The 133,995-nt window shown below is 45.7% G+C and overlaps 2 protein-coding genes across 6 annotated transcripts; one reads left to right on the top strand and one right to left on the bottom strand.

Moving 5' to 3' along the window:
* Positions 1 to 50,976: 50,976 nt before the first annotated feature.
* On the bottom strand, positions 50,977 to 133,441 carry DYNC2I1 (dynein 2 intermediate chain 1). 5 transcript variants are annotated; one of them, XM_053553617.1, is made up of 26 exons: positions 133,250 to 133,441; positions 122,233 to 122,286; positions 120,540 to 120,966; positions 110,360 to 110,451; positions 106,800 to 107,105; positions 101,930 to 101,985; positions 99,898 to 99,952; positions 98,330 to 98,374; positions 96,944 to 97,009; positions 90,715 to 90,792; positions 89,031 to 89,247; positions 85,057 to 85,159; positions 81,052 to 81,181; positions 76,589 to 76,700; positions 75,793 to 75,881; positions 73,655 to 73,784; positions 70,755 to 70,957; positions 69,762 to 69,924; positions 62,763 to 62,876; positions 62,602 to 62,663; positions 62,135 to 62,186; positions 59,214 to 59,274; positions 59,009 to 59,108; positions 58,693 to 58,824; positions 54,881 to 55,104; positions 50,979 to 51,626 (listed from the first exon to the last, which is right to left on the bottom strand). In XM_053553617.1, exons 1-26 carry the CDS (start codon positions 133,262 to 133,264, stop codon positions 51,428 to 51,430), a joined length of 3,285 nt encoding a protein of 1,094 aa, XP_053409592.1. In that variant the 5' UTR covers positions 133,265 to 133,441; the 3' UTR covers positions 50,979 to 51,427. The 5 variants fall into 5 exon arrangements, with proteins under 5 accessions (XP_053409596.1, XP_053409592.1, XP_053409593.1 ...); XM_053553618.1 differs by having other exon boundaries at positions 50,980 to 51,626; positions 70,785 to 70,957; XM_053553621.1 differs by lacking the exon at positions 58,693 to 58,824 and having other exon boundaries at positions 50,977 to 51,626.
* Positions 64,497 to 64,706, top strand: LOC128560115 (uncharacterized protein C16orf74-like). The gene has a single exon (XM_053553622.1). It carries the CDS (start codon positions 64,512 to 64,514, stop codon positions 64,704 to 64,706), a length of 195 nt encoding a protein of 64 aa, XP_053409597.1. The 5' UTR covers positions 64,497 to 64,511.
* Positions 133,442 to 133,995: the final 554 nt, after the last annotated feature.

Here is a 133,995-nt window from a genome sequence, read left to right as displayed (position 1 = left end):
AGGGTTAGGGACATGAGCATGTATTCATAATGAGACCCAGGAGGGATAGGACTGTGTGCACATTCCCATAATGAGACCCGGTAGGGTTAGGTTCTTGGGTTAGGGTTAGGGTCTTGTGGACGTATCTATAAGGAAACCCAGTAGGGTTAGGGTCATGTGCATGTCCCCATAATGAGACCCAGTAGGGTTAGGGTCGTGTGCACGTATCGAATGAGACCCAGGAGGGTTAGGGCTGTGTGCAAATATCCATAATGAGACCCAGGAGGGTTAGGTTCTTGTTCATGTATCCATAATGAGACTCAATAAGGTTAGGGTCATGTGACTGCATCCATGAGACCCAGTAGGGTTTTTGTCCTGTGCATGTATCCATAATGAGACCCAGTAAGGTTAGGGTCATTTGCTCGTATCCATAATGAGAACCTCTAGGGTTAGGGTTGTGTGGACGTATCTATAATGAGACCCAGTAGGCTTAGGGCTATGTGCATATATGCTTGTCTGTGAAATTTGTGCATGTTACAGTCTAAAAATGTTGTTCATCAATTCAAGTTTTGCTATGCTAAAAGTACCGTCCAGGTCCTCCCTCATTTTCTGTTTCACCATCTGGGTATCATTTCAGCCTGTCCCCATGCACACAAGGGATCTGCCAGCTAGAAGGCAAGTCTGTGAGCCTGGTCAGATGGATTTGCGAACACTTTTTTCCACTTACCTATGAAACCAAAGTCAGAAGGAGAGAGAGAAAAAAAAGGGGTGAGGAAGCTATACATAAAATCTATTCAACTATATCCAGGCCAGAATTCCAACGAGTGTCCAGAATGAGTCAGAGCCAATGCTGTGGCTCAGCCTCATCCCTCTGAGGCAGCAACATGCCATCCCCACATGCCCCATGCTGCACCACACACCAGAGGACACCCAGCTTGGGGTGGGGACCACCGATGACTGATTTCAGCCTAAATGGTCGCTGTCAGTTAAACAGCATGCCACCATGAGCAATGTCGAAAGTGAACTTTCTGTGAGTCAAACCACACATCTCCAGAGTTCCATCTGGGGTCTTAGAAGGGCATGCAGGGCTGGGGGTCTGTCGGAAAGAGAGTCCGTCCATGAGAACCACCCTAAAGGTGATAGGCTGAGTCCCACAGCCAGACAAGACCAGGAAGAGCAGAGTCTAGGGAAGAGGCAGGCGGGGCATGGGGTCAATAGGGAGAAGAGGCAGGGCAGGGCTCCGTGACCCAAGCAGCACAGCAAGGTCACCTTGGGGCCCCCACAGAGCAGGGCCAAGGGAGCTGGTGGGTCCACAGTTTGGTCCCGTAAACCAAACCTTTGTGTGGCTGTGGCTTCCTGGAGCTCTGTGTTGAGGGCACCTAAGAGGCCCATCCACCCAGCACAAGAGAAACTTGTGGTGGGCAAGGCCCCTGGAATGGGTTGGGGTAGCTGGAGACAGATGCCAAGCGGTGTCTCCAGGGGCCACGTCCACACAGGCATGTCCCACAGGCACATCCCCACTGTGTCATCATAGGCACATCTCACCAGCATGTCCTGACCATATTCCACAGGTACCACCCAGCTGCCTCTGTCTCTGGTGCTAACTCCAGCTATTGGAGCAGCAACAAATCCAGCTCCCTGGGACCGCAGGGGCCACCACTGGGACCCTGCACCACCCTTGATAAAATCTTATGGGGCTGCTGTCCAGCTAGTCACTGACCACTTGTGGACACCATGGGCATCTGTTGCCAGACCCAGGAGTCCATCCCACCTGTCATCCAAGCCAATCAATGGAGAAATGGATGAGACATCAACAGTTTCACTTTTATTTACAGAAAAGCCAGCAATTCCAGAGAGCAGGGCGATATCCCAAAAAACCTGCTTTGCCCCCTTCTTCACTTTGTTACTTTTTATCATCACAGTAAAAGTCACATCAGCAATGTTACTACTCATAGTACAAGCTAAACAGACTCCCCCTCATAAGTTACAAGTTACACAATATTTTCCCACTTAAAGTAGTTGTTTGTCCAAAGCATTTTCATTCTAGACTAAATCCAGTTAGTCAACACCTCACTGGGTGCACAGAGTGCCCTGGTCCTTAACCAGTACTATGGGGTCCAGTCCCCCAACTTCTCTATGACAGCAACCTTGGAAGTGAATAAACAACCTTTAGATGTCAGCACATGGGCTCGTCTGGCCTTGTTAGGGCCTGACCAGCAGTGCCCTGGAGGAGATAGATGGCCATTCAGGTGAACAGTGGCTGGTAATACTTTGACCATTAATCCATCGAAACAAAGTTATCCGTGAGCCAAAATTTCACCGATGCTTCCCCACCTTAACTTTCCATGGGACAAGGGTGCAGCCATGGTGGGGCCCTGGCAACACCATCTCCCCCAGCTTCCATCTGGGCTGTGGCCTCAGCTAGAACAGTTGACAGTGAACTGTGATCTCCGAGCAGCGTCCTTCAGAGGCCTGGCCAAACTGCCCCTCAAGAGCCCCTCCTGCAGCCCCTGGACCCGCCCAAGCCCCCTCAGCTGCTGTTGGCTGAGTCTGTTTCTACCATCCCACCCCGACGGTACAGACTTGGGCAGTGGCCATTCCTCATTCTCTAGAAAAACCTAGCTTTATTTGCTTGAATGTTCTTTAAAAAATGATTCAACAGGCGGCGCCTGTGGCCCATATACGGAGGGTGGCGGGTTCAAACACAGACCCGGCCAAACTGCAACAACAACAACAACAAAAATAAAAATAAATAGCCGGGTGTTGTGGCGGGCGCCTGTAGTCCCAGCTACTTGGGAGGCTGAGGTAGGAGAATCGCCTAAACCCAGGAGTTGGAGGTTGCTGTGAGCTGTGTGATGCCATAGCACTCTACCAAGGGCGATAAGGTGAGACTCTTTGTCTACCAAAAAAAAAAAAAAATGATTCAACAAAATGGGAGAAAAGAGTTTAAGGCTCTAACTTAGTAAAAGAATCACTAAAAATGCATTTTTTGGTCAAAGTTTCTAAGAACATGAGCATTTCCAAGAACACGGTGCTACTCTTGTTCCCCCCCCCCCCGACCCTGTTGACTCGGGAGCACTCAGCAGGTGCAGCTGTCCCTGATTTCCTCTTAGGGGAGACACTCTGATCCCCCATGGGTGCTTATAGGTCAATAAGAAAGAGATGAAGACCTGCAAATGCATATGAATGGATAACCAGGGAGCACTGCGCAGGGCAGAGAGTGAGGAACAGATTGCTCCCCTCCAACTAGTAAAAGAGAATTGGAACTGGACACTGCAGTGCTGGGGAAGACGCCACACACTCCGTGGTTCAAGTTGGAGCATATGTGCACGCTATGCCCTGGGGCAGTTGGCGGTGTCACCTCACCACCACACAGTGTGCCATTTACTTACCACGAAGCTTGTTATTATTCTACACTTATTTATTGCACAAACTTTAAACATATCACAAACTTTAAAATGTTTATTCCATTTAAGTCAATAATTCCATTTCTAGGGATTTTCCCTAATTAAACATTCAGAGTTACACACAATGATTTGTATGTAAGAACAGTCATGTGATGTTATTTGTAACACCACACACCACCATTGAAGAATTGAAAGTCAAAATGACCAGTCACTAAATGATTAAATGATTAAATAAAACAAGTAGAATGAGGCCTGATATTCAGGGGACACGTCCAGGAGTGTGCATCCCAGGGCCATCTGCTGTTCAGAGTCAGCCAAGTGGGTGCCTGAGTGTTGCTGAGTGAAGCCAGAACCATGGGAAAGCAGTGGCCACACGCAGAGGAAACAGTTAACTGCCCTGTGCCCTGAGAGGGGTCACCAGCCTCAAAACAGCTCTGCTGGTGTCGTCCACAACCTGCATTTCCCCTACTGTGCATTCCTGGTTGTGATTAACTCTGCCAAGCAAACCATTAATAATGCAGAACAAATTATGTGATCCAATTACTCCCTAGCAGGGATATTAAGGGATAAAATTTAGAACAGCCACTTTTTGAACAAATAAACCGAGAAAGGGAAAAGCCCCACTCATCTGACACATGTGGTCCGAATTACAGGGCTCATGGCTGGGGCTTCTGCACATCTCCTGCGCTGAAGATGCCTTCCCCTGGCTGCCCATCTCACATTCAACATCTTCTTCCATCTTACAGTGATGAAGTTCAGTTCAACCAGAAAACAGAACTCTAAATGTGCACATGCCTAATAACTGAGCTTCAAGGTACTTGAAGCAGAATCACCAGAACTGAAATAGACAAACCCACATAGCTGGAGATTTTAACACACTTCTCTCTGTGCACTTGACAGACCAGGGTGAACAAAAATGCCAGTAAGGACATAGAATACTTGAGCAATATTAACCAACTTGCCCCAATCAGCATACATACAACACTTCTTGGAACAAATGAAAAATGTATTTTTTTTTTCAAGTAACACATGCAATATTCAACAAGGAGGGTCACATGCTGGATCATAGAACAAGTCCTGATAAATTTCAAAGAAAGTAAACCATACAGTGGTGATTCTATGACCATAACGGAATTGAACTAGGAATTAATAACAAAAACATAGCCAGAGGGCAGCACCTGTGGCTCAAAGGAGTAGGCACTGGCCCCATATACCAGAGGTGGTGGGTTCAAACCCGGCCCGGGCCCAAAACTGCAATAAGTAAGTAAATAAATAAATAAATAAATATTAAAAAAAAAAACATAGCCAGAAAATACCAAACATTTGAAAATTAAGCAACACATGCCTAAATAGATTGAAGGAGAAATCACAAGACAAATTTCAAAATGCTCTGAACTGAATGAGAAAAACACAACGTGTCAAAATGTGTAGGACGCAGCTAAAGCAACTCTTGGAGGGATATCCGTAGCTTAAAATACAGATATTAGAACAGATTTTTAAAACAAAATCAGTGATGTCAGTTTGACATCATAAAAGGAACAAATTGCATCTTCCCCAACCTGTTTTCCTCTCCTTTTTCCAAACCAGAAGCCTTAGACTTTGTTCTCCTGACTTGTTCTCCTCCCATCCCTGGGGCTGGTTGTCATGTCTTGTCACTTCTGCCTACCAGGCCAATAGCTTCCTAGGGTTAGAGTTGAGGTAGGGTCAGGGTTAGGGTTAAGCTGAGCTGGTCCTGCTCCCTTTTAATTCTTCCCCAAACCAGTTCTGAGAGGGGCCTGCCCAAGCACAGCTCAATTGTGCCATAGCTCTGCCTGGGACAGCTAGGCCTTCCTCACAGGGCTGTGTGACCTCTGAACGGGCTCCTTGGGCTCCCACCTGCTCTGCTGAGCTTCTCTTGCTCACTCTGTGCTCCAAACCAACCAACACACCACATTTCTTCCCAGCTGGTCCTGCCCTGCTCGGCCAAATGTCCTGCTGGCCTCATCCACATGGACAGCTCACTGCAGGCACCTTCCAGACTAAAGGGGGAGTGAGGGTCCCCACTCCAGGCCTACCCACCTGATAATGACTTGGCACTCTTCCCACATGTGAGAATAGCTTGAATCATGGACAAGATTTTCTACCAGACAAGAATGGTGTCCTGGTCACCACTGTGTCCTCAGCATAAGCAGCGTCACCTGCAGATGGCCCATGCACAGTGCCCTGCTGCATGTTAACTGCTGGTGGCACTTGAGCGTGAGCCACATAGAGAAATATGTGGGAATCTGGCCCAGGATACAAGGTGCCCTCTCTCCAACACCTCTCCAACAGAGTCACAATGTGGGTATTTCAGGATACAAAGATACAAACTGGATAAAGGGTCACAAGCCCCTTTTACTGTCAGGAAAGTGCAGGGACCACAGGTGACACAGACACTGGCTTCATTGCTTTATCCCTGCTCAGAGGGAGAAAACAGTAAGTTAGGGTGGCCTTCCCGCAAGCTCATCCCCGGGAATAGGGACCCACCTGACCTCACACTGGCTCATTAAGGATGTTCAGAGCAAGTGGGATTCCAATGAGTCTAGGTGATTGCAGCCCTACACCGGACCGGCTCCTCACAGGAGGACATGGGAAAAGATCAGAGAGAGACGTCCCCTCACACCTCAGAATGCAAACTTTATCCTCAGCCTGGCCCCATGGGAGCTCCATTAGCCCTGAGCTGCCCCACATCCTCTGAGTCCCCGATCCCGTGGCAGGGCCCATAGGGGGGATTTGTCCACCATGGGGCGGGGGGTGGGTGGGGATCTGTGTTCCAGGAGCACCATGATTGAGGTTTCAGTCTAGAAACTATTGACCGTACAGTCCCCTGCCTGAGTCCCCCACTCTGACATCCTCTGACTATGGAGTTTCTCCCTGAGTCCCTGAACTCTGACCTTGGGTCTCTCCCTGAGCCCCCAACTCTGATATCCCCTGACCTCGGGTCTCTCCCTGAGCCTCCCAGCTCTGGTCTCCTCCCTCTAGCTGACTTGAGGCTCGTCCTTCGCAGTTCTCTCCTCCCTCACCTTTGGCCACCCCCAGCCACGCACACAGAAGCTCAAGTTTAGACTCTGCAGAGCTGCATTCAGGTCCCTCCTGTGTTGTGTTGCACCGAAAGGGCTCCTGAGGATTTGGAGCAGTAGTTCTCAACCTTCCTAATGCCACAACCCTTTAATACAGTTCCTCATGTTGTGGTGACCCCCAACCATAAAATTGTTTTCGTTGCTACTTCATAACTGTAATTTTGCTACTGTTATGAATCGTAATGTAAATATCTGATATGCAGGATGTGTGTAGGCGACCCCTGTGAAAGGGTCGTTCGACCCCCAAGGGGGTCGTGACCCACATGTTGAGAACAGCTGATTTGGAGAATTGTACAAGCATCAGGGGAGCATTGCCCAACTGCTACTCCAAAGGCAACTGGGTAAATATATAATAAGATCAACTTCTTGTGTCTATGAGAAGCTTAAATACAGGCTTGCTGTTGAAACAATGAATGTCCCTTCTGGTCGAGCTCAGAATATTATAGCAGCCCCAGCCCCACATGTCTCCCACCAGGGTTCACCTGTTGGACATATGAATCTCTGGGAAGGTCATGTCCTGTGTGTGTGGACGTGCCTGAGACTGAGGGGACTGCAGCAAATGTTTTCTTTTCACAGGATTTGTGCTTTCAGAGGGAGCCTACTGGCTCCTGAGGCAGTGGTGAGGCTTCACTCCGAATGGATGGGCTTCCCAGACCCTGTCTGGCCCTCCTGTCAGCAGCCCCCAGCCTCTGAAGCTGAGTCTGCACTATCTGCCTGGCTCCAGTGTCACCCCCCCAGCAGGAGCAGAGTTGGCTTCTCAACAGCTCCTGCAGGGCAGGCCACAAGATGAATGTCCCCTTAATTTTCAAAGATGGGAGCCATCTGCAATTAAAGCAGAAAGGCAATCTTCATTCAGCGGAAGCAAGTTTCAGAAATTCTGGAACAGCAATTTACAATTACAAAATCAATTCAAATAAGACCAGGAAACCCTCCCCAAGATAGTTCAGATGCAGCCAGAGGCTAATGGAAGGAGATGGAAGACTCTGGAAGGACGATCAGCTCTGCGCAGACAGCTTTGCAAACTTGCTGTCATGACTAATTTTTTTGTGAGTCTCACAGGACGTGTGGCATTTTCAATGTGGAAAGCAGCCCCTCCACCATGCAGGAAGCTCAATTAAAATGGATGACACGCCCCCCACCCCAGGATCCAAAGGGCAGTCAGCTTGACTCACCTTCTGGATAAAACTTCCAGCCCAAGCAGAGACACCTGTGTTTACAAAAGGATGGAGATGTGTTTACAAAAGGATGGCCCAGGAAGGAGGGTGAGCCTGGCACATCTCAGAGGACTCAGCAGAAACACCCAGAACCAAGTGCAGAAGGGAAGGAGAACAGCTCTGCTCAGGAGGCAAGGTAACTAGCCTCCCACACTTGGCAGAGCAGCTGGTAGCGGGGCTGCAGAGAGAGACTACTGCTGAGAGTGGCTCTTGACGGAGAGTGGCTCTGCGCAGCCCTGCAGCTGCCTTTCTCAGAAGGAAAGACCTGCTAATACCCCTGAGGCCTGGGACCCCCTGGACCCCCAGCCCTCCCTGCTCCCCTCTGGACCCCTGACCCCTCTTGACCCCTCCCAACCCCTCAATCCCCATTGCCCTGTGCACAGGATGGCCCAGTGGAGAACAACTGATAACATCTTTCACATTTTGCAAATTCCTAAGTGGGACACACTGTAGGTTTAACAGAAGAAATATTGGACTAAAAGGCAGAAGGATTGAATGGCAGATCTATTTTTAGATCTCTGAGTGTTCTCCATATATCTTTCCAAAAGGAATGTATTAATTTGCATTCCTACCAGCAGTGCAGAAGTGTTCCCTTTTCTCCACATCCACGCCAACATCTCTGGTCTTGAGATTTTGTGATATAGGCTAGTCTCAGTGGACTATCTATCTATCTCAAAGTAGTTTTGATTTGCATTTCTCTGATGATTAAAGATGATGAGCCTTAAAGAAAGATGGAGACTTTACCTCTTTCATGTTTACATGGATGGAGCTGGAACATATTCTTCTTAGTAAAGTATCTCAAGAATGGAAGAAAAAGTACCCAATGTACTCAGCCCTACTATGAAACTAATTTGGGGCTCTTACATGAAAGCTATAACCCAGTTACAACCTAACAATAGGGAGAAGTGGGAAGGGGGGGGTGGGTAGAGGGAGGGGAATCGGTGGGATCACACCTGTGGTGCATCTTACAGGGGTATTTGCGAAACTTGGTAAATGTAGAATGTAAATGTTTTGGCACAGTAACTGAGATAACGCCGGAAAGGCTATGTTAACCATTGTGATAAAAATGTGTCAAATGGTCTTGAAGCGAGTGTATGATGCCCCATGATCATATCAATGTATACAGTTATGATTTAATAAAAAAATAAAAAAAATGCTACAAAAAAAAAATAAAAGGCAGAAGGCTGAGATTCTGTTACCACTGCCATTCCTTTTCTTAAAGTAGTTTATAAAATACATATCCCAATGAGATGAATTAATAATTTGTAAACCCAGTAAGCTTTTCATTAAGTAAAAAAGGATTCTTTTTTTTTTTTTGAGACAGAGTCTCATTTTGTCGCCCTCAGTAGAGTGCTGTGATGTCACAGCTCACAGCAACCTCCAGCTCTTGGGCTTAGGCAATTCTCTTGCCTCAGCCTCCCAAGTAGCTGAGACTACAGGTGTCTGCCACAACACCCACCTATTTTTTTTGTTGTTGTTGCAGTTTGGCCCGGGCCGGGTTTGAACCTGCCACCCTCAGTATATGGGACTGGCACCCTACCCAACTGAGCCACAGGTGACTCTCAGAAGTTGGGATTCTTTAGGGCCATGGTTTGTTTGGCTTGGGAGGAGTGTGCAAGGTGAGGCAGCAGGTGCTGATGGAGAAGCTGCAGTGACTGATCAGAAGGTCTGGCTGAGATCTCCAACGGAGGCAGCTGTACTGGACAGCAGGTTTTCCTTGTAGACACAACAGCCTTCTCTCAGAAGAAAATGCCATGTAGGACTTTCATAGAGAGAAGTCAGTGCAGGCTGACTGTTGTGGGTGGCTAATGCACCTGGTGACTGTAAGTGGAAGCCAGTGCTCATTTACCATCCCCCAAATCCTAGAGCCCTTTCAGAATTATGCTATTCCTGTTATTGTAAGCTTATTGTTGAGACCTACTGCTCAGACCAAAAAAAAAAAAAAATGCCTTTTGAAAATATTCCTGCTCCTTAACAATGCACCTGGTCACCTGAGAACTCTGATGGAGACTGTTGTTTTCATGTCTGCAAACACAGTATTCCTTCTGCAGCCCATGACTCAAGGAGTGATTTTGACCTTCAATCTTATTATTTAAGAAATAAATTTCATAAGGCTACAGCTGCCACAGATAGTGATTCCTCTAATGGATCTGGGCAAAGTAAATTGGAAACCTGGAAAAGATTCACTATTCTAGATGCCATTAAGAACATTTATAATTCATGGGAAGAGGTCCAAATCTCAGTGTTAACGGGTTTGGAAAAAGTGGATTCCAACCCTCATGGCTGACTGTGAGGAGCTCCAGGCCTCAGTGGACGGAGGAACTGCAGATGTGGTGGAAACTGCAGGAGAACCAGGAACAGAAGTGGGGTCTGAAGATGGGCAGAACTGCTGCCGTCTCGTCATCAAACTTGAAAGGATGAGGACTTGCTTGTTACAGATGAGCAAAGAAAGTGGTTTCTTGAGATGGGAACTACTCCTGGGGAGGTGCTGTGAACATTGGAAATGACAGTGAAGGATTCAGAATGTTCCATAAACTCAGTTGATAAAGCAGCAGTGGGGCTGGAGAGGGCTGACTCCAATTTTGAAAGAAATTTCATGTGGGTAAAATGCCCTCAAACAGCATCACTCGCTACAGAGAAAGCTCCATGAAAGGACGAGCCAGCCCATGCAGCAGACTTCACTGCTGGCTTATGTGGACGTCGCCACAGCCTCCCAGCCTCCAGTGCCCACCACCTGCTCAGTCACCAGCTGCAGCATCGAGGGCGGACACTCCACCAGCAAGGAGGTTCCGACTCACTTAACACTCAAATGGTCATTAGCATTTTTAGCAATCGAGTATTTTCAATAAAGGGACATACATTGCTCTCCCAGACATGTTTGCACATTTAGCAGACAATGGCACAGTGCACCCATGACCTCTACACACACTGGGAAGCCCAACTCTGAGCCAAGAATGATGTTGTATTTGTGAGTGGCTGAAGTCCACTCGGGTGCAGAGCAGATGCTCTGTTGTTTACTCTCAGAACAGAGCATGTGTGAATAACCTGCTCCAGAGACAGGAAACAACCCAGAGATGCCAAAACAGCACTTTGCTGGCCCTCTTGAGGGTCTGAATTGTGGGACGAAGGATGTAGGGTACCCTGAGAGCTTTATATGAAAAAACTTTGAGGCCTTTTTAGACTCTTGTAGGTTTTAGAAAGGCAACTATAAAGAAGGAATATTACTGTTTTTCCTCCTCCTCTACCCCCAGACAACCAGAGAAAAGGCACAGCCTCAGCTGCCATCGTCCTCCACTTTTGTGCCAACATGCCTGATCACATCTCCAGGGACAAGGACACAGAGCAGCGCCATGTCTCTCCATCCCAGGTCTGGTCCCAGTGAGATACCAGCACAGAAGGGGCCACAGACGCCTAGTCCCATGTGACGTCACCTCTCCTACACTGACGAGCAGGTGACATCATGAGGGGGACAGGACAGAGAAAGCGGCACCTCTAGCCACCACCCCACTCTGTGTGCTGGGCTTGGACTCCTGGCATTTTGCTTGCACTGGGGTTCTTCAGAGCTTGGACAGCAGTTCTTCAAGCTGCTCTGGGCCCACCACGGGTAGCCCCAGCCCAGCTGGCACTCTGCTCATCTAGCTGTGAAGCTCTAGGATCCATCCTGCTTCCTGGAGCAGTGTCTGTCCACTGCGTTGGCCACATCATAAGTACTCAGCGAACATTATGAAGGAATTTGCTGTATGAAGGAAATATCAGAACATGCCACCTTTGAAAATCAGAACTAATGAGAATCCAAGTGAGACATTTGAGCTCAGCAAGACATTTTCCCAGGAGTTACTTGAAAACATGACTCTTGATACTGATGGGCAGGGGAAAGAGTGCCTCTTAAATATCTTCCAAAAACATGAAATAACTGGCAAGTTCACATGAACAGGATCAGAACAACAAAAGGTTCTGGTGGCTGGTAATGAACAGGGACAGGGAGAGCCAGGTAAAAAAGAACTTACCAGTCACTGGTTTCCTGGCACCGGAGACACTTCAGGGGCCTGGAAGGGGCCAGACCCTGGTGCTCTGAGGAGGGGATCAGACGTGGCCCCGGAACATGGTGGCAGCAAGTTCAGGTCGTGTGCATGCACAGCCTGCACCCATAACTCTGTGTCCACTGCACCTGCTTTGTCCAGCTGAGTGAAGAAGGTTGCAAATTCCATGCAGGCCGACACCAGGCCTCTGTGCCCCAGACTGTCATAGCACACGCTGCCATGGAGGACACAGCCATGAACCACCAATACTCCAAATAAAGGAAACAGCAGGAGCCGCTATCCAGCACAGAAGACAGCTCTGCACACTTGATGGTGAACCAGAATGTCAGCCAACTACATCCTTCTGAGATTCTAATACATTTTGAAAGAATTTCAGACTCAAGCAAGCAAGCAATTTTGACTGTGTCTTAAAATAGCTATGGAATTTGCTCTTTCTGTTATTAGCAGAAAGCCAAGTTTTAAGGCTTAAATCTTTCATAGGAACTTAAGAAAAATGTAGGGAAACAAATACCTTCTGTTGTTGGCCAGGGTAATGCTGGATGCTCATTGGCACAGAGAGGGCCACACCAGTGACTTGGGATGGGCCACGAGCGGGTGTTTGAGGAGATGAGGGCTTTGCACCTGTCGCAGATGACCTGGAAGTTGTTGGGAACCATAAGTAAGAGTGAAGGAAAAAGCATTAAGCCCTAGGGTGAGTCTGAGGAGCACCTGGAGCATGAGTGAAAGACACATAAAGCCTAAGAAGAACCAGGGCAGGTGTGCAGAGGGAGGTGGGTGGGCAGCTGCCAAGCCAGAGATTTCCATCTGGGAGCTCCACCTCTCCTCCTGGCTTTTGTTGTCATGACGCCAACCCGGGTGGGGATGAGAGGCTGATATTGGGAACCAGCCTGCTGCACACATCCAAGGCTTGGGAGCAGGTTGGAGCTGTGCTGCAGGGCGGCCTCTCCTGCCGACTGACCTGCCAGGTCCCAGCACCCCACGGGCAGCTGGCACTGCACTTGCCTCCATCCCATCCCCATGACTGCTCGGGCACCTGTCCCCAACCCCACCACTGCACCCCTGCAGAGGCACGTGCTCTGGTCACACATCCACCTTCAGTGTGTGGTCCCCTGGCATCTCCACTCTGACCAGCACAAAGACAGGTTTCCAGCCACATTTCAGGGCCGGCGCGTGCCCTCTCAGGGAGGCTCTGTCTGGGTGTGATCAAGCAGACCAAGCTCAGAAAGGCCGCGGGAACCACAAGAATTGTGGATCACAGTTTAGAGGGCAGAACACAATACTGCATGGTGACAGCTGCAGGGCCATGGTGGTGGGGGTGTCTCGGGAGGGCCCAGCTGGTTACCGAGCAGAGACATGCAGGACGTTCGGGCGGGATCATCTTGGTCACTGGTGTGGACCTGCTCATTAACAGGCTCTAGAAACATCTTCTGGGAGCTGGGCAAAGGACCACAGGATGCAGGTGGCAGGCGTTGGGGAGCAGAGCTACGAAGGCACATGGATCAGTCCTCTAAGCATCTTGTTTTGTAGCCCAGGAGTCTGGATTTTGCTCTGAGAAGGAGAGTAACAAGATCGGGGCTGGCTCTGCAGGCAGGACAATGAGGTGGCCCCAGCTCAGGCAGCACAGAGGGAGCAGGCGCAGCGGGGAGCCAGGTGGCCCTCCCTTTTGGATTTGGACAGGTGGGTGGCGAGGGACACCAGTCATCACACTAGGAATCTTGGAGGGAGAGGATCCACACCAGAGAAGGCAAAGGGCTGGTGGGCATGCGTGTTTGTAAAGACTCCCAGGACGCTCTGTGGGAAAGTGCACAGAAATGGGCATGTGGGTTTGGAGCCTGGGGTGGGCGAGAGGAGGAAGAGACCCCCAAAGGCTGTGTGGTGAAACCTTTAATCTGTGACCTGATAAGTAAAGTGATGGCTGAAAATGTGGCTGCCGTTCTTACCCTCCCAGGGGCCTGGTGATCTTGTAGGGCAACAGCTGCCCATCTTTCCTAGACACAAAGGAGCCAGGAGGTCCCAGCACCACACCTCATGCCCAGTCCCTCTGAGACAGGGTCTCATGGACCTCGACCCACTAGGAGATTCATGGAACCACTGCCCCAGTCCTGGGTGTTTGGGCCGCCCCAGAGCCCAGTCCACAACTGCTTAGGTGAACAATACCCAGACATGAAAGCAAAAGACAGGTATGAGTCACCCAGCTGAACACCCTGACAGGGCTAGAGGCCACAAGAAGCCCCCTGACCCCGGTTAGAAACTGGCAGCTGTCTCCCAAGCACCTCGTCTGAGTGCTGAGAAGTCCCCGTCCCAATTAGTTACTGCTGTGAGAGTGAACTTCCGCTACTGGGAATGTATGTTGTGAGGTGAGCACCCTTTAAAATGTAAGTGTTCTTGGTATGTGCAGCAAATTAAATTGTATTACATTTCAATGTCTTTGCCTAAAAATATTTTTCGCACATTTTGCAAACAAGCAGCAGGATAGGAGGTGGATCCTTCTAGAAGCTGAGGCAGCGGCTGCCGCACCAAGAGCAGATGTGGAAGGACAGAGACGCTCAAGATCTGAGGGGTAGCTGGAGGGACGTCCAGGAGCAGAACACAACGGGGGGGGGGGCAAGAGTCACCCCCGCCCCAGTACAGGACACAGGATCAGGGCAGCACACGTGCCTTCTGTGGCTGAGCCGGTCCTGTCCACAGAGGGGCCAGCTGGGCTGCGGCCTCTCCTGGGGGCTCGAGTCGGGGGACTAGCGCCCAAGCCCCTCAGTGGCTGGCGGGTTCCTCTCCTGCTGGCTGGCTGCTGCCCCAGCCACTCTGCTCTGCTGGCTGAAAGCCAAGTCATAGGTCCCAGCCCACTGCAGACCACTGGAGGGAGGCCTTACGCACCAGGTGTGTCCTCTGGCTTTGATTTATTCTTACCAACTTGGCCAGGATGCAGTAGACGTGTCTCTGCAGCTGGGCTGTGTGGGCTGCTCCTCACATCACCCTTAATGATAAGGAGGGATGGCTGGGGCAGCTCCCAACCCACATCTTTGTGGACCTGCTCAGTGAAGTCACATGGGAAACTCCCGCATCCCTCTGGGTCACCCTGTGCTGGGCGAGGGGAGGCCTGAAAAGGACTCATGGTGCTCAGTGGGAATTGAGGAGTCTGTGCAGGTGACAGCCGGTGTGATGCATAATGTGACTTGTGAGCAATGAGCTCTGAGAATCTAAATAAAATTACCTAATCCTAGAGCCAGAGACACCCCCAATATACACACACATAATTGTATATAAATCATATTATGTTATGCATACTGGGTTTTTTAAATAACCTCTATTTTTAGAGCAGTTTTAAGTTCCTAGCAAAATTGAGAAGAAGGTGCTGAGATTTCCCATCTGCTCCTGCCCTGCTTGCATATCCCATCACCAGTGTCCCTAGGAGGGTACGTTTGCCATGGTGACAGACCTGCACAATGAGCCCGCTGTTATCACCCCACTCCCGCTGCATGCTCCAAGGTTTTGGATGAACATGCAATGGCCCAAACCCACCACTGCAGGGTCAGGCAGAACAGTGCCCTGCCCTGAGCAGCCCCCCTGCCCTCCTCCCTCCTGGCCTGGCATCCGGGACATGGTACTATCCCCACAGCTCAGCCCTTCCCCGAATGGAACATGGTTGGAGCTGCCCAGTAAGTGGCTTTTTCAGACCAGCTTCCTCTGCTGACCACATGCAGTTAAATCTCCTCACAGCCTCCTCTGGCTCCACCAGCAGCTTCTCCTCAGCACTGAGTGACACCCATCAGTCTGCTCCACTGTCGGTGATGAACTGAACTGTAGTAAAAGCCCAACCACAGGTCACATGGGGTGTGAGCTTCCTCTCACAGCAGCTGTACCACATTCCCTCCCCGAAGGAAGGCAAGTGCCCACCCAGGCTGATCCTGCAATGGGCTTGGGCTGCCGTGACCTGTGTGCTGTGGTGTCTGCCTGACCTGTGCCGTGGGGAAGACCTTGAGCTGCCGTGACATGTGTGCTATGGTGTCTCCCTGACCTGTGCCGTGGGGAAGACCCTGGGCTGTCATGACCTGTGTGCTGTGGTGTCTCCCTGACCTGTGCCGTGGGGAAGACTTGGGCTGCCGTGACCTGTGTGCTGTGGTGTCTGCCTGACCTGTGCCGTGGGGAAGACTTGGGCTGCCTGACCTGTGCTGTGGAGAAGACCTTGAGCTGTCATGACCTATGTGCTGTGGTGTCTCCCTGACATGTGCTGTAGGAAAGACCTTGGGCTGTCGTAACCTGTGTGCTGTGGTGTCTCCCTGACATATGCTGCAGGGAAGACCCTGGGCTGTCGTGACCTGTGTGCTGTGGTGTCTGCCTGACCTGTGCCATGGGGAAGACTTGGGCTGCCGTGACCTGTGTGCTGTAGTGTCTGCCTGACGTGTGCCGTGGGGAAGACCTTGGGCTGCAGTGACCTGTGTGCTGTGGTGTGTGCCTGCCGCGTGCCGTGGGTAAGACCTTGGGATGCCGTGACCTGTGTGCTGTGGTGTCTGCCTGATATGTGCCATGGGGAAGACCATCTCATGCCTGTTTGCCACCTGCACCCCTTCTGTGGTGAGGCCTCGATCTAGGATTAGGTAATTTAATTAGGTAATCCTAGGCCTCTGGCTCTGGGATTAGGTAATTTCAGATTCTCAGAACTCATTGCTCAGATCTGTAGCCTGTTTTAATTGGGTTTTTCATTTCCTGATTGCTGGGTTTTACGAGTTTCTCATGTGTTTGGGAATAGCCTTTATCAGATGTGCATCCTCTGGGTCTTCCCCTTGGTTCTCTGCATGGATTCTGGGCTTTGGCAGGGGAACCTTTGTTTCTGCTTTCACCCCTGCCCACTCTCCTCAGCCCCCTCCTGCCCGTGGCACACTCACGACTGATCACCACATCTCCTCCCATACTACACCCATAAACACCAGGAGCAGACACACATAAAATTAAATGTGCGCTTATGAGGGTGTCTGCTCACTTTTTGCTTTATAAAAACAGGATCACATTTTAATGCTTCCTTGCACCTTATTTTTCTTTGACAACACCTTGGGGAAATCCCTGCAAATTAGCTGATACAGTTCTGATTCATTTTTCTAACGACTGCTTAAAACCCAACAGTGTGAATGGGGGACCGTTCACCCCAGCACTCCTCCACCATAAGACCTTCAGGGTGTTTTCCCCAAATCTGTAAGAAGCACCCTGACCTGTCCCTGCTGGGCCTGCTCCCAGGGCTGGGGCTGCCGGAGGAAGACATGTGTGCTTCACCTTGTAGACGTAGCCACAGCCATGTGACTTCAAAGGAGACTTTGGAGTCATGTGGCTGTGTGAGACCATGTGACTATGTGAGGCTTTCACCCTTAGGGAGAAGGGCACCCAATGCCATCCTGGGGGGAAGGGACAGCACACCTATTGGGGACAGCTGTGCAGTGTGGCCAGAGCCTCCTCCCCAGCTTCTCCAACAACCCTGCTCCTCTGTCTCTGAGCCCTCATGGCTGGTGGATGTGTCCATCTCATGAGCTCCTGATGCCCATCCTAAGGCCTCATCACTGGCACCAACCCTGACTGAGATGGGGACACATGCTCTGCTCCATGGAGCCCACACTCTGCCCATCTGAAGGGCAGGAGGCACCACACAGTGCAGAGATGGGATGCAAAGTAGCCTCCTGGCTGTCCAAGGCCCACAGCTTGGGCTGCCCAACACCAAATCCTGAGGAGGGCTTTTTCTCACGTGCCAGCCCCTGACAGCCCTCTGTGGGTGCAACTCGCTGCTCCAGGGAGGTGGCCTCTGAGAAGCCTCTGCTGCCCATGGGCTCTCAGGTGTCTTTGCTGGTGGGTTTCTCTGCCCCCAGCCACCCTGTTGAAGTTGCCTGAGGTTGCCCAGTTGGCCAGTGGACAATGGGACGTATCTCATGTCCTCGCTGCCTGCTTGCTCACTGCACCTGCTGGAGGTTCCCCACAGCAGATTCCGCCACCTTCAGCTTCTGTAAACAGGGACGGCAGGTACCTGGAATAAACCTCTTCTCCTCCCTCTGAGCAAGTGAGCCATGTATACCTGTGAGCTGCCCTTTACACCAAACTCTCTCCCCACCCAACCCCGTGATCACTCGCAATGTTACTGGCAATTGGACTGACTTAGCCTGAGCCCAGGCAAACCACTAACAGAAGAATGATCACCCAGACTTATTTACATTTTCTGCCTGTGAAGAAGCCACAAACACAAATATTTGTTAAATAAATAGCAATATACCATTTCCAAAGCCACTGGCACAGTTGGTCAGCAAACAGAAGAGGTCTCAGCCATCCGTCCAGAAGCCTGGACTGCAGCTTCGCATCCTTCAGGGAAAATGTGGCAGCGGGCGCCACTCCCAACCTGAGCAGAGGCACCGAGCACCCAGGGCCCTTTGCACATGTGGAGCACACTGGAATTTTGTCACATGGGCATTCACATGGATAAAGGTCCCTGAGTAACTAAAATCTGCCTTCATCTTGGAGAACACAGCGCAGTCTGGGACCTGTCCTGATGAGTGGACAGGACAGTCCTGAGAGTGGCAGATGAACTCTGGCTTTAGACCCTAGGGTGACCCCAGGGCCAGGATAGTGTGCCCTGGCTGCCTGCTCATCCTCTCGGCCACACCAGGTTAGAACTACCATTAAGAGTGGCCTCACAGAGAAAAATATGTCACAAGACCCATGACAGGTGTGGAAGGGGTGGATGACTAGCAAACCCCAGGCCCGCCCCATGGGAAGAACAGAGAGGATGTCGGTGTCTCTGCCTCCCTGGGAAAGGCAGCCAGAGCCCTGCAGCTGGGCCGAGGGCACCAGCCTGCCCTGAAGAGCTCAGAGCTCAGGATGAGCCCAGGCAGTGCCCAGCTTTCCCCCTGGAGTCACCCATGTCCCTCCTGTGCCTCTACATCCTACTCTAGCTGTGGAGGGTGGTGGGCAGTGGGGGAGGTGCGCGAGGGGGAGGGGAGCAGGGGCCAACACCACATCCTGTCCTTTTATTTTTTATTTCAGAATATTACAGGGGTACACACATCTTGGTTATGCACTTTGCCTTTATACTTTATAAGTCATAAGTGTGCCGTTTGCCCAAGTATGTATTGGGCCCACCCCCTCCCCCATGACCTACTTGTTTTCTGTTGAGTTTTGCTTCCAGATGTGCATGTAAATGTGATCAACTAGTTCCAATTTGATATTAAACGCAGATGGTGTTTGTTTTTCCATTCTAGTGATACTTCACTTAGAAGAACGGTCTCCAGGTCTATCCATGTTGTTACAAAAGATACTAACTCACCATTTTTTATGACTGAGTAGTACTCCATGGTGTATATATACCATGATTAATCCACTCATGTATTTAAGGGCACTTGGATTGTTTGCAATTGTGAATTGTGCTGCTATAAACATTCCAGTGCAAGTGTCTTTATAATAAAACGTCTTTTTCCTTTTGGTATATACCCAGCAGTAGGACCGCAAGATCAAATCTCTGAGATGTCTGCCTACAACTTTCCATAGAGGGTGAACTGGTGTGCAGCCTCACCCACAGCATGCGAGTGCTCCCTTCTTTCTGTGCTTTGGATGACCAGGTCAGGACTCGGTGTCTGTAAGGAGGTCCACACCAGCAGCTCCAAGCAAGTGACCTTCCCTGGGTGGGCCTGGGGGTAACTGCTGCTGGGCATTTTGTATGGGAGCTACCCCACAAGAGGCATTTTTTCTTAGGACTGGGAGGAGGATTCAGAAGAAAGGACTCAGCAAAGTTCTAGCTTATGATTTTTATTTTAATTCATCAGCCTACCTGGTGTCATCCCAGGGTGATTTTCAAATGACACTGTAGATCATTGGACTTACTATAAATGTTCTATTGTTTGGCATCTGAAGCGCTCTTTAGAAAAATCATGCAAGTTTTGGTCTAAGGGACCGTGAAGTTTATAACGGCCACAAGGTGGGTGAGATGCTATCTTGAGTCATCATCTCAGATCAGGAAGAGCCTCGGAGTCTTGGAGAGGCTGACACAGCACAGTTGAGGACATGGGTACTGGCTTCAGCTCCATCCCCCTGGAGACAGAACCCCAAATCGTCTGTCACAGGATCACAGGACCCTCCAATTCACAGATGATCCTTTGAAAGCCTTCGGACTCCAGCTGAAGCCAAGGTGATTCTGTACCACCATCCCAAGCCTTTCTCTGAAGCCCACCCTGGGAGGCAGCTTTAATAAGCTGTAGAGGTACCAGAAGTTAGGAAGGCATTTAAAAATAAGAATCAAACTGCATGATTCACCCTGAGTGTGCACCCAGAGGAAGGAAAGGAGGGAGGGAGGGAGGCCGGAAACACTGGGGGAGGGGCCTCAGTGAGTATAGGGACAGGGCTCTGGGCTGACCCATGGGGGCTTTCTTGGGAGGGGCATTGTCCACAACCACTGGGTCACAGCAGGAGGGACGGTCTGTCCTGCATGTGCTCACCCAGCCGGGGATGTGCGTCCTTCACATGCTCTTGTTCCTGAGAACACGCAAACCCCACGTGTGGAGCTCAGACCCTCCGTGTCTCAGACTTGAGCTCCCTTCAGATGTGAAGGCAGCCGGCACAGCTTCCACCTGCCCCCTGACTCTCGAGAGCAAGTCCCAGTGTCGGTCGATCCCCTTGCCAACATGACTAACTCCTGAGTAAACAGCTGCCACTTTGATGAATGTCATTTGTCCTTATTGCTGTGGGTTTTTTCCTGGCTTTCAGCAAATATTTACTTGATTTATCAGCTGTGCGGTACAATGCTGTCTCCCATGACACTACTATTCTGTCTTTGAAAGGTGACCCGTGTGTGCCAGGATTTCTCACTGAGCTTTCAATTTGTTCCCTAGCCCTGGAAACACGAAGCCAGAGACCTGACTGAAGTTTTTCTAACCTCCTGTTTTAAAAAGCAAAATAAATCTTTTGTCATTTTGAAAGATGAACTTAGGTTAATGGACCTGAGTGTTGGTCTAGCTGCCGAGGGGAGGTGCACTTCACTTCACCACGATCGGGGCCATAAATAGTCATGACATCTGGAAGGGTGGCTCCGGCGCTGTGAAGAATCATGGCGGCTGTCAGGAACTGCCAACAGTGTGCAGAGAACTCCCACCACTCAACAAAACAGACAGCTGATTCAAACATGGGCAAAGAACTTCAATAAACACATGAAAAGATGCTCCACACCACAACTCTTTGGGGAAACGCAAGCAGAACCACAAAAGCGAGAGCGTCAGACTCTGGGAGGTAGCGAGAAACAGGGGCCTCAGGAGCTGCCGGAGGGAGCACTGACTGACGCAGCCACTCCCCAGACCTTCAATGCAGGGTCTCCGTGTGGCCTGGCAGATCTGCTTATGGGTATTCGCCAGAAAGAACCCACAGGATCTTCTGCAGGCTTCGCACACCCACATTCATCACAGCCTGTGCACATCAGCCAACACCACAGCAATCAGGAGGCAGTTAACAGGCAGGTATGTCTAGCTAGACAATAAATATTCAGGCTTTATAAAGGAATAAAGTTCTGCCACAGGATACAATGTGGACTAAGCTCAGTGACATTATACTGAGTGAAATGAGCCACCCACAAAAGGACAGCGTGACTCCACGCTGACCTGCAGTGGTCAGATCACAGACAGAATGGCTGCCATGGCTGGGGAGGGTGGGAACTCTTATTTCCTTTGGACAGAGTTTCATTTGAGGTGGAACTCTAGAGGTGGATGGTGATAATGGTGCTCATCATAGTCAATGTATTAAATGCCTCGGAACTGTGCACTTAAAATGGTTAAAATGATAAACTTCATGATGTGGGCATTATACCACAATTTTTAAAGAAGAGACTTTGGTGTTGGTCTCAGGAAGAATGGGCATCACTGAGTGGGAGGCATGGCTCCCTGAGAAGCAGAGTCAGCCCTAGGGACCCTGAAGACAGCCACTGAGTGTTGCCTCCGGAAAACGCAACAAGGACAGGGCTCTTCCTTCCCCAAACCTCACCTCTCCTCCAGGCTCCACTGCCACCCTCTGTGTCTCCAACTGGAAGTCCTGGAGGGGTGTGAAGGAGCCCTGAGGACCAGCCCTGAGAGGCACGTGTGACCTGCCTGTCTTCTCTTTCTTATCTTCTTTTTCCTTTTAAAGATTTTGTTTTTAGAGCAGTTCGAAGTTCACAGCAAAATCACCAGGAAGGCACAGAGAACCCCCATGTACCCTGTCCTACATGGGAACAGGCTCCCCATCCCCCACATGCCCCACAGAGGGCACATTTGCCACAATCAGGGACCCTGCATGACACGCTGCTCACCCAGGGCCACCGTTTATATCAGGACATCTTCTGCAGCTGGCCACTCTCTGGGTTTGGACCGATATGTATGGCACAGACCTGCCACTGTGGTGTCACACAGTGTTCTTGCTGCCCTAAAACCCCTGCGCTTCTCCTGCTCGGCCCTTCCACCACCACCCCGGGCACTGAGGTCTTTTTATTGCCTCCTTCTTTCCCAGAAGGTCACACAGCTGGAATTACACGGTGCAGCCTTTGCAGACAGGTCTCTTCCACTCAGTAACACCCACTTACGGCTGCTCTCTTTTTGTTTCTTTCCTTTTTCCTAACTGTAGTAGACTTAGGGGTACAAATTGAATCCCATTACATGTACATACTGTATCACGTGTGGCCAGGCTCTTAGTGCACCTGTCACTTGGGCAGTGTACACTGTGTACATCAACTTCTCATCCCTCCCCCCCCAGTCGCTAACGTCCCTCAGGCCACTCTGCGTGACCATCTGTGTGGCTGTGCGCACCCTTTGTTCAGCTCCGATTTATAAGTGAGAACACCCAGCATTCATTTTTCTCTTTCCAAGTAACTTCACTTAGGATAATGGCCTCCAGTTCTAACCTAGTTGTTGCAAAAAATGTTATTCTTTCTTATTGCTGAGTAAGTGCCTGTAGGGTGTGTGTGTAATCACATTTCTTTACCCATTCATTAGTTGTTGGACATTGAGCATGATTCTGTATCTTTACATCTGTGAATTGTGCTGCAATGAACACACAAGTTTGGGTGTCTTTGTGATGGAATGTCGCACAGAGGTGGGACTGCAGTTATTTGAGGAGTCTGCACACTGACCTCCATAGAGGCTACATAAATTCACGTTCCCACCTACAGTGAGTAAGTGTTCCCTATCCTAACACTTGCTCATTGCTGTTGCAGGCATCTAGGCCTGGTGGAGAGAAAGTGGAGAGAGTCACCCAAACATCAGAAGAGGAAGGGGTTTGATTTCAGCCAGCAGAGCTGCCGCAGACTGGAATCCAAAATGGCTGAGATCCCCACCATTGGATTCGAAGTTTTATAAATTTTTTTTTTTTTTTTTATTGTTGGGGATTCATTGAGGGGACAATAAGCCAGGTTACACTGATTGCATTTGTTAAGTCCCTCTTGCAATCATGTCTTGCCCCCAGAAGGTGTGACACACACGAAGGCCCCACGCCTCTCCCCCCTTCCCTCTCTCTGCTTTTCCTCCCCCACCCATGAACTTAATTGTCATTAATTGTCTTCATATCAAAATTGAGTAAATAGAATTCATGCTTCTCCATTCTTGTGATGCTTTACTAAGAATAAGTTCTTCCACTTCCATCCAGGTTAATACAAAGGATGTAAAGTCTCCATTTTTTTTAATGGCTGAATAGTATTCCATGGTATACATATACCACAGCTTGTTAATCCATTCCTGGGTTGGTGGGCATTTAGGCTGTTTCCACATTTTGGCGATTGTAAATTGAGCTGCAATAAATAGTCTAGTACAAGTGTCCTTATGATAAAAGGATTTTTTTCTTTCTGGGTAGATGCCCAGTCATGGGATTGCAGGATCAAATGGGAGGTCTAGCTTGAGTGCTTTGAGGTTTCTCCATACTTCCTTCCAGAAAGGTTGTACTAGTTTGCAGTCCCACCAGCAGTGTAAAAGTGTTCCCTTCTCTCCACATCCACGCCAGCATCTGCAGTTTTGAGATTTTGTGATGTGGGCCATTCTCACTGGGGTTAGATGGTATCTCAGGGTTGTTTTGATTTGCATTTCTCTAATAGATAGGGATGATGAACATTTTTTCATATGTTTGTTAGCCATTGGTCTGTCTTCTTTAGAGAAGGTTCTATTCATGTCTCTTGCCCATTGATATATGGGATTGTTGGCTTTTTTCATGTGGATTAATCTGAGTTCTCTATAGATCCTAGTTATCAAGCTTTTGTATGATTCAAAATATGCAAATATCGTTTCCCATTGGGTAGGTTGTCTGTTTGCTTTGGCTGTTGTCTCCTTGGCTGTACAGAAGCTTTTCAGTTTAATGAAGTCCCATTTGTTTATTTTTGTTGTTCTTGCAATTGCCATGGCAGTCTTCTTCATGAAGTCTTTCCCCAGGCCAATATCTTCCAGTGTTTTTCCTATGCTTTCTTTGAGGATTTTTATTGTTTCATGCCTTAAATTTAAGTCCTTTATCCATCTTGAATCAATTTTTGTGAGTGGGAAAAGGTGTGGGTCCAGTTTCAGTCTTTTACATGTGGATATCCAGTTCTCCCAACACCATTTACTGGATAGGGAGTCTTTCCCCCAAGGTATGTTTTTTGTTTGGTTTATTGAAGATTAGGTGGTTGTAAGATGTTAGTTTCATTTCTTGGTTTTCTATTCGATTCTCAGTGTCTATGTTTCTATTTTTGTGCCAGTACCATGCTATCTTGACCATTATGGCTTTGTAGTACAGACTAAAATCTGGTGTGCTGATGCCCCCAGCTTTATTTTTATTACTACGAACTGCCTTAGCTATACAGGGTTTTTTCTGGTTCCATACAAAACGCTGAATCATTTTTTCCAAATCTTGAAAGTACGATGTTGGTATTTTGATAGGAATGGCATTGAATAGGTAGATTGCTTTGGAAGTATAGACATTTTAACAATGTTGATTCTGCCCATCCATGAGCATGGTGTGTTCTTCCATTTGTTAAAATCCTCTGCTATTTCCTTTCTGAGGATTTCATAATTTTCTTTATAGAGGTCCTTCACCTCCTTCGTTAGGTACATTTCTAGGTATTTCATTTTCTTTGAAACTATGGTGAAGGGAGTTGTGTCCTTAATTAGCTTCTCATCTTCACTGTTATTGGCTACTGTATACAATATACAGTATACAAAGGCTACTGACTTGTGGACATTGATTTTATATCCTGAAACATTACTGTATTTTTTGATGACTTCTGGGAGTCTTGTGGTTGAGTTTTTGGGATTCTCTAAGTATAGGATGATGTCGTCAGCAAAGAGGGAGAGTTTGACCTCCTCTGCTCCCATTTGGATTCCCTTTATTTCCTTGTCTTGCCTAATTGTATTGGCTAGAACTTCCAGCACTATGTTGAATAGTAAAGGTGACAGAGGACAACCTTGTCTCATTCCAGTTCTAAGAGGAAAAGCTTTCAGTTTTACTCCATTCAGTAAAATATTAGCTATGGGTTTGTCATAGATAGCTTCAATCAATTTTAGAAATGTGCCACCTATATCTATACTCTTCAGTGTTCTAATTAGAAAAGGATGCTGGATTTTATCAAATGCTTTTTCTGCATCTATTGAGAGGATCATATGATCTTTATTTTTGCCTCTGTTAATATGGTGGATAACATTTATGGGCTTGCTTATGTTAAACCAGCCTTGCATCCCTGGGATGAAACCTACTTGATCATGATGTATGACTTTTTTGATGATAAGCTGTAATCTATTGGCTAGGATTTTGTTGAGAATTTTTGCATCTATATTCATGAGTGAGATTGGTCTGAAATTCTCCTTTTTGGTTGGGTCTTTTCCTGGTTTTGGTATCAGGGTGATGTTTGCTTCATAAAATGTGTTGGGGAAGATTCCTTGTTCCTCAATTTTTTGGAATAATTTCTGCAGTACAGGAATAAGCTCTTCCTTGAAGGTTTGATAGAATTCTGGTGTGAAGCCATCTGGACCAAGGCATTTTTTGGTTGGAAGATTTTTTATTGTTTTTTTTTTTAATCTCAGTGCTTGCAATTGGTCTGTTCAGGAGCTCTATTTCTTCCTGGCTAAGTCTAGGGACAGGGTGTGATTCCAAATATTGATCCATTTCCTTCACATTGTCAAATTTCTGGGCTTTCTGAGGATTTCATAATTTTCTTTATAGAGTTTCTGGTTGTCTTCAGAGATGATCTCTTGTATCTCTGTGGGATCAGTTGTTATTTCCCCTTTATCATTTCTGATTGAGGTTACTAGAGATTTTACTTTTCTACTTCTCGTTAGTCTGGCCAATGGTTTATCTATTTTATTATTTTTTTCAAAAAACCAACTCCTTATTTCATTAATTTTCTGAATTCTTTTGTTTTCAATTTCATTGATCTCTGATTTGATTTCAGAGATTTCTTTTCTTCTACTGAGTTTAGGCTTAGATTCTTCTTCTTTTTCCAAGTCCATAAGATGGCTTGTGAGTTTGCTGATGCACTCTCTGTTTTTCGAATGTAGGCATCTAAAGCGATGAATTTTCCTCTCAAAACTGCTTTTGCAGTATCCCACAGGTTTTGGTAGCTTGCGTCTTCATTGTTGTTATGCTCAAGGAAGTTAATGATTTCCTGTTTTATTTCTTCCTGCACCCATCTGTTATTCAACAGAAGATTGTTTAATTTACATGCCTTTGGGTGGGGTCGAACATTTTTGTTAGAGTTGAGTTTCACCCTTAGTGCCTTATGGTCTGAGAAGATACAAGGTAAAATTTCAATTCTTTTGATTCTGTTGATATTTGTTTTGTGTCCCAGGATATCAATTTTGGAGAATGTTCCATGGGTGATGAGAAGAATGTGTATTCTTTATCTTTGGGATGGAGTGTTCTATATGCGTCTATCAAGCACAGTTGTTCTAGGGTCTCATTTAAATCTCTTATATCTTTGTTTCATTTCTGTTTAGAGGATATGTCCAGCTCTGTAAGAGGAGCATTAAAGTCCCCTGTTATTATGGTATTATCAGATATCATATTGCTAAGACTGAGTAAAGTCTGTTTCAAGAATCTGGGAGCATTTAAATTGGGTGCATAAATATTTAGAATTGAAACGTCTTCTTGTTGTATTTTTCCCTTGACCAATATAAAGTGACCATCTTTGTCTTTTTTGACTTTAGTTGCTTTAAATCCACATATATCTGAAAATAAGATCACAACTCCTCTTTTCTTCTGAATTCCATTTGCCTGAAAAATTGTCTTCCAACCCTTGACTTGGAGCTTTAATTTGTCTTTTGAAGCCAGGTGTGTTTCTTGCAGACAGCAAATGGATGGCTTGTATTTTTTAATCCAGTCAGCCAATCTATGTCTCTTCAGTGGGGAATTCAAGCCATTAACATTTATTGAGATAATTGATAAGTGTGGTAGTATTCTATTCATGTTATTTTGTGAGAGTCTATTGCTTAGTTTTATCTTTGGCATCAGTGTGGAGGTTAGGTTCTGTCCTTTAATTTCTGAGTTCTTACTTTGCTGCTGATCCATTGTGATGGTCAGTGTGTAGAACAGGTTGAAGTATTTCCTGTAGAGCTGGTCTTGTTATGGCAAATTTCCTCAATGTTTGTATATCCGTAAATGATTTGATTTCTCCGTCAATTTTAAAGCTTAGCACGGTACAAAATTCGGGCTGGAAATTGTTCTGTTTAAGGAGATTAAAGGTAGATGACCATTGTCTTCTTGCTTGGAAAGTTTCATTAGAGAAGTCTGCGGTCACTCTGATGGATTTGACCTTGTAGGTCAACTGGTGCTTACTTCTGGCAGCTTGTAGAATCTTTTCTTTTGTCTTGACTTTGGACAGGTTCATCACAATGTGTCTTGGAGAAGCTCAGTTAGAGTTTAGGCAACCTGGGGTCTGATATCCCTCTGAAAGCAGTGTGTCAGAATATTTGGTGATATTTGGGAAATTTTCTTTTATAATATTCTCTAGTATGGCTTCCATTCCTCTGGGGCATTCTTTTTCCCCTTCTGGGATTCCTATAAATCGTATGTTGGAACGCTTCATAAAGTCCCATAGTTCTGACAGTGAACGTTCTGCTTTCTCTCTCCTTTTCTGCCTCTTTTACTGTCTGAGTTATCTCAAGAACTTTGTCTTCTACCTCTGAAATTCTTTCTTCTGCATGGTCTGACCTGTTGCTGATACTTTCCATTGCATCTTTAAGTTCCCTAATTGACTGCTTCAGTTCCTTCAGCTTTGCTATATCCTTTCTATATTCTTCATATCATTCATCTCTTATTTGATTGTGTTTTTGGATTTCCTTTTGGTTATTTTCCACTTTATTAGCAGTTTCCTTCATTGTTTCCATCATTTCCTTCATTGTTTTCATCATGTGTATTCTAAATTCCCTTTCTGTCATTCCTAACATTTCTTTATTGGTGGAATCCTCTGCAGTACCTACCTCATGGTCCCTTGGAGGGGTTATTCTGGACTGGTTCCTCATGTTGTCTGGAGTTTTCTGCTGATTCTTCCTCATGAGTGATTTCTTTTATCTGTTTCCTTGCCCTAATTTTCCTTTCACTTCCTCTTGCTCTTTAAGTTCCCGTGCCTGTGGACTAAGGTTTCAATGAGTCCTTTTGGAATAGGACCAGAAGGATGAGAAGGTTGAAAAGCAAGAAGGGATGAAAGAAAGAAGGAAAGAATGAAAAGAAAATAGAGAAAGGAGAGGGGGTGGGTAAAATGAATATTGACAAAAAAGAAGAGAGGCACAGAAACAGGGAGACAGAGCAATAAGGTGTACAGTAGGGTACTTTGGCACAATCTTAAAAAACCCCAACCTCTGGGGGTGCCTGGTTGGGTGGTTCCCTTGAGGTCAGCAACTCTTTGCTAACCTGATCAGACACAGTACTCACCTCCACCAAGTTGACAGGAAAGACCAAAATGCTATAAATCAAACCAAAACAAGCAAACAGAAAACTTTACGGGATAAAGTTGGGTGAAAAACCAAATAATAGGGGTAGAAACACTAGCAAAAATGAAGTTCTAGTTATTGAAAAAGGCAGCAATGGGAAATTGTATTTATACTAGAAAACTGGAGAAAGAAAAAGAGAAAATCTGTATGGAAAAGGTTGAAATTAAAAAACAAAACAACATCATCAAAATAAACAAAAAAACAGGGAGGCGCCTGTGGCACAGTGAGTAGGGCGCCGGCCCCATATGCTGAGGGTGGTGGGTTCGGACCCAGCCCCGGCCAAACTGCAACAAAAAAATAGCCGGGCGTTGTGGCAGGCGCCTGTAGTCCCAGCTGCTGGGGAGGCTGAGGCAAGAGAATCGCGTAAGCCGAGAGCTGGAGGTTGCTGTGAGCCGTGTGACGCCATGGCACTCTACCGAGGGCGGTACAGTGAGACTCTGTCTCTACAAAAAAAAAAAAAAAAAAAAAAAAAAAACAACCAAAAACAAAGCAGCATATATATCTTGTTGAATATTATCTGGGCAACAGGTGGTCTTCTGGGGTATGAGATGTTAATTACAATGCTGATATGACTGGAGGCCTCTGCTGATTTCTCAAACCCCACAGGGTAGACACCCTAAGTCTCTCTTTAGTCCTCTTAAAAGGCACTTTAAGCTTCTAAACTTGCTAAGCAGAAGCTTTCCCATGAAAGTGCTTGTTGCTGGAATCACTGGTGATGTGGCTATCCACTTACCCAGTGTGTCAAAACTGGTCTCACTCTGCGCCTGAGGGTTAGGGCTGTAAGGCAGCTCAGAACCTGCCTTTAAGCTGCTCAGTCACTAGGTTACTAGGTCCCGCCCGATCCTTGCTCTGCAACTTCTAGGGCGGACCTTGTTGGGGCAGTTCTCTCACAATGGCTCCCTGTGGCCCACAGCCAAACACTATTAGCTCTGCCTGTCCGGCTCAGCAGCTCAGTGTGACAACGCCCAAAGTTCTCCGCACTCCCACCCAAAGTTCTCTGCACTCCCGCTCAAGCTCTCCCCAAGGCAGTTCAACTGAGTGCCAAGTCCAAAAACACCAAAGCAGTTCACGGGTAAGGCCTTTCCGGTTGGCAGTCTCGCTGCTACTGTACTTACAGCTGTCGGCGGGTTTAGACCGATAGAACACACGCGATTACTTGCCAGTTTTCCACTGTTTTTGTCCTCCTCTTGGGGTCCAGAAGTCTCTCGTTGACTCCCTGTATCCTCAAAGGGATGATTATAGGCAGATCCCACCAGCAAGAGATGCCTGGAGTCTTATCTCCCCAGACTCACGGTGCCCAGACGCAAGGAAGCTGTTACTCAGCCGCCATCTTGCTCTCCCCCCACCCCATTTTACAAATTCCTAAGGGCTGAGTTGCCATGGGGAGGACCTTGTAGAAGTGTCCTTGGGCTTCTGTGAGAGGCCTTTTTTTTTTCTTTAAAGTCAGAAAATATTTTCCCCAGATATCCTCTCTCACTGCTAGTGTATAGGGAGGCGGCTGGCTGTGCCCACCCTGCATCCTGTGACCTTGTGTGACCCTGCCTCTCTGCTGCAGCTGATGTCCCTCAGGGCTCTGGAGGAAGTTCCAGCTGAGCCTTAACACCCTCCAAACAACTTCTGTTTCTGCCTTGGTTCTGACCAGAGAGAAGGAGGTAAAAGATGATACAACTTAATGGATCTTACACAAAATTAAACATTTATAGCTAGGCAGCGCTTGTATTTCAAAGATGTCCAACAGAACCTAAGGAGTCTACCAACTTGGCATGATTCCAAACAAAACACCAAAGAGTTCCCACTCTCAGCCCCTGGGAAACTTGACCAGATGCAGTCAAAGTTTTCAGAAAAATTAAATACATGAAAGACTAGGAAAATGCTCTAGATAGAAAGAGGCAAAAGAGAAAACAGGCTAAATGCAACACATGCAGATTAAACATTAAATAACAAAGCTGAATCAATGAAAATGTCTAAACTTCACCAACTGAAAGTCAGTTGTACACATCTTTAGTGGGGGTGCTGGAGGGGGACATTTACACCACCAAAATGAGCAAATTCGGGCAGCATCCACCCACCTTGAGTGGTGGCATCACGCTAATGGTTTCTCAGCATCCCTCAAGGGCTTTTCTGCCTCTCCCGGGTCAGACAATGGACATGGCAATGGGCTTCCTGCTACCCATGTGCTCGACTGGCCTGGTCCCTCCCACTGAGGCCAGGTCCCCACCTCCACCTTCAAGTCCACTCCCTCCTTAGTCCTTAAATCCCATCCACAGACCTTGTCTAGTGGCAGCTCCAGGCCTGTCTGGGGACAGACACAGAGCCTTCCCTCTAGGCTTTACTCTTAACTGCGGAGCAAAGATGGAAGTTGCCAGAGTTACTCCCAGGAGACTGAGTCTGCCAACAAGAGAAGAGCTACTGGGGCCCAGTGGCCTACTATGGAGGGGGCTAGACCAGGTCACCCTGCTCTGGGGCACAGGCTGTGGTGGGCAGTGAGCTCTTACACCTGGGCGGGTGATCCTGGAGCCGGGAGGACCACAGCCCAAAGAGGGAGGGAGGGAATGGGGTGACAGGCACAACAGGTGGAAGATGCATAGCCTTGCTTCACACCCTACTCCAGTGGCCTGGGGCGTCTGAGTCAGAGCGTCCAGAAGCCAGGAAAAAATACATTTTATCCCCAGATAAACTCCTTTGTTTCCCCTCAGGAATAAAACATGTGAGGGCCTCCTAAGAACCACAGTGAGCACCAACGGGCTATGTGTCTTTAGGTCTCACAGTCACTCCTGACTGACCTATCGAAGAGCCTGGATGCAAAGTCACAGAAGTCTTTAAAACTGTGGTCTCATAGAACCCACACTTGCATGCTGTCATTTTCCAGGGTCCCAGACCTGCATGCAGCCAAGATTTGCATTTACAAGTAAACTTTAAAGGACACAGACACAAAGAGACATTCATGATAAGATCAGATGCTTTTGAAAAGGGTACAGCTAGGGTGGCGCCTGTGGCTCAGTGAGTAGGGCACCGGCCCCATATGCCAAGGGTGGCGGGTTCAAACCCAGCCCCGGCCAAACTTCAACAAAAAAGTAGCCAGATGTTGTGGCGGGCGCCTGTAGTCCCAGCTGCTCAGGAGGCTGAGGCAAGAGAATCACATAAGCCCAAGAGTTAAGAGGTTGCTGTGAGCCGTGTGACGCCACGGCACTCTACCCGAGGGCGGTACAGTGAGACTCTGTCTCTACCAAAAAAAAAAAAAAAAAAAAGAAAAGGGTACAGCTGTCCCCAAACCTCTGTGAAGAGTCAGTAATAAGAGCCCTAAATTGACAAGGGCTTTCCACCCCTCCTAGCCACTGCCCCCAGGTTACAGCCTTACTCTGTACACACCTGTCCCTGCATTGTAGCTGTTTCTAGGACCCATTGTTTATGAGAACAGGGTCACTGCCTGCGTGGTACGTGGTTCGTAATGCTGTCGGTTCTGCTGTTTGTCTGCTGTGTACCCAGCATCTGCCCAATAAACACCTGCTGAGAATCTCCATGTGCCACAACCCTCCAGGTGCTGGGCCGGCAGCTGCAGGGGCCCAGACTCTCCCCAGCCTCTAAGCTTACTGCCCATGAGTGAAAAACAGCAAGATGCTGAATAGCAAACCAAATACAGAATTGCAATTGTGGTAAGAACCATGAAGTAACAAAGTATAGGAGAGAGACAAACCAGATAGGGCTACAAGAGAAGCACACCCACACACACTGGCACACAGGCATGCATAGACGCAGACAGACGTGTGCAGACGCGCACCCACATGCACACTTGCAGACAGGCACGCACACGTGCACTGACACACGCACATGCAGACATGTGTGCACATGTGCATAGACACATGCAGACATGCACACACACACATACGGTATAAGCACTGTTTGAGTCATGCCACCTGAGTAACGTGCAGTCACCCTTAGACTTGAATCAGAGTCTACAGGGTAAACCACAGAGTTCTTGGTCTGGCCACAGAGTTTTCATCTAGCCAACCTGCCTCCGAGTGAAATACAAATACTGAAAGTCTCTGTGGTGTCCAGATGCAGGAAGGCCGTACAGATCTGGCCTCTGTGGGAGCAGCTACAGGAGGCAGCGTGCCTTTTGCACAGCTTCTCCCCGGGAGACGCAGAATGAAAGCAGTCGTCTTTATGAGGGTTTCCCGGGCAGCCAGTAACTGGGGAGGGAAAATTCTGGAAAGCACGGAATTGTGTGAAGCCCCCAAATCCAACCCAAGTTTGAAATTCCCAGACTGCACATGCCTCAGTCACAGAGCGGAACTCAGGCAGCCGGAACCCAGTGAGCCACACAGAGACGAATCTGCCATCCAGGGACGAGCCTGGAGTTCAGATCTCACCAAGTCTGTGGGACTGGATAAGCCCTGTCCACTAGAACCTTGGGGAACCCTCCTGTGCCCCGGCCACACAGGACTTCACAGCTCTGTGCAGATGTGCCAGAGGTGGCCCGTGCAAGAAGGATGCTCAGAACACAGGGCTGTGGGTCCATTCGGACATAGCCGCTCCCGACATGAGGAGGCACCATGGCAGGAGCTGACACCACAAAGTTGCCCCAGCTGACTCACTCAGCCCAAGCCCAGCCTGGTGGACTGCGGTCAGCCCAGGCCCACTGGCTGCGTCTCTGCCAAGACCCTGCTCCGGTTCTCCCGGGCTGCATGCCCTATGGCTGTCTGCACAGCTTTGGGCAAGTCGCCCAGGTTTGAGGAGCCTGATTTCTGAGCACACAAAATAGTTAATGAGACAACCTCAAAACTACAGGACACCAGAGGCAGAAACACCTGGGACATGGTTGTGCGTGGCTGCTGGCACCATCCTGCCATCAGTACAACACAGAAACCAGGAACTATTCAAATGTACCGAAAAACAAGTGGCAAATCTCAATTTTTATGAAGTAATTCTTTAGAACTCTTACATAGATGCCATCTAGAAATTTAACCTTTCCTCTGAGGAAAAGTAGCTATTTTTAAATACAAAATCAGTATATTTTATGTTTTTACTTTAAAGGATACTCTGTATTCCTTACAAACTGTGAGCCTTCACACTAAATAACTAAGATGTTTCCACAGGGCCAAGAGCAATGTGGTGACCGGCCTTCCCACAAGGTGTCATGTTGGAAACGGTCATTTCTCAGCTCTCTCTGGCAGGCCACATCCCATCTGCTGACCGAGGGCCTGAGCATGTTGGCAGGGTCTAAAGGACCCACAGCCCAGCTGGCAACCAGACCTGCTGAACTCTGCTCACTGGTTTCTTCACTAACTATGAAGGGAGCCAGAAAATAAACCGGGAAAAAACCAAATCAAGCAAGAGAGACAATTCCACGTATATGGAAGGTGGCAGCACCTGGAAGCGCAGAGCCTGCAGGGTGGGACAGATGGGCTGGTTGCATCTCCCAGGCCGGCATCCACAGGAGCAGGCAGGTGGACGTGCCAGAGAAGGGAAATTTTATTTTAGGTTTTCCCCCTATTTCTGGGTTACTGTTTGTTGTTCTGTTGCTGTGGAAACACCAAAACCCAGGATTCCTTTTCCCTAATAAGTAGATTTATTATGCATGACCATGAGCAAACATGCTAATGGATGCAGTCTCTTGTCTTTTCCAAGTTAACTGTAGTTAGCCGCAATTTAACCACATTAGCCATTCTTCAGAATCAGTGCAGATTAAGGCTCACATTTATTCATTCGTACCGTACACCAAGAACAGCGCTAAACATTTAACCCACATGATGGCTCTGTGAGGCAGGTGCATCACCCCAGGTCCCCTGTGCCAGGCAGGCTGGAGAAGTCAGGCACCTTGCCCAGTGTCCCAGGGCTAGACCAGGGCAGCGCCGGCCCTGTGTGTTCAGCCACTGCTTCACCAAAATGCCCTGGAAGTCCCACATTTTCACAACAATGGAGTTGGAGCAAGATGGTGTTTTAAGAAATGATTCAGGGCTCGGCACCCGTAGCTTAGTGGTTAGGGTGCTGGCCACATACACAGGGACTGGTGGGTTTGAACCTGGCCCAGGCCTGCTAAACAACAGTGACAACTACAACCAAAAAATAACTGGGCATTGTGTCGGATGCCTGTAGTCCCACCTACTTGGGAGGTTGAGGCAAGAGAATCGCTTAAGCCCAAGAGTTTGAGGTTGCTGTGAGTTGTGATGTCACACCACTCTACCCAGGGCAACATAGTGAGACTCTGTTTCAAAAAAAGAAAGAAAAAAATTATTCAAGTGACATTTTCCAGAGCAGGAGGGGCAGGGACCTGCCTGCTGACGTCAGAAAGGAAGAGAGTGAGCAGGTGGGCGGGCTGTGCACCACCAGGAGGAGGAGGACTAGTCCGGTGCTCCCCAACAAAACCAAAATGCTGGGCCTTTCTCAACAGCCAATCTTGAATATGATACACACCACACAAGTGCACATTTGTACACATACCGCACGTCACACGTGCATCCACCACACAGCGCACACACATATGTACGTATGTACAGACATCTTAGCACGTACACGTACATACGGACATCCTAGCACACACAACACACGTGCACACAGACATTACAGCACACACACTTATAGCACACCACATACATGTTTATGTGTATATCACAGCAAACACACAGCACACACACAGACATCACACCACACACACTGCAAAAGCATAATCACGCTAAATCATAAGGAGAAGGGCAGATCCACCCAGAGGCCGTCCCCATCCAGGGGCCATGGGCCTGGTGAGGACTGCAGTCTGCAGTCTCTGGGGGCTGGGTGGCTTCCCTGGAAGCTCCTCCAAAGAGTAGTCTCTTTAAAGTGTCCCTGAGGGTTCTGAGGCTCTGAAGGGCTGTGCCGTCCCTGAGGAGGGGAAGGAGGGAGTAGAAGGGAGGGTGAGGAGAAGGGAAAGAATGAGGAAGAGGAGGAAGTGGAACGGGAAGGGGAAGGGGAAGATGAGGCGTCGGAAGGAGGAGGGAAGAAGAGAGAAGGGAAGGGGAGAAGAGGGGCGGGGCCCAGGGGCTCTGGAGCACTGGCCCACAGGGCACACAGGAGACAGGGGTCAGGCCTGCCAGCCAGGCTGGGCCCTAAATGCTCCAAAGCATCGTCAGAATCACTAAAGACCTGACAGTGTGGAGTTGGTGTGAGCAGTGAGGGCTGAGCACGGAGCCTGTGACACTGAGTGACCTTCAGAACACACAGGAGCAACGGATGCAGCTCTCAGGTGCACAGATGACACTGGTCTGCAGGAAGCCTGGATCTGAGTGTGTGCCATGTGTCCCACACAAGACCCAGACAGGGAGGGTTACAACACATGGATAAGCCAATGGTATCAGACAAAAAAGTGGCTTACCCTCGAGTGTGTAGAGCTGTAATGAAGCTGGTGCTGCATCCCAGTCTGCAGACCAGGAACATGGCATTTGTCCCCAGGAACGTGTGGTGCTGAGCGGCTGCAGGGAACTCTGACTGCTCTGGGTGGTTCAAACCCAGCAGGGATTACTGAGGTTAAGGAGCCCCCGTCTGTTGTCTCCTGAGTTAGTTGGTCATGGTGTACTCACTGCCTGTGGGCCCTTGGTGGGCCAACTCCACCAAGGAAGTGGCCCAGACAGGCAGATGGCAGCAGGAGATGGCTGTGGCTATCATGTGTGTTCGTGTTCTGTTCAGGAGTTACTAGTTGATGTTTCTGTTTACTTTCAGTGAATGAAAGTTCTATACTCCTAACATATGAGAACAAAACAAATCATAAAAATAAAGTTGCTTATCTACAGTAGTTATCCCAGGATCTAGGAAACATTTAACAGAGTCCCTTAGGAGTTGGGACAGGGGTCAGAACTCCAATAGCCAAGGCTCAAGCCAAGACAGCCCTGCCAGGAAAGCACCATATCTTCCCTCCTCCCCAGTGGCTGAGCTGGTCAGGTGACGAGCTGGTCCTGCAGGGACAGCAGCTTCCAGACCAGGCAGGACCTGACCCCCAACACCAGCCAGGCCCAAGCCCGATCTGAAATTGTCCTGGCCCCTGCGCAGTGCCAGGGGACAGTTATCAAAGCCTCGTGGCTTGGCCAGCTGCAGCCAGGATGAGGCATACAAAGCAAGGTGCATGTCCTGGTGGAGCTGCACTCACGAAAGCAGGCTGGCCCTGCCAGCCCTTGCTCATGACTGTCATGAGAGGGAGATGAACCTCCACATCTAAGCTCCTGACTCCAGACCATCTCACAGTGCCACAAAAAGGCCACACCAACATGTCCGAGGATGAGTGTGGTCTACTCCAATGTGGAAATTCTCTGCCGTACCTGCCAAGCATCCCAAAGTCCCACGAGGACTCCAGGGTTAAGACTGCAGTGTTTGGGGCTGGGCATGGTGGCTCATGTCTATAATCCTAGCACTCTGGGAGGCTCAAGTGGATAGGTTGAGCTCATGAGTTCGAGACCCTGTCTCAACTAAAAATAGAAAAACTGAGGCAAGAGAATTTGAGCCCAAGAGTTTGAGGTTGCTGTGAGCTATGACACCATGGCTAGGTGACAGCATTAGACTCTGTTTCAAAAAAGAAAAAAGAAAATGAAAAAGAAACAGAAGACTGCATGCAGTGTTTTGTTCTATCCTGGTGCCTCCAGGCCTTCCTGCTCCCTGGCCCACTTCTCCAACAGTCACCTCTCTCGGACCGTGTCTATGCTGCTGTCACAGCTCAGCTTGGAAGTGATGAGCCCCAGAGACTACTACTGCACAGGGCAGGACATAACACAACAGGTGGGGAGGTTGGTGGGGGAGCTCAAGGGCCCATCTCATGGAAAATATTCAAATTCAGACATTTATAGAAATGTGTTGAACAGAATACTGCTGTGGGTAGGACCCGATTTCTGTAGAGTTTGCCCACCCACCGTGAGCCATAGCCATTTCTCACCGCCTTTGGTTTCTTGCTCACAAACGGATGCTTAGGAAGGGTGTGCTGGACTGTAAAGAAGTGAGTTATGCCACATTACTCTAAACTGCAAAGCAGCACACACAATTCCTGCGAGAACTGAGTGAACATTTTTCTGTGCCTGCCTAGGAACTGATCAGGCCAGTTCCTAGACGCACTGGCCCTAACATGGCCTGGCTGGACTATAGGTGTACAGCCAGGGTGGGGCAGCCCCATCCATACAAATCCACTGGTATTGTGGAAAAGCAGCCCAAGGGTCAGGAGCTGCAGAGAACAGGCGTCAGCTCTCCTTCTGAAGAGTGGGTTCAGTACGTGCAAACACGCCATGCAGTCACGTATGTCCAAGACTTTACAGAAAAATGCATCACTGACCTAAGTAATGTTGCCCCAACACTGTTGGCCTCCTTCTTAAGAAAATAAAAGCAGCAGCATTGAACATGCCTCCTCCACGTGTCCTGACACCAGCTCCTCCGGAAACCTCTTCAGATCTTACACTTACCCAGATCTACAAGCACCCAAAATATCTGCCAGTCCAGAAGAACTTAACACCACACAAGGACACAGATGGGCATTAAGTGTACTTTCTCTTGAGGGAAGAGAAGATTGTCCAGAGGTGTCATAAGCAGGTGCACTGGGGAGGGCCCACCTGCCAACAGGTGGACCAACCGCACCTCTAACACAAAAGGTTAAGAGGCATAGGCACTGAATCTGCTGTCATGACAGATTTTATATGTCCAGGTCCAGGTTTTATATGTACACATACACACATGCAGAAGCATATGCACACACATGCACATGCACCTTTGAAAAGACACTAGAAATGCAAAAATATTAATGGTATTTTCTCCAGGTGGTAGGCCTACAAATATTTTTACTCATATTTTTAATAATATAGTAGAACCTCTGTAGTGTTTAGTGACCACCCAAGGCACTGCACCAAACTGCTCCATGCATGGAGGTGGTCAGCACAGGAACCAGGCCTGCTGTACTGATAGGTACATGTGGTACATGTCCGGTCTGTGACAATCAGGTCAACTTAAAGAGGTTGTCAGTGTAGGGAGGGGGTCAGCTATGGAGTTTCCACTATAATTTGCAGATATTGTTAGGTCTAGGCTAAAGTAGAAAAATACCAGTTAACTCCTGGCAAATTCCTGGGCTGCAAGTAAGTAAGTCTGGTTCACTCCCAAGATAGATGGGAAAGTACTAACTCCTTGCTTGACTAACTCCTGGGCCTGGGAAACCAAGTGACTATCCCCAGACTGACCTTTAAACAATGCCAGGCAGACAGAATACTGAGACAAAGATGTATAGAAAAAAGTACTGGAACTAAGATGTATGGAAAAATAGTAAAACAAAGATATATGACACATAGCTAATTAACCACAAAATTCTGCTTCTGTACAATGCTTGCTTGCTACCCCACCCAAATGCACCTGGACAGTCTGTGTGCCAACCAGGATGCAGACCAAGCCTAAAAAACCTGACTCCTTAAGCACTCGGGGCTGCTCTCAGAAACCCCATGTTGGAACACTGAGGCAGTCGCCAGCCAGCCCTTCAATAAGAGGACTCTGCGGGGAGGCGGAGCAAGATGGCGGCTGAGTAACAGCTTCCTTGCATCTGGGCACCGTGAGTCTGGGAAGATAGGACTCCAGGCATCTCTGGCTTGTGGGAACTGCCTATCATCACTCCTATGAGGATACAGGGAGTCAGCGAGAGACTTCTGGACCCCAAGAGGAGGACTAAAACAGTGGAAAACCGTCAAGTGGTCGCGTGTGTTCAATCCGTCTAAACCCGCCCACAACTGTAAGTTCAGTAGCAGGGAGACTGCAAACCAGAAAGGCCTTACCTGTGAACTGTTTTGGTGTCTTTGGACTTGGCACTCAGCTGAACTGCCTTGGGGAGAGCCTGAGCGGGAGTGCGGAGAACTTTGGCCGTTGTCTAGGGCCCCAGTCTGAGCTGCTGAGCCAGACGGAGCTAATAGTGTTTGGCGGTGGGTCACATGGAACCATTGTCAGTGATCTGCCCCGGCAAGCTCCGCCCTCAGGGTCGCAGAGCTAGAAACAGGTGGGAGCTGGTAACCCAGCAACCAAGTAGCCTAAGGGTGGGGTCTGAGCCGCCTTGCAGCCCTAACCTTCAGGGGCAGAGTGAGACCAGTTTGGGCACACTGGGTAGGTGGATAGCCACTTCAGCAGTGATTCCAGCAACAAGTACTTCCCTGGGAAAGCTTCTGCTCAGCAAGTTTACAAGTTCAAAGTGCCTTTTAAATGGGCTGAAGAGAGATTTAGGGTGTCTACCTGCTGGGGTTTGAGAAATCAGCAGCCTCCAGTCGTATCAGAACTGTGATTAACCCAGAAGACCACGTGTTGCCCAGACAATACTCAATAACATATACAAACTGCTTTGTTTTTGGTTGTGTATTTTTTTCTTTTTTTTTGTTTGGTTGTTTTTTTTTGTTTATTTTGACGTTGTTGATGTTCTTTTGTTTTTTAATTTCAATCTTTTCCATACAGATCCCTTTTTCTTTCTCAATTTTTCTAGTTTAATTATAATTTCCCATTGCTGCCTTTTTTAATAACTAGAACTTCATTTTTGCTACTGTTTCTACCGCTATCATTTGGTTTTTCACCCAATTTTATCCTCGTAAAGTTTTCTGTTTGCTTGTTTTGGTTTGATTTATAGCATTTTTGTCTTTCCTCTCTACTTGGTGGAGGTGGGGTACTGTGTCTGATCAGGTTAGCAAAGAGCCGCTGACCTCAAGGGAACCACCCAACTGGGCACCCCCAGAAGGTGGGGTTTTTTAAGGTTGTGTCAAAGTACCCTACTGTACACCTATATTGCCCTGTCTCCCTCTTTCTGTGCCTCTCTTCTTTTTGTCAATATTCCTTATACCCACCCCCTCTCCTTTTTCTATCTTTCTTTTTTTTCTTATCACTCGGTCCTCCTTTCTTTCATCCCTTTTTTGCTCTTCAACCTTCTCATCCTTCTGGTCCTGTAACCCTTAGTCCACAGGCACAAGAACTTAAAGAGCAACAGGAAGTGAAAAGAAAATTAGGCCAAGGAAACAGATAAAAGAAATCACTCATGAGGAAGAATCAGCAGAAAACTCCAGGCAACATGAAGAACCAGTCTAGAACAACCCCACCAAGGGACCATGAGGTAGCTAATGCAGATGATTCCACCTGTAAAGAAATGTTGGGAATGACAGAAAGGGAATTTAGAATACACATGTTGAAAACAATGAAAGAAATGATGGAAACAATGAAGGAAATTGCTAATAAAGTGGAAAATAACCAAAAGGAAATCCAAAAACAGAATCAAATAAGAGATGAACGATATGAAGAATATAAAAAGGAGATAGCAGACCTGAAGGAACTGAAACAGTCAATTAGGGAACTTAAAGATGCAATGGAAAGTATCAGCAACAGGTCAGACCATGCAGAAGAAAGAATTTCAGAGGTAGAAGACAAAGTTCTTGAGATAACTCAGACAGTAAAAGAGGCAGAAAAGAAGAGAGAGAAAGCAGAACGTTCACTGTCAGAATTATGGGACTTTATGAAGCATTCCAACATACGAGTTATAGGAATTCCAGAAGGGGAAGAAGAATGCCCCAGAGGAATGGAAGCCATACTAGAGAATATTATAAAAGAAAATTTCCCACACATCACCAAAGATTCTGACACACTGCTTTCAGAGGGATATCAGACCCCAGGTCGCCTCAACTCTAACCGAGCTTCTCCAAGACACATTGTGATGAACCTGTCCAAAGTCAAGACAAAAGAAAAGATTCTGCAAGCTGCCAGGAGTAAGCACCAGTTGACCTACAGGGGCAAATCCATCAGAGTGACCACAGACTTCTCTAATGAAACTTTCCAAGCAAGAAGACAATGGTCATCTACCTTTAATCTACTTAAACAGAACAATTTCCAGCCCAGAATTCTGTACCCTGCTAAGCTAAGCTTCAAAATTGACGGAGAAATCAAATCATTTACGGATATACAAACATTGAGGAAATTCGCCACAACAAGACCAGCTCTACAGGAAATACTTCAACCTGTTCTGCACACTGATCACCACAATGGATCAGCAGCAAAGTAAGAACTCAGAAATTAAAGGACAGAACCTAACCTCCACACTGATGCAAAAGATAAAACTAAGCAATGGACTCTCACAAAATAAGATGAATGGAATACTACCACACTTATCAATTATCTCAATAAATGTTAATGGCTTGAATTCCCCACTGAAGAGACATAGATTGGCTGACTGGATTAAAAAACACAAGCCATCCATTTGCTGTCTGCAAGAAACACACCTGGCTTCAAAAGACAAATTAAAGCTCCGAGTCAAGGGTTGGAAGACAATTTTTCAGGCAAATGGAATTCAGAAGAAAAGAGGAGTTGCAATCTTATTTTCAGATACATGTGGATTTAAAGCAACTAAAGTCAAAAAAGACAAAGATGGTCACTTTATATTGGTCAAGGGAAAACTACAACAAGGAGACATTTCAATTCTAAATATTTATGCACCCAATTTAAATGCTCCCAGATTCTTGAAGCAGACCTTACTCAGTCTGAGCAATATGATATCTGATAATACCATCATAACAGGGGACTTTAACACACCTCTTACAGAGCTGGACAGATCCTCTAAACAGAAATTAAACAAAGATATAAGAGATTTAAATGAGACCCTAGAACAACTATGCTTGATAGACGCATATAGAACACTCCACCCCAAACATAAAGAATATACATTCTTCTCATCACCCCATGGAACATTCTCCAAAATTGATCATATCCTGGGACACAAAACAAATATCAACAGAATCAAAAGAATTGAAATTTTACCTTGTATCTTCTCAGACCATAAGGCACTAAAGGTGGAACTCAACTCTAACAAAAATGCTCAACCCCACCCAAAGGCATGGAAATTAAACAATCTTCTGTTGAATAACAGATGGGTGCAGGAAGAAATAAAACAGGAAATCATTAACTTCCTTGAGCATAACAACAATGAAGACACAAGCTACCAAAACCTGTGGGATAATGCAAAAGCAGTTTTGAGAGGAAAATTCATCGCTTTAGATGCCTACATTCGAAAAACAGAAAGAGAGCACGTCAACAATCTCACAAGAGATCTTATGGAATTGGAAAAAGAAGAACAATCTAAGCCTAAACTCAGTAGAAGAAAAGAAATATCCAAAATCAAATCAGAGATCAATGAAATTGAAAACAAAAGAATCATTCAGAAAATTAATGAAACAAGGAGTTGGTTTTTTGAAAAAATAAATAAAATAGATAAACCATTGGCCAGACTAAGTAGAAATAGAAAAGTAAAATCTCTAGTAACCTCAATCAGAAACGATAAAGGGGAAATAACAACTGATCCCACAGAGATACAAGAGATCATCTCTGAATACTACCAGAAACTCTATGCCCAGAAATTTGACAATGTAAAGAAAATGGATCAATATTTGGAATCACACCCTCTCCCTAGACTTAGCCAGGAAGAAATAGACCTCCTGAACAGACCAATTTCAAGCACTGAGATCAAAGAAACAATAAAAAAGCTTCCAACTAAAAAATGCCCTGGTCCAGATGGCTTCACTCCAGAATTCTATCAAACCTTCAAGGAAGAGCTTATTCCTGTACTGCAGAAATTATTCCAAAAAACTGAGGAAGAAGGAATCTTCCCCAACACATTCTATGAAGCAAACATCACCCTGATACCAAAACCAGGAAAAGACCCAACCAAAAAGGAGAATTTCAGACCAATCTCACTCATGAATATAGATGCAAAAATTCTCAACAAAATCCTAGCCAATAGATTACAGCTTATCATCAAAAAAGTCATTCATCATGATCAAGTAGTCTTCATCCCAGGGATGCAAGGCTGGTTTAACATATGCAAGTCCATAAATGTTATCCACCATATTAACAGAGGCAAAAATAAAGATCACATGATCCTCTCAATAGATGCAGAAAAAGCATTTGATAAAATCCAGCATCCTTTTCTAATTAGAACACTGAAGAGTATAGGCATAGGTGGCACATTTCTAAAACTGATTGAAGCTATCTATGACAAACCCACAGCCAATATTTTACTGAATGGAGTAAAACTGAAAGCTTTTCCTCTTAGAACTGGAATGAGACAAGGTTGTCCTCTGTCACCTTTACTATTCAACATAGTGCTGGAAGTTCTAGCCAATACAATTAGGCAAGACAAGGAAATAAAGGGAATCCAAATGGGAGCAGAGGAGGTCAAACTCTCCCTCTTTGCTGATGACATGATCTTATACTTAGAGAACCCCAAAGACTCAACCACAAGACTCCTAGAAGTCATCAAAAAATACAGTAATGTTTCAGGATATAAAATCAATGTCCACAAGTCAGTAGCCTTTGTATACACCAATAACAGTCAAGATGAAAAGCTAATTAAGGACACAACTCCCTTCACCATAGTTTCAAAGAAAATGAAATACCTAGGAATATACCTAACGAAGGAGGTGAAGGACCTCTATAAAGAAAACTATGAAATCCTCAGAAAGGAAATAGCAGAGGATATTAACAAATGAAAGAACATACCATGCTCATGGATGGGAAGAATCAACATTGTTAAAATGTCTACACTTCCCAAAGCAATCTACCTATTCAATGCCATTCCTATCAAAGTACCTACATCATACTTTCAAGATTTGGAAAAAATGATTCTGCGTTTTGTATGGAACCGGAAAAAACCCAGTATAGCTCAGGCAGTTCTTAGTAACAAAAATAAAGCTAGGGGCATCAGCATACCACTATGGCTCTGTACTACAAAGCCATAGTGGTCAAGGCAGCATGGTACTGGCACAAAAACAGAGACATAGACACTTGGAATCGAATTGAACACCAAGAAATGAAACTAACATCTTACAACCACCTAATCTTCGATAAACCAAACAAGAACTTACCTTGGGGGAAAGACTCCCTATTCAATAAATGGTGTTGGGAGAACTGGATGTCTACATGTAAAAGACTGAAACTGGACCCACACCTTTCCCCACTCACAAAAATTGATTCAAGATGGATAAAGGACTTAAATTTAAGGCATGAAACAATAAAAATCCTCAAAGAAAACATAGGAAAAACGCTGGAAGATATTGGCCTAGGGGAAGACTTCATGAAGAAGACTGCCATGGCAATTGCAACAACAACAAAAATAAACAAATGGGACTTCATTAAACTGAAAAGCTTCTGTACAGCTAAGGAGACAATAACCAAAGCAAAGAGACAACCTACACAATGGGAAACGATATTTGCATATTTTCAATCAGACAAAAGCTTGATAACTAGGATCTATAGAGAACTCAAATTAATCCACATGAAAAAAGCTAACAATCCCATATATCAATGGGCAAGAGACATGAATAGAACTTTCTCCAAAGATGACGGACGAATGGCTAACAAACACATGAAAAAATGTTCATCATCTCTATATATTAGAGAAATGCAAATCAAAACAACCCTGAGATATCATCTAACCCCAGTGAGAATGGCCCACATCACAAAATCTCAAAACTGCGGATGCTGGCGTGGATGTGGAGAGAAGGGAACACTTTTACACTGCTGGTGGGACTGCAAACTAGTACAACCTTTTTGGAAGGAAGTATGGAGAAACCTCAAAGCACTCAACCTAGACCTCCCATTTGATCCTGCAATCCCATTACTGGGCATCTACCCAGAAGGAAAAAAATCCTTTTATCATAAGGACACTTGTACTAGACTGTTTATTGCAGCTCAATTTACAATCGCCAAAATGTGGAAATAGCCTAAATGCCCACCAACCCAGGAATGGATTAACAAGCTGTGGTATATGTATACCATGGAATACTATTCAGCCATTAAAAAAAATGGAGACTTTACATCCTTCGTATTAACCTGGATGGAAGTGGAAGACATTATTCTTAGTAAAGCATCACAAGAATGGAGAAGCATGAATCCTATGTACTCAATCTTGATATGAGGACAATTAATGACAATTAAGGTTATAGGGGGGGAGCAGAAAGAGGGATGGAGGAAGGGGGGTGGGGCCTTAGTGTGTGTCACACTTTATGGAGGCAAGACATGATTGCAAGAGGGACTTTACCTAACAATTGCAATCAGTGTAACTGGCTTATTGTACCCTCAATGAATCCCCAATAAATAAAAAAAAAAAAAGAGGACTCTGCTGTGAATTTGACTTGCTTGGCAGTGTGGTCTTTGTGGAATTCCTGGGCACAACAATATGTTTTATGTAGAAATATTACTTTTATATTTTAAGAAATAAACATAATTTGTAAAAGAATTACATATAAAATACCCTGCCCTCAAAGCTCCTTGATGCCAGGAAGGTTCTACTTTTATCTAAGTAAAAATGTGAGCAAGAACCTTGTGATATTATCTATTTTATAGTTTCAAGTAATACTATCACATTTAAGAGACCAACCAGCAAAAGTAAAATAACTCAGATGGATTTAGATATTTTGGTCAGCTACAGAGAGCCTTCAGTGTGCAGGACGATGAAGAGACTTACAGAGGTGACCACAGATGTCAGAAATTCCCACAAGCTTGCCCAGGAGCTGAGGACACACCTGTCCTGCCGGGTGCATGGAGGTATGTGAGCTGGACTCTGACAGGTGGGGGAAGTGCCGTGGGTCTGGTCAGTTGGAAAGTAAGGCCCCAGGGGTCTGTACAACCCTCTGGGGCGAACTGACACTGCATCATAAAGGAGCAAATTTTGTGTTTTAAAATACAGCCACTGGTTTACACTGTTGCCTTTTCTCTCTTTTAAAAGTTTAGACCTTTTTAAAATTTCCTTTGGCATTTATTTTCTAGATACATAGCTTATTGTTTTCAGAGCTGAAGGAGTAAAGGCAGAGAAGACAGAGCCCACCCTCTGCAGAGCTCCCTTAGTCCTGGAGAAAAGAACTAGATAAAAATACTGACTTAGACAGCTGGGGTGGTTCATTTTTCCCCGTAATTCATGTTCCCATTGAGAAGAGAACTCACTGCTGAGTGGGGCTTCTCCTAGTTCCTGGTGGACTCTCCTGTGTCACAGGGTTGCTCTCAGAAACCACATGCTAGGCTTGGCGCCTATAGCACAGTGGTTATGGCGCCAGCCACATGCACCGAGGCTGGCAGGTTCAAACCTGGCCCAGGCGAGCTAAACAACAATAACAACTGCAACAAAAAATAGCCGGGCATTGTGATGGGTGCCTGTAGTCCTTGGTAGGCTGAGGCAAGAAAATCGCTTAAGCTCAAGAGTTTGAGGTTGCTGTGAGCTGTGACACCACAGCACTCCACCAAGGGCAACATAGTGAGACTCTGTCTTAAAAAAAAAAAAAAAGAAAAAGAAAAAGAAAAAGAAAAGAAACCACACACTGGGCAGAGTGCAGGAGAGGAAAGGCCAAGGATCCACCCCAAACCACCAATGCCCTGCAGGTGCTGCCCTGCCCCATCCTGCTCCAGAGCCCCCCAGAGGTGCTGCTGGGTGCCTTCACACCCTGTACCCGCTGTCAGCACCTACACAGCTTAAGTCTTCAGCCAGACAGAGCCACCTGCTTACCCTAACCCCTCAGGAGGCCACAGCTCGCTCGGGCCTGTCCTCAGAGCTAGGTGCTGCCTGCTCCCTGCAGGTGTGACCCAGGGCCCTATGCTGGTCAGGGTGAGAACAGCATAGACCTCAGATGAAGCCAAGCAAAGTAGGCGCCACCCTGGTTACAATTTGCCAAGCAGCAAAACAGAGCTTTGGGGAAGGAAGATGCTCAGAGAATCAAATATTCTGCCAAATTTCCTAGATGGCACAGAATTAAATGGAAACCTTTAACAATAAAAATGCAGTGTGAGTCTAGTAAGTGCAAAGAGCAGGTGGGTCCCTGTGGGGACAATGCAAAACTATGACCTCCACCCACAGGGGCTCTGCAGACCTAATGGGGGAGGCTGTCAGGTGCTGCTGAGGCTTAGAGAATTCAGCTTGGGTTCCTCCGGGTGGGATGGATCCTGAGGGCAGGGACATAATTGTCACCAAGAGCATTTCATCTGCAGGCAAAGCAAAAATAGCAATGTATTGAGTATGTATAGCATATACTGTATAAATATAAAATAACTGGCAAAAGCACACAGGCTGGAACACACAGAGTAGTGTATTATTAAAGATAAACTCTAGTTAAATAAAGATGGTATTGAACTCACTAAGGCAGCCAATAAAAACATTTTAAAAGAGGTATAAGTGATAAGTCAACAGAGACATAAAATAGAATCATAAAAGATGCTTAAGTTATTCAAGAGAAGGTAAAAAAAGAAAATACGTTTCTTTGACTCTGAAAAGTCTGTTTTTCTTATTTTGCCCATTTCTCCCTCACGCTGACCCTGCTTTTCCCTGTGGCTTTCTCCCCCGGTCCACACGTTGTCTTCCCTGCCCGCCTCTGGTTCACTGTTTCCAGAGGTCCCTCCACGCACTGTGACCGCTCCAGGGCACTCTCTGTGGCTGCTGGCTCACTCCCCAGGGTAGGTCGTGGCTGCCAACATGAGAGTCGAGTGGACCTTCCTCTCTAGACAGCACAGTGAAGGCCGTGCACACTTCAGCCCCTGAGGTGTTTCTCTAGTACAGATCAGCTCGGCTACCCCTGACTGCCTCTCAGAAACACTAAGTAAACTCAAGAGGAAGCAAGCTTGCCATCCAGGACTCTTCGAATCTCCAAGTAACTTCAAAGATTATTTCTGGCAAAAGTACAAGCTGGCATTCTATCTCCTGCTGGGCGTTTCCTGGTGTTGGGGTCTTCAGGTGGATGTCATGGTACAGGGTGGGACCCTCCACTCAACACACGGAGCCACCTGTTCAGAAGCCTCCTGGAGGTCCCAGTGCAACAGGATGGCGCAATCCCAGGTGTCCCAGTGCTTTTCAATCCAGGTCAACATCTGTTAACTAGAAGTTACTTCTGGACTAGTGGAAATGCCCTTGGTAGGTAGGTTTTATCCTTTTTGTTCTTCCTGAGCATTTTAATGGGAATTTGAAAGTACTGACAAAACCATTAACCCTCTGCCATTTTATTCTGAAGGTCTAAGAGCTAAATTTTCAAGTTGTACTTCCAATATATTTGGGCCAGTGAACAGTATTTACACGACTAGGGAGCTGCGATTAGAATCCCCTCTAGACCCAGTCCAGGTCAAGGGGATTTTTACAGGAAATGACACGGAGGGGGAGGGGTGTGGAGCAGACAGGGGTCTGCTTTCCAGAACTGAACACCTCCGTATCCAGCTGTATTGGTATACCTCAGTATACCAGCTGTATTGGTATACCTCTGTCCTGTATCAGCAAGAGCTGCACGCCCACCCCCTGCACCACTGCACATACCACACAGGACACAGCCCTGGGAACACCCAGGTGAGGAAAAGCATCACCCCATCCTCAAGGCTCTCAGTCGGCTGAGCAAAGTGGCTCACACCTGTGGCCTAGCCCTTTGGGAGACTGAGGCAGGAGGATCACTTAGCTCAGAAGTTGGAGGCTACAGCAGGAGGATCATTTAGATCAGGAGTTGGAGGCTACAGCAGGAGGATCACTTAGCTCAGGAGTTGGAGGCTGCAGCAGAAGGATCACTTAGAAGTGAGTGTGTAGTATATAGTGAGCTGTGATCACTTTGCTGTACTCCAGCCTGGATGACAGAGAGAGACCCTGTCTCAAAAAAGGGAGGGGCTTCCAGCCCACGAATCAGATAGGGCATAGTAATTATATCATCAACCCACTTATACTCAAATGACAAATGAAAGAAAAGTCATTTCTGGGGTGGTGCCTGTGGCTCAGTGGGTGGGGTGCCAGCCCCATAAGCCGAGGGTGGTAGGTTCAAACCCAGCCCCGGCCAAACTGCAACAATAAAAAATAGCTGGGCGTTGTGGTGGGTGCCTATAGTCCCAGCTACTTGGGAGGCTGAGGAAAAGAATCGCCTAAGCCTAAGGAGTTGGAGTTTGCTGTGAGCTGTGATGCCATGGCACTCTACCGAGGATTAGCAAGTGAGACTTTGTCTCAAAAAAAAAAAAATCAAAAGAAAAGTGAGTTCCGAATAACAACATGACAAAAAAAGGGAAAATTAAATCCCCATCATCCGCCCTTGGAAGAAAAGGCTGTCTCATGAGCATTCACAGATGGTGTTTTCTGAGCATAGTGACCCATCCTCGGAGACCCCTGTGTGGGGTCACTCTGCAGAGCGGCTGACGTGGTCAACACACGCCTCCCCCTTGGACAGGACGTAGGGAAGCCAGAAGGTGGACACAGATTTGCCTCTTAGGCTATTTGCTCTCTTCTTTCTGTGTCTGTTTCCTAATCTGCTATGAAATGTTGCATTTTTTCTTAACTAGAGGCTGTAATTAGTCTTGTTGCCTGCCTTGTTTTCCTTCTGAAGACAGTCCAGAGTCTCACAACCTCTCAGGCTATCAGGAGAGGAAGGTCCCACATAAAGCAGGCTGAGTCTTCCCTGGAGATCAGCCTGAGGCAGAGGACTTGACCTTTTTGAATCTTCCTTTCTTGACCTTTACATTTCTATATGGCTCACAGAATATCCGAGGAGTAGGGTGGGAAGAAGGAAGAAACACCTGACAGCCCTGCAGAACAGAGGCCACACAGGCCAGTGCCCGGCTGTGAAGAGTCACCGTCTGTGTTGCTCTGTCTCAACTGTTTTCCTAATAGGGATGGGGGAGGGCAGTGGTCAGTTTTAAATCACCTTAATGAAAAAGGCAACAAAGGCTGAGGGTTTGCTCTGGTGGCGTGGCAGGGGCCCCTTGGGGAAGGCCCACTGCAGCCTTGGCAGCCCCGGGAGTCTCAGAGCTGGCTGTGCCCCTGGCACTGGGGAGCCTCCGGTGGGTCTCCCAGGTCTGATGCTGCAGCTCCGGCCACCTAGGTGGAAGCTGTTTTGTGACTCCATGAGATTTAAACATGCAGGTCCTGTGGTGTTCCTCACATTGCAGTGACAGCAGATGAGGTGGAAGCCACTTCCAGGGAGGCGCAGAGGGCGGAGGCACAGGAATGGTGTCTGTCTCACCCTGTCCTGAGTTCTCCTGTCCTTCTGTATGGTCTGAATGTGTGTCCCCCCCAAATTCACTGGAACTTAAACTCCAAGGTGATGGTACTAGGAGGTGGGGCCTTTAGAGAATGGATCGTGCTGATGCCCGCAAGCTTGTGTGTGAGGACACAGCCACCAGGCGCCATGTCGGCTGAACTTGGGATTTCCCATCTGTTCTTTACAAGCACCTATCAGGGCACTTTGCTATAGCAGCACAGATGGATCGCAAATATCAAGAATTTATTTACTTGTGTTATTTCTGTACAAATACAATTTTTATGCCAAAGTATAATGCAAATGTATCTGACTTGAGTCTATAAAAGACATTCAAATAATCCAAAAAAAGGATGCCCAAGGAAAGTTTTAAGAAAACCACTGTTGGCAGGGGTCATTTCAATGAAATAATTCCTTTTAATTTAGACGTGTGTATACATAGCACTTTATGTATAACTAAAAAAATAGTTCATTAATATACACTTTCATGGTGACTAAGAATCTAGTAATAAATGTGGCAATATACCAAAGCTGTTCTAAAAATAACTAGTAATACTCTCTAAGAGCATTCTGGACAAGACTTTCCTTTGATGTGTAGTATCCACTAAAATGTTCATTTGTTTCTGTTCAAAAATAGCAATTTATTTACTTGGAATTCCAAAGTAAAATTCTTATAAAATAAATTATGTACAGACTATACATATTCTATATGCACAAATGCACATGCACACAGATGCACAATTATCTGCCTGTAATTATGTCTTTACACCTGGGCAGTTTCACTAGCAGCAGCCTGTCACGTGCACGGTGTCCCTTCTTTCCACAGGGCTTCCTGCAGAAGCAGACGCAGCCTGCCACACTCGTCTGCCTCCGGGGCTGCCCACTGCCTCCTCAGGAGCTGGACATCAATGGCACCAGAGGCCCGGGCTAGCACCAGGGCCAGCACACTGCCACTGGCCTTGTCCGCCTCTCCCCCGACAGCCATGGCCACCAGCCTGCGGGGACAGGTGCATAAGAGAGTCAGTGCATATGTGGGAAACGTGCAGCTATTTCTGAATCTCTAAAATCTCTCTTCCCAGGGAGGAATGAAATGGAAGAAAGATTCTAAAAATGTAAATAGGCAAAATGAAATGTTAGACTAGAAATAATTGTATAAAAATCAATAGGAAACATTTCAAAAACATGTTTCTGCATCTCAGAGTCTGAAGCTGACGAGATGCATTGCCCTAAGGCAGGCATAGGACAAGGCTCTCAACCTTGCTCCTGCTGCAGGCACCAGGCTGGTTTCTGGAGAACGCAGGGCAGCCAACGGTCCAGGCAGCCCCACCCCCAGAGACCCAGAGCCCGGCCTTGGGGTCCCCAGCATGGGGAATCCCCTGTATGAGGGCCCCAGTTTGTATTCCTGGTGGTTTCCCCACTGCTCCCCGGGTCTCATCTGCATCTAGCTCCAAGTCTGCATCTCCAATCTCCATGAGGACACAACTTCACCAGCTGCCAAGGCCAGGTAGGAGGGCAGCCGTCTGACACCCCCAACCCACTCCCAAGTGTCCTGTGATCACCACTGTCCCCTTAGGAAGATCATCCTAAACTTCCCAAACTTCCTCTGATGACCACAGTCTCCTGACCAGGCTGTCTCGAGCTCCCTCTCCATGAGGGGCAGACTCAGAAGCCGCCTCTGACATCAGCCTGCCCCACTCAAAAGCCACCAGAAGAATGTGGCCTGGGCCCCTGCTCTCTCCTGTGGCCCTGGGCACCCCACACCCTCCTGTGCTCCCCCCTCCCCCAACTCTCCTCTGGCCCTGGGCCTCCCACTCACCTTATTGAGCCCACTCCTACTGATACTGAGACTCAGCTGTGGCTATCGACCCAGAGAACCCCCAGCACCTGCTGACAGGACCCTGTTAGGCCTAATCATCAAGTGGGCAGGACACGGTTGACTCAACGCCTACCTCAGTACAGCCCTTCCTGTCCTGACAGCAACAGGGCAGCTAGTGCCAGGCCTCTCCAAAAGCACAGGCAATTCCTCAGTGGAGCCCTACAAAGGTCTGACACCTTATGATATCCCACGGACTTGGTCCCAATGGCCCAAATACCCGAGACTCCCAGGCTCCCATGATATGGGCCACACCCTATGATGTGGCCGCCATGGCCACTGTGCATGCCATGTGTACACTGGCTGCAGCTAGGCCAGCACAGCCTTGGGGCCTGCCTGAGTGCATGCAGTGAGAGAGGGCTGCGATGTCCCAAGAGTCTCTTACTCAGCCCGCCGAGTCTTGCTCAGGAGAACCCTCAGTGTGACTTGGGGCAAGGAAGAATGAGGCCCCCAGAAGCAGACCAGGGGAAAAAAACCTCAAAATCCACTGCAATTTTCACCAACTGTCAACACTTCAGTCTTGCTGCCCAGGTACTCATGTGGGGAATGCAGGCTACCCGGCTGCAGGGCTGCAAAACTGAGCACAAGATAGTTCACTGACAGTGTTTTAAAAACAACCAAAATGGATGTACAAACACCAGTTAGTACCATTGCCAATTTTTAAAAATATCATTCAGATTTGTGAGTTGAACAGAATCCGAGCAAAGAGGGTAAAGACAGACGCTAGAGTCAGCCTCCACCCTGCCTCCCAAGCCCGGGGTCTTGACTGTGAGCCTCCTGCCAGGGGCTTCTCCACCAGGTGGAGCAGGTCAGCCAGCAAGAACTGTAACTTCACTCTGAAAGCCTTAGGCCCCAGTGTCTGATCCCAAGGCCCTCCTTGTAAAAACCACTGGTTTCTTGTTCTGTTCCTCCTCGTGCACCTGCTGTGCATCGCTGCTGTGAGAGGGTGTGCAGGGAGAGCTCTGCGTCAGTCCAGGTACCTCCCTCTGTGCCCCCTAGGCGGACTGTTGACCATCTGTCCCAGGCAGCAGCCCCAAGGGGAGGCGTAAGAGGTCTCCCAGAGACAGAGCAGGGTCCTGGACAGGGGATGAGGACAAACATCTGGAGCCACATTTGGACCCCAACAGACTTGGGTTGGTCATTTCTCTGCTCAGCAACACGTAAGGCAGCCCTCACACTCCCTACCTGAGGCCCCAACTCCTGGGCCTGTGCCCAAACACCCCTCACTGGCCAGCCCTCCTGTCCACACTGTCCTGTCCTGCATCCCCACAGCACAGCCCAGACACTTGAGGCCCTCCTCGCTGATGCTGTCATCTGTCCCACCAGCCAGAAAAGCGGAAGCCCCAAGCTCACTGGGCTGCTGCCGGCATACAGCTGGCACTCAATTAATAGGCTTTCACTCAGGAGGGCACTGTACATTTTCTGGAATAATAAACTTCACAGCATTATCTGTGCACATGTAAACCACAGTCTTGATTTCCTGTGTATTTTTTAGTAATGAGAGTAACATAAGAATGCCCAGGACTCACACTAGACAAGCACAACATCCCTGACACTATTAGCCCAGCCGCTGGTCTGACCATCTCTGTCCTCCTCGTTCCTCTGTGGAAGGAGCAGCAGCTACATTTCTGCCCCTTCTCTAGATCACCACAAACCTGCAGTCAGAGAATGTGCTGACAGGAAATGTAAAATCTCGAGAAAAACAGGTGAAGAGAGACATGGGTGGAGAAGAGGCCTCATGACTACACATGGGTCCAGCACATGTGAGTGGGTCCACGGGCACCCAGGTCACACCATGGCAGGGGCTGGACGTGGTCAGAGAAGGCACTGGGATTGGAGCACAGGACACATGTTATGTGGGAATGGCATGAACCATCAGCTCCTCGTCAGACTAGAGCAGAAACTGAGTGTAGGGACGGCCAACAGATGTGACTAAGATGCCCTCACAGAGCTATCCTGTCTCTGCAGAATGTGATGATGGGACATATTCTCAACGAACCCTTCAATCCAACACACTCCTTGGGGCTAAATGTACAAACACCAAGAGTGGCCCCTGACATAAACCATGGGCTCTGGGTGGCGATGACTAGCTGTGACAAACACGCCCTCTAGAGCAGGTGTTCATAACTGGGGAACATGAAAACTCTTTGTACCATCCACTCAATTTTGCTTTGAACCTAAAACTGCTCTAAAAAAATATTTTGTAATACTGTTTAATATATATAAACAAATTTATCATTTAAATACAAATATAAAAAGCCACATCTTAAAGTCTTAAAGTGTAGCAACCTTATGCATAAATTAAATGAGAAAGAAGACTGTCCATGATGCCTCTGCCAAAGTCTTAGCAGCACCTGCCCACGTCTTACCACGCACCTGTCTGGGGAGATGGGCTGTATGGCCACAGGGCCCAGGTCACTGGCGAGGAGGTCCCAGACATAGATGTTGGACATGTCATCCTGAACCAGGAACACGGCAGGCCTCGTCGGGGACCACTGCAGGCTGGTGACCGCATGGCCATTGGTACTGCTGTCCCACTGCAGGAGGGGGCGCTCAGAGCTCAGCCCATGCAGCCGCACACTCCCATCTGAGCAACCAGCCTGCAGGAAGGGATGGAAACTATGGCTCATTTCTTTTTTCTTTTTTTAACTCCATGTATATACCCTGGGAAATTTTTCAGTACATTAGCTTTCATTAATTTGGACAGCAAAAACTTTTTCTTTCTAAACATAAAGTTACACCATTAAATCTGACCTCACAAGTTACAAAGATGAACACTCATTGTGGAGACTCTGACCACTCTGCACTACTGCCCCTCCCCAAATGACCAATAACCAGTGAATTCAGGGATCATACAAACAGGTATTTATTTTTAACAAAGTTGAACATCACTGATTTTAGCACAGGCCATTAGGACTGATTGGATCCATGAAGTAAGTCATTTTTAAAAAAACAATTATATATATCTGCTTTAATAATATAGTTACATGTTTACCTTGGATTGAAATTTCCACAAAACCAAACTTATCTGGTTTGGTAAAAAAACAAATTTTTAGCTTATGAAGAGAAGGTTAATTCCCTTTTACTCAATATATTTAATCTTTCACATAAAAACAGAAAAAGAAAAATAAAACCAATTGAGAATGGGAATAAAATCCTAAAATGAAATACAAACAGAAACAAATTTTAAAATCTGCATCCCAAGTGAAGAACATGACCTCATAGGAATGGGGACATGGCATGTGGAGTGCACCTGTCACGCAGCTGAGCTGAGCACTGGCTCTGCCCTGGGCTCTGAACAGCTGGGTGTCCTCAGGTCCAGCCATTCAGAAGGTGCGTGTGAGATAACACACAGTGCACAGCCAGGCCTCCTATGGTCCCAGAAGGGAGGCACAAACGTGGAGGAGAAAGGGAGCCCCTTTGCCAGCCTGCAATTAGTGACGTGGGTGTAAGCACAGTCTGTTCACAAGGGTGGCCATCATGTCTGCCTGAGAGGACCTCCACGGGACAACCCCAGCACGCACAGCATCTCATGCCAGATCTTGATTCTAGAGACTTCTCTCCACTCACAAGAGCCAAAACTCCTGAAGACACAGGAGCCAGCCGAGGCATGTCCATCGGCCTACCGAGTACACCTTCAGTAGCAAGATAGACACTGTGACAAATGTTTATGACCACAGAGTCAGGTAATAAGCTGTGTGTCCAAGTTATGTGACACATACACACATGCACATGCACAGGAGAAAGTGGCAACTTTTTCCTTACGGCAGAAAGCCAACTAGTAAGTGTGGAATTGACCTAACAATGGCTTTGGCCAAGAACCGCCAACAGGTGTGAACTGGCAGGTGAGAAACTGAGAATTGGGACATTTACAAAGTGCTGCTTCACTCCCCAGACACCCACTCATTAAGGGAGGGACGGTGGACGCACCACACAGAGTGGGTGCTGCCTCCCAAGCTGTCCCAGCCAAGCAGGCAAAACTTGCATCTCATCTCAAGGAGACAGCAGACAAGCTTGGCCTGAGGAAGACCCCAAATAACTAGCCTTGGCCTTGAAAAGCGTCATGGTCATGAAAGACTGAAGAAATTCTCCAGATGAAAGGAGTCACCAGAACTGAGAGAGTCATGACTTGGGAGATTATTCTGCTTAAAAGACATTATTGGGGGTGGTGCCTGTGGCTCAGTTGGTAGGGCGCTGGCCCCATATACCGAGGGTGGCAGGTTCAAACCCGGCCCCAGCCAAACTGCAACAAAAAAATAGCTGGGCGTTGTGGCAGGCGCCTGTAGTCCCAGCTACTCGGGGCTGAGGCAAGAGAATCGCCTAAGCCCAGGAGTTGGAGGTTGCTGTGAGCAACATGACGCCATGGCACTCTACCGAGGATGATAAAGTGAGACCCTGTCTCTACAAAAAAAAAAAAAAAAAAAGACATTATTGGGATAATCTGTGAAATCTCATTGAGATCTGCAGATGGACAACAGGTGTATACCAGCATCAACTTCCAGATCACCATTTCTAAGGTGGCTACTTGAGATGCTCTTGCTTTTAGAAAATGCACACCAAACTGCTTGGGGTAGAGGCTGGGTACACCAATTCCTTTTAGAGTGGGGACACACGGTAAGGATGAAGCTGCAGAGAAGGCTAGGAACCATCTGAAGTGTTCTTTTAACTTTCCTATAATCCTGACAAGTGTTTTGGAAAGGGCCCATGTGATCACCAGGTGGAATGGTTTCCAGCTGCACAGACAAGGCTCTCAGAAAATCAAGGACTGAGCTGCTCCTGGTGACCCCTTCCTGGGGGGGCTCCATGTGGAGGACATCGACAGAGTGGGAACCTTCCAGAGTCCTACCCCACCTGTCCAGGGCCTTCTGCAACATCCTGTACCACAAGACTCTGAGGACCAGCTCTAGGCCTGAGGCAGGAGGGTCTTTGGGGATACCCCTGTTCTTTCACATACTGTCACAAAATACAGACTTATACTGCTGCTGGGACTACACACAGGCATTGCCATGCCTAGCTGCTTTACATTCTTTTACTCATACTAATTCTTCAAAATTCAGCATGTGTTTCACGCCTACGGGACATCTCAATGCTGGCCATGTTTCAAGGGCCCTTGGCCACAAACGGCTGCTGCACTTTACAGCTCAACTGTAGTCTTAGGGAAAAATAAAGATGCACAAAATACCACTTCTGCCCTCAACAATCCTATAGATGGTAGGTAATTCATAAACATGAACTATAGTGTATTTTAAGTTCTATAAGAGTAGTATAAATAATCTTTCCCTTCAATCTCAAGTACAGGGAAATATGTAGCAATGAGAGAGAGAAGGACACACCTGAGTCACGTCTAATTTGTTTTTTTTTCTATAGACAAAATCTTATTATATACTGAAAACATACTAAACCTAAAAAGTTGAACTTTATAAATTTATATAAATTTCAGTAACATTTGAACATTGATTCCAAACCTAATTACCTACAACTTCTATACATTTTTACCTATGTCTTCTTACAGTCACATCTAATTCTATACTCTGATCCTGGTATAACTTTCAGCAGTTAACTATCAGATTTAATCATGTATAACCTTTAAACATACTTTGCCTTCTCTCTGGTCTTACTGCCACCCAACCCACAAACTGACCTAGGAGTCCACTGGCTGAAAAAATGCAACACTGGGATTAGGGTGAGCTGTGCCGGCAGCAGGCCTGGAATGGGAAAGGGGACCCCATGGCCAAGAGGGAGCTGCGGACAGGCTGGGTGGCCAGCCCTGGACTTACTCTGGTTTCTCAAGTTAGACTCTACACATTCATGTATGTTATGTCTTGTTAAATAATAAAAACACAAGGTAAAATTTCTTACACCAATAATTTTTTATATCTATGGCTATATCATGGGTTTTGATATTTGATATTCTCCTGTTAAATTCTAAACAGTTTAAATTAAACAAAGTATTACTTAATAGAGTTTCATTTCTAAGTGGGTTTTATTTTTTAAGTGTTATCAATGTTTCTTTTTTATTAATATTTCTCCTTTTTAGACCACTGAGGCCTAATAAATGATCAATTTGAGGCCTAGTAAATAATTAACTTTTAAAATTTTCCAGTGGATCACTACAAGTGTTATAGTGCCCAAACAGGCATTTTATGCCATTACAAAGAATTGGGGCTTTGAAAAACGGACTGTCTTACCAAAAATATTGGCTCTCCAAATGGTGAGAAGTCCATTGCATTGACCGTGACTGGTCTCGCTCCGCACTGCTGAGGCCTGAAGGCCCTGGGGGCCGCCCTCACGCCCTGCCTCGTGCCGTGGCCGATCAGACCCTGGGAACCAGAAGGCCAAGGGTAATGGGAGAGGCAGGGGCCGGGCAGAGCTCTGCTTTTGACACACTTGAACAACATCATAGCAATAAAAGCAAAGTGTAAGTTAAATTTAAATAAAGATATTTATCAGATAACTCTAAGGAAGAAGAATGAGGAGAAGAATGAAATTTGAAGTCTTACTCACCGTGTCTGTGCCAACAATAAAGTGATTAGGGTCTGAAGGCAGAAATTTAACACTCATTGTTTGTGTGGTCCCCCAAAATTCATTCTCTTTATGGGAAAAACTGAAAAGAATGAAACAGCAAAGATGAATAGACGAGTTGTTCTGAAACATTAAGAATAAAGATGACACTTCACATGGGCCCTGGAAAGGGTCCACTCTGTCTCACCTGCCCCCGAGTGGGATCACAGCACTGTGCACCAACTTGACCCTGCCTCCAGGTAGCAGTCCTAAAAACAGAAACAGAGGTCAATGTACCTTCCCCACAAGTTAAATCAAAATCTTATTACGATGCCTGAAAGTATTTTCATTGCTTAAATATCTGTGTTAGAAAATCATGTCAAGGCCAGTGCCAGTGCCAGTGGCTCAGTCGGTAGGGCACTGGACCCATGTACCAAGGGTGGCGGGTTGAAATCCGGCTCTGGCCAAACTGCAACAAAAAAATAGCCAGAGGTTGTGGCGGGTGCCAGTAGTCCCAGCTATTCGGGAGCCTGAGGCAAGAGAATCGCCTAAGCCCAGGAGTTAAAGGTTGCTGTGAGCAGTGTGATGCCACAGTACTCTACCAAGGGCAATAAAGTGAGATTCTGTCTCTAAAAAAAAAAGAAAAAAAGAAAATCATGTCAAAATATAGACTGATAACCAGTGCTCCTTCCCTAATACTGGGTGAGGCTCACATACGTTGCCTTGTAAGATCAGGAGTTTTCAGTTCAGAGCCTTACAGAAAAATAATTATGGAATCAAGATCCAGAAGCCGTCACATCTTCAGACTTGACACAATAAAAGCAGCAAGTGATCAGACAGGTATGCAAACACACACCTGACACACCACACGCACACTGTGTGTGTCCACGAGGCACGTTCAGGACCCCACAATTTGAGCACGTGTGCACTGTGCACGTCCATGAGGCACGTTCAGGACCCCACAATCCCCGAGCACATAAGCACTGTGCACGTCCACGAGGCACATTCAGGCTCCACAATCCCTGAACACATGCACACTGTGCCTGTTCACGAGGCAGGCACAATGCCCGAACACACGGCAAGCTGCCAGCTCTGTAGCAGAACGCACATCACCCCTCCCTCAGGGTGACATCCTCTCACAGGACATGGAGTAAGGCTTCTGAGACCTGACTTTCCTTTCCTTCCCTCGCTCTCCTAAAGTGCTCTGGCCACAGCCCTGACTGCCTTGGCCACTTACCAGGCCAGCCTTCCCTGTCTATTCTCAGCTCAGTGCCCCTGCTTTTTAATTATGTGAAGGGAGGAACTAGAACTTTATATACATTAAAACCCAAATTCTGCACAAGGCACAGCCTAGAACTTTGGCAGATGAATTACAAGTAGTACCTGAATGCTCAGCATTGCTGTTCACAAACATGAAACTGCCCCCTTCCCCAGCAACTGCCCACCTGTCACCACCTCCCATGGGGGTCTCTGACCGGGGCCACTACTGGGCCACTGCCCCTGCAATAATGTAACGAACACATCTCCCCAGCCACTATCTTTGGCTCTTATTTCCTGGGTCCTAGGACTAGACTCAGCTTATTCAGAGAACAGTTCATAAACGAATAAAAGAAAACTGGTGCCAGCCTGCCAACGGCCACTCATCGAATGCCACATACAGAGACCAGAGCCACCCTGAGCTGCCTGCTGGTCAGAATGTTGTCCCCTTTCTTCCTAAGGGCAACACGAGAACATGGTTGAAATTTCGGTAGGTGGCTCAATGGATAAAGGGTTTTTTTATATAGCAACATTTAAAAATGAAACACATACCACCCTATAATACTACTTTTCTAACTATCTCATATATACTATTCATATAAAACATTTTTATGCAAACACATTTTATACAAAATAATTTGTCTCCATACCCAGATCACCCCACCGTGCACAGAAAATCTTTAACTCCTTAGTATCATCCATTAATTTCCTAAAAAATGCCTAGTCACATAACAAGGTAACAGCGCAGCCAGACTCCAGGTAGGCGGTCAGGGCATAATCAGGTAGAAAGGTGTCAGTCCTAGCACCAACGGGGCGAGTCTGGCCTGTCACTAACCCTCAGCAGCTTGTGAGCTTCTGAGATTCTGTCTGTGCACAACCTGAAAGTCTGGAACACAAAAGGGCCAAGGAAAGGCAGAGTGGTTTCCTGATAGGCAGAGGATACTCTATGAAGAAACACTGAGAAAAATGGTTACTCCACCCCAAGAACACCTACCAGTGAAACCAATGAAACCATCAGTCTCACTCCCATTGGTGTCTATAGTGCTCTTCTAAATGAATTCAGTGGTATTCTGATATGAAGTATGCAGTTACTTGCTCCACAGATAAAAAGTGCTCATCTTCCCTAATTTCACGAAATTGGGAACAAAGTCAGTATCACACCCACCACATTTTCTGTCATAACTACCCAGAGTCATACCCTGACACCAGGTGAACAAGGTGAACTGGACTCCTCATTAGATGCTGTAGCTATAGACCACGAGGTAAGCAGAGAGTTACATCCGGAGCATGGGATAAGCCCTGCCACGGTATATAACAGGACTGAATCACTCCATGTTAGAAGTAAAAACCACACTACACGGCATCAAAACCACCAAACTGTGGAAGATGAGGTTATTTTTGTCCCACTATCTTCTGCTCCCCGCAGATGTGAGGCCTTTACTCCCCGCAGATGTGAGGCCTTTACCCCCCTCCTCGCAGATGTGAGGCCTCCCCGCAGATGTGAGGCCTTTACCCATGGCTCTCAGCAGCCCCAACGTGCCCTGTGTTGGTGAATTCAACAGCAAGGAAGAAGCCTGCATGGGGGCACTCAGGATGCAGAGGACGCTGTCCTCGACTCACGTGCAGAATGGAACAACATTCAGCCTCAGCTACCATAGGAACTCGCTACCCTCACTAAAGTGAGTTCCCTCCAAATGTTATTTGATCATTCTCACCGAGAAGCCTGTTCATTGTCAATGATGTTATATGATACACAACTTTAAAATTGATTTTCAGACAGTTAATTACATATTTTTCAAAGCAGTCATTGGTATCTTTAGTCTTTACTCATTTTAGGAAACAATAACCAGAACTGATTTATTCAATAGTTACCTAAATCGCTTACTGAACCTGCGATGTCTGCTTTTGGCAATTCAACAACCACCTAAAAACAGAACATTGAAAATGAATATTGATACAGAAAAGAAGACTGATTACTCAATTGGGAACAATATTGTGGTGTTGCCTCCTCTCTCTCATCTCTCTCTTCGCTCCACTCACCTTGGGGATACTGCCCCAATTCTCCTTACTCTTCCCCAAGGCCTATGAGATCCCTATTTAGCTGTCACAGAAGATCCCCAAAGCAGCAGACGGTAAAGCTCCATCTCCCTCCTCACAGAGCGGTGAGCCTGGCCTCCTCTGTCCCCTGTGCCCAACCCTCAACTGCTCCAAACCCCCACCCTTCCCCCCCATTCCCTACTCAGGCGCTTTCCCCACCCCAACAGGCTCACTCCATTCAGGACCTGGTGCGTGGGCACACGTGTGCATTGTGGCACACACAGCCTGGGCCACCTACTCACCCACATGTTGAGAACCCCACTCTCGTCCAAAGATGCGATGTGGAATGATAGACCTGTCGTTTCTATTGAAAACAGAAACAAAAGGAAGAAATGGCTTTACACAGAAAACCACACCTCGTGACATTGATTTAAGCATTTTAGATAAGTGAAAGGTTGTATACCTTCCTGAGTAGAAAAAGGTGAAAGCACAAAGCTCTGTTTTCTGCAGACAGACACTGAGACAGGTTCTACTGCTTGAAGAGGACTCTGGTGGTTCACTGATGTGAGGATTCCATCTAGAGTTCAAAAACACATAGTACCCATGTATGTCAGTCCCGGAAATACAGTTACCGTCACACACAACAAACACGGAGGTGCTTCTGGGTCTGAAAGATGCGCATCTCTCCATACAACCTCCGCAAAAGCCACAAGGCCAGCATGGACAGTGTGTGACCCTGACCACCTGTGGCAGCACCACGGTCCCATAGGAAGAGACAGCACATCCTGGCCCTGCTAGTCTGCAAGTCTGAAGGGTAGAGAGAGGCTGAGACACCCTGGAGAAGAGAGAGTGGCCCAACCAGAAACTCAAGACAGGAAAGCCCACCAGCTGGTGGGGAGTACCCCACCAAGAGAACACCAAGTCCATTAAGGAGACATCTCACAAACCCAGGCAGCAAAGCTCTTTTGACCTAAAAGATCTACCTACAGATGTGAACTAAAATAAAACCCTAAGCCCCCCAGCTAGCTAAATGGATCTTCTCTTGGCTAAGGGGACCCCAGAAATGCCCTAAGGCAGAGCTGCCCGCCATGAGGAGAAGGGAGGCTGAGTCCGGCTTATGCACCTCCCTTCAGTTGTCCTGCATAACAAGAAGATGCTGAGTCATTAACAGGCCTAAGTCCATGCCAGACACAAGGTCAGCTGGTTCCTGAAGGTCATCAGCTCACTAAACAGGCCAGTGGAGTCTGGTGGCTCGTCTCTGATCAATAGACTTCCTTACCATAACTGAAAACATTCTAAGCCTTTGGACAAAGCTTCATTTCTTTAACCAGTTGCAAATCAAAGAATATTTAACCTATCGGTAACCTCGAAGCCCCCTCCCTGCCCCATGTCTTGCATTTTCAGAACAAACCAATGCATGCCTTCCATGTATGGACTTAGGGTCTTATGTGTAATTTCTGCCTCCGTACAAGTATAAAACCAAACTGTGACCCAGTTACCAAAGGCACTTTTGCTCAGGACCGCTTGAAAACATGCACTGTAGGCTATTGGTGACACACACTCAGAATAAACTTCTTTAAAATTATTTTACAGGCTGGGCACCTGTAGCTCAAGTGGCTAAGGTGCCAGCCACATACACCAGAGCTGGCGGGTTCAAATCCAGCCTGGGCCTGCCAAACAACAATGACAACTACAACCAAAAAATAGGCAACCAAAAAATAGGCAGGCGTTGTGGTGGGTGCCTGTAGTCCCAGCTACTTGGGAGGCTGAGGCAAGAGAATCACTTAAGCCCAGGATTGGAGGTTGCTGTGAGCTGTAATGCCACAGCACTCTACCCAGGACAACAGCTTGAGGCTCCGGCTCAAAAAATAAAATAAAATAGTTTTACAGAGTTTGGATTTCTTTCCATTAACAAGAAGAGGAAAAAAATTAGACAAACTTCATACCAGCTACCGTAAGAAGAAAACAGAAAACATAAATCGGAGCTGGGCGGTAGCCGTGAGAGGTGGCAGCAGCTAGAATGCTGGCCAGACCATGACCCCTGATAGTCTTTCTTGCAGACTCTTCACTGCAGCCCCCAATCCTGGACGCTGCCACCATCAGTGCCCAGGCAGGCCCTGCACGCTGAGGCACAGCTCGGCAGTGAGCCCACCAGCATGTGGCCTGCAGAGGCTTAAGCTATCTTGCTTGATCTTGCTTGAAAGTCTTTAAAATGTGTGTCATCAGCAGCAGTGGCAGCCACAATGAGGCTCCCATTCTCAGCGACAGGCACCTGGATGTGCCTGACATCATCATCACCCCTCCGATCCCCACAGGCATGATGCTGCCAAGAGACTCCAGGAGGACGGTCTGGCTGCACAAGACCAGGTCATGCCTGGATGATATAGAAATAGATCCTGAAGCCTGAGAGGAATCCCAGGGTGGGGATCTGTAGGCAGCTATGCCCAGCATCCCTTGCCCAGGTATTCCAGGAATGTGGCTTCCTGGGACAGGGGTCCCGAGTCCCCTGGATGGGAAACTCGGTAAATCCACCCTATACCAGGACCAGCAAGGAATCTAGCCTGCCCACTCCCGGGACCATGTTCCCCAGTCCCTGTTGAACAGACCAGACCTCTGACATCTCCATATTCTCATTGACCCTGATGTGTCAAAAGGTGATGCTTGGTGACTGCTGGCAGGGTCCCAGGACCAGGCTCTCTTCCAGACAAATGCCCTCCCAGCATCCTGAGCCGTGTGAACATGTGTCCCAAGGTCAACACAAACAAGAGCTTCTTGCAAGATAAGCAGCTCCATTTTTTTTTACAAGTTATTTTACAGATACTAAAGCAGTTTAAGAAATGATTTATAATTTATTTTTTAATTATAAAGATCCTCTGTAATGAAAAAAAAAAGAAAAGATACAAATCAAAGCATTTCAGCTGATATAAATTCTCCCCCTCTAAAAACAAGCATAAAATAGAAGACAACCAAACTCAACCTTCCAAAGTGAACCAAATGTCTCCGAAAAGCATTTGGAAATCTGTTTAAAAGAAAAAAAAAAAAAAATCTGGAATCAGAAATCAAGAACAAAATTAGACCAAAATAAAAAAAAAAAAGTGAGAAATAGAATGAGAATTAGGATTGAACTCTGGAAAAAAAAAACTGAAGAAAATCACAAAACCATCTTAGAAATGAAGAATAAATTACAGGTTCCCAAGGGAGAACAGATTCAAGTGAAATACTGAGGGAGGGGTTCATCTCCTAAACGTAGAATCTGATTCCTCTGACTTGCAGGCTTGTCTCAAAACTCCCACAACAGGTGGGCACCTGTAGTCCCAGCTACTTCGGGAGGCTGAGGCAAGAGAACTGCTTAAGCCCAAGAGTTTGAGGTTGCTGTGAGCTGTGACCCTACAGCACTCTACAGAGGGCAACATAATAAGACTCTGTCTCAAAAAAAAAAAAAACTCCCACAGCAAGTCTGTGCACAAATGGCACTCTTTAAAGCTTTGTAGGCTTTACTGATAATATTTAGATGGCAAAGACAATAAAGGAAGCCTTTTAATGGAGTAAGTTATTAGCACATATATTTTAGAGATTTAGTATTCTGAAAATGGTGCCAGATTCGGAACTTTATTAGTTAACATCAGCAGCAGGTAGGATGCTTAAAATAGACTCAACCCATAAGGAACCTATAAATTCAGACATTCTCAAAAGTACCAATATCACCCCAAAAGAGAAAAAAATAGCTGCTGGGGGATTAAAGAAAAGCCTGATCTCTTAGGATGCACAGACTCGCAGACACATGCAGATAGGCAGTATGTGGAATTAAACACGTGAAATTAAAGCTGCCTGGCAGGTGATCGGGAAGAGAACAAGCTAAAGGCTACTTGGTTAAGAGATTAAGTCTAAGCCACATGCTGGGAGGATATATTGCAGAACACACATCTGATAAAGGATTGTTATCAAAAATACACAAAATACTCGTAAAACTCAACAATAAGAAAACAAACCACCGAAATAAAAAATGGGCCGAAGACCTTGACACTTGGTGGTGTACAAAGGACAGACGAGCACACAAAAAGTTGCTCAGCAGCTGTGTCACCAGAGAAAAGCAAACCACATCAACCAGATCCCACCACGCCCCCACCAGAGTAGCCAGAACCCAGAGCACTGACAACACTATGCTGGTGGGGACGGGGAGTCCGGGCCTCTGCTTGTCCTGGGGTGCCAATTGTGCAGCCCCTGGCAAGGACAGTTTGGTACATTCTCACAAAATCAAACATACTCTGACCATATAATTCAACAAGTAGGTACACTGGTATTTATTTACCCAGAAGAGTTGAAAACATTCCACATGAAAGTCTGTGTACACATGGCACGGTCTGGCCAATTATTCACAATTAATTGTAACTGCCAAACTCAGGGGCAAAGCAGTAGTTCTCCAACAGATTAGTGAATAAACCAGGCACATCCACAGTGCACTAATAAAAGATTTCTAAAGAACATAAAATAATTTTTTTAAATGAGCTATCAAACACACAGTACTGAGTTAAAGAAGCCAGTCTGACAGGCCCACGCTGTGCGATTCCAACTCCATGATACTTTTCCTAAGGCCAGACTGTCGGATGAATGACACATACTCAGGATATATATGCCAATTTAAAGAATGGGTATATTTTCTCCCATTCTGTAGGTTGTCTGTTTACTCTGTTGTTAATTTCCTTTGCTGTTTTTGTTGTTGCTATATTTGCTTTTGGAGTCTTACTCATAAATTCTTTGCTTAGACCAATATCTAAAAGAGTTTTTCTATATTGTCTTCCATAATTTTTATCGTTTCAGGTTACATTTAAACCTATAATCCATCTTGAGTTCCTGTGGTGAGAGATAAGGGTCCAGTTTCATTGTTCTGCATGTGAGTACCCAGTTTCCCCAGCATCCCTTCCCCAGTGTATGATTTTGTCTGCTTTATCAAAAATCAGCTAGTCGTAGCTTATTGTTTTATTTCTAGGTTTTCTATTCTGTTCCTTTGGTCTATGTGTCTCCCTTCATACCAGCAACCCACTGTTCTGGTTACTACATGTTTGTAGTGTAACCTGAAGCCAGGTAATATGATGCCTCTAGATTTGTTCTTTTTGCTTAGGATTACTTTTTCTACTTGGGATGTTTTTTGGTTCCATATGAAGTTTAGGATTACTGATAAAGGGCTAATATCCAGAATCCACAAAGAACTCAAAAGAAAATTAAAAAGTAATAAATATCCCCATCAAAAAGTAGACAAAGACACAAACAGACTTTTCTCAAAAGAGGTAGATGGCCAACAAACATAAAAAAACGTTCAACATGACTAATCACCAGAGAAGTGCAAATTAAAACCACAACTGGATGACATGTTATCCCTGTCAGAACTGCCATTATTAAAAAGTTAAAAAACAATAAATGCTGGTGCAATTGCAGTAAAAAGGCAACACTTATGTGCTGTTAGTGAGAATGTAAACCAGTACAAGCTCTGTGGCCAACAGCATAGCGACTCCTCAAAGAACTAAAAGCAGACCTGCCATTAACCCACAGTCCTTCTGCGGGAGCTGCCCAAAGGAAAAGAAGCCATTTTATTAAAAATGTCGCCTGCACCCAAATGCTTATTTTAGCATAATTCACAACTGCAGAGATATGGGATCAACCCAAGTGTCCATGAATTTATGAAAGAATAAAGAAAATGCGGTGTATATATCGGGCATGCCAAAAAATTGTATAATTGTTAGAAGATCTTGTTGGAATAAAATTGATCATTCCTCTAAAGGGTATGAATTGCAGGTAAAATGGACGTGCGTGGCATGTCCAGGTATAATTGGTAACAGTGCCTTCAATTCAACCTCAAAAGTACTACATAGATAATATCATCTAAAATGTGCACACATTATTTGGCACCTCTGTATACACGGCATGAAGTGCTACTCAGCCATATAAAGTAGTGAAATTATCTTTTGTTAGCAACTTGGATGGAACAGGAAAGCATTATCCATTATCCTGAGGGAAGCATCTCAGGAATGGAAAACAAACCCCACATGCTCTGACTTACACTTTGGAGCTAAATGAGACATATATATGGTCATAAAGTGGAATGACGGACTTTGAAAACTAAGGGGTGGGGAGAGGAAGTGAAGGATAAAAAACTACCCACTGGGTACAACATACACTATTTTGGTGACAGGTACACTGAAAGCCCTGACTTCAGCATGACACAATCCATCCATGGAGCAAACACTTGTATTCTGTAAATTTTCTGAAATTAAAAAAAAAATGGGCAAAAGATTTAAATAGACACCACCAGTGAAGACACATGGATGCCAAATAAACTCATGAAAATCTGCTCAGCATCAGTAGCCTATAGGGAACAAAAGCTAAAACCACAATGACATATATTACTACACGCCTATTAGAATGGACAGATTTTTCTTCCAGTCCTCAGTCACTGGTAAGGGTACAGTGACTGAAATTCAAGACTTTGCTGGGAGTGTGAGTGGTGCAGTTCCTGCATACAGGTGCATTCACTCATAATCAAGTGCATGTCCAGCAACTGGTAAGCAGGTAAGTATGAATTTGGCATCTGCACAATGCCAGCTAACCAGCACAGAAGAATGAGCTCGGGCACTGAGTGGCCAAAGGAAGAGTCTCAAATGCATTGTGACTAGAAGAAGCAAACAGAGTCAGAAAACAGATCAGTAGAAAAAGAGAGGAAAAGACCAAGTGTTGGTGGGTGTCCCTCCATCAGAACAGAGGAGACACTGATCAGGGAGGGAGCCTGACTGAGCCTGTGGGACTCCAGCCTCTACAGCAGGGTGGTCCACTAAGGGCACAGAATCCAGGCTGGGCACTGGGCCTTAGGGCAGGCCCCATTCAGGTAGTCCGCAAGAGTGCAGGCAGGTTCATCATCCTGAACTGCCAGGATACAGGGCTGTCAGGAGCATTAAATTAGATGGTGCCAACTAAGTACTTAGAAAAGTTCCAGAACACTGGGAATACTAAGGACATGTGGCAGCAGCTGAGGTCTGGCATGGCACCAGCTGTCCACCTGAATCAAAGTAAAAACCCGGGGGCAGGGGGGTTCAGTTCTGGTTCCTTTCATCCCCCAAGAAGCAACAATTTTTACTCACTGGTTCAAACTTCGTCAACTCTATACAGGGGCACACACATCCCAAAATGGCTAAAGCGAATTTAAAACTACAAGTTATTTCACTGGGGATTTTTGAGAATCCACAAATTTAACAAGAAAAAAAATTCTAATCCTTTTTGACCAAAAATTCTAAGCATGACTTGACCATTCAAGTAATGTTTTTTTTCTATTTGTTACATGCCTCTTTTGCTCATGGGAGGGATGGCAACCCGGGATAATCTGGATAAATAAGCACAAATGAATGTAAAACTTTATTCCTCAAATGTATCCTGGCTTCTCTAGAAGACACATTAGGCAGACAGAGACACTGACCAGTGGAGAAGGTTGGTGTCCGGAACGTCCAGGTGCAGTCGCTCAGCCTCACATAACGGTGCACCCTGGAGTCTTCTCTTAAATCCCACACGACGACTGAGCCGTGCACTGTTCCAGCAAACAGTAAAAATGCTTTAAAAGGGCTAAAGCAGCAACACGTGACCTAAAAACACACATACAGAAAGCTAATGACAGGCGAATGTGATAACAGTGTTCACAGAAGCCACGTCTACTACTGTGGTGTGTGACCCTTCCACAGTGTGTGGTTGTGCTGCATGGACTTTTGCACATAAGTAAAATCTAACTAGTCTGGGTTTTGGTTTCCTCAAATGGAAAGGAGGGGTGACAGCCACCCAGAGGACTGTCAGGACCACACACAGTGCCTGACACACGTCAGGTGCGCATGTTCATTGGCTGGACCTCAAAATGGCAATTCCCTCTTGTGTCATTTATTTACATCTTATAATTGCAAAAAGTTATTATTTCCAAAGCCCCAAACTGGCACCTGTAACAGTCGCTTTTCTCTATGGCTGTGTGGAATCACTGGTTCTGAGATCAAGGAACATACCCTGAGGATAACACAGACAGGCATCTCCCCCATCAGAGAGGAAGCACACGTAACAGGCACTATGCTGCGCAGTGTCTGGGGCCCAGGGAATGTCATGAGGTCTCTAAAATATCCAGGACTCAAACAATATAAGCCATAAAGCAGATGTCCAGGATGCCAGAGCTACACCTGGGCTGGCCAAGCAAGGCTTTCACCAGGCCTCTAACAGTACAAGGTACCTCACTGTCTGTGATAATCCTGGGTTTTTCCTTTAACTCCTGAGGTGACCCCATGAACTGCCACTCCCTAGAGTACAATGAGCATAGCCACATCCCTGTGGACACATAGCAGAGCTGAGGGGAGCAGGTGCCGTCCTCACCCACTGCTGGGGCCTGCACCCTCTCTACTCAGCACCTTTCTAGACCATCCACCACCCATCATCTCACCATACGAGCGACTCTGCTCCTGAGCTGTACCTTGGACTCACAGATCAGAACCTTCTGGGGCCCTGAAGGCTGCCAAATGTCCCACACACAGAGGATGCATCTGCGATCCAGCTGGGAAGAAAATGCCTTCTCAGGTAAACCATGAGCAGAGACCACTGTCTGCCTCTGAACTCGAGAGACGTGCAAACAGGATACTTCTCGATCTAGGGATAAGAAAAATATTTTTGCATTTTAGTGATGTGCCAGAATACAGCTTAAAACTTGTCAGAATACTCAGATAAATTTCAGTCTAATGAACAAACACGATCCTTTCCAAATAGTACATATATGAAATGTGAGTTTTGATAAATGTCCAGAGCCTATATCTGAATACCCTGTCCTGTAGTGTGGATGACAAGAAACCCTTCAAGTGTGACGTGATGTGGCCCAGGGTCACAGGCTGTCGCTCTCCTTACTAGTTCTTCCCACAAAACCAAGCTGCAAGATGTGCACAGCTGTGTGCGTGTGGCCCCTTCTGTTAGCTACTGCTCTCTGCAGCCTACGTTCTGTTTTTCACTTACAGTTAGGATTTCTCTATCAGAAATCAACTTTATACTCCTCCTTAGAACTTACCCTTATCTTTTTTTTTTTTTTTTTGTAGAGACAGAGTCTCTGTACCGTCCTCAGGTAGAGTGCCATAACTTCAGACGGCTCACAGCAACCTCTAACTCTTGGGCTTACGCAATTCTCTTGCCTCAGCCTCCCACGCAGCTGGGACTACAGGCACCTGCCACAACACCCGGCTATTTTTTTGTTGCAGTTTGGCCGGGGCTGGGTTTGAACCCGCCACCCTCAACATATGGGGCCGGCATCCTACTCACTGAGCCACAGGCAGTGTCCCGAACTTACTCTTTTGTAATACACTGTGTATTTTACTTTTTAGCCAGTTCACAGTCAATTTGACCACCAAGATATAAGTTCCAGGAGGGAGGGCTTTTGTCTGTTGCATCTGTAGCTGTTGCTATGGAATTCCAGCTGCCATGACACTGCGCAGTATGCTGCTGGCACCCACCGAATGCTTGGTGAATACGTGAGTGAGTGCGTGAGCAGCTGCGGCCGACCACGTCACTCTGCTGCACATGCTCTAACATGAGGATGGCCTCCAGCAGGTGCTGGGAAAGCTGAAACAGCACATCTGACCAGAATGGGTCTACTGTGAGCCAAACCGTAAGTTCACAGAGGTGAGACGATCTACTCCCTAGCCAGACACACTCCCCTTCCCCAATCTCATGTTCCTCATTTCACTAAAACACAGAAAGAGGCAAACAAGAAAAATCTCCACAAGTAGGAAATCCCTTAAGAACATGCGTAGTGTTTTCAAGAAGGGTCCACATGTGCATGGCCTGCAGTCACTCTGGTTCGTTTCAGCTCCCTCAGCACTGAGCACCTTGAATTCTCTTTTCCCTGGGGGGTGGGATGTAGAAGTGTGGATGCCAATATTGTCAATGTTACAGGTATAAGAATTTTCTCTATTGTAACAGGATAATCCTTTTTTTTAAGATAAATAAAATAGCCTCAAAGAATTGAAGATTTGTTAAAATAGCAATGCCATTTGTGACAATGTTAAAAGACAGAGAAATGTACACAAATTGGAATTTCTAAAAAGCAGGCAGGACAGAAGAAATGCCTAGAACAAGCCACGCTGGCTGCTCTGCTCCATCAGGGCCCAGGAGCCGTGTACAGGGCAGCAGAGAAGCCAACCTTGCGTCATCTGCTCCTGTCACCTCTTCATGCAAACCAGGACCCCAACCACTAACAGTTACACCTTCATAATCACTTTTTAAAGACAAAGAGGTTATTAGTTTAAGAAATTAAAATTTTATCTTACAAATGAAGCTTTTTAAAAATAATTTAAATAATTACAGGCAATTACACGTTACGTTTGATATGTGCTTCTTTTGTTTGGCATTTTAGATTCTATAACTGTAAATCAACACACAATCTCAGTATATCCACACTGCTCTAAACTAACTTCCATGTTGTTCCAATTATTTCCTCTACTCCAAGAAATCAAAAGAAATTGAATTTAAAAAAAAAATAGGATTTCAAAGAAACATAGGAACTCTCAGTTTCCACTCATTTAAATAATCTCACTCATTTAAATTACTGTATATCCTTTATTGTTTTTTTATTGTTTTTTTTTTTTTGAGACAGTCTCAAGCTGTTGCCCTGGGTAGAGTGCTATTGCATCACAGCTCACAGAAACCTTGACTCTCGAGCTTAAGTGATTCTCTTGCCTCAGCCTCCCAAGTAGCTGGGACTAGAGGCGCCCGCCTTGGTTGTAGTTGTCATTGTTCTTTGGCGGGCCTGGGCTGGATTCAAACCTGACAGCTCCGGGGTATATGGCTGGCGCCTTAGCCACTTGAGCTATAGGCGCTAAGCCTGTATATCCTCTTTTAATCATCTTATAAAAGTAGTTAATCTCAAATTTAATACATAAACTTAAAGGAAACTAACCAAATACTGAGTCATTCTCTTTTATATACAATAAACCCCATGACATTAAAATAAAATGTAATTTTTTTTTTTTTGTAGAGACAGAGTCTCACTTTACTGCCTTCGGTAGAGTGCCACGATGTCACAGGACTCACAGCAACCTCTAGCTCTTGGGCTTCTGCGATTCTCCTGCCTCAGCCTCCCGAGCAGCTAGGACTACAGGCGCCCGCCACAACGCCCGGCTATTTTTTGGTTGCAGTTCAGCAGGGGCTGGGTTTGAACCCGCCACCCTTGGTATATGGGATGGGCGCCTTACTCACTGAGCCACAGGCGCCACCCAAATAAAATGTAATATTAAAGACTATTAATTCAATATCAATGTTTAAAGGTAATATTTAAAAACACATTCAAAAATGTCCTCTTACTTTGAAGGAACGGCAGGCTGGTGTTCAATTGAGACGAGCTATCGCTGATAAGAAAGGTGTTGTCTTGAGCCCTGACATTCCAGTTAGGTTCAGCTGCCAAACGATCCTCTTCAATCAAAACAGCAACCACCTTCAAATGCAAGTAAACAGGCTTCAATAAACATGTCACGCTACATTATCGTGTCCAAATGCATTTCATCTGATCCATTCCTGCAAGTAACTGCTCAGCTCCACCATGGCCTAATGATGAATAATAATATGCACAATACGGGAAATAATAAATATATATAAAATTATGATAAACTCTGTCAGAGGGATTAATCTTACATGTTGTTTTTTATGCCAGATACACTGCTAAAACTCACCGGGGGGTAGGGGGAAGGCAGGGCAGGGAAGGTTGTATAGCAAAGACCAAAATTGAATAAAGTAGAGGAAACCATCATGCAAACTCCCTTTCCTTCTCATTGGGTTCTGGTTAAAATCAAGACTGAGCAGTAAATGCTATAATTGTTCCAACAGGGTCATCCATAGGATTTCACAAGGAAAAGGAAAAATATTGGTAGAACTGACAGGATTGGTGTGGAAAAAATAGGAACACTGACTATGAATGGACAGGATGGTGTAAGGAAAATGAGTTATGTTCAGTGAGAACTCACAGGATGGGAGTGAGGAAATGAAGAATGTTAGTGAGCTGGTAAGAAGGTGAGGAACATTTAGACAGAACTAACAGAACTAACAGAACATGGCTGGCAGACAGCATGTTCAGCAAGAGCTGACAGGATCAGGACTGGCAAGGGCAGGAACATTTGCTGAGGTCTGACAAGACCGTGTCTGAGGCAGATAGCACTGTAGGAGGGAAAGGAGAGCCGTGGGGTCGGGCTTGGGTGCCCTCTTCACCCACAGTCACACATTCATCCCATCTTCCCTCTTCATCTCATGCTGCACACAAATACCCTCTCTTCTCACTTCCTAAGAATTTACACTACGATAAATTCTAATAATAATAATACATTATGTGGAAGCACAACCATACTTCATTAACCACAGATCCCTATGTGACCATGTCAGGGAGACTCATGGCCATGTGTGCACAGCAGACCTGCAGTACATGCTTAATTCATATCATCAGGTCAAAGACCACAACACTGTGCTCTTCATTGTTGCTCTACACTTCAACTCTGAGCTTATGTAAAAAAAATTTATGAAACAACTGTGGAAATTTGAACACTGACTTCACATTGATCATACATCAAGTTATTCTTTTAGACATCCCTTTCTTTCAGAGAGTCATACTGAAATATTTATGGGGGAAAAGTTATGATTACTGGGATTTGTTTCAAAATAACTGATGGAGTGGGTGGTGGGGTCAGTAGGGAGTCAGATAAGAAAAACTGGCCATGAGGTGATAAGTACTAAGGGTCATGGCATCTCATAGCACTGGTTCTTTTCTCTTCATATGTAGTTTGAAAAATCTGTATAATCAGTTTAAAAATTCATGAGTTAATTATTTTAAAATACCCTAGATTTATGCTTTCCTTGCCATTTTTTTAGTCAAAAGTTATTTTTAAATGTAACAAATTAATATTAAAATATAGAGTGTGGTATCTCATGCGGAGAATCCCAGCACAATGGGAGTCTGAGGTGGGAATATCAGTTGAGGACAGGAGTTCCAGATCAGCCTGGGCAACATAGTGAGACCTGACCCAATCTCTCCAAAAGATACAAAAATTATCTAGGCATGATAGCATGTGCCTATAGTCCCAGCTACTCGAGAGACTGAGGCAGGAGGATTGCTTGAGCCCAGGAGTTTGAGACTGTAGTAAGCTGTAATCAAGTCACTGCTCTCCATTCCAAGCAGCAGAGAGAGAGCCTGTCTCTAAAACAATAAATAAACAAACAAAATAAAATAAAATATAGAGTAACTTCTAATAATATACATCTACTCAGTGTCATTTTGTACACAAGGGCTTAATGAATGTACCACTGATAAGTTTTTAAGAAAATAATATCTGAAAATAATTAATTATTCTGTTTTATCTTGGTGATAGAGGGTTTAAGATCTCAGTAGCTCCTGTTTCTAAGTATGATCAAACTTGAAGCACTGACTAATAGAACAGAACACGTAATGTGGGGAGTACCTGACAAGCTGCCCGGAGAAAGCTTGATAACCTCGGGGTGTCAATCTTTGGTATAACTGCAGCATCAAAGATATCTCTTTTTTCACTACCTAAAAAAATAGGTTACATAAAATCAACAAAGTTGACTCCAAAAAGTCATGTATTACACATCTTCGAATTCAAAAAGATGTTACATATGAGCACTAAGAGTCCTAGAAGGAAAAGTCAGAAAATTTTAAATTATATTCCCTAGATTTACTCGTCACTTTGCTCCAGAAAACAATTATTATTGTTTTATAGAATGTCTGGATACTTAATCTTATTTAAATGTATTAAGAAAAACAGTTAAGAAAAACTGTCAACCAGAAAAGTATTTAACACATAAATAGCTCCAGAGTCACTGGCAGAAACCATGTATTATAGGAACCTTCAATCTACATAGATGGAATATATTTGCAAACTGCACTTAAAATGTAAAAATTATGTATTTTTGAAACTGACAATTCCCAAGTGAAGAGCAGAGTGTGTTCTGAAAAGTCCCATTGTACAGTGGTTGTTTGGAATGTGGACTGTTTCCCTCTATCTGGCAATAAAACGTCTTAAATGCTGATAATGGCCCAGATTGGGCCTCAGGAGCAGCTCTGATGCTAGCAGCTGGTATTCCATTCAAAGAATGCTGGACATCCCCACAATAATTTGTGAACACCCTCACCCACAAGAAAGACATAAAGAGAATGAGCAAGAAAGGTAATAAGTAAAAACAAAAGAAAAAATAAAAATAGTCGACATTCAACACTCAAGAACAAAAAGAAGTCACCTCCAGAGACAACACTGCTCTCTCCTGGATGCTGGGTCCACACTTCCCTAGTCTCTATTTCTTCAGTTTGAATGTCTCTTTCAACATTATCTTCATTATACTGAACATATGCCTTAAAAACAAAAAGGCATATGCTGGAATTAATATTTGATCTCAATTTGAGAGCCATTTTTCATTACTAAAAATAAAAACAAAATTTTTAAAAAGTTAATAATGACAATCTTCTTTTGTCAAAAATAACCATGACATAAATGACATTCATGCACAGACTCCTATGTCTTAAATATTTGAGATATATATGCATATATAAGTGTAATTTTCAAAAGCATTTTCAAAAAACCGTATCATTTTCCCTTCAGTTTGAAAATACTACCACCTAGCCTACCCACACTGAGCCCTGATTATGAAAAGCTCAGAAAATTTCATGTAGTTAAACTTACCTGGAACCCAGAACCAAACCCAAACTGCACTGTCTGACGTTAAATATAACTTGTGCATTACGTAAAGCTGAACACAAAGGCTGGGAACATAGCCTTGCACTATTGACCTTAAATGTGGAATACCCTTAGACTTTGCATTTGCCCTAATCTCCCTGGGTCAAAAAGGACCATGTGATCACGGATACTATTTCTCCTCAACCCCATGACCCTCACACACTGGTCCCCACCACCCCCTCACACACACCTTCCCCACAACCCCCTCACACACACCCTCCCCACAACCTCACACACACACCCTCCCCAAAACTCCCTCACAGACACCCTCTCCACAACCCCCTCACACACTCGCCCTCCCCATAACCCTCTCACACACACCCTCCCACAACCCCCTCACCCTCCCCACCACCCCCTCACACACACCTTCCCCACAACCCCCTCACATACACCTTTCCCACAACCCCCTCACAAACACCTTCCCCACAACCTCACACACACACCCTCCCCACAACCTCACACACACACCCTCCCCACAACTCCCTCACACACACCTTCCCCACAACCCCCTCACACACACCTTCCTCCCCACAACCCCCTCACAAACACCTTCCCCACAACCTCACACACACACCCTCCCCACCACCCCCTCACACACACCTTCCCCACCACCCCCTCACACACACCTTCCCCACACCCCCCTCACACACACCTTCCCCACAACCCCCTCACACACACCTTCCCCACAACCCCCTCACAAACACCTTCCCCACAACCTCACACACACACCCTCCCCACCACCCCCTCACACACACCTTCCCCACCACCCCCTCACACACACCTTCCCCACACCCCCCTCACACACACCTTCCCCACAACCCCCTCACACACACCCTCCCCACAACCTCACACACACACCCTCCCCACAACCCCCTCACACACTCACCCTTCCCACAACCCCCTCACACACACCCTCCCCACAACCTCACACACACACCCTCCCCACAACTCCCTCACACACACCTTCCCCACAACCCCCTCACACACACCGTCCCCACAACCTCACACACACACCCTCCCCACAACCCCCTCACACACTTGCCCTCCCCACAATCCCCTCACACACACCCTCTCCACCACCCCCTCACACACACCTTCCCCACAACCTCACACACACACCCTCCCCAAAACCCCCTCACACACTCGCCCTCCCCACAACCCCCTCACACACCTGCCCTCCCCACAACCCCCTCACACACACCCTCCCCACCACCCACTCACACACACCTTCCCCACAACCCCCTCACACACACCCTTCCCACAACCTCACACACACACCCTCCCCACAACTCCCTCACACACACCCTCCCCACAACCCCCTCACACACTCGCCCTTCCCACAACCCTCTCACACACACCTTCCCACAACCCTCTCACACACACCTTCCCCACAACCCCCTCACACACACCCTCCCCACAACCTCACACACACATCCTCCCCTCAACCCCCTCACACACTCGCCCTCCCCACAACCCCCTCACACACACCCTCCCCACCACCCACTCACACACACCTTCCACAACCCCCTCACACACACACCCTCCCCACAATTCCCTCACACACACCTTCCCCACAATCCCCTCACACACACCGTCCCCACAACCTCACACACACACCCTCCCCACAACTCCCTCACACACACCTTCCCCACAACCCCCTCACACACACCCTCCCCACAACTCCCTCACACACACCTTCCCCACAACCCCCTCACACACACCCTCCCCACAACTCCCTCACACACACCTTCCCCACAATCCCCTCACACACACCTTCCCCACAATCCCCTCACACACACCGTCCCCACAACCTCACACACACATCCTCCCCACAACCCCCTCACACACACCCTCCCCACAACTCCCTCACACACACCTTCCCCACAATCCCCTCACACACACCTTCCCCACAATCCCCTCACACACACCGTCCCCACAACCTCACACACACACCCTCCCCACAACTCCCTCACACACACCTTCCCCACAACCCCCTCACACACACCATCCCCACAACACCCTCACACACACCCTCCCCACAACCTCACACACACCCTCCCCACAACTCCCTCACACACACCTTCCCCACAATCCCCTCACACACACCTTCCCCACAATCCCCTCACACACACCGTCCCCACAACCTCACACACACATCCTCCCCACAACCCCCTCACAACTCACCCTACCCACAACCCCCTCACACACTTGCCCTCCCCACAACCCCCTCACACACACCCTCCCCACCATCCCCTCACACACACCCATTATTATATGCAGAATATATAAATGCATATAAATATACACAAATATAGATACATACACATATGTGTGTGTATATATATATTTTTTCCTCCACTTACATGATTCCAGAGATTCTTCATCTTAATATCTCCCAAACTACCTAGCATATCCTTGTAAATAATATGCCTAAGTAGCATATATGTATATGTTTCTGTATGTGTCTATTTTGGGGGGTCATCAATGCATATTGAATGGATAATATTCAGATCATGAAGACCAAATCCCCGCTGTTAGATGGCACATAGAAAAGGTCCTCATATAGTACCCAGAAGCTATGATCTTCCTCAATCAGAGGAAGATCACAACCCCCTCACACACACCCTCCCCACAACCTCACACACACCCTCCCCACAACCCCCTCACACACACCCTCCCCACAAACCCCTCACACACACCCTCCCCACAATCCTCTTACACACACCCTCCCCACAACTCCCTCACACACACCTTCCCCACAATCCCCTCACACACACTGTCCCCACAACCTCACACACACATCCTCCCCACAACCCCCTCACAACTCACCCTACCCACAACCCCCTCACACACTTGCCCTCCCCACAACCCCCTCACACATACCCTCCCCACCACCCCCTCACACACACCTTCCCCATAACCCCCTCACACACACCCTCCCCACAACTCCCTCACACACACCCTCCCCACAACCCCCTTACACACTCGCCCTTCCCACAACCCCCTCACAAACACCCTCCCCGCAACCTCACACACACACCCTCCACACTTCCTCACACCTCCCCACAACCCCCTCACACCCTCCCCACAATCCCCTCACAAACACCCTCCCCACAACCCCCTCACACACACCTTCCCCACACCCCCCACACACACCCTCCCCACAAGCCCCTCACACACTTGCCCTCCCCACAACCCTCTCACACACACCCTCCCCAACTCCCACATACCTTCCCCACAACCTCACATACACAGCCTCCCCACAACTCCCTCACACTCACCCTCCCCAGAACCCCCTCACGCACTCGCCCTCCCCACAACCCTCTCACACACACCCTTCCCAACTCCCACACACCCTCCCCACAATCCCCTCACACACACTCTCCCCACAACCCCCCTCACACACTCGCCCTCCCCACAACTCCTCTCACACACACCCTCCCCAACTCCCACACACTCTCCCCACAACCCCCTCACACACATCCTCCCCATGCCTCGCATACACTTGCCCTCCCCACACCACTCACACACACACACACACCAATGCCCAATCACTCAAGTTTCCTACTCTTTTTGTTTTTGTTTGAGACGGAGTCTCACTTTGTTACACCCTATAGAGTTCTGTGCTGTGGCATCACAGCTCACAGCATCCTCAAACTCTTGGACTCAGAACGATTCTCTTGCCTCAGTCTCCCCAGTAGGCACCAACCACAATGCCTGGCTATTTTTAGAGACAGTGTCTCACTCTAACTTAGACTGGTCTCGAACTTGTGAGCTCAGGTGATCCACCCGCCCCGGCCTCCCAGAGTGTTGGGATTACAGGCGTGAGCCACCACGCCCGGCCTGAGCTTCCTAGTCTCTTCACACAGTGTTCCCAAGTTCTCATATTCTGGAACAAGATATAGGAAGGCATGGATTTAAGTTACTCAACTTGTATTTTATCACTTTGATAATATATCTGGTACTAACCTGTTTGGTGTTTTTTTTCCCGAAGTTTCTGATGTACATGTCATATTCATTTACTGGTGGTAGATCCAAGAGAGAGAAAGTGAACGAAAAATCTAAGTCAATAAGCCGAAGCAGTTTTGTACTTCGTGTCCTTTAAAATAAGTTGAGATGAGACAAGAGTTAAATTGAACAATACGAGTAGGGATGTGGAGAAGGAATGGAAAGAACCTTATAGTTAAATGCACATTATTGTCAAGCACCTAACTTTTGTTCGGATATGTGTCTGAGGTACTTAACAGTTATTAAAAATAACTGAGTAAAAGATGGTCACACATGTATCATAAACCAAACATGTGACTATTCCAATGCAGTGCACCTAAGTTTAACACAAAATAAAGTTGTGACATATGCATGAGCAGCAATTCACTCTACTCTTGGAATACACATGCCTTGACTGGAGGGTCACATCTCTGTCTCACCACCTGAGCTGCGGTCAAACCACAGCCAGCTGGGCTTTCAGGCCTCTCTCATCTCCCGGTTATGGCTTCCTCCAGGACTGGACCCACAGGCAGCATCCACCATGGCTAATTACTCTCCACCCAGAGCTTCCAAAAAACCACACCACCTTGTCTCCTCTGGCCTCATAGACTATTTCTTTTCAGCCACCTGTGCCAGTTCCTCCTTTCCTTCTGGACACCCTAACATGCCTGGGGTTCAATCCTTATATCTGCCATCTGTCACCCCCCACTCGAATATGAGCTCTATTTATTCATATTCCACACAGCTGGTGCTCAATAAATACAGGGTGAATGAGAGAGGGTGGGTGGGGTCCTGCCAACACCCACACGCCTCATAACTTGATCTGATATGTGGTGCTCCTGGAACATGTGCCTCTGGAGGCCTCCAATAAAGCCCAGGGATTCATCACAGATTCTCCCACTTGAAAGTCCTAACTCCAGTTGTCTCCTTGCCCTGTGGATGTCACAAGTTCCAGGCCATCGCTTTCTGCTTGACTCTACTGGCTTGAGAAACACAGACACAAATTCCTGGCATGAAAATGATGGTGTTAAATGGAAGGGTCACCCTGATGCATCCCTGTTCTCCAGGATCTTGGTTGGCTCTTCTGGCCCCAGCTATCTTAGTTGCTTGTAGTATATTCAGCTGTTTGTTTTTTACATCCAGCTTTTCTGCCTGAGTATAGCTACAGGGTTTCTCTGATACAAACTGTCCCATCACAGAAGGCAGTAGAAGCCCCTTACATTTTATTCTATAACAAACTCAATTCACATCACTGGAACATTTCCACATCACTGGAACATTTTTCATATCCTGTAATAGTATCCATCACTCTGATACATTTGATATTAAACCTCCTACACAAAAAGTACACCAATTTGTTACAAGCAAACTTTTTCTCTATATTCTCATTTATACTTCAGTATTATTATTTTTTAAACACCTTGCCTATTCCACAAAGGAAAAATTCACCTTGATGCTTCAACATGCATGTCTCTGACAGGATATACTTGTACTTTGATCTATTTACTGACAGCTGAAATTTTCTCTAATGTGAATTATTTCTGTGTTCTTTACCATCCTCGGCCCATCTTGTGGGAGACTAGGGGAAGGAGATAAGAGAAAATAAAACCATTGTTTTTCTTCCGACTCCTCTGCCTGGAGTGGCTGTCACATTTCTCTGTGGCTCTGGCCTCGGTCAGGAGGGCCTGGCCTGCCCTGGTCAGCTCTTGGACCTATAAGTGCAGTGCTGCTGTTAATCTACAGGCTGCCACGGTCCCCACTTAACAATTTAGCTTTTGCAACATTAACTATAATTAATTTTGTAATTAATTACAAAAGACTTAAGACCTCAAAACTTAAGATTTATGCTCATTTTTGATGAGGGATAGTAAAGTTGCTTATTAAATTATAAATCATCTTGGGTACCAGCCATATACACCAAGGCCAGCGGGTTTGAACCCAGCCGGGGCCAGCTAAAACAACAATGACAAGTGCAACGAAAATAGCCAGGCACTGTAGCAGGCACCTGTAGTCACAGCTACTGGGAGGCTGAGGCAAGAGAATTGCTTGAGCCGAAGAGTTTGAGTTTGAGGTTGCTGTGAGCTTCTACCCAGGGCAACATCATGAGACTCTGTCTCAAAAAAAAGAAAAAAATTATAAAGCATCTTATGCATTAGAGATAGTAAACATCTGTCATATATTTTCCCAATTGGTCAATTACCTTTAAATTCTGTTGAATTCATAGACTATTTTGCCTTATAGAAATTTCATTTTTTGAGATGTAATCCAATAATTTTTAAAGTTTTTGTTTTTAATTCTTAGAAAGTCCTTTCCTATCATTGAAATAACTACTTATATTACCTATGCTCTTTTTTTTTTTTGGCCAGGGCTCAGTTTGAACCTGCCACCTCCGGCATATGGGGCCGGTGCCCTACTCCTTTGAGCCACAGGTACCACCTACCTATGCTCTTTTTTACATTTATCTTTTTAATCCAGTTGGAATTTATCTTGGATGTACTGTGAAGCAGGTATCTAAGCAGGTGTCTACTTCTCCCCAAATTTCTAATTAATTTACTCAATTTATATCTAGTAAGATAAATGCCTCTATAGTTTTTACCTTCTCTGTAACTGTATTTCTTCACAACACACAAACACACAAATGCCAGAACTCTTCCACATTCCTCTAAAGGAACCCTACATTTTTCTCAAAAACAGTTTTTATTTATCATCAATCCATTTATGTCTCAGCCTTTGACTATTTAAATTTTCCTTTTAACATCTGTAATGTAATCTCTGAACCAAAATAATCCACATGATACACCTGTATGTTATACATTCTAACATAATTATCATCCTAGGACCAACTTAGCCCAGAGCTAAGGAAGTGCCAACAACCTGCCCGTGTGGGGTTTCTCCATGCACATCCCTGGGTCCCCAATACCCACTATAAACACTATAATGAATTTTGTAGTTGTCATTTTCTTGCATTTTAAAATACGTTATTGCATATTTATATGTGCCTACACAACATAATGTATAGCTTTGACCATTTCTGAGTTTGCAAAAATATGCAGTTTCCTGAGACCTTGAATTAGGTGAAAAAAAAAAAAATCTAGCCATAGGGCCAAGAAACTTCTGTTTTACAACCTCAACAGAAGAATCAAAATATAAGGGAAACAAAAATGGGTTGTTTTTGTTCTTAATGATTTATTTGTTCATTTAGCAAATATTTACCAAGTACTTACTAAGGCCACGTACTAAAGTAAGTGATATGGATTTTAAACCTACTTTAAAAAAAAAAATCCTCTATTTTTTCATGTATTCCTCAATCATATTTCGATTTAACACAATAGACCCTAGACTTGAAAATATTATCTTTTATAAATTTCTAAACTTTATGAATTTCTAAGTTCACAGAAATCAGAAGTGTGGCATCTGGCAGCCTTTGGCTCAATGTCCAGCTTGACTCTGCCCCAGTAGCTGGTGCTGAGTGCTCCCTGCATCTGTGAGGTGGGGTTGTAGGATGGAGAGACACAGGCCACCACACAACACAAGAGAACGGTGGGCAGGCCCATCCATCAGGCAGTGTAGAGCTGCACTCTCACTCGCTCCCTTACCTAAAAAGAGGCACAGTGACACTCTGCTTGGGCTCTCACCGGACACCTCCTGCACCTGCAGTAAGGGCAGCACTGTGCCCAGATGCAGTGCACCCAGGGCCAGGCCCACCCCACACTCTCTGAGTTCTGCTCAGATCCTGCCTCAGCCCCGTGTCCCTTGGCACAGACCCCAGGGCAAGTCCAGACAGGTGCACTCAAGGTTTGTCCCCCGCAGCACACATGCATACCATTATCACAGTATCTGAATGCAGAGAAATGGAGTACAAATTAAATAACACACCTAAACAGTCAGTAGTGAAAACAAAATGAAAAGCTCTATTTTTAAAAAGTATGTTGAAGAAAGTATATTAAATCCCCATAGTTCCTTTGGCAAATCTCCCAGTACACCTACTTTTGCTTAAGGGCCTGAGTCCGACTCTTTTGACGGTGTGAGGCTGTTGCAAAATCCACAAAAATTCCACAAACAGAGGCTTTTGATGGGGATTTATTTGCATCTGTATAATGAGGAAAAAAGTATTTTTGTAACATTAAAATATGTCTTCCAAGTCAAAAACAAAAAAAGTAAAACAATTAGAAGCATATATAATAATTATATTCAATAAGCTCTTTACTTGAAATTAATAACAATAAACATCTTTCACAAGTATTTAAGAGGTCTACTCCCACTTATTTCATCTAAAGCTCTCAAGTAAAAAAGTAAAATTTTACTGACCATTTATATATGTGTCAATCACACTTTAAGAGTTTCAGAAACATTTAAGAATGCATAAAAGATGTAGCCCACCCCCAAAAATAAAGATTATATTCTAGTAAGAGAGTTAGGATATGAAAACCCAAGATAGCTAAAAAAACAGAAGCAAGTACAAATAAATACTGGGTCAATGACTCACTCACTATTTCAAAGAGCACAAACCTAAGGGGCATGCAGGTAGGAGCCTCGTCATGAGACTTCCTGACACTTCCAAAGATGTGATGAGATTTTCCATCAGGCTGATAGAAAAGGCTCACGCTTCTGTGAACAAACCTGTCTACTACCCTTCCTAGCAGACACAAATCTCTCCTCAATTCACCTCTTTTCCGCTGAGGATTTATGTGGTTTCCTATATGTATTTACCCACACACTGTATTTGTTCATTTATTTATTCTAGTTGTATTGTAATCTGTCTTCTCATCCCTTTGGATGTGTGTTTGGACTTAACCCAACCACCGTACACATTTATAAAACTCACACCCTTTCCCACACATGTCTCTGGACCCTCACAGCAAAGCAGCAGCCAGAGGGTCTGCTCAGGACACCAGTTGCACCTCAGCACCGCCCATCACTGCCACCATGACAATGCAAGTTATTTCATCTCTGCACCTCAGTTCCCTTGTAGTCAGAACATTGACGTCTACTACTAAGATAAGAACTAAAGCAAGCTGTGTTTGGCTGGGCGCCTGTGGCTCAAGCAGCTAAGGTGCCAGCCACATACACCCTGAGCTGGCGGGTTCGAATCCAGCCCAGGCCTGCCAAACAACAATGACGGCTACAACCAAAAAATAGCCAGGCATTGTGGCGGGTGCCTGTAGGAGGCAGGAGAATCGCTTGAGCCCAGGAGTTGGAGGTTGCTGTGAGCCTGCTGCACTCTACCCAGGGTGACAGCTTGAGGCTCTGTCTCAAAAAAAAAAAGCAAGCTGTGTTTATAAATAGCACTGGGCCAAATGCCATGTGCCACACAGACATGAAGAGATAATACTGTTCCACTTTTAGAAATAAGGACACTGGTATATGTGTTTAAAGTCACAGAATGAAGAATCCAACAAAAACATCCGTGGAACACAGCCACCCCCATACCAGCCATCAGCACTCAGCAAACACTTATACACTGACCAAGCAGACAACTGGCCTTGGGAGCGGTGAGCTCCTTCAGACATGGTAACTGCAGTCCCCTGGAAAGAGTTAGGTATCAAATGGTTTCCTATTGCCCTGAGAAAAGATAAGGTGTGCAGTTTATGCCCAAATAAATCAATCACTGCAGGGTGTGGGCATTTCACACAAAATAACACCAAGACAGCTGGGGGTGGCCAAGTAGGACACAGGGAGAAATACTCTTCATTACTTACAGACGGTAGTCATGAGACAGTGAGGACACCTAACATGCTTGGGTGACCTGACACTTGTTTAAGGCACTGTATGTATACTGTATGTTAATTTATTTAATTAATCCTCATAACCCTGAAGAAAGCCTTACCCTTATTTTACAGGTAAGGAAACTAACACACAGGTTAGGCAGCTGCCCGAGATCATGCAGCAAGTCAGTGGCAGATTCAGGTCTGAGACTCCAGAGCCAATGCTCACACACATGCTGTTCCCACTCCTAACCCACAGCTGCCCACTGAGCAACCTTCACTCCGCCTGCACCTGTGCTAGCTTCCTATGGACTACAGCCACAACAGAAGCTACAACTCCAGCTGGGTAGTAAGGATTCCTTCAAATAACATAATCTCTTAGCTTGGCACCTGTAGCACAGTGGTTGCAGCACCAGCCACATACACGGAGGCTGGCAGGTTCGAACCCAGCCCAGGCCAGCTAAACAACAATGACGAAAAAAAATAACCGGGCGCTGTGGCAGGCGCCTGTAGTCCCAGCTACATGGGAGTCTGAGGCAATAGAATTGCTTAAGCCCAAAGAGCTTGAGGTTGCTGTGAGCTGTGATGTCACTCACTCTATGGAGTCTGACATAGTGAGACTCCTGTCTCAAAAAAAAAAAAAAAAAAAACTTTCATGTTTGGGGTTAACAAATTCTAATCTTATAAATCGGGTTAATGAGAATAGATTACTAAGCATGAACTTAGGAAATGAAAAGCAAAAGGTTACAAAGATCTGCTAACAAAAGGAGGAACTCTTAAGAATAAAATCTTGTTTACCTCTCGGCAAGCCCAGAGCAGGTGAGTTCTGAATGCCACCAAAAAGCTCTACCTGCCCCTGGTACCAGACCCTCCTGTGTACTACGGACAGTGAAGGAATGGAATAAGCCCCTGAGCCTCAGCCAGTGGACAGGGCCAAAATGAGGATGGGCCCTTAACTTTGCCAGGGCAGGCACCCTGGCTTCAAAGAAATGTTTCCAGCTGTGAGCACTGCCCAACTGAGCAGATACAAAATATGAGAGCAATAATCATTTTGAAAAACTTTTCATTTGCATTATTCTATTGTATTAATTATTCATTATTTTACTGGGTAAATTAAAGTAGTGCATCAACCAATAATATTTTTAACACTGTCCCATTTTACCTATAGTGCTAATGTTTTATTAGAAAATCACAGTTTTCAAAAACAAGAAAGAAAATCACAATTTTCTCTTAAAGTAATTTTACTTTTATATTTATCTATTTTTTGTTGTTTTTTCTTTAAAAGATGGGGCCTCACTCTGTCAACAAGGGTGGAGTGCAATGGTGTGATAAGAGCTCACTGCAGCCTCAATCCCTGGGCTCAAGTGATCCTCCTGCCTCAGCCTCCCAAGTAGCTGTGATTACAGACGTTTACTATGACACCTGGATAATTTTTCTATTTTTTATAGAGACATGGTCTTGCTGTGTTGCTCAGGCTGGTCTCCAACTCCTGAGCTCAAGCAATCCTCTACCTTCAGAAGGCACCTGTCTCCTTTAAGTGATTTTAAAACACTGACTCCTACAAGTATCTTAACATGTCTGGATGCCAAAAGTTCCAGGAAAATGACCTTTTTAATTTCATTTAAACAAATTCTTAGGGGAAAAGGCTGAGTCCAGAGTGTGAGTCATGACAGGCTCTGCTGGGCTATAATCCCAGGCCTTCACTACCCTGTCACCCCTCGGTCCTCTGCCTGCCTCCCTAGGTCATCATCTGCTGACAGCCATGAGCACTCCCTTGTGGAAACTCCAGGAAGCATTATAAGGAAGAGCAAGCCATGTGCTAATAGACTGAGCCAGAGGTTGGCCACATAGGAAAACAGGTGCTGTTGTGACTGAGGAGGGCCACAGCACACATAGCACCCTTGGCCTGGGCCTCTCATACATCTTCTATATGTCTTTCAGGGGCCACCATGACACTGAGATGCCTGCCTGCCCGTTAGAACAACACTGCCTAGTTCCAGCTACTTCGGAGGCTGAAGCAAGAGGATTGCTTGAGCCCAACAGGTTGAGGTTGCTGTGAGCTATGATGCCACAGCACTCTACTGAGGGCAATGAAGTGAGACTCTGTCTCAAAAAAATAAAAAATAAAAAAAAAACAACACTGCCCCTGACAGTCTCAAAAAAAAAAAAAACAACACTGCCCCTGACCGTCATTGCTGACACTCAGTCCCCAGCATCCTGAGGGCACAGACACCACTCACTGACCCACACACGTACCTTTCCTGGATTCCCTCTCACATTCTGTTCCACCTTGTTTCTGAAACAGTTTTGAAGATAACTCGCCAATCCTTTCATTTTCTGCACTAATGGCTTTTTGAATTTCTTCTATCTCCCTTTTTTGGGCTGGAAGAAGTTCATCCAGTTTCCCTCCTAGCTCCGGCTCTGGACTGCTGTCCTCATCACCGTCACAAACCTCAAAGTCATCCTCATAGTCCTACAAACAACAACAGTGCTTTTGGAAACTTTAAGACAAAGCAACTTTAATTAACCCTTATGATGAATAAAACATTACCATTTATCATTTAAAATATACAAAGTTTTTGCAATGGCATAGAGAGATTTTCATAGTTCACTGACTTTAATTGACTTTAATGTCATGACACTGCAAACTTGTCAGACTGCTGCACTTGTTTCCACGCAGTATAAAGACCAGAGCTGTAAGCAGAAGTACCGTGCACACATCTGTGCTGAGAAGTGTGTGTGCACCGTGGACACAGAGCACAGGTAGACAGTTGACACAGCACGAGGGTGGACCGTGGACACAAAGTGTGTGTGCACCATGGACACAGTGCACAGGTGGACCATGGATGCAGCACGTCTGCACCGTGGAAGCGATGCATGGGTGGACTGTGGAAGCAGCACGTGGGTGGACTATAGATGCAGCGCATGTGCACCATGGAAGCAGTGTGTGGGTGGACTGTGGATGCAGCGTGTTGCACTGTGGAAGCAATGCGCGGTTGGACCGTGGCTGCAGCGCGTGTGCACCGTGGAAGCAATGCGCGGTTGGTCTGTGGATGCAGCGTGTTGCACCGTGGAAGCAATGCGCGGTTGGACCGTGGCTGCAGCGCGTGTGCACCGTGGAAGCAATGCGCGGTTGGACCGTGGCTGCAGCGCGTGTGCACCGTGGAAGCAATGCGCGGTTGGTCTGTGGATGCAGCGTGTTGCAGCATGGAAGCAATGCATGGTTGGACTGTGGATGCAGCTCATGTACCAATGGGTGTACCATGGAAACAGCTCACGGGTAGACCGTGAAAGCAGCGTGCCGATGGGACCATGGATGCAGTGTGTGTGCACCGTGGAAGCAATGGGCAGCTGGATTGTGGATGCAGCATGTGTGTACCATGGAAGCAATGCGCAGGTGGACAGGAGATGCAGTGCACAGGTGGACCGTGGATGCAGCGCAAGTGCACACAGGTCAGATTGGAAGCTTACTTAGGGACATGACACTGGAAGTCTGGCAGAAGCACAGCAAGCTCTTTACAGAGAATACCTAGACCTAACCCAAACTTAATCAGACATGGGGTATTCAGCAATAGAAAGAGAGAAAACGGCTATTAAATTATTATATATAAGCCAATTTTTAAGAATACATTATTTTTTTTTTTTTTGTAGAGACAGAGTCTCACTTTATGGCCCTTGGTAGAGTGCCGTGGCCTCACACAGCTCACAGCAACCTCCAACTGCTGGGCTTAAGTGATTCTCTTGCCTCAGCCTCCCGAGCAGCTGGGATTACAGGTGCCCGCCACAACGCCCAGCTATTTTTTGGTTGCAGTTTGGCCGGGGCTGGGTTTGAACCCGCCACCCTCAGTATATGGGGCCAGCGCCCTACCGACTGAGCCACAGGCGCCGCCCAAGAATACATTATTTTTAAACTGAGAAAAAGTTTGACTCTTACACATACTTCAAAATCATCTTCATAACTGGCTGTATATTCATTAGCTCCAGCATTTTCTAGATCAATGTCTTCCTTTTCAATTTCCTAGAGGTTAAAAATCAAACATAAAACAAAAAAAAATTCAATCATAAATGTAAATATTGCAAATAGATTGGAAAAATACATGTTTCTGAGATTCACTTATTATTACTAATTTGTAAGTATTTATAAAACTAACATAACCTAAGTTCAAATTCTTACACAAAATATCCTTGCTAATGTATGTGGCCAAAAAGAAAATAATTAATAAACACATTCTTTTTGGGAAATGTTATAATCCTAGTGGCTAAAAATAATTATTAAAAAGCACCACATAAATGAATTCCAAGGGTCAGTGATCCTTTTGGCACTGTTAGGGACAGACAGAACAGGGTGTGCAAGTGCAGAGGCAGCACGGCCTCCTCCTCCCACGGAGAGGACAGGCCACTACCAGCCTGCCTGGGACCTGGCATCAGAGGACACTGGGCTCACAACTCCCTCCAGGGACTAGACAGGGATCATGAGGTCCCATGGTGGGAAGCATATACCAGGCTTAGGAGACCTGGCAGGCCCACGGAGCACCTGGTCACCTTGGTCTGGAAAGGAAAGTAGAAACACACCTAAGCTTCTGGGCTCAGAGGGCAACAGAAAGGTGACATATATTTAGAAGATTCGTATTTTCCCCCCAACAAATGTTCCTCCTCTTAACTAAAACTGCTCTTGGACACACTGCTTGATGGCAACACGGCATTCCAGACACATCACTGGCCCTCTCTGGGGCCCCGCAGGCTCCTGCCTAGACCTGCCCCACCACTCCGACTCTGGGTTCCCTCTGGGTCCACACAGAATACGCAGTACCCTTTGGGACAGAATCCTGACTCCTGAGCACACCACACAGCCATCATGGGAGCCTACAAGAGGGGTCACTCTGGTACAGCAGCCCAGTCCCGGGTCCCAGGGAGGCAAGGCCCACAGCCACCAAGAGGGCTCAGGAAATTGGTGCTGGTACAGACCAGGCTGGGGGGATGTGACTCCTGATGTCTTCAGATATAAAAGCAGGGAGGTCTCAGTGTCACCAACCAGGACCTGACACATGAGGGACAGCACATTAGGGGAGGGCGGGCAAGGTGAGCCTTCCAGGGGACCCCAGGAAGGCCAGGGCAGAGCTGAAGCTGGGAAGGAGGCCACAGCAGGTCACAGCTATGCTGTCAGCCAACTGGAGAGTGAAGCTCAACCTTCCACCTGGGAGCATAGGGAAATGTGGGACCAAGGCACACGTTCATGCTGCCATTAAGATACGGGCAGGTCTCCACACCTGGATGCTCAGAGCTGCCTTTCCAGATGCACGTGTCCCAGAGACTGGGGGCAGGGGAGGCAATATGAATAAACACTTCATAGGAAAAACTGTCCCATTCCCAGATCCTTCTGGGTACTTCCAGCCCAAGAGCAGGGTAAAGACTCAATATAGTGAAATGCCAATAGTCCTTCCCAAACCTGCCAGAGGGGAGGCCACAGGCAAACCCTGGGCTAGCACGGAGCAGATTCCTCAGGGGAAACCACCACAGGGCCAGGCTAACACACAGAAACCGAACTATAGCTGAGAGAACGCGGCTGGGAGCAGATAGCCTGAACAGTAACAACTCCAGGGCGCAGAATCACTAGCCCACACGTCTGAGGGCAGCTCTACCTGGTGCTCACATTAACTATTGGGGGGAATCTCGCAGCTTGGGCTACAGGAGAAAGAAGGAACCTCACTGAAACCACCTGTTTCTGCATGGTCCCCTGAGTGGGGCTGCTGTCCAAAGCCCAACTAGTGGTCAGAACCCTGTGACTCAGCAGAAGAGGACACCAACACAGCCCCTCTGGGTGGTGGCTCAGGCCAGAGAAGCAGGAGTGACACCCACAGCCAGGGTACAGGCTCGAGAAGACAGAGACCTGCTCCTTGGTGCAGGACGTCCCCCAGCTTCCCCGACACCACTGAAGGCCCCTCGGCCCCTCTGCCCCAGTGCCTCTTACCCAGACACCATGCCCAGCTTCACCTGAAGGTGAAGATGACAGGTCCAGCACGTGGCTCATGCCTATAAGCCCAGCACTTTGGGAGGTCCAGGCGGGAGAATCACTGGAGCCTAGGAGTTCAAGACCAGCCCGGGCAACACAGCAAGACCCCATCTCTACAAGAAAGAGAAAACTGGCAGCGTCCATAGCTCAGTGGGTAGAGTGCTGGCCACATACACCCAGGCTGGTGGATTCAAACCCAGCCTGGGCCAGCTAAAGAACAATGACAACTGCAACAACAACAACAACAAAAAATAGCCGGGCATTGTGGCAGGCGCCTGTAGTTCCAGCTACTTGGAAGGCTGAGGCAAGAAAATCACTTGAGCCTAAGAGTTTGAGGTTTCTGTGAGCTGTGATATCATAGCACTCTAACCAAGGGCAATATAATGAGACTCCCCTACACTGTACCCAGTAGGTGGGAACCCACTGAGCCTCCCCTCCTTCTTGAATTAATTGTGTTTTTCTCTCATGTGGGCCTGTAGTTATTGATCTACTAGTTTCAGATTAGTACTGAGTACATGGGATGCTTGCTTTTCCATTCTTGAGACACTGTACTTAGGAGAATGTTCTCAGAATCCATCCAGGTAAATACAAAAGATGCAAAGTCCCCATCTTTTTCTATGGCTGAGTCGTATTCCATGGTGTACATATACCACAGTTTATGAAGCCTTTCACAGGTTGGTGGGCACTCGGGTTATTTCCACATCTTTGCAATTGTGAACCAAGCTGCTATAAACATTTGAGTATAAATGCTATAAGTATCCTTATGGTAAAACAATTTTTTCTTCTTCTAGGTAGATACCTAGTTAAGGGGATTGTGGGATCAAATGGAAAGTTTACCTTTAGTTCTTTGAGGACTCCCCATACTTCTTTCCATAGAGTCTGTACTAGTTTGCAGTCCCACAACAGTGTAAAAGTGTTCCCGTCTCCCCACATCTGCAGCTTTGGGACTTTGTAATGTGGGTTAGTTTCATTGGGGTAGGTGATATCTCAGGGTGGTTTGAGATATCCATGTGTTTCTTGGCCATTCAACAAAATATTGCAAAAGCAGTATTATCAAGCAAAAAACAAATGGGGCTGAAATAACTGGACATCTACATGTAATAACAAATGAACCTAGACACAGACCTTACATCTTCCACAAGTATCAACTCAAAATGGATCATACACCTAAAAGTAAAACAACAAACTATAAGACTCTAGAAGACAACAAGGAGAAACCCTACATGACTTTTTAGACACCACACCAAGGCTGATCCATGAAACAAAAAGCTGATAAACTGGACATCATTAAAACTAAAAACTTTCACTCTACAAAGACAATGTCAAGAGACAGGGAAGATGAGCCACGGAGCAGGAACAGCATTCATAAATGATATAACTGTTAAGGACTGTTGTCCAAAGTATGCAAAGAATTAAAAAAAAAAAATCAGCCAAATACCTCAATAGACACCACCTCAAAGAAGTTAAACAGATAGCAAGTAAGCACATGAAAAGGTGTCCATGTCACTTGTTAATAGGGAAATGCAAACTGAGACACCAAGAGACCGCCAGGCACCCATGCAGTGTTAGATGGCCAATGTCCAGAACACTGACAAGGCCACATGCTGGTGGGATGTGGAGTGTACATTCATTGCTGGAAGAAATGCAAAATGGTGCAGCCTCTTTAGAGGACAGTTTGAAAACTGAATATACTGTTACCATATAATCCAACAATCATACTCCTTGCTATATACATTCAAAAGAGTTGGAAACTTATGTCCTCACAAAAACCTGCACTCAGATGTTTACAGCAGCTGTGTTCATCATTGTCAAGCCTTGGAGGCGACCTAGATGTCCTTCAGTGGTGAATGGATAAACTTGGTGCAGTCATACAGTGGAATATTAATTCATCACTAAAATGAACAGCCATACCTTGAGAAGTCATGGAGGAACTACAATGCATATTTCTAAGTGAAAGAATCCAGTCTGAAAAGGCTACAGTGTAAGTCCAACCACAGACAATCTGACTTGTGATAGTTTGACTTAGGATGGTGTGAAATCAGTGAGTGTTGTTTAGTAGAAAGTGCACTTCAAATTTTGAATTTTGATTTTTTCCTGGGGTACAGTCACACATTGTGATACCCTCTCACCCAGGGGGGTTGGGGGGTCGGCAGGTGCGGTTAGCTGCAGCTCCCAGGTAGCCAGAGAACAGCAGGGTAAATAACCACACTGTGCTCTGCAGCATGGCAGTCAATAAATTATATGGGAGAGCACAAACTTTACTATAACATAGGCTTTCTGGGCTGGGTGTGGTGGTTCACACTTGTAATCCCATCACTCTGGGAGGCTGAGGCAGGAGGATCCCTTGAGCTCGGGAGTTCTGGCCCAGCCTGAGCAAAGCAAGACCCTATTTCTACCAAAAAGGGAAACATTAGTCGGTGTTAGAGTGCACACCTGTAGTCCCAACTACTCAGGAGGCTGAATCAGGAGGGTCACTGGAGCCCAGCAGTTAGAAGCCATTGAGAGCTATGACGCCACAACTGCACTGTTTCAACAAAAGAAAAGTAGGCTCTCTGTTATGCAATTTTTCCATCTGTAGGCTAACAGAAGTGTTCTGAGCACATTTAAAGCAGGCTCAGCTAAGCTACGAGCTCTGTGTGTCAGGTGTATTCAGCACAGTTTTGACTTAGGATATTTTCAGCTAATGGCAGGTTTATCAGGACGTGGCCCCATCATAAGTACAGCAGTATCTATATGTGACACTCTGAAAAAGGCAAAGCAGACACTAAAGTGATCAGTTGTGTTACCGAAATAAGGGGCCGGAGGGGATGCACAGAGGGTTTTGAGGGCGGTAAATCTGCTGCATGTGATACTATTGGTGAATATGTGGCACGTGCAAGGCCAAGTGTGAACCAAGATGTAAACAATGGCACTGGGTGATGACAGTGTGTCCATGTAGGTTCACTGATTGTGACAAATGTATCACTCTGGTGAGGGATGTTTGTAACAGGGCAAGCTGTGTGTCTGTGTGGGTCGGGGAACATGGGAAATCCCAGCACTTTCGATTTTGCTGTGATCCTAAAATTGCTCTAAAAAACAAAATGTTATTTTTAAATAAAGCAAGGCCCTCCTAGCACATTGTCATGTAAAGTCATTACACATAATACTGACTGACACTTGCTGATTGATAAGAAAAAGCAATGCTGCCCAGGAAGTCAACTGATAGCACCACATGCCCCTCCGGCTGGGCTCAGGATGGCCCAGGGGCTCTTCATCATCCCTAGTCCAGTCTGATTTTAAACTGTAATTCACATACTCAACATTCACTCACACCCAGAGTGTTTCTAAAGCCTAGCTAGCCAGCGGGACAAAGAGGTGCCATCAACACCCTCACTTCCTGACAGAGGGACAACCACACTGGGGACAAACCAGTAGGATGGGGACAAGATGTGCCTCGGCTGGGAGCCTGCCTGCCCCCAGGGCTGAGAAGGCTCCTGCTAGGGCCACAGTTCAGAGAGACCTGCAGGGGTCACCCCAGTCATTCTCTCACACCTGAGGAACATGATCACTCTGGTTTCACGTCCACATCTGAAAATTATTTGTTGCCTTGCACATTTCTCAAAAACTGCTGGAAGAAATGCAAAATGGTACAGCACTCTGGAGGACAGATGTTTGGTGATTTTAAACTATAATTCACATACTCAACACTCACTCACACCAGCAGGATGGGGACAAGATGGAGCCTCACTGGGAGCCTGCCTGTCCCTGGATGCTGAGAAAGATGTTTGGTGATTTCTGTAGCTTCTTTGATCTAAAAGCAGAGCAAAGATGAGAGGCTGGCTCTTCACTCAACCTAAACCTCTTCTCTACAAAGGTCTTTGCAAACCTTTCCCCTGCCTTCCACCAACAACTAGTCTATGGTATCTGACGGCATGCACACAGTCCTGGTGCCTTCCTCTATTCCCACAACCAAGACTGCCTTCAACGAGACCAAGGACTTTCAAGGAAGTGCAAATATAAACTGCGTATTAAAATCTCATCAATCCCTTCTTAGTAACGTTCCGTTGTCTCAAAAGAACAATAAAAATCCTACTAGTGGAGTGGTGGTAGGAAAGTGAGAAAATGTGAGGGCAGGCACGTGTTTGGACAGAACTGAAGATGTAAGGTGTGCTCTCCTTACCATGGTCTCCTCATCTCCTTGCCTCTGAGCCAACTTCCACACGGACAAGCCTTCCTCACGGCTGTGCTATGAAGAGAGGACAGCCACAATTAGCAAGAGACAGCCCAGAGTCCAGGGCAATGGCAGAGGCTGTCCGGTTCCCCTGTGGTGCTTCTCTGCAGTAGTCTGGTGCACAGGCCATTATGAGCACTTTCTCTGGAATTTGGGTCTCAGCTTTGTGGCTCATCAACCGTGTGGCTCGGGGCAAGTGACTTCGCCTCTCTGTGCCTCAGTCATCGTCTCTGAAAACTGAAAATTGCTCTACCTACATCCTAGGCCTAGTGAGAGGACTAGATGAGATGCTGCACCCCCAGAACTGACCTGCGTCTGACACAGGAAAGGCTTCAAGACTGTCACCTACTATCGCCATGACACTAGTAAGGGCTGACATCTCACAGTACATTCCACGCTAGTGGCATTGGAATGTACCACTTTTAAAGAAAACAGAAATAATTTTCATCATGCCCAGAAAATTATTCTGGCATACAGAAGGCTCTCTGCAAATGAAGACTCAGACCAAGATAAACTCAGTGCTGAGGCTGTGAACACAGGACCCAACCCTAAGTCAAGACTCAGACCAAGATAAACTCAGTGCTGATAACATGAACACAGGACCTGACCCTAAGTCAACACTCAGAACAAGATTAACTCAGTGATGATGCAGTAAACACAGGACCCAACCCTAAGTAAAATGGGCTGTCAGGTTTGTTTGGAATTGCTCCAGGAAAAACACATCATATATTTTATTTCTCTAAAAAAAAGTAATGTAAAATATCTCATTCTTAATTTTTATATTGATTATAGGTTGAAAGAATACTAGTTTAGATTTTATGGATTATATAAGGTATTATTAAAATTTCATGTTTCTTTTTTACATTTTTAATGTGACTATAAGAAAATTTAAAATTACAAATTTGGCTCACATTATAATTCTAGTGAACAAAGAAAAAAACGATATATTTCATCCAACTACCCCACAATTACTCTTCAAAAAATTTATTCACAAAAGAATGAGGTAGTTCTTTATCATTCAAACCGGAGGGATTTCTTCAATGAAACCAAGAAAAACAGCAAAATACATAGTGTAAGACAAACCAAAAAAAGACATTCAAATTTCCCCAAATACGTATTGATATATGATTATAAATATTCTATGAAAAGAAATATTTGTAAAGCTTTTCCTATGGTGAGGGGTGTCGCCATAGCTAGATAGTAAGTCAATCGACCACCACCCCAAAACTGAATGAGTAAAACACATTCACATCAAAATAACAGGTGGTGTATGACCTAATTCATATAAAATTGCATGTGTTTGTACATGCATGTAAAATAAAGAGATTATCTTACCAAATTGTTAAATATGATTATCTCAAGGTCTTGGGATTCAGATAACTATCAAATAAAGAAAAAATTATTCTTCAGAAATCATTCCATAGAAGAATGTGCTGCTACATTATCTATAACAGAAAATAGATGATAGTCCTAACACCACAATATAACCTTTTATAATTATTAAATAGTTATGAAGACTGTTCTTATGGTAATTATGAGAATGGTATAAAAAGTGAAGACAGGCTGGGCACAGTGGCTCAAGCCTATAATCCCAGCACTCTGGGAGGCTGAGGTGGGTGGATCGCCTGAGCTTAGGAGTTTGAGACCAGTTTGAACAAGAGCAAGACCTGTCTCTATTAAAAATAGAAAAACTAGCCAGGCATTGTAGCAGGTGTCTGTAGACTCAGCTACTTGGGAGGCTGAGCCAAGAGGATCGCCTTGAGCCCAGGAGTCTGAAGTTGCTGTGAGCTGTGACACCACAGCACTGTACCTAGGGGCACAAAGTGAAAATCCATCTCAAAAAAAAAAAAAAAGAAAGAAACAATGAAAGTGAAGACAGGAGAAATGCTATCTAAGGATAATACTAAGGAGAAAAACACAGTACATGTTACGATTCATAGTACTCACAAACACACACACACAGTAACTTAAAACATGAAAACAAGAGGCATCATGCATGCATGTTAGTACTACTAACAAGTATTTAATAGAATTTGCCAGAGAAACCATCTGAGCCTGACCCTGGGCTTCCTTGTGGTATGAGAGACAACAGTCTTACTTTTTCGTCCTCAGCAGAGTGCCATGGCGTCACAGCTCACAGCAACCTCAGACTCTTGGGCTAAAGTGATGCTCTTGCCTCAGTTTTTTATTTTTAGTAGAGACTAGAGACAAGGTCTTGCTCTTGCTCAGGCTGGTCTCAAACTCCTGAGCTCAAGGGATCCACCTTCCTTGGCCTCCCAGAGTGCTAGATTACAGGCGTGAGCCACTGTGCCCAGCCAGTGGTATGATTCTTAATTCTAATGCAATTTCTTTGTCATAGGTCTATTCAGGCTATTTCTTCTTAAAGCAGTTTTGATAATTTACATCTCTAAGACTTTGTCCCTTTCATCTAAATCGTCTAATTTGTTAGCACAAAATGTACAATCCATTATTGAAAGTAGGATGCTAGAGTCTCTGCTATTGTGAATTGTCTATTTCTCCCTTCAATTCTGACATTTTGTTTCTTATATTTTGGGGCTCCGTTGGTAGGCCTATATTCCTTCATAATTGTTAAACCTTCTGCTACACTGATCGTTTGGTCATTATGAAAGGTCTGTCTCAAAGCTTGTTTTGTCTGGTCCCCAACTCTCTCACAGCTGCTGCTGGACGGCTTATGTATGCCCACCGCTTTACTCTCCATCTCTTTGAGTCTTCTAATCTAAAATAAAGTGAGTCCCTCATAGTGCATTCTGGGATAATCATTCAAATAAACCACCTGCAAACAAGTCCTGCCTCAGGTTCTGCTCCCAAGGTAAGACCCAAACTAAGCTCATAGTTCTTAATGTATAAGGAGATCAATGTATCCTCAGTGCAGACTACCTTACCTTCCTTCTTGAATCTTTATCCTTTCCATCATTCTTTACTAAATTCTCTGCATGCCTGGAAAGCAAACATAATCAAAATCAAAATTTATTTTTAAATCAAGACTTTTAAAAAATAAAACATTCTCCCTATCAGTGAAAGTTCTTATCAGTATTTTTGATTAAGAAATGCTGCAGGTTGACAAAACATGTTTTATCAGCACTATAAATGCTAAAGTCTTCTTAACATTTTTATTATTTCAGCAATAACTCAAGATAGAAAATATCTTCTATAGGAGAAGAAACTATGTGTTTTAATAAACACTATGCATGTGCAAATCTGCATCTTTAAGAGTTCTACAAATTTTTTGTAATTTTATTAGTCAATCCCCAAAACTATTTCATGTTTAACATAATTTTGTATCTCCCAAAGAAAAATTTACCTTGAAATATTGTCTATTTTTTTTTTTTTTTAGAGACAAGAGTTTCACTCTGTTGCCCTCACCAGAGTGCTGTCGCATCACAGCTCACAGCAACCTCCAGCTCTTGGGCTTAGGCAATTCTCTTGCCTCTGCCTCCTGAGTAGCTGGGACTACAGGCGCTTGCTATGTCTGGCTATTTTTTTGTTGCAGTTTGGCCAGGGCCAGTTTCAAACCCGCCACCCTTGTTATATGGGGCCAGCACCCTACTCACTGAGCCACAGGGGCCCCTCAAAATAGGCTCTATTTTTAATCATATTTTATGTTAGGAGGGATCTAAAATACTTTGAAAATTTCAAATTGATTCTCAATTTTTATAATTTACATTCATACCAATTTACTATAACATGATTTAAAAGATGTATAGAATTGAGCAAAAAAACTTTCTTGTTCATTCTAGCATTTTTTTTTAGGATATAAAAGCATAGGTTCATTTTATCTTAGAGAGGGAGTGAGAGAGGGAAAGAAAGTAGGGAAAGAGAGAGAAAAAAGACCATTCTAGCACATTTTCAATATAAAATCTAGGAATTTGATCTCCCAGATTTAAGTGTTAGCTTTGTAAAAATTTGGGTAAGACATTTAGCCTGAGTTTTCCTAATCTATGAAAAAAAATTACGATATGGTTATCATAGATAAGAAATTAAAATCAGGGCTTCTATACAAAATGGGAGTTTATAGAAAAATACAAATGAACAGTTCATGCACAAGCACTAAATTAGTCTGTAATCTTCACAAAACCCACGCAAAATCAGTATCATTATCACAGTATTACTGAGAGGCTACCCAGCATCACCATTAAGAGGGAGACACAGGCTTGGCACCCATAGCTCAGTGGTTACAGCGCTAGCCATATACACTGGGGCTGGTGGGTTTGAGTCTGGCCCAGCCCTCTTAAACAACAATGACAACTGCAACAAAAAAAAAGAAAAAAAAACATAGCTGGGCGTTGTGGTGGGCACCTATAGTCCCAGCTACTCAGGAGGCTAAGGCAAGAGAATCACCTAAGCCCAAGAGCTGGAGGTTGCTGTGAGCTGTGACACCACTGCACTCTACCACAGGTGACAAAGTGAGACTCTGTCTCTAAAAAAAAAATATTCCAGCGTAGGACAGTGCAGGCCCTTGGACTCACTGTACTCATGTATGTTGGGCAGTGGGAGAATCTACGGGCACACACCCTGTTTTTAGAGGGAGTGAACCAGAGTGAGTCTGTTCACACCCATAAAAGGGGCTGAACTGTCCACCGACAGACATTTTAGCTTCAGGCCTAGAGAAGGAACTGAAGAGACTTCAAAATGAATTCTTCCCAAAGCAAGTGCTGATATTCTAATTTAAACATATTATATTCTAATATAAAACAAACAAAAAATAAGCTAATAATTTATAACAAGTTTCCAAGGTCCTCTAGTATACCTAAAACATACTGGCCCATTGGAGGGGAGTTAGACCCAGAATGAAGCGCATCTATAACCTGTTCTCATTTACTGGCTATAATTAGGCCCAATAGGAAAAACTCATCAGTAAAGCATTCCCTGAGAACCGCATCACCATGAGGTCAACCAAAGGCGTGTGCTCCTTACTGGCTGCTGGTTCCATCTCTCCTTGAACTTGTCCCACGACTCCTGTGTTCACCATTCTACCGAACAGAAATTCCAGCCACTAATTAGTATGTCCCAACTGGCGAAGCAGTCACAAGTATCACAACACAAGCACAGATCAAAAATTTAACACCAGCAACTACACTGCAACCATACTTTAAAATAACCATTTTTAGGTGCTATTTTAGTAAATTAGATAATTAATGTCAGCCAAATAAATAAAAGTATATTTAAAAGCATCATTATATGATACCTCAGCAAGTAAAAGAATCACAGTCATCATTTCACACGAGCAACACATCATTTACAGATAAACCTATTTCCTTAAATGGCTTAAAATTATGAACTTTAAACATATAGAATGTAGGCTCAGCGGCCGTAGTACAGTGGTTCGGCGTACACGGAGGCTGGCGGGTTCAAACCTCAACAACTGCAACAACAACAAAAAATAGCTGGGTGCTGTGGTGGGCGCCTGTAGTCCCAGCTATTGGGAGGCTGAGGCAAGAGAATCGCTTAAGCCCAGGAGTTTGAGGTTGCTATGAGCTATGATGCCAAGGTACTATATTGAGGGCAACATAGTGAGACTGTCTCAAAAAACAAAAACAAAAACATATAGAATGTAACAATTTTATAGATCTGTGTACCTATAAAGAAAAAAAATTTAAACAATCTTCTCATGAACTATTCCCATTTTTAAAAATAATATTAATACTAAGAGATTATAATCCACTACATGCAGGTAGACTATCTGAAGAGAGACTGAGTAGGGGGTGCAGGGGGGAATGTGGCAGCCCCCAGGTGATGATGCTAGGGCAGCTGCTAGCCTCACGGGAAGACCACAAAGCTGGACATGGGCACCAAGCAGTGCAGAGCAGAAACAGCAGGTCAGGGCACAACTAACAAAGGTCAGTCTACGGCAGGGATTTTCCACTGGCGTGTTGCAGCCCAATGGGTGCCCTGAGAGGATCTTAGGTGTGCCCAGGAAAATTGTAAAAATCATTAATTAAATTATTTTAGAAAGAAGTTCAAAACATAGGAAGTATACATTCTTTTTTTTTTTTACTCTCTCTTTTTTTTTTTGATCAACATAATTTAAGTGTGCTGCGGAAGTTTCACTATAGGTTCAAGTGTGCCATGAGATTTTAAAAAAACATTGAAAAACACTGCTCCAGAGGGCCTGACACAACACTCATCAACCGCCTTAGAAAGAGTTAAAAATATCTAAACAGCTTGACTTGTAAATTTTACATCTAAGAAATTAACCATAGAGAATAATCAAAGGCAATTATTAAGATTTTCAACCTGCTTATCATAGAATCATTTACAATTTCAAAAAAGTTAACAACCTGAATGTTCAATATTAGAAAACTTGCAAAAGAAATGCAGTTATGAACACATGACAGAATACCAGATGGCTATTAAATATTAAAAAGAACCTCCTGGAATAAAGAGAAAAGAGTAATAGTTCCAATTCTGCTTTTGTACAAAGTTCATTTATGCACAGGATAAAGGAGGCAAGGACATGCACATGTATTACAGGACAGATGATCCCAGGGGCTAGGCTCTTGAGTAACTGATATTTTTTATACTTCCCTATAATAAACAGGTTTTCCAAAATTAGTATTTTTAAGTGTAACTACATGTTTAACAGGAGAAAAGTAATCAAGTTAATTATAAGAATTAAACCTGAGTGGTAGAGCACTGAGTGGCCATGGCTCCTTGACACGGGCCGGGCAGGCTGCATATAGGCTGGTGGTGTGTCCAGGGACACCAGTAACTGCACTGGGCCTGCACCTCTGCTCTTGAGACTCAGGCAGCACTCAGGGAGTCAGAAGCCTGCTGGCCCAGCGATACGTGCAGAGCTGGGGCCTGAGGCCACCACTTGTCATTGAACCCCTATGGCCTTGGCAAAACCACATCTCAGAACCAACACTCTGCTTAGGAGAGAGTCCTAGGGCAGAATCTGGTATCTATGAGAGATGTTTGAGGTCACTACTTCCAGGAGCAGAAAGCAGCATAACCCAATCTTCAAAAGAATCACAGTGTGGCCAATAGCACAAGAGAAAAATGAGGTCACTAGTCAGGAACCTCAGAAGAACACTTCGTATACCTGTGATATTTAATCACACCCTTGCTATCTCTAATGGATAACTAGAGGGGCTGTTACAGTAAAAGACACAAAACTAATTAAAATAATGGGTCAAAAACTACCTAGATTTATTAAAGATCAGGTAGCTGTAAAACACTGTCTTCATCTCTTGGTTTTCTTTATGGTTCCAGGTGCCTATGTCTCTATTTTGTACCCTGCTGTTTGGATCACTGTGGCCTTGTAGTATAGCATTCAGTCTGGTAGAGGGATACCTCTGGCTTTGTTTTTATTATAAGAATGGCCTTAGCTATACAAGGTTTCTTCTGGTTCCAGACAAAAGAAAGAACTATTTTTTCCAGTTCTTCGAAGTATGATATTGGTATTTTAATGGGGATTGCACTGAATCTGTAGATTGCTTTGGGAAGTACAGACATTTTAACATTTAATGCTGATTCTTCCCAGCCAAGAGCACAGTATGTTCTTCCATTTGTTAATGTCTTCTGCTATTTCTTTTCTTAGGATAAAGCATACACTAGGGAAAAGAATCCCTATTCAACAAATGGTGCTAGGAGAACTGGATAACCACATGTAAAAGACTAAATTGGACGTGTGCCTTTTACCACTTATAAAAATTGATTCAAGATGGATAAAGATTTGAGTCTAGGCAGCACCTGTGACTCAGTGAGTAGGGCACCGACCCCATATACCGAGGGTGGCAGGTTCCAACCCGGCCCTGGCCAAACTGCAACAAAAAATAGCTGGGCATTGTGGCGGGCACCTGTAGTCCCAGCTACTCGGGAAGCTGAGGCAAGAGAATCACTTAAGCCCAAGAGCTGGAGGTTGCTGTGAGCTGTGACACCACAGCACTCTACCAAGGGTGACAAAGTGAGACTCTGTCTCCAAAGAAAAAAAAAGATTTAAGTCTAAGGAGTGAAACAATAAAAATCCTAGAAGAAAATATAGGAAAAACTCTTGAAGATGTCAGCTTGGGGAAAGATTTTATGACGACTTCCCTGGCAATCGCAACAACAGCAAAAATAAACAAATGGTACTTAATTAAACTGAAAAGCTTCTGCACAGCTAAGAACACAACAACCAAATCAAATAGAAAACCTTCAGAATGGGAAAAGACACTTGTATATTATGAATCTGACAAAAGCTTGATAACTAGGATCTACTGAGAACTCAAATTAATCAACAAAAAAGAGCTAACAATCCCATTTAACAATGGGCAAGAGACATGAACAGAACCTTCTGTGAGGAAGACAGATGAATATCAAAAAATGTTCATCATCCCTAATCATCAGAGAAATGCAAATCAAAACCACCTTGAGATATCACTTAACCCCAGTGAGAATGACTCACAACACAAAATCTCAAGGCTGCAGATGCTGACACGGAAGAGGGGAATAATTTTACACTGTTGGTGGGACTGCAAACTAATACAGCCTCTTTGGAAAGAAGTATGGAGAATCCTCAAAGAACTCAAATTAGATCTCCCGTTTGACCCCACAATCCCACAATTAGGCATCTATCCAGAAGAAAAATATCATTCTATCATAAGGACATCTATTGTGTATTGCAGCTTAATTTACAACTGCCAAGATGTGGAAATAACCTAAATGTCCATAAACCCATTAGTGGATTAACATTGTAGTATATGTATACCATGGAATACTATTTAGCCATTAAAAAGATGACTTTTCATCTTTTGTATCAACCTGGATGGAGCTGAAACACATTCTTCTTACTAAAGTATCACAAGAATGGAAAAGCAATTATACAATGTACTCAATTCTAATATGAAGCCAGTAGATGATGTAATTTATGCCCACAAAGGAGAAAAACTTATTTCAAGCTGGGGGGAGGGATAAAAAGGAAGGAGGAGAAGAGAGGGGGGGTTGGGGTGTTCCCACTGAATGGGCACAATGTAAGGGGGTATATGGCACACTTTGGGTGCAGGATGCAACTATAAGTGGGATTCTATCAAACAAATTCAAATATTGAGACTTGGTTATTTGTATCCTCACAGTAACCTGAAATAAAATAAAATAAATAAACTGCATAGAGAACAGAGAGAGAACCAATATCCATGGTAAGAAAACTGGATCCTTTGCAATCAATAATTTTATATTTCTGTGGTTTTGGGTTTTTTGCAAATTTACACTATTATACTAATTCTGATTGAAATGCTTTTTTACTAAATTATGCACTTAATTTCCACTTCAAAAAATATCTGCTTTCTTTTTAATGTCATATTTCAAAATCTTACGATAGATTCAAGTATCTGTTAAAAGTATATTCAGAGGCAGCACCCATAGCTAGGCCAGGTAGGGCACTGGCCACATTCACCAAGGCTGGCCCAGGCCTGCTAAAACAGCAATGACAACTACAACAACAACAACCAAAATAGTCAGGCATTCTGGCAGGCACCTATAGTCACAGCTACTTGGGAAGCTGAGGCAAGAGAATCTCTTAAGCCCAAGAGTTTGAGGTTGCTGTGAGCTGTGACACCATGGCACTCTACTTAGGGCCACAGCCTGAAACTCTGTCTTGAAAAAAAAAGAATATTCACAATGTAGTCAAAAGATTTGACTTCTTATTTCTCAGAAGATCCATAATCTCTTCTGTACTTAACCCCATAATATTACTAGAATCATGTCTGTACCAAGATTGCTACTGTTAGGCAACAAATCTGAACATTGTCTGGCATCATGAAGGCAACACTTTTTCTGAAGAGCACGTGTCTCGTGACAAAGGTACCTTGGAATCCCTTTTCCTGTGCTCGTCTTTCACTCTCTCTCTTCTGCCTCCGTTGCTGCGCAGCCACTCGTCGCCCACAGGGAAGCCCTCCTTGGACCGCTTCTCCCGGTGCCTTTCTTCCCCTTCTTTGTCAGAGAAAGAACTACTTTTTTCTTTGGAATATTTCTCCCTTTTTTCCCTGGTGCTGCTTTTTTCTCGATGTTTCTTTTCTCGATCTGGCTCTCGTGGCTTCCTGTGTCTTCTCTCACCTTCTTCTTTATACAGCCAGTACTTGAGAGGGTTTTCTTTACTGCTCCCATATTGCAGCTGCAAAGCACAACACAGTGAGAAATGCATGAGCACCTGAGACCACACAGTCGGCCGGCCACACCCAGACCCCACCAACCTCAGACCAGAGACACTCGGAGAGAGTAGCGTTGGTGCTGGATGTGTGTAGGCTTCCCCTTCCTTGGCATTACTCTCCAAACGATAAACAATAACAACTATTTTCACAGCATTTGCAATGTATTAGGTGCTATAAGTGATCTGGAGATAATTTAGAGCACTGGGGAGGATGTGCATATGTTATATGGAAATGCTACACCATCAGACCAGGGACTTGAGCATTCATAGATTTTGGATTCAAGAGAAGCCCTGGAACCAGTCCCCACAGATACCAAGGGACAGTTGTACTCTGTCTTTATATATGTTATGATAAAAGCAGGGAAAAGTTATAGCATTACCATTTCCCCCTTCACTCCTCTATCCCGCTGTCAGGTGTCTTTCCCCCAAATTTAACCTGTTACCCTTTTGGAACACAGAAAAACTTCATTCACAGCACTGGTCCAATTTGAGATGCTGCTGACACCTGACCAAATATTAGAACCCTCAGCTTCCCCCCTTCCCTTGCCCCAATACTAAAACAGCATCCAAATGCGTCAGCAGGAGGTTGGCATCTCCATCAGCCCTCACACTTTCTTCCTTTTTTTTTTTTTTTTTTTGAGACAGAGTCTCAAACTGTCACCCTGGGTAGAGTGCCGTGGCGTCACTGCTCACAGCAACCTCAAACTCTTGGGCTTAAGCAATTCTCTTGCCTCAGCCTCCCAAGTAGCTGGGACTGCAGGCGCCCACGACAACACCCAGTTATTTTTTGGTTGTAGTTGTCACTGTTTGGCAGGCCCAGGCTGGATTGGAACCCACCAGCTCTGGGGTAAGTGGCTGGTGCTCTAGCCACTGAGCTCCAAGCACCGAGCCCCACACTTTCATTTTGGTCAGAATGGGCGTAGAATCCTCACCTAAGAAATATCTGTGCCCTCCTGGGAAGATGCTTTGCACAACAGTGGCACACCTGTGTGGGTACCTACACGGGTGTGGGTAGTCACTTTCACTCTTAATCAGTCCCATACAGGTGGAGAGTCTTGAAAGCTGGGACCATTTAGTCACCTCTGTAGTCCCCTCAAATATTGTGGATGCTTAGTAAATATCTGGCATTATTCATCACAAACTATACAGCAGGATATTACAACATAATATTTTTGGCTCTGACTCTGACTTCAGGGAGCACCAGCTCCATGGCCAACAGACCTTACCCTTCACACCAGCACTCCTCTGCTCACCCCCAACTAGGTCCACAGTGCCCACCACAACTCTCAGTTCCCTGGGAACCCCAACATCTTCCTAACTCATTCCCCAACAACAACCACTCCGCTCATCCTAAAGAAGAAAAGTTTACTGTCTTCCTAACCAAGCTCAGCAGTGAAGTCAGGTTACTACCTCACACCATTCCCCCAAAATAACCCCCATAGTAATCAAAGAATTAAGTCTTAAAAAAATTGGTTGGGCTTGGCATCCATAGCTCAGTGGTTAGGGCGCCGGCCACATACATTGGGGCTGGCAGGTTCAAACCCGGCCTGAGCCTGCTAAACTACAATAAAAAATTAGCCGGGTGTTGTGGTGGGCCCTTTTAGTCCCAGCTACTTGGGAAGCTGAGGCAAGAAAATCTCTTAAGCCCAAGAGTTTGAGGTTGCTGTGAGCTGTGATGCCATGGCACTCTACCGAGGGCAACATAGTGAGACTCTGTCTCAAAAAATAAAAATAAAAAAATAAAATAGGCTGGGTGAGGTGGCTCATGCCTGTAATCCCAGCACTCTATGAGGCTGAGGCAGGTGGATTACCTGAATTCAGGAGTTTGAGACTAGCCTGGGCAAGAAGGAGACCCCACCTCTAAAAATCTGGGAGTTGTGGTGGGAACCTATAGTCCCAGCTACTAGGGAGGCTGAGGTAAGACAATTGCTTGAGCCTAAGAGTTTGAGGTTGCTGTGAGCTATGACACCATAGCACTCTACAGAGGGTGACAAAGTGAGACTCTGTCTCAAAAAAAATAAAGTATTCTTATCAGTCAGTCAGGCACAGTGCCTCACACCTGTAATCTCAGCACTCTGGGAGGCTGGATCACCTGAGCTCAGAAGTTTAAGACCAGCCTGAGCAAGAGCAAGACCCCATCTCTACTAAAAATAGAAAAATTAACCAGGGTGGTAGCAAGCACCTGTAGTCTGAGCTACTTGGGAGGCTGAGGCAAAAGGATGGCTTGAGCCCAGGAGATTGATGCTGCTGTGAGCTGGGCTAAGGCCATGGCACTCTAGCCAGGGCAACAGAGTAAGACTCTGTCTCAAGAATAAATAAAAAAATAAAATATTATTACAAGTCAGTAAGAGGTGCCCCTAGAAATTAACCAACTATACACAGGAAGTAATTAGTGAAAGAGCAGTTGATCCTTTTTAAAAGTGCCAAAAATGACATTTTCTTCTGAATTAAGGAAGCAAAGATTTATGCTGATGATGATGCCCAGCTGCTGCCTGTGACATGGGAACTACACTCTGATGGTATAAACAGTCACAAATGGAACAAGTTTACATTTACTGTGATCCAGAAAGTTCAGTTCCAGAAATTAATCATAAGGAAATAATTATCCCATGGATATATTTATAATAAAAAAAATTTAGAAGCAACCCATGTGTCCAAAGATAGCAGATATGCCAAGAGAATCGATACTTCTGTATTGATAAACATTAAATTATACATCCCTTAAAATACTATAGGGAAACTTTATAACTCAGGAAGGTGCTCAAAGTGTATTAAGTTTAAACAATTTATAAAACAGCAAAAATCTTGGGCGGCACCTGTGGCCCAAATAGGGTGCCAGCCCCATATACTAGAGGTGGCAGGTTCAAACCCGGCCCCAGCCAAAAACTGCAAAAAAAAAATAGCAAAAATCCAACTTAAGAAAAAAATGTTATATGAACAAATACAAACACACATATGTAAACCTGGTAAAATGCATGCCTAAAAGTTATCAGTAATTATGTTGGGTGAGGATTAGACAATTTTTATTTTCTTATTATTTAATCTGTGTCTTCTACATTTTGTACATCAGTCACACATTACCCAGGGAATCAGAGAACACTCAACCAGGAGGGGAAGACTACACCTAGTGCCTGAGGCCCCCCCATGCCTCAGAGTCTGGCGTGTGAAATCTCCAAACACACTCTGATGAGCGCTGCAGCCCTGCTCTGGGTGCTCACCTTCCTCTCTCGGTACCTTCTCTCTCTGTCTTCGTCTCCTCTTTCACAGTCTTCATCTCTCCTTTCTTTATCTTCATTTCTTACTTTACTTACTACAAAAAATAAAACACGTTTTTAACGTTCCCAAATTTTAGTATATTAAAAAGATCTTCTCAAATCTTGCTACAGACTTTACTGCACATTTCATATTAACATGTATCAAAAAACAATATTCAACTAAAACACATTCTCCAACTCAAGAAGGAAAAGTTCCAGTATCAAATTTAAATAAAGAGGAAGATAGGGGCAGCGCCTGTGGCTCAAAGGAGTAGGACGCTGGCCTCATATGCCAGAGGTGGCGGGTTCAAACCCAAAACTGCAAAAAAAAAAAAAAAAAGAGGAAGATAGGCTTGGCACTTGTAGCTCAAGTGGCTATGGTGCCAGCCACATACACCAGAAATGGTGGGTTCAAATCCAGCCCGGGCCTGCCAAACAACAATTACAACCAAAAAATAGCTGGACGTTGTGGTGGGCGCCTGTAGTCCCAGCTACTTGGGAGGCTGAGGCAAGAGAATCGCTTAAGCCCAGGAGTTAGAGGTTGCTATGAGCTGTAATGCCACAGCACTCTACACAGGGCAACAGCTTGAGGCTCTGTCTCAAAAATAAAAAAAAAAAAGAGGAAGATAAAAATGGCTGTTTAAGGGACAGATACAGATTTTCCCCTCTTCCAGTTTACTACAGAAGCAACCCAGCAAGTGTCTGACTGATCCCTGAAAATTCACAGGGGCACCACCCAAGCACAAGACGGCTCTGGGCCTTCTGTTGCCAGTGGAGAGAGACTCACAGAAGCACAGCTCCATCTAAGGAGAACCTGCCCAGCCTTATGTTCACATGGGGCCTTCTAAGTCCTTAAGTACAGCCTTTTGACTAAATCCAAATTTTACAGAATAGATCCTTTTATTAAAAGAGGTGCAGCAGAGAAAAATAAAACCTTTTCTTGCCTTTTTTGGTGCTTAAAAAAGAACAATCTTGAAATCAGAAACCTGCAGGTTCCCCACGCTTATAGGGCCTGCCCCACGGATGTGCTGGGAAGAGAGCACAGCACCCACTACTGAGGGGTGAAGGAGGCCCCTGAGGAGCTGAGGAGCCCAGCACGGGAGGAAGGCAGTGCCCCCAGCCCGGCAGAGACTGCAGGGTCAGGCCCAGGGCGGGAAGGCAGTATCCCCAGCCTGGCAGGAGACTGCCCTGTTAGGCCCAAGCTAATACAGCAGGCCCACAGGAGCCTGGGGAGCAAACAGCCTGCCCAGACTGATTGATGCCCTCAGTACCATTGAACACAGAAAGCCGGACTTTCACTTCTGAATCTGCATAAACAAAAAAGTCACTAGCTTTAAATTAGGAGAATCAAAAATTTAAAAGATGAGGGCAAACCCAGACTTTCAGAGATAACGAGACAAAGTCCCTTCATTCCAGAGTATCTCCAAGCACTGAGCACCTTTCTAGGTGTCTGGGATACAGGGGCCAGGTTCTGGGTGTGTTGTCAAGGTGAGCCCACAGGGTTCTCCCAGAGGCCAAAAAGAAAAGCATGGATGAGTCCTGGGGTTTCTGACCTAAGGAAAAAGGATGCAGCTGCCATCAGCTGCGATGGGCTTAGCTGAGGCAAAGTTGCTTCTGGAGGGGCCCTAAGAAGCTCAGTTTGGGGCATATCAAGTGTATTTATCCACTAGACACCAAAGTACAGGTGGCTTCAGGTGGATACCCAAGCCTGAATTCAGGGATATGGCCCAGCTGGGGATAAAAACTTAGAAATCAAGAACCTGACAAATAGTATTTAAGACTATGGAACTAGCACCAGCCAGGGAGCTGCAGTAGTCTGTGGGCTGTGCCTGGCCAGGCCACACTTCAAAGTCAGGGAGGAGGCCTACATAGGATGACAAAGAGAGGTTCCAAGAGCCTCATGTACACCCAATCTTTCCAAGGTAGTTCACTTCAATACTGCACTGTAAAAACAAGAGCAGATACCAATAAAAAGAGCCATCTTAAAAAAAAAAAAAAGCCATTCCTGGGTTGGTGGGAATTTAGGCTGTTTCCACATTTTGGCGATTGTAAATTGAGCTGCAATAAACAGTCTAGTACAAGTGTCCTTATGATAAAAGAATTTTTTTCCTTCTGGATAGATGCCCAGTAATGGGATTGCAGGATCAAATGGGAGGTCTAGGTTGAGTGCTTTGAGGTTTCTCCATACTTCCTTCCAAAAAGGCTGTACTAGTTTGCAGTCCCACCAGCAGTGTAAAAGTGTTCCCTTCTCTCCACATCCACGCCAGCATCTGCAGTTTTGAGATTTTGAGATGTGGGCCATTAACAAGCTGTGGTATATGTATACCATGGAATACTATTCAGCCATTAAAAAAATGGAGACTTTACATCCTTCATATTAACCTGGATGGAAGTGGAAGACATTATTCTTAGTAAAGCATCACAAGAATGGAGAAGCATGAATCCTATGTACTCAATTTTGATATGAGGACAATTAATGACAATTAAGGTTATGGGGGGGGAAGCAGAAAGAGGGACGGAGGGAGGGGAGTGGGGTCTTGGTGTGTGTCACACTTTATGGGGGCAAGACATGATTGCAAGAGGGACTTTACCTAACAATTGCAATCAGTGTAACCTGGCTTATTGTACCCTTAATGAATCCCCAACAATAAAAATAAATAAATAAATAAATAAAATAATCAAGAACCATAATTGTATCTTGAAATACAGAAAAAAAAAAAAGCCATCAGAGAACAAAACATTTTCTTAAAAATAAACACCAAGAAGATCAAAAGTAATAATTTTAAAAGACACATTAAATAGTAAAATAGTAATTGTTAAAATTTAACTAATGGTGGAGATGGAGCAAGATAGCGGCCAAGTAACAGCTTCCCTGAAACTGGGCACGGTTGAGTCTGGGGAGATATGATTCCAGGCATCTCTGCCTGGTGGGCTCTGCCTATAATCATCCCTTTGAGGATACAGGGAGTCAGCAAGGGACTTCTGGATTCCAAGAGGAGGACAAAAACAGTGCAAAACTGGCAAGTGGTTGCGTGTGTTCGATCGACCTAATCCTGCTGGCAGCCATAATTACAAGCAGCAGTGAGAATGCAAACTGGAAAGGCCTTACCTGTGAATTGTTTCAGTGTTTCTGGACTTAGCACTCAGTTGAACTGCATTGGGGAGAGCATGAGCAGAAGTCCGGAGAACTTTGGGCATTGTCTAGGGCCCCAGACTGAGCCGCTGAGCTGGATGGCGCTAATAGTGTTCGGCTGTGGGCCATAGGGAGCCATTGTGAGAGAACTGCCCTGGCAAGCTCCTCCCTCAGGGTCACAGAGCAAGGATGGGCGGGAGCTGTAACCTACTGACTGAGCAGCCTAAAGGCAGGGACTGAGCTGCCTTACAGCCTTAACCCTTAGGGGCAGAGTGAGACCGGTTTTTGGCACACTGGAGCCTCGGGCTGTTGCCCTGGGTAGAGTGCCGTGGCATCACAGCTCATAGCAACCTCAAACTCCTGGGCTTGGCGCCGCCCAGACCTCCATAAGAGCTGCACTGCAACCCCCGACCCATGACCCGCGCCAGCCGGGACTCCACATGCCCTGACCAGGAACTGCGGGAGCTGCGCAACCCTGCGTCCTCCCTCCTGTACCCTCCCTGCCTCCATACCAGCCTGCTTGTCTGGCAATGGACTCTGGTAGCTGTGTGCCCTCCAAAGCCCTCCCTGCCTCTGCACAGAGCCCTTCTCCTGGCCAGAGAATGCTGGAGACTTGAGCTCTCTTTGCCAAAGTCACTGGGCGCCAGGCACAACCAGAACCATGCACACCACCTCCTGCTCTATTGCTGGATCCGGGTGTGTCACACGCCGGAGCTGCTTCCACAACCAGAACTCAATGGCTGGGGCAGCCCCAGAGGAACTACACAGGGCCACTCCCTACAAAGATCCAGTAACAACAGAGTGATCCCGCTGGGGTATAATCTTAGACAGACACCTCCCCAACTCTGAGGATGGCCAGAGGCAACGGTGAAAACAATCATGAGGCGAAATCAACAGAAAAACTCTGGCAATATGAAAAATCAGAGCAGATCAACTCCCCCAAGGATCAATGGGGTAGACACAGCACAAGATCCCAGGCACAAACAAATAGCTGAGATGTCAGAAATCAAATTCAGAATCTGGATAGCAAATAAGATAAAATTAGAATTCCAAGCAGTAACCCAAAAGCTATCTCAAGAATTCAATGAATTCAAAGACCAAATGACCAAAGATTTTAACACATTGAGACAAGAAGTTGCAGCCCTCAAAGATCTGAGAAACACAGTAGAATCCCTCAGTAACAGAATGGAACATGCAGAAGAAAGGACTTCTGACATTAAAGACAAAGCTTTCGAACGCCCCCAAACTCTCAAAGAGCAAGAGAAATGGAGGACAAAACCAGATCACTCTCTCAGAGACCTCTTGGATAATTCAAAGAAAACCAACATTCATCTTATAGGGATCCCCAAAAGCGACAAAGTGGCTTCACAAGGCACAGAGTCTCTTCTCCATGAGATGATGAAGGAGAACTTTCCAGACATGCCAACAGATTCTGAAATTTAGATACAGACAGTTTCAGAACTCCAGCAAAACTCAACCCGAATAAGACATCCCCCAGACACATCATAATCAACTTCACTAAAGTTAATGTGAAGAAGAAAATTCTGAAAGCAGCCAGACGAAAGAAAACCATCACCTACAAGGGCAAGAATATTAGAATAACTACAGATCTCTCTGCTGAAACTTTTCAAGCTAGAAGAGGATGGTCATCGACTTTTAATCTCATAAAACAAAATAACTTTCAAACCAGGATCCTGTACCCAGCTAAACTGAGTTTCATTTATGATGGAGAAATTAAATACTTCAATGACATTCACATGTTGAAGAAATTTGCCATAACTAAAACAGCTCTCCAGGATATTCTCAGACCTATCCTCCATAAAGACCAGCGTAATCCTCCACCACAAAAGTAAACCCACCCAGAAAATTTTGATCAAATTCCAACTTCCACAGTCGCAAAAGGATTAAAAATGTCCACTGGACTCTCGAAAGGCTTATCAATATTCTCAATTAATGTGAATGGTTTAAACTGTACCCTAAAGAGGCACAGGTTGGCTGAAAGGATACAAAAACTCAAGCCAGATATCTGCTGCATACAAGAATCGCATCTTACATTAAAAGACAAATATAGACTCAAAGTGAAGGGATGATCATCTTTACTCCAGGCAAATGGAAAGCAGAAAAAAGCAGGCATTGCAATCCTATTCGCAGATGCAATAGGCTTTAAACCAACCGAAATAAGGAAGGTTAAGGATGGACACTTCATATTTGTTAAAGGCAATACTCAATATGATGAAATTTCAATTATTAATATTTATGCACCCAAGCAGAACACATCTCAATTTATAAGAGAAACTCTAACAGACATGAGCAACTTGATTTCCTCCAGTTCCATAGTAGTTGGAGATTTTAACAACCCTTTAGCAGTGTTGGATAGATCCTCCAAAAAGAAGCTAAGCAAAGAAATTTTAGATTTAAACTTAACCATTCAACATCTGGACTTAACAGACATCTACAGAACATTTCATCCCAACAAAACTGAATACACATTCTTCTCATTAGCCGAAGGAACATACTCCAAAATAGACCACATCCTAGGCCACAAATCTAACCTCAGCAAATTTTAAAAAATATAAATTATTCCTTGCATCTACTCAGACCATCGTGGAATAAAAATTGAACTCAATAACAACAGGAACCCGCATACCCATACAAAAACATGGAAGCTAAACAACCTTATGCTGAAGGATAGATGGGTTATAGATGAGATTAAGAAGGAAATCACCAAATTTTTGGAACAAAACAAAAATCAAGACACGAATTACCAGAACCTCTGGGATACTGCAAATGCAGTCCTAAGAGGGAAATGTATAGCACTGCAAGCCTTCCTCAAGAAAACAGAAAGAGAGGAAGTTAATAACTTAATGGGACATCTCAAGCAACTGGAGAAGGAAGAATACTCCAACCCCAAACCCAGCAGAAGAAAAGAAATAACCAAAATCAGAGCAGACTTAAATGAAATTGAAAACAAAAGAATTATACAACAGATCAATAAATCCAAAAGTTGGTTTTTTGAAAAGATCAATAAAATAGATAAACCTTTGGCCAACCTAACCAGGAAAAAAAGAGTAAAATCTCTAATTTCATCAATCAGAAATGGTAATGATGAAATAACAACAGACCCCTCAGAAATTCAAAAAATCCTTAATGAATACTACAAGAAATTCTACTCTCAGATATATGAAAATCTGAAAGAAATCGACCAACACCTGGAAGTACGCCACCTACCAAGACTGAGCCAGAACAAAGTGGAAATGTTGAACAGGCCTATATCAAGTTCTGAAATAGCATCAACTATGCAAAATCACCCCCAAAAGAAAAGCCCAGGACCAGATGGCTTTACATCAGAATTCTACCAAACCTCTAAAGAAGAACTAGTACCTATATTACTAAACCTCTTCCAAAATATAGAAAAAGAAGGAATATTACCCAACACATTCTATGAAGCAAACATCACCTTGATCCCCAAAATAGGGAAAGAACCAGGAAGAAAAGAAAATTATAGACCAATATCACTAATGAATATTGATGCTAAAATACTCAATAAGATGCTAACAAACAGAATCCAACAACACATCAAAAAAATCATACACCACGACCAAGTGGGATTTATCCCAGGGTCAAGGCTGGTTCAATATACGTAAATCTATAAATGTAATTCAGCACATAAACAAACTAAAAAATAAGGATCATACAATTCTTTCAATTGATGCAGAAAAAGCTTTTGCTAATATCCAGCATCCCTTCATGATCAGAACATTTAAGAAAATTGGTATAGAAGGGACATTTCTTAAACTAATAGAGGCCATCTACAGCAAACCCACAGCCAATATCGTATTGAATGGAGTTAAATTGAAATCATTTCCACTCAGAACAGGAACCAGGCAAGGTTCCCATTGTCTCCATTGCTATTTAACATTGTAATGGAAGTTTTAGCCATTACAATTAGGGAAGAAAAGGCGATCCAGGGTATCCACATAGGGTCAGAAGAGATCAAACTTTCACTCTTCGCAGATGATATGATCGTATATCTGGAAAACACTAGGGATTCTACTACGAAACTTTTAGAAGTGATCAAGGAATACAGCAATGTCTCAGGCTACAAAATCAACACCCGTAAATCTGTAGCCTTTATATATACCAACAACAACCAAGCTGAAAAAACAGTCAAGGACTCTATTCCTTTCACAGTAGTCCCAAAGAAGATGAAATATTTGAGAGTATAACTAACAAAGGACGTGAAAGATCTCTACAAAGAGAACTATGAAATTTAAGAAAAGAAATCACTGAAGATGTTAACAAATGGAAAAACATACCATGCTCATGGCTGGGAAGAATCAACATTGTTAAAATGTCTATACTACCCAAAACAATATATAATTTTAATGCAATTCCTATTAAAGCTCCATTGTCAAATTTTAAATATCTTGAAAAAATAATACTTCGTTTTATATGGAATCAGAAAAAACCTCAAATAGCCAAAACATTACTGAGCAATAAAAACACAGCAGGAGGAATCATGCTACCAGACCTGAGACTGTACTATAAATCGATAGTGACCAAAACAACATGGTATTGGCACAAAAACAGAGAAGTAGATATCTGGAACAGAATAGAGAATCAAGAGATGAATCCAGCTACCTACCGTTATTTGATCTTTGACAAGCCAATTAAAAACATTCAGTGGGGAAAAGATTCCCTATTTAACAAATGGTGCTGGATGAACTGGCTGGCGACCTATAAAAGATTGAAACTGGACCCACACCTTTCACCATTAACTAAGACAGACTCTCACTGGATAAAAGATTTAAACTTACGACATGAAACTATAAAAATAATTGAAGAAAGTGCAGGGAAAACTCTTGAAGGAATCGGCCTGGGTGAATATTTTATGAGGACTCCCCAGGCAATTGAAGCAGTATCAAAAATACAGTACTGGGACCTGATCAAACTAAAAAGCTTCTGCACAGCCAAGAACATAGGAAGTAAAGCAAGCAGACAGCCCTCAGAATGGGAGAAAATATTTACAGGTTATACCTCTGATAAAGGTCTAATAACCAGAATCCACAGAGAACTCAAATGTATTAGCAAGAAAAGAACACGTGATCCCATGTCAGGGTGGGCAAGGGACTTGAAGAGAAACTTCTCTAAAGAAGACAGATGCACTCCTGGCTTATTGTACCCTCAATGAATCCCCAACAATAAAAAAAAAAAAAAAGAAGAAGACAGACGCACGATCTACAAACACATGAAAAAAAGCTCATCATCCTTAATCATCAGAGAAACGCAAATCAAAACTACTTTGAGATATCACCTAACCCCAGTAACCTAGCCCACATAACAAAACCACAAAACCAGAGATGTTGGCATGGATGTGGAGAAAAGGGCACACTTCTACACTGCTGGTGGGAATGCACACTAATACGTTCCTTTTGGAAGGATGTTTGGAGAATACTTAGAGACTTAAAAATAGAACTGCCATTCGATCCTATAATTCTTTTACTAAGTTTATACCCAGAAGACCAAAAACCACAATATAATAAAGACATCTGTACCAGAATGTTTACTGCAGCCCAATTCATAATTGCTAAGTCATGGAAGAAGCCCAAGTGCCCACCGACCCACGAATGGACTAGCAAATTGTGGTACATGTATACCATGGAATACTATGCAGCCTTAAAGAAAGATGGAGACTTTACCTCTTTCATGTTTACATGGATGGAGCTGGAACATATTCTTTTTAGCAAAGTATCTCAGGAATGGAAGAAAAAGTATCCAATGTACTCAGCCCTACTATGAACCTAAATTATAGCTTTCACATGAAGGCTATAACCCAACTATAGCCAAGACTACGAGGAAAGGAAGGGGAAGGGAGGAAGGAGGTTAGGGGGGAGGAAGGGTAATGGTTGGGGCCACACCTACGGTGCACCTTAGAATGGGTACAGGCGAAACTTACTAAAGGCAGAATACAAATGTCTACATACAAGAACTAAGAAAATACCATGGGAAGGCTACGTTGAACAGTTTGATGAGAATATTTCAGATTGTATATGAAACCAGCACATTGTACCCCCTTGATTGCACTAATGTACACAGCTATGATTTAACAAGAAAAAAAAAGAAATTCTGCCTATAACCTAAAAAAATAAAATAAAAATTTAACTAACGGTTACCCAATCATCCCACTAGTTTCACCCCTAGGAATATACCCAACAGAAATGTTCGTCTACAAATACAAAGACGTGCACAAGCTCCCTCAGCAGCCTCATTCCCACTGGCTGAACGTGCAAACACTCTGAGTGTGCAGCCACTGCCTAGCAGCACACATATATCAACGACTCTTGGTATAACCACACAAGGAATAGTAGGGAACAAGGTAGGTGAGTAAAGGTCCTTGGTTTCCATCGTTTTCATAGCCAAGGCCTTTTGGCTATGAAGTTACCACATATTCTTCTAATACATTCCTTTTTCACTTATGTTAGCCAGTATGAATTTTTTTATAAGGAACATATACTATCTGTATAACAATAAAATAATGAAGAAACTTCCAGGGAGAGGGGGAGTTGCATCTTTACCTTTGAAATTCCTAATTCCTAGAAATTTTGCCAAATAATATTTACATGTTACTTAAAACTTTTGAGAAATACTTTTTGTCAAAGAGCATTATTTTTGCTTATTTACAACAGGGATTGAGATTCATTGTAACAATAAGTCTAAAATACATTTTAAACTCTAGGAAATAATGAGAAAAATGTCATTCTCATTGATTGCATTTTTAAAATGTCAAAAAGAAAACAATGCTGAAACACAGACACATACAAAGAACAGAGCCTATAACTTAAAATCCAAAGTTAAAACATTTATGGAAACCATGAGAGAAAATAAAAAGCTGAATGGACATTTCAAAAGAGGTAAATGTCCCAAACAGCAGGAAAGGGAGCTACCAAGTGGCTGCCACAGACACTCTACTGCACATGTGCAGCCCAGGCGCAGGCGGGGACCAGGACGCACCTGAGCGGATCCGCTGCTCCGCCCGCTCCAGCAGCTGCCGGCCCCGCACCTCCCGGCCTAGCAGGTTGTGGTGAGCCGGTGTCTGCCACAGCTCTTCTCTCCGGGCCTTCCTCTCTCTCTCTTTTTCTCTGTCCTTTCCTTTACTGTGAGACTTTTCTGCATCTTGTTCTCGGTGTTTCTCTTTCAATTTGTCTCTCTCCCGGTCTTTAGCATCTTTTTTTCTCTCTCTTTGCTTTTCTCTCTCTCTCTCCCGAAGAGGACTATCTTTGGCGGTGTGGACATCAGCCGTCCTCTCCCTGTGCTTGGTCTCTCTATCTGGAGCCCTGGACCTGGGATCCTTGTATTCCAGGAGGTCCACCTCAGCCTCCTGGTACAGCTTCTTCTCCCTGCGTTTCTTATCTTCCTTGAGACTTCCTGACTGTGCAGCCTAAAACAAGAGAAAACAGGATAGTCCTTGACTGGAGAAGTGTATTTCCGTGAGATGCTAAACAGCTGAATGTGAGCCGCAGATGCACTGGAAGGACCTTTAGAAACCCTGGTGTGGCTCACACCTGTAGCCCTAGCACTCTAGGAGGCTGAGTGGGAGGATCACTTGAGCCCAGGAGTTTGAGACCAGCCTGAGCAAGAGCAAGACCCCATTTCTTTAAATAAAAAAAAAACAAAAAAAAAACAGAAAAAGTTAGCCAGTGGGCCAGGCATGGTGGCTCATGTAATCCCAATACTCTGGGAGGCCAAGGTGGGTGGATCACCTGAGCTCAGGAGTTCGAGACCACCCTGAGCAGGAGTGAGACCCCCTTCTCTAAAAATAGCTGGGCATTGTGGCAGGCACCTGTAGTCCCAGCTACTCAGGAGGTTGAGGTAGGAGGGTCTCTTGGGCCCAGGAGTTGGAGGCTGCAGTAAGCAGTGATGATGCTACAGCACTCTAGCCAGGGTGACAGAGGGAGACCCTATCTCAAAAAAAACACAATCTCATAGCCAGGTATTGTGGTGGGCACCTGTAGTCCCAGCTACTTGGCAGGCAGAGGCAAGAGAATCACCTAAAGCCCAGGAGTTGGAGGTTGCTGTGAGCTGTGATGCCACAGCACTCTACCTAGGGCAACAGCGTGAGGCTCTGTCTCAAAAAAAAAAACAAAAAAACACAATCTCATCCTGCATACAACCACTTTCCAATTTCAGGAAGACAGGCAGGAGTCAGAGTGGGTGCTCTCAGAGCACTAAAGAACTTAGCCTCACACTCAGCATTCCTCAGCTGCCTACCAGCACCCATAGATCAGAGACATTCATATTGATTTTACTTCATGGACTAGAAAGCAAAAGAGACCCTGAGGCTATGTTGTAAAGTCATGCACTGCTGCAAGAACAGCTGCATCCGACAGAAAGTACAAGGATCCTGGGTACAAAACTCTCCAAAGGACTTGGACTCAAGCCCAGGCCCCTCCCCTACCCCACTGTGCCCGGCCACCTTAGCCCCTGAACCAAGATCCCCTCCCCTAGAGCAGCACAGGGGCCATGACAAGGCCCCACTGGGCTGGTGGGGCAGCCAGAGGGGTTAACCACACAGCTTCAACTTTGTGTCAAAAGGCCTCTGAAAAGAGCTGCAGATAACCAAAGTCAGGCAGGGCCAGGCACACCTGCCAGGGAGGCCACACAGTATCCCCTCTGGGCCTCAACTTGTATCTTCAAAATACATTACCCAAAGGTGTTTTCTGAGGTCATCTGATTTCCATGTGTCCTCTTTGGTTCTTCTCTAAATAGAAAAAAATATAAAGTCAGAATTTTTAAAGTTTAAAATAATTTTGTGTGTTCTACTGAGCTGCTTTTTCATTAGGCCATTTAAATCAGTGGTAATTAATTCTTGACATGCCAGAGAACACTAAGGCTACCTTTTGGAATAAAATAAAACACAAGTATTATTCACTAGTCTAAAAATCACCCACAATTATTATTGAATATATCTCCACGATAATTTAAAAACAAATACAGTGGAACCTCCATAGCTGACCGTCTCTCTACACTGACCACCTCGAGTTGACCTAATTTTCACAGACTGGACACACACCACATGTATGTGTTAGTATAGTAGGCCAAGTTCCTTATGGTAGCCAGTTTGTGACAGTCCCTTGGGTGGTCAGCTTACGGAAGGGTTAACCACAGGACTATATCACAAAATAAAAGTGTAAACAACTCATAACAGCAATTGAACAACAGATCAAGGACAAATATTTTGTGGGTTTAAGACATACTGTGCCCACCAAAATTGTGCCTGTGCTCCTTGGAAGTGGGCTCCCCCAGGACACACAGCATGCAGAGCTTGCCCAGCAGTGTGGTGCCCACAGCCTCTCCACACACCAGTATTACTGGCTACACAGGAGGGGCAGGACTCCAAATGACCCAGGATATCTGATGAGGCCCCGCCCCAAGAACCTCCCCAGCTGAAGCCCCAACGTCGGAAAGCCTCCCCTGTAGGTGAGTCCTCCAGTTCCTGACCCTCATAATTCAACACAGCCATAGCACCTGGGATGCGAGGCAGACAGACAGACAAGCACGCTAGATGCCACATGGAGACAAGTTGCATGAATCCCACAGCCCTGAGGCCAACTATGGACACAACAAGGGAACTGAATAAATACAGTACCTGTGCAATGAATAAAAACAGGGCAAGGCTGCCTGTGACCACTGACCCGGCAGTGTCTGTCTGCCCACCCTGAGGAGATACACGGAACAGCAGTGTCTGCCCACAAAACCCCAGGCTCTGTCCAGACACTGGACTGCACTAACCAGCAGAACCCTGCAGAAGGCTCTGCTCCAAAGACATGTCATCAGCACTACAGGAGTGCTCGCTCTTGGGAGTCCACCTTTCAAGCCCCAGCTGTGCCTGATCCATCCTCATCCTTCATCTCTGGCCCCAGCACTGCTAGCTCATCACAGCACTCTGGATAAGGACAGGGAAGGGCCCAGTGCCCCCATTCCTCCAAACAGCAAGCGCCACAGAGACCCAGAAAGTCCCAAGAATGTAAGAGAGGACATTAAAATAAGCTGTGGTGGTCTTAAACTATTTTCACTGGTTCAACATTCCTTCCTTCCCAAGTAAAGCTAACTCCCTGTCACAGGGACCATGTGGGCTGGATTCAAATACTCACTTCTAATAAAGAGAACAGGCAGCTGGGCACGATGGCTCACACATGCAATCCTAGCACTCTGGGAAGCTGAGGTGGGTGGATTGCCTGAGGCTCATGAGTTCGAGACCAATTTGAGCAAGAGTAAGACCCTGTCTCTAGTAAAAATACAAAAATTACTAAGTGTTGTGGAGGGTGCCTATAGTCCCAGCTACATGGGAGGCGGAGGCAGGAGGATCACTTGTGCCCAAGAGTTTGAGGTAACTGTGCACTAGGACGCCACAGCACTCTACAAGGACGACAAAGTGAGACTGTCTCAAAAAATAAAAATAAAAAGTTGGGGGAGAATGGGCAGAAGCCAAGCACAGCGTCTGAGCCAGGGTCTAACATCAACAGCTTCCACCTGGCTCTAGCAGGAGGACACTCTGGCGCCTCGGGAGGCTGAAGAGGCCAGCGCAGCCCAGTGGAACCCTTAGGTGACAACTTAACTGCCCCTTTATGCTCCATACAATCCTTCGCATAGCTCTCAGCCCCAGGAACCTGAATACAAATGTCTGTTGCTACTTTAGGGTGGAGGACGGCCCTCTACCGCCACCCCATGCCCATGCAGGGCCTCACCGTGTGCTACTGGCTTCCCCAGGCCACAGCAGCCCTGCCCCAGTGCTCAGCTCAGAGCAGATGTCTCTCTGATATAGGCATAGGCCTTTAGAGATGAAATCCTGGCTTATGTGTCTGGGCCATGCCTGCAGCACCACAAACACACACAACACAGCCTCATAACATGCGAGATAGCTGGGTAAAGAGCCAATCGCAGTGAAGCAAAACCAATGCATACAGCCTCCTGGGGAAGATGAGACAATACTTGTCCTAACAATTTCATTTTCCCTTTAAGAAACACTGCCTTAAAGATACAAGTGAAGAGAGAGTTTGGGAAATGTGTTTCCAACAAAGGGTACATGTGGTCCAATTGAAAACCAAAAACTCATCAAGGAAAAGTCAATAAAAATCTTCATGGACAATGAAAATTAGGGCAAACAAAAAAACCCATCATTATAGATCCAAAAAAATACTGAGAATTGGGCGACACCTGTGGCTCAAAGGAGTAGGGCGCTGGCCGGAGGTGGCGGGTTCAAACCCAGCCCTGGCCAAAAAAAAATACTGAGAATTTTTGAAACAGCCATTTTGCAGACAAAATACACTACAACCATAAAATTTATCATCACTATCACTAGGATGAAATTTCATCCTTTTTTTTCTTTTGACAAATTAGTTGATTTGCCAAGTGAATCCAACTAAGAGCAACAGAAAATCATTTGTAATGAGGGTAGCAAGAGCTTGTAGCTACCGAAGGGTGAGTTGTTTACTGCCACGTTAATTGGTCTGAAGAAAGGTTTAATATGCAACCTGCTATGGGCAGATTAAATTCTACACACAGCACATGACCACACAGAGAGACACCAAGGGCACCAGGACAGCACAACCACGGGACATGAGCCCACACAAGGACATCAAGGACACCAGGACAGCACAACCATGGGACATGAGCACACAGAGGGACACCAAGGACACCAGGACAGCACAACCACGGGACATGAACACAGAGAGGGACACCAGGGGCACCAGGACAGCACAACCATGGGACATGAGCACACAGAGGGACACCAAGGATACCAGGACAGTACAACTGGGGGACATGAGCACACAGAGGGCCACCAGGGGCACCAGGACAGCACAACCACGGGACATGAGCACACAGAGGGACACCAGGGGCACCAGGACAGTACAACCACGGGACATGAACACACAGAGAGACACCAGGGGCACCAGGACAGCACAACCAGGGGACATGAACACACAGAGGGACACCAGGGGCACCAGGACAGCACAACCAGGGAACATGAACACACAGAGGGACACCAGGGGCACCAGGACAGCACAACCACGGGACATGAACACACAGAGGGACACCAGGGGCACCAGGACAGCACAACCAGGGGACGTGACCACACAGAGGGACAACCAGGACACCAGGACAGTACAACCGGGGGACATGACCACACAGAGGGACACCAGGGGCACCAGGACAGTACAACAGGGGGACATGAGCACACAGAGGGACAAGGACACCAGGACAGCACAACCGGGGGACATGACCACACAGAGGACACCAAGGACACCAGGACAGCACAACCGGAGGATATGACCACACAGAGGGACACTGAGAGCACCAGGACAGCAGAACTGGGGGATGTGAGTGCACAGAAGTGGACATCGAGGACACCTGGTAAAGTGGAACGGCACTTGGCTGTTAATTTGGAATGTGAAAAGTAAAAATATGAGAAAAAGCATCTGATGGCTATGATATTACTGATGATTTTAAGGCAGTGGTCCTTAACCTTCCTGATGCTGTGGCCCTTTAATATAGTTCCAAAGGGATCACGACCCACAGGTTGAGAACCGCTGTTTTAAGGTGAAAAACCCTGAAAGCAAGAGATCTCCTATAGAAATCACAGCATTTTTCTGCTGTCTCTTCAGTTTTTACTTTAAAAAAAAACAGCTATTGGGCGGCGCCTGTGGCTCAGTCGGTAAGGTGCCGGCTCCATATACTGAGGGTGGCGGGTTCAAACCCGGCCCCAGCCAAACTGCAACCAAAAAATAGCCGGGCGTTGTGGCGGGCGCCTGTAGTCCCAGCTACTCAGGAGGCTGAGGCAAGAGAAAACGCTTAAGCCCAGGAGTTGGAGGTTGCTGTGAGCTGTGTGAGGCCACGGCACTCTACCGAGGGCCATAAAGTGAGACTCTGTCTCTACAAAAAAAAAACAAAAAACAGCTATTTCCAGAAATGCACAGGACGCTGACCACTGAGGGCCATGGAAAATTAGGTGAGATATAACCTACCACAAGGTTCCTCTCTGATCCCCTCACTGCCCACTTGCCATAGATATTCCCAGGGCTCCTTAGCACCCCGTGTGTGGCCAACAGGCAGACAACAACCCACAGCTGCAATTAGCTCTCGGAGGAACTAAAGTGCAGCCAAGGAGGGATCAACCTCTCCCTAGAATGGGCCCTGGAGAGAGCTGAGCAGTAGCTCCTCCCATGGTGGCTCTTCCCAAGCATGAGTCACTTGAGAAGCACACTCCATGGTGTCCAAGTGGAGGAAAAGGTGGTAGATCAAAAGAACATGAGCAATGCCTGTCATCCCAGCACTCTGGAAGGCCGAGGCGAGTGGATTGCCAGAGCAAGACCCCACCTGTACTACGAATAGAAAAACTAGCTGATGTGTGGTTGGTGCCTGTAGTCCCAGCTACTTGAGAGGCTCAGGCAAGGGGATTGCTTGAGCCCAAGAGTCTGAGGTTACTATGAGTTGTGATGCCACGGCACTGTCACAAGGGCGACAAAGTGAGACTCTGTCTCAAAAAAAAAAACAACAAAAAAGGACATGAGCAGTTGCCCGGGACTAACCTCCCAATGTCACTGATTTTCTGCCTCTTCATACAGAGTTTGATTTTATAAATCAACTTATATAGAACCTTTTTATAATAAAACTCTTTGGAGAACTATACAATAAGAACCCTATTTTTAGATGGAGACTTTACCTCTTTCATGTTTATGTGGATGGAGCTGGAACATATTCTTCTTAGTAAAGTATCTCAAGAATGGAAGAAAAAGTATCCAATGTACTCAGCCTTACTATGAAACTAATTTATGGCTTTCACATGAAAGCTATAACCCAGTTATGACCTAAGAATATGGGGAAGGTGGAAAGGGAGGGGAGGGAGAGGGGAGGCTGGATGGAGGGAAGGTGACTGGTGGGATTACACCTGCGGTGCATCTTACAAGAGTACATGTGAAATTTAGTAAATGTAGAATATAACTGTCTTAACACAATAACTAAGAAAATGCCAGGAAGGCTATGTTAACCAGTGTGATGAAAATGCATCAAACGGTCTATAAAATCAGTGTATGGTGCCCCATGATCGCATTAATGTACACAGCTATGATTTAATAAAAAAAAAAAAGGACCCTATTTTTTAGATCTCTTTATTTGCCTCCAGAATAAAAATGGAATAAACTGAGTTCACTCTCCTCCCCTTCCTGGACCTCCAAGGAATTCTCTTCCTAAAAATTTCATCTCATCTCTAATTCAGGAGAAGAAACTACCTGTGGGCTGGAATCACCTCCAGGAGAATGAGCGTAGGACAAAAGAGGGTGGTGGCCCAAATCATGTCTAAACCTCCACCAGACTGCTGAAGGTAGCTCTGGGTTGAAGGAACCCATGAGAGGAGTTGGGGGTCCTGAATCCAGCATGGCCTTGGTTCTGGGGGAGGCAAAGCCTGCAATCACAGAGGATTGTCCACAAGAGGTTTAATTTCTTCTTAGGCCATTCCTTTTACCTCGGGCCTTCCATTACGGTGCAGAACTAAGGACTTTCACCAGTTACTCTTCCTACTGCTCAACGAATTTGCTCTTGAGCCAGGGATCATGCAGGGCCCAGGGGATTAAACTGTCCCCAGGCAGCTCCTCCAGTCCTGAAAACCAGCTTCCCCTGTAAAAGCTCATCCTAAATGCACTAAAGGGGGTGTGAGGGCCTCCAAGTTCTATAAGCCCAGCTGCTCTTGACATCTGACTCCTGCCAGCTGGGTGCCCACAGCCACCTTGCAAAGCAGCACCATTCTCTTCCTGCCTTCCAGGCCAGTGTCATCTCAGTTTAGAAAACACTCGTCACAAGTTAAAGCTAAATTTTAGTTTTACTAGTTAACTAGTTACCTGTACAGTAAGAAATGTTTGAGGGCCACAGTGCTCACACCTATAATCCCAGCACTTTGGGAGGCCATAGTGGAGGGTCGCTTGAGCCCAGGAGTCGGAGGCTGCAGTGAGCTGTGGATGGAACCACTGTACTCCAGCCTGGGTGACAGAGACCCTGCCTCTAAAAAAGGAGAAATCTTTGGCTCTGCACCTATAGCTCAGCAGCAAGGGTGCCAGCCACATACACTGGAGCTAGCAGGTTCGAATCCAGCCCGGGCCTGCCAAACAACAATGACAACTACAACCAAAAAATAGCTGAGTGTTGTAGTGGGCGCCTGTCATCCCAGCTACTTGGGAGGCTGAGGCAAGAGAATTGCTTAAGCCCAAGAGTTGGGGGTTGCTATGAGCTGTGATTCCACAGCACTCTACCGAGTGTGACACAGACTCTGTCTCAAAAAAAAAAAAGAAAGAGAGAAATCTTTGAAAAGGGTTATTTTGTCTTCCACAAATCAGGCTCTAAAACTCATGAAAGCACCTGTCACTGCTCCCTGAGCCTTTAGGATGAATGCTCCCAGCTATCGCGCATTAGTTTCCTAGCACCTCAGCATCTGGTCACCAACCTCTGGGCACCAAAAAGTAGGCCTCCTGTGATAATTTCCAAGATAAGAATCTTTCCACAATCAATATGCCACTCTCATTTCAGATAAAATCAGTCACCAGATCTCGTATTTCATCTTCTAACATGTTTCTAAAACCACTGCCGTAAATCCAGTCTAGACTTAACAATTCCACTAGCGCTCTGCAGAGTAGCAACCAGCATCTTCTAACCCGTGTCTACAGCTCACAGAGGTGGCACCACTGGCCCAACCCAGTACTAGCCCCTTTGAATTACCAGGCCACAGAGGCCCTAGAGTGACAAAGCATCACTGGTCAGGAACTCTGGTTTCCTGAGCCACAGGAGTGGCTGACCAACAACCTTGGTGATCATCCCCTGATGAGTCACCCTTCTTTTTCTTCAAAAATCTGAGCCTCTCTTTTGTTCTCTGGAATACTTCCCAGTGTCTTCCAGGCTGCAGTCCTCAACTTTGGTCCAAACAAAATCTCTATATTAATTTTGCCTCTGTTTCTTTCTTTAGTTTGAGAAACCAGCAATTCTCAGAATTACAGACTGGAATAAGCAGACCTGCTGACAGCCAGGGAGCAGAGGGACTCCCTGGCACTACATGGCAACAAACCAAACTAGGATATTTGCTAAAAGACCCAGAGTAAGGCTGGCTCACACATATCCTTAGGATTGAGACATAATTTACCTTTTGCTGTCCTAATTTTTTAAACATCAGTTTACTTAGAACCAAATTACTAAATTTGGCCTATTCGGGTTTGGGGTACCTGGTAATAAATACTAGAAAGAAAATGGAAACTAAGGATTTAAACTAGGATTATCAGTTTCCACCACTGCACCCAAGATCACTCCCTACGATGACCATGACTGCTAATGCACCACAATGTCCTCATCTAATTCCTGCTGGTGCACATGTATTGTTCCTGATATTCCATATGACAGATACTGCCACACCAAGCACTTTTTTTGGGGCGCATGTATATCTGCAGATGAGAGTCCTACCCGTGGGGCTGCCATGTTAAAGCATGCAGTACTGCATTTTCTGTTGATCCAATCAGATTATTTGGTTCTGCAGTGAATACTATTTACATAATCAAAATGTTATAGTGTTTATTGGTTTTCAATTTTAAAAATCAACCTATTAAACAAAACACAGAAAACATAAATCGCAGAATAACTTATGGACACATAAAGAGAAATGTATATAAGATGCGATGATTAAGTTCAAAAACTTGCCACCATGCCCTTATGTTGGCAGCACTTTACAAACAACACAGTGTATTAGTGTCTCACAGCTGTGATAGTATTGATGTATGGCAGTGTCTTGCTCAGTGGCGTTCATTAGTGTTTTTGCATGTTTTGCATGTTTTTGTGTGTCAGCCCGAGAATGTCAGAGCTTGAATTAGAGCAACAAACAATAAATTTCTTGTTAAACCTGCAATAGTGAAAGTGAAATCAGAGACATGTTAGTCCACATTTATGGGGATAAAGCCATGAAGAAAACAACAATGTACAATGGATTAAATGTTTTTCTGAGGGGAGAGAAAGTCTCACTGATGAAAAGAGGTCAGGGCAGCCCGTGATGAGCAGAATGAATGAAAATATTATGCACCGAAATCATCAACTGACTGTGAGAAGTGCAGTAGACCAAGTAAAGAAATAGGAAAATCTTTTTTTTTTGGTTTTTTGTAGAGACAGAGTCTCACTTTATCGCCCTTGGTAGAGTGCTATGGCATCACACAGCTCACAGCAACTTCCAACTCCTGGCTTTAGGCGATTCTCTTGCCTCAGCCTCCCAAGTAGCTGAGACTACAGGCGCCTGCCACAACACCTGGCTATTTTTTTGTTGCAGTTTGGCAGGGGCCGGGTTTGAACCCACCATCCTCATTATATGGGGCTAGTGCCCTACCACACTGAGCCACAGGCGCCGCCCACAAACAGGAAAATCTTTTTTTTTTTTGTAGAGACAGAGTCTCACTTTATGCCCTTCAGTAAAGTGCCATGGCATCACACAGCTCACAGCAACCTCCAACTCCTGGGCTTAAGCGATTCTCTTGCCTCAGCCTCCTGAGTAGCTGGGACTACAGGTGCCCGCCACAACGCCCGGCTATTTTTTGGTTGCAGTTCAGCCGGGGCCGGGTTTGAACCCGCCACCCTCAGTATATGAGGCTGGCGCCTTACCGACTGAGCCACAGGCACCGTCCAAAAACATTGTTTTGTTTTTTTTTTTGTAGAGACAGAGTCTCACTTTATGGCCCTCGGTAGAGTGCCATGGCATCACATAGCTCACAGCAACCTCCAGCTCCTGGGCTTAAGCGATTCTCTTGCCTCAGCCTCCCGAATAGCTGGGACTACAGGCGCCCGCCACAACACCCAGCTATTTTTTGGTTGCAGTTCAGCCGAGGTGGGTTTGAACCCACCACCCTCGGTATATTGGGCCGGCGCCTTACCGACTGAGCCACAGGCGCCACCCCAAACAGGAAAATCTTAACTGAAAATCTTGGCATGAGAAAGGTGTGTATAAAAATGGTCCCAAAATAGCTCACCAATGAACAAAAGCAAAGGAGAGGAGGAGTTTGCCAAGACCTTTTGGAGAGGCAAGACAATGGTCCTGGCCATGTTATCACTGATGATGAAACATGGATCTACCAAATACAACCCTGAAACAAAGCGTTCAGGGAAATAATGGAAGTCAGCCAATTCTCCATGATAAAAAATGTTGCTGTCAGTCCTTAGAGTCAAAATGATGTTGCTAACCTTTTTTTGATATTAGAGGGATTGTTCATTATGAATTTGTACCAACTAGACAGTTAACCGTGTTTATTATGTGGAAGTACAGACAAGGCTCTGTGATGATCTGAACTTTCTGCCAGTAACTCACAGCTCTTGCATTAAAACAATGCAGCAGCTCACACGGCACCGTCTGTGAGGGAGCTTTTAGCCAATAAGGAAATAAGGTATTGAAACACCCTTGCTACTCACCTGATCTGGCCCCCCAATGGCTTTCTTTACTCAAAGATAAAGGAAACATTGAAAGGAAAACATTTTGATGACATTTAAGACAACAAGGGTGGTACGATACCAGCTCTGATGGCCATTCCAGGAAAAGAGTTCCAAAATGGCTTTGAAGGGTGGACTGGGAACAGGTGTTGGTATGTTGCTTCCCAAGAAGAGTGCTTTGAAGGTGATAGTCAGCAGTAAGGTAGGTGACACTTTTCTAGCCAGAGTTCACGAACTTAATTGTCAGACTTTTAAGAAAATGACAGGGGTCAGGAAACTGGTGGGTTTAAGAAGTAAATTTCCAATCATAAGTAAGGGGAAGTTAAAAGACAGTATCTGGCGTTGATATAACACCAAAGACAAATTAAAGAGTATTATTTAACATTGTAAAGGTAAATTATAGAAAAAAAACAAAAATAACTAGAGGGAAAACAGGAGGAAACACGTTTCAGGGAGGAATCAGGAGACAAGGAGAGTGACCAGGGTCAGCTAAGCAGGCGCCGGGGAACCCCTGAGCACCCCCTGACCCTGCTATTATCTCTTACATTTTGTGAATTAGGAATTACGACTTAAGTAACTTTCCCGAGATCAAACAAGTGAAGACAGAAGCGCAGGAACTGGAATGGAAGCAACGACTGCAATTTCAACCTCTTAAAACGGGGACGGTAAAATTTAAATTTAAGTGAGTTAAAACTGAATAAAAGTGGGCGGCGCCTGTGGCTCAGTGGGTAGGGCGCCGGCACCACATACAAAAAATAGCCAGGCGTTGTGACGCCAGGTTGCTGTGAGCTGTGACGTACAGCACTCTACTGGGGGCGACAAAGTGAGCCTCTGTCTCTAAAAAAAAAAAAAAAAAAAAAAACTGAATAAAACCGGGACGCGAGTCCTCGGCCCAGGCGCCCGGTCAGCCAGCGGACACGGCAGACCGGGAGCCGGACGGAGCACGCGGTTTAGGCCCCCTCAGGCAGCTCAGTGCCGGGGCATCTTTAAAACTAGGAACAAACACGGCTTCACCGCCGCGGGCGCCCGAACCCGGCGCAGGACGCTGCCTCAGTTTGGTTCTCCTGGGGGCTTTGACCTGGCCCTCGCCCCGGGTAGCGGTTGCTCGGACGGAGGAACCGGGCGCAGCTCCTGACACTGGACCCCGTAATGCAGACCGCCACTGGACTAGCTGTCCTGAGCCCCGGAGCCAACAAGGCCCCCCGCGCCCAGACCCGCTTCGCACCGACCTTCCCAGGCTCCATCGCGCCTCACAGGCCCAGGCGGCCGCAATATCCACCCCAGGAGCAGACGACCGGCCCCTAGCCCGCACCTCTCCAGCGGCCGGGCCCGGGCCTGCGGCGCGGCGGCTTCGCGGGCAGCGCGTCCCGGACTCCTAGCAACCGACAGGCAGAAGCATTAGAGAGCCGAGCGGTCGCAGCTTGATAAGCCTGTTGGCTCTCCCAGGGCGCCTGCGCGTTCGTGGCTTACGTAACCCACAGCCGGGAGCCCCGACCGCCGAGGTGACGGGTGACCTGCATTCCCGGCGGCCGCTCCCAGTGCGCCTGCGCATTCCTGCTGCCAGCAACCACAAGCAGGCGCTGCTGAAGGCCGAGCGAGTGCATCCCAGCATGCCCCGCGGCCGTTCCCAGTATTCTTGCGCTGTACTTGCTCCCCGCAGCGAAGAGTGGGGTGGTGCAGACCAACATGCCCCGCGTCCACGCTCTGTGAACCTGTGCATGCCCTTAGGTAAGCGCTGCGTGCGGCCGCCACGGTATACCCAGATACGGAGGTCTGCCGGTATCCTCAAAAAGCTTTACACTTGTAATCCGGTCTACTGTGATTGAAACAGCCTCGTAGGACGGGCAGGAATCAAGTCGTGTGAAAAGGGCTGTTGAATGGAAGGCTGTTCTTACAATGAAAGAGGATGGAGAAATGGCAACGATGACAGATGCTTTGCCCCTCGGACTGGCGTTTCTTAGAGCGTCCACTTCGA

This window comes from Nycticebus coucang, chromosome 11 (genome assembly GCF_027406575.1).
Source record: "Nycticebus coucang isolate mNycCou1 chromosome 11, mNycCou1.pri, whole genome shotgun sequence".
In the NCBI taxonomy this organism is placed as follows: Eukaryota; Metazoa; Chordata; class Mammalia; order Primates; family Lorisidae; genus Nycticebus; species Nycticebus coucang.
Note: the sequence above shows the minus strand (reverse complement) of the source record. Positions and strands in the feature narration are given on the sequence as shown.

Coding starts and splice junctions, on each gene's coding strand:
- LOC128560115 (XM_053553622.1), top strand. CDS start 64,512: ATGTGTGTCATCAGCAGCAGTGGCAGCCACAATGAGGCTCCCATTCTC.
- DYNC2I1 (XM_053553617.1), bottom strand. Junction 99,953..101,929: donor AGAGATGGAACCAGCAGCCA/GTAAGGAGCACA, acceptor TTTGCTTTCCAG/GCATGCAGAGAATTTAGTAA. Junction 62,877..69,761: donor GACACCAACCTTCTCCACTG/GTCAGTGTCTCT, acceptor TTTGAACTCTAG/ATGGAATCCTCACATCAGTG.